The 139,795-nt window shown below is 32.9% G+C and overlaps 19 protein-coding genes across 21 annotated transcripts in view; 12 read left to right on the forward strand and 7 right to left on the reverse strand.

The window, feature by feature from the left end:
- Positions 1-1,688, forward strand: part of LOC11422510 (protein canopy-1) — a 3,185-nt gene extending 1,497 nt beyond the window's left edge. The window contains exons 6-9 of the mRNA XM_003603799.4: positions 369-420; positions 573-597; positions 699-790; positions 1,385-1,688. Of these exons, the coding sequence (XP_003603847.1) occupies positions 369-420; positions 573-597; positions 699-790; positions 1,385-1,427 (212 nt within the window). The 3' untranslated portion in view covers positions 1,428-1,688. The remainder of the gene's footprint in view (positions 1-368; positions 421-572; positions 598-698; positions 791-1,384) is intronic.
- Positions 1,689-11,971: 10,283 nt separating this feature from the next.
- On the forward strand, positions 11,972-16,937 carry LOC11418212 (glutamate receptor 3.3). The gene is made up of 7 exons (XM_013606857.3): positions 11,972-12,195; positions 12,455-12,718; positions 12,838-14,177; positions 14,282-14,559; positions 14,910-14,941; positions 15,034-15,440; positions 16,236-16,937. Exons 1-7 carry the CDS (start codon positions 12,063-12,065, stop codon positions 16,659-16,661), a joined length of 2,880 nt encoding a protein of 959 aa, XP_013462311.2. The 5' UTR covers positions 11,972-12,062; the 3' UTR covers positions 16,662-16,937.
- A 422-nt stretch (positions 16,938-17,359) lies between these two features.
- LOC11428156 (glyceraldehyde-3-phosphate dehydrogenase B, chloroplastic) lies at positions 17,360-21,311 on the reverse strand. The gene is made up of 9 exons (XM_003603803.4): positions 21,032-21,311; positions 20,824-20,937; positions 20,135-20,296; positions 19,840-20,007; positions 19,515-19,675; positions 19,310-19,371; positions 19,155-19,204; positions 18,301-18,707; positions 17,360-17,732 (listed from the first exon to the last, which is right to left on the reverse strand). Exons 1-9 carry the CDS (start codon positions 21,128-21,130, stop codon positions 17,600-17,602), a joined length of 1,356 nt encoding a protein of 451 aa, XP_003603851.1. The 5' UTR covers positions 21,131-21,311; the 3' UTR covers positions 17,360-17,599.
- A 3,296-nt stretch (positions 21,312-24,607) lies between these two features.
- LOC11418213 (uncharacterized) lies at positions 24,608-32,173 on the reverse strand. The gene is made up of 5 exons (XM_003603805.4): positions 32,013-32,173; positions 31,688-31,817; positions 31,273-31,369; positions 30,865-30,951; positions 24,608-25,051 (listed from the first exon to the last, which is right to left on the reverse strand). Exons 1-5 carry the CDS (start codon positions 32,071-32,073, stop codon positions 24,917-24,919), a joined length of 510 nt encoding a protein of 169 aa, XP_003603853.1. The 5' UTR covers positions 32,074-32,173; the 3' UTR covers positions 24,608-24,916.
- Positions 32,174-35,712: 3,539 nt separating this feature from the next.
- Positions 35,713-39,916, forward strand: LOC11418214 (MLO protein homolog 1). The gene is made up of 14 exons (XM_003603806.4): positions 35,713-35,907; positions 36,452-36,509; positions 36,602-36,837; positions 36,928-37,044; positions 37,163-37,223; positions 37,367-37,452; positions 37,578-37,652; positions 37,739-37,827; positions 37,931-37,980; positions 38,086-38,126; positions 38,265-38,438; positions 38,580-38,615; positions 38,871-38,999; positions 39,095-39,916. Exons 1-14 carry the CDS (start codon positions 35,782-35,784, stop codon positions 39,470-39,472), a joined length of 1,656 nt encoding a protein of 551 aa, XP_003603854.1. The 5' UTR covers positions 35,713-35,781; the 3' UTR covers positions 39,473-39,916.
- A 4,643-nt stretch (positions 39,917-44,559) lies between these two features.
- On the forward strand, positions 44,560-50,183 carry LOC11413095 (protein S-acyltransferase 21). The gene is made up of 10 exons (XM_003603807.4): positions 44,560-44,822; positions 45,236-45,349; positions 45,449-45,569; positions 46,067-46,254; positions 46,710-46,778; positions 47,444-47,515; positions 47,656-47,784; positions 48,243-48,323; positions 48,402-48,608; positions 48,966-50,183. Exons 1-10 carry the CDS (start codon positions 44,778-44,780, stop codon positions 49,869-49,871), a joined length of 1,932 nt encoding a protein of 643 aa, XP_003603855.1. The 5' UTR covers positions 44,560-44,777; the 3' UTR covers positions 49,872-50,183.
- Positions 50,184-51,488: 1,305 nt separating this feature from the next.
- Positions 51,489-55,498, forward strand: LOC11412628 (MLO-like protein 9). Its single transcript, XM_024777997.2, has 15 exons — positions 51,489-51,620; positions 51,766-51,823; positions 52,000-52,292; positions 52,666-52,782; positions 52,867-52,924; positions 53,022-53,110; positions 53,341-53,415; positions 53,506-53,594; positions 53,717-53,766; positions 53,860-53,900; positions 53,996-54,169; positions 54,260-54,295; positions 54,384-54,451; positions 54,977-55,037; positions 55,181-55,498. The coding sequence occupies exons 1-15, from the start codon at positions 51,489-51,491 to the stop codon at positions 55,451-55,453; spliced, it is 1,614 nt and encodes a 537-aa protein (XP_024633765.2). The 3' UTR covers positions 55,454-55,498.
- A 1,306-nt stretch (positions 55,499-56,804) lies between these two features.
- Positions 56,805-58,917, forward strand: LOC11413096 (peptidyl-prolyl cis-trans isomerase FKBP18, chloroplastic). Its single transcript, XM_003603809.4, has 6 exons — positions 56,805-57,131; positions 57,258-57,328; positions 57,422-57,508; positions 57,884-58,033; positions 58,150-58,209; positions 58,541-58,917. The coding sequence occupies exons 1-6, from the start codon at positions 56,867-56,869 to the stop codon at positions 58,592-58,594; spliced, it is 687 nt and encodes a 228-aa protein (XP_003603857.1). The 5' UTR covers positions 56,805-56,866; the 3' UTR covers positions 58,595-58,917.
- A 1,061-nt stretch (positions 58,918-59,978) lies between these two features.
- Positions 59,979-66,321, forward strand: LOC11422511 (dolichyl-diphosphooligosaccharide--protein glycosyltransferase subunit 1A). Its single transcript, XM_003603810.4, has 10 exons — positions 59,979-60,197; positions 60,381-60,425; positions 61,002-61,639; positions 61,716-61,863; positions 61,949-62,125; positions 62,446-62,514; positions 62,610-62,699; positions 65,336-65,494; positions 65,578-65,802; positions 65,910-66,321. Exons 1-10 carry the CDS (start codon positions 60,087-60,089, stop codon positions 66,099-66,101), a joined length of 1,854 nt encoding a protein of 617 aa, XP_003603858.2. The 5' UTR covers positions 59,979-60,086; the 3' UTR covers positions 66,102-66,321.
- A 1,196-nt stretch (positions 66,322-67,517) lies between these two features.
- On the forward strand, positions 67,518-70,192 carry LOC11418444 (outer envelope pore protein 21, chloroplastic). Its single transcript, XM_003603812.4, has 5 exons — positions 67,518-67,678; positions 67,757-67,831; positions 67,930-68,115; positions 68,194-68,292; positions 69,803-70,192. Exons 1-5 carry the CDS (start codon positions 67,586-67,588, stop codon positions 69,884-69,886), a joined length of 537 nt encoding a protein of 178 aa, XP_003603860.1. The 5' UTR covers positions 67,518-67,585; the 3' UTR covers positions 69,887-70,192.
- Positions 70,193-72,405: 2,213 nt separating this feature from the next.
- Positions 72,406-73,665, forward strand: LOC11411600 (RING-H2 finger protein ATL80). Of its 2 annotated transcripts, none has more exons than XM_024778069.2 (2): positions 72,406-73,038; positions 73,553-73,665. In XM_024778069.2, exons 1-2 carry the CDS (start codon positions 72,481-72,483, stop codon positions 73,568-73,570), a joined length of 576 nt encoding a protein of 191 aa, XP_024633837.1. In that variant the 5' UTR covers positions 72,406-72,480; the 3' UTR covers positions 73,571-73,665. The 2 variants fall into 2 exon arrangements, with proteins under 2 accessions (XP_024633837.1, XP_003603861.1); XM_003603813.4 differs by lacking the exon at positions 73,553-73,665 and adding an exon at positions 73,411-73,552.
- An 11,051-nt stretch (positions 73,666-84,716) lies between these two features.
- Positions 84,717-87,538, forward strand: LOC11422513 (protein MULTIPLE CHLOROPLAST DIVISION SITE 1). Its single transcript, XM_003603818.4, has 5 exons — positions 84,717-84,876; positions 84,959-85,135; positions 85,224-85,390; positions 86,130-86,517; positions 87,143-87,538. Exons 1-5 carry the CDS (start codon positions 84,832-84,834, stop codon positions 87,350-87,352), a joined length of 987 nt encoding a protein of 328 aa, XP_003603866.1. The 5' UTR covers positions 84,717-84,831; the 3' UTR covers positions 87,353-87,538.
- Positions 87,539-89,885: 2,347 nt separating this feature from the next.
- On the reverse strand, positions 89,886-96,677 carry LOC11415328 (monosaccharide-sensing protein 2). Of its 2 annotated transcripts, none has more exons than XM_024778455.2 (6): positions 96,519-96,677; positions 96,088-96,184; positions 94,595-95,155; positions 92,146-93,065; positions 91,373-91,560; positions 89,886-90,502 (listed from the first exon to the last, which is right to left on the reverse strand). In XM_024778455.2, the coding sequence occupies exons 2-6, from the start codon at positions 96,164-96,166 to the stop codon at positions 90,058-90,060; spliced, it is 2,193 nt and encodes a 730-aa protein (XP_024634223.1). In that variant the 5' UTR covers positions 96,167-96,184; positions 96,519-96,677; the 3' UTR covers positions 89,886-90,057. The 2 variants fall into 2 exon arrangements, with proteins under 2 accessions (XP_024634223.1, XP_003603868.1); XM_003603820.4 differs by lacking the exon at positions 96,519-96,677 and adding an exon at positions 96,290-96,355 and having other exon boundaries at positions 89,917-90,502.
- Positions 96,678-104,931: 8,254 nt separating this feature from the next.
- Positions 104,932-107,517, reverse strand: LOC11422778 (protein CUP-SHAPED COTYLEDON 3). Its single transcript, XM_039832197.1, has 3 exons — positions 107,194-107,517; positions 106,669-106,946; positions 104,932-105,814 (listed from the first exon to the last, which is right to left on the reverse strand). Exons 1-3 carry the CDS (start codon positions 107,402-107,404, stop codon positions 105,209-105,211), a joined length of 1,095 nt encoding a protein of 364 aa, XP_039688131.1. The 5' UTR covers positions 107,405-107,517; the 3' UTR covers positions 104,932-105,208.
- Positions 107,518-113,723: 6,206 nt separating this feature from the next.
- On the forward strand, positions 113,724-115,308 carry LOC11428157 (cysteine protease XCP2). The gene is made up of 4 exons (XM_003603823.4): positions 113,724-114,258; positions 114,348-114,583; positions 114,663-114,803; positions 114,926-115,308. The coding sequence occupies exons 1-4, from the start codon at positions 113,799-113,801 to the stop codon at positions 115,139-115,141; spliced, it is 1,053 nt and encodes a 350-aa protein (XP_003603871.1). The 5' UTR covers positions 113,724-113,798; the 3' UTR covers positions 115,142-115,308.
- A 2,078-nt stretch (positions 115,309-117,386) lies between these two features.
- Positions 117,387-121,203, reverse strand: LOC11418215 (AT-hook motif nuclear-localized protein 8). Its single transcript, XM_024779107.1, has 4 exons — positions 120,864-121,203; positions 119,984-120,033; positions 117,769-117,927; positions 117,387-117,641 (listed from the first exon to the last, which is right to left on the reverse strand). Exons 1-4 carry the CDS (start codon positions 121,201-121,203, stop codon positions 117,387-117,389), a joined length of 804 nt encoding a protein of 267 aa, XP_024634875.1.
- Positions 121,204-125,446: 4,243 nt separating this feature from the next.
- On the forward strand, positions 125,447-127,705 carry LOC11418216 (psbP domain-containing protein 3, chloroplastic). The gene is made up of 10 exons (XM_003603826.4): positions 125,447-125,607; positions 125,701-125,755; positions 125,918-126,027; positions 126,141-126,206; positions 126,313-126,393; positions 126,476-126,558; positions 126,667-126,742; positions 126,959-127,077; positions 127,229-127,273; positions 127,441-127,705. Exons 1-10 carry the CDS (start codon positions 125,544-125,546, stop codon positions 127,465-127,467), a joined length of 726 nt encoding a protein of 241 aa, XP_003603874.1. The 5' UTR covers positions 125,447-125,543; the 3' UTR covers positions 127,468-127,705.
- A 919-nt stretch (positions 127,706-128,624) lies between these two features.
- On the reverse strand, positions 128,625-131,287 carry LOC11417237 (SWI/SNF complex subunit SWI3B). Its single transcript, XM_003603828.4, has 5 exons — positions 130,628-131,287; positions 129,867-130,286; positions 129,424-129,559; positions 129,101-129,231; positions 128,625-129,004 (listed from the first exon to the last, which is right to left on the reverse strand). Exons 1-5 carry the CDS (start codon positions 131,213-131,215, stop codon positions 128,828-128,830), a joined length of 1,452 nt encoding a protein of 483 aa, XP_003603876.1. The 5' UTR covers positions 131,216-131,287; the 3' UTR covers positions 128,625-128,827.
- A 2,045-nt stretch (positions 131,288-133,332) lies between these two features.
- Positions 133,333-138,584, reverse strand: LOC11412629 (RNA-binding protein 38). Its single transcript, XM_024779405.2, has 8 exons — positions 137,642-138,584; positions 137,190-137,316; positions 136,902-137,031; positions 136,423-136,459; positions 136,093-136,333; positions 135,158-135,259; positions 134,979-135,076; positions 133,333-133,873 (listed from the first exon to the last, which is right to left on the reverse strand). The coding sequence occupies exons 1-6, from the start codon at positions 137,861-137,863 to the stop codon at positions 135,171-135,173; spliced, it is 846 nt and encodes a 281-aa protein (XP_024635173.1). The 5' UTR covers positions 137,864-138,584; the 3' UTR covers positions 133,333-133,873; positions 134,979-135,076; positions 135,158-135,170.
- Between the last annotated feature and the right edge of the window lie 1,211 nt (positions 138,585-139,795).

Consider the following 139,795-nt stretch of genomic DNA (forward strand, 5'->3'; position numbering starts at 1 on the left):
GCATTCCCATGAAATCCTACATAGATTTTTTTTTTTTTTTTTAAATTTGTAACTTCTAATTTTCCCAGGAATGTCAACTTATTCGCCAAACACTTTTATTAAAAAATACCTAGGAATCAAATTTTCATATTTTTATTCCCGGATAAGTTATTCCTGGGTATAACTTGTGTCTCACCGAAACATGTAAGATTTTAATTCCTTAACGAATATGAATTATTTCAGTTTGTTGCATTGTCATGCTTATTCCAGTGTTTACCGTTTAAGTTGTTTACTTTTGTTTTCTGTTTTTAATACTTTGACGAGTAAATATTTCAAAAGGTTTCTTTAATTCTCATCCGAGTTATTTGAACAAATATTGTTCTCGGCAGATAAACAAGAAGCTCGGGCACATTCAAAAGACATCTCTTCTTATTGTGGAAGGTAAGATGCAACTAGATTTATGTTTTAACTTTAATATTTTTCAGCAGGGGATATTTATGGCATCAAAGCTTTTCCATTATCTTTTGCAAGAAGTGACTTTAAAGCTTGAGTACTGCCGTTGTGGACTAACCATCTGTGTGTACTGTGACCAGATTACTTGAAGAAACAGAAGATGAGGTGAACTTTCATTTTTCTTGACTCTTCTGCTGCTATTGTACATATGCTTATCTGCATTATCTGTACTGTGAATTATTTTGTAATGATGCCATGTCTTGTAGCTGGCCGAGTTGATAAAGAAAGGGTCTGTTAAAGTGGGAGATGTGAGCAAAGTTCTTTGTCAAGATTTGAGCAAACATTGCGATCAGACGAGGTAACTTCAAAGATAATAGTTAGAATTTATTTTACCTAAGTGATTCACTAGATTTTCTGGGACGCATTTGTTGTAGTCATGAGCTTTTGGGGTACCCAAAAGTTTGTAGGGTTCAAGTTCATATCATTATTTATTGATGGAGAACATCTTAAGTTTCATTCAGTACTAGTTTGAGGAGCCTTCCCTTTCTGGCCTGTTGTTCCTGATGGGGCATATAGTAATGAGCTTGAATGTGTCAGTCATAGTTGACCTTCGACATATGTGGGGATTAGGATAGTTTCACACTTGCTTTTCAAAACTGTTGCAGCTCTCTTCAGAATTCTCTAACATCCATTTGGCCAATTGCCAAATACTCTTCACGGTTTGTTCAATCTTACCTAAGGCAATAAAAGTTACACAAACTCCGAAATGATAACCACAAAGAACCTACCTTAAGGGGGAAGATTAAAATAAAATCATAATAAGATTCTTGCAAGTTGGCCAGTCAGAACATACTTGCACTATGTCAAAATCTTGTATTTATTATTAACAATTGATGCATTCTTAAAAATTAAAAAGATATATGTAGATATAACTGTCAATGTATTTATGCAGTGTATCAGATGAGGCGGAGGTCGTCGAAGACAGAGAGCTTTAAATCCCTGGATATTGGGGTGGCTGGAAATCTGCCTTTTGGAAATTAAAAATTAACAGAATACATCACAAAATTGATGGTGTTGTCCGTTTTGTAGTTGGAGTTAGAATGACTTCCATTTTTCTCAATTAAGAGACATTTTAATGATACGATTTATCAGACTCTAATCAAGCTATGAATGTGACTTCATATGTCATCACTGTACTGTAAAATCTTTTATTTTGAATGTCTGGTAATTCAGAGAGGTAATGCCTCTGCAGATAACTACAACTAGTTACATAAAAAGGAACCTTCACAATTCTTAAAAGACATAGATATAGAAATAGTTTTAACCCTGAGAAATTTACATTCAATTCAACATTTTACATTCAGAACATTCGCAGACTTATGGATACAGTGAACAAACATAGTAGATGTACTGACTGAGGAAACTTTGGTATTTTTTGGTTCCTTTGCTTTTGTTTATTCAGATGTTGATTCCTCTCTTGCACTTCTCCTGATCGAGGATGGTCATGTTTGTAGGATGATTTGCTTATTTTTGTGAGTCTTTTTATTTAAAAGGTTATACTAATTGTTTTGCAACTTCAATGGAGACCAGAAGATCACGTTCGGATTGTTTTACGAAGATTCCAGAGTTAGTTATTGTGTTTTCTTCAGACCACTTTTTAAAAAATTCACCCAAAAAAAATTGGTTCATAAAAGTTTACCCATTAATTTCATTGAAAACCTGACCTTAAAAAGTTTTCTGTCTCCCAGATATAAACGTCTTCTGTCTAAGCAAAAGGAAATTATCATTTTATATTGTTCGTAAATGTATCATAGCATCTTGGCTGAAGTAGTCAACATTCTTACCATGCTTTTTGTCCCTTCCAATCCGCAAAAATCGGCAATCTATCAAGTATGTTTCGTTTGTTCCTTGTGAAGAAAGGAATCGTAAAAGTTGTATGCTAGTACTATTCAATTTATCTTAAAAAAGATACCAATAGAATGTTAGAAAGGTGAACAAATAAATTTAGATTGAAATTAATTGAAGTGGCACAAGAAGGCAGAGATACCCTCCAGCAGGCCGCAACCTTCACATCAACAATTTTATACGTACAAATATCCATCCTTCCTTTCTAAACATAAACAATCATAATGAGCTAACACTAACACTCTAATACACCCTTAAGTAAAGTGAGGCTTTCTGCTGATATACTCCTCCTGACTCGAGAAGGAGGTATCTCTATCCTGGAAGGAGGATCTGGGGAGAAACATACCACGATAACCGTTAAATTATCACATGAGTTACGCTTAAGAGCCTCTCTGACCAACTCTCTCGAACACCTTTGAGGATCATTATGTATCATCAACTCTTTTCTTGCCATTGTCACAGCACCTTGGTTACTCATGACATCCCACAGGCCATCACAGCCCATAATCAAGAATTCGTCATCCTCAGTCAAAAAGATTTCCTGCAACTCTGGCTCGGCACTCAAAGGACAGGCAGAACCCTTGGGACCCTTCATGTGCCAGTCTCCTAAGGCACGTGAAACAGATAATTGGCCATTCAAGTATCCATCATATACCACCCCACCAAGTTTTTCAATCCTTAGTCTTTCTGAAATACAATTTGGTTTCTGGTCTTTTGACATCTCAATTGCTCTCCCTCGCCTTCCCAGTACAGCTCGACAATCCCCCGCATTTGCAATTATCATGTTCCTGTCAATGATGAAATTTCACTAATTTAGGGAGAGAGCTCATAAGAAATCATGCAACAACAGAGAACACAATCCATATAAGTTTTCTTTCCACAACTTCTCTCTTCCATCTCCAATGAGATGAGACAAAAACACTATCCCAGATTCTTATGTTTTTCCCGGATAAATTACGGTTGAAGAAGCAAATGCCATTATATTGTTTCCAAACATTGACAGAGCGGCCGTGTTCTAACACCCACTTAAAAATAATAGGGATCTAACAAACAACCAATAAAATCTGAAGGCAACTGAAACTTGCTAAAATTAATGAAAAGAATCATGGAATCATAATGCAAGGTCATTACCTCCCAAATACAAGTGCAGTTAAAGCGGTGGTGCCAGAGGAGATATCAAGCGAGCTGGAATCTGCAAAAGCATAATCAGCTTTCATAAACGCACTTGTAATTGCCTTCCCCACGCAAGTTGGAAATTGAGAGTCCTCAACAATGAGTCTAAGGATGTTATTTCTTACAAACAAAGCAGCATCGGTTCCTCCATGACCATCAAACACCTGAACAATGAGTATGGGTTACTGAACTGTTGGATTTTTTAACATGCAAACAAAAATAAAGGTGGAAACTCATTGTATGAGCAACAAATTTCAATCCATTGTTATCTAACAGGTTCAACATGTGAATGTAAATATGAAGCTTTATATCATAGCAAATGTATATAAACTGTAATCTCGAGTAAGAATAACATACGAACCCCATAGAAAGCTCCAGGAAAAGGAACATTTGAAGCAGAACCTATGTGTTGAGTAAGATCATCCATACGTACGTGTTCATCTTCCATATATTGTTTAGGCCCTCTTTCAGCACAACTTCCTGATCGAAATATCGGAACAAAATCTGGCTTGTTTTCAGAAGATGACTTACTTCCAGTAACCTCTGCATCCACACTCTTAAAAAAGAGAGAGAAACATACAAATCAGATAACCTAAGCTTTACAACGAATATGACAAGATAGGAAGTCAAGTATAAAGTATTAGTAAAAATTGGTAAGAATTGAAATGAAGTTCACAGCATTTATGTCTGTATTGATAGCGCAGAAAATCAGAAGCGGAAGCTTTGTTCAGAAGCAGTTGTTCAGAAGCACTGTTCAGAAGCACTGTTCAGAAGCAGTTCAGAAGCACTGTTCAGAAGCAGTTCAGAAGCACTGTTCAGAAGCAGTTCAGAAGCAGTTTCTGATTCTAAGGATTTATGCGAATTAGAGAGAGAATTGAGAGAGAAGAAAATTGTGATGAAAATTGTAAATGATCTTTATTGATTCTATATCATGAATGTACAAGATAATGGTCTTATATACAAGTCTAAACGTTGCTTGAAGCACAAGCAATGTAACAAACTCTAACAACCTTATTTGCTAACCTCTAACAAACTTGTAACAAACTTCATAACAAACTAAAACAAACTTGTGATTAACCACTGATTGTGATTATCACTGAAACTAAACTTGAATTAAAACAAACTAACATCCTCCCTTAATTCAAGTTTCCACTTCCTTCATTCCAATCAAACTTCTGAGCTTGATGAATCTGTCAACCTTCAATGCCTTAGTGAATATGTCTGCAAGCTGCAGCTCAGTAGAACAATGAACAATCTGTAGTGCTCCCTTGTTCACTTGCTCCCTCAGAAAATGAAACTTTGCTTCTATGTGCTTGCTTCTTCCATGCAGAACTGGATTTCTTGCTAAGCTTATAGCAGATTTGTTGTCTATGAGCAATTCTATAGGTCTGCTAACCTCTATCTCCATCTCCTTAAGTATATTTTCAAGCCATATTGCCTGACATGCTGCCATACACCCTGCAATATACTCAGATTCACAGGTTGACAATGCTACAACTGGTTGCTTCTTAGCACACCATGAAATTGGAGCATTCATAAACTTGAATAGGTACCCTGAAGTGCTCTTTCTATCTTGTCTGTCTCCACACCAATCAGCATCAGAATATGCTGTCAGCTCAATAGTGTTTTCATTTAAGCACTTAGGAAATAAAATGCCATACTGCAGTGTTCCTTTGATGTATCTCATCACTCTTTTGGCTGCTAGCAGGTGAGATACTCTTGGTTCACTCATGAATCTACTGATTATGCCAACTGCATATGCAATATCAGGCCTACTATTGCATAGATACCTCAGTGAACCAACAATTTGCTTGAACAATGTAGGATTCACAGGTTCTTCATCTTCATTCATCACCAGTTTTACATTTGTCTCAGCTGGTGATGATGATGGATTGCAGCTCATCATATTGAACCTCTTCAATATATCAGATGCATACTTCTTTTGATGCATCACCAATCCCTCTGCAACTTCAGTAAATTCCATGCCTAGAAAGTATGTCAATTTTCCTAAATCTGACATTTCAAACTCACTCATCATCTGTGATTTGAATGCTTCTATCTCATTCATATCACTACCAGTCACTATCAAATCATCAACATAAAGACAGATGAGTAGTTGATTACCTTCACTTCCTTTCTTCACATATACACCATACTCAGACTTGCATTTAACAAATTCTTGCTTCACAAGAAAGCTGTCAATTCTCTTGTTCCAAGCTCTTGGTGCCTGTTTCAATCCATAGAGAGCTTTGTGTAATCTGTACACCATATCCTCTTTCCCTTTGATTTTGAAACCTGGTGGCTGTGTCACATACACTTCTTCATCTAAAGGACCATTTAGAAAAGCAGATTTTACATCCAAATGATGCATTGGCCAGTTTCTTCCACAAGCTATAGCAACTATCAATCTCACAGTTTCCAATCTAGCAACTGGAGCATATACTTCAAAGTAATCCATACCAGCCTTCTGCATGAATCCCCTAGCCACTAATCTTGCTTTGTACTTGGCTACTTCACCATTTGGCTTCAGTTTCAATTTGAAAACCCACTTCACATCTATTGGTTTCTTACTAGCAGGCAGTTCAATCAACTTCCATGTGTTGTTTCTGTTGATTGAATTCAACTCCTCAATCATAGCATTCTTCCATACATCTTCATTCAATGCTGCTTCATAATTGATTGGTTCTGCATCTGCTAATAGTGCAAAATGAACAAATTCCCCTTCTTCATTAACTACATTATCTGGAATGACTTCATGTCCAGCTAATCTAGTTGAAGCAAATCTCTGTCTAACTGAAGTTCTTGTGACTTGATTCTCTTCAACATGCACTTCAGGTTGAACTTCAGTATCAAGTTGAACTTGTTCAACTTGATCATCATCTTCAATTATTGTGGGAATTGTGTGACTGGAACTCTTCTCTTTCTTAGTCCAATCCCATGCTTCATTTTCACAGATTTTTACATCTCTACTAATCACTATAGAATGATTCAGAGGATGATACAATCTGTATGCACCTGTCTCATGATAGCCAACCAGTATCATAGGTTCACTCTTATCCCCCAACTTCCTTCTCTTTGCATCAGGGATATGCATATAGCACAATGAACCAAACACTCTTAAGTGTTTTGCTGACTGCTTGCATCCTAACCAAATTTCTTCAGGAATTTGATTAAGTTTCTTAGTGGGACATCTGTTTAAGATGTATGCTGCAGTTCTTACTGCTTCTCCCCAAAATGTATTAGGCATCTTCTTCATCTTTAGCATACTTCTGGTCATGTCAAGCAGGCTTCTATTCCTTCTTTCAGCCAAACCATTGTGTTGTGGAGTATAAAGAGCAGTGACTTCATGTACAATGCCATTGTCTTCACAAAACTTCTCAAACACCTTTGAGGTATACTCTCCACCACCATCAGTTCTTAAAATCTTAATGGATTTACCACTCTGTTTTTCAACTAAGATTTTAAACTTCTGGAACATATCAAATGCTTCACTTTTGGCCTTGATCAAATATAACCAGAGTTTTCTGCTAAACTCATCAACAAAACTGATGAAATATTTGTTTCCTCCTAATGAAGGAACCTCTAAAGGACCACACACATCTGAATATACAACATTAAGCAGCTCCTTTGATCTACTTGCTGAACTTGAACTGAATGCACTTCTTGGTTGCTTTCCCAACAAGCAAGTACCACAGACTGTGTTAGGTATCTCAATTTTAGGAACTCCCAGAATCATTTCTTTATCAACCAATTGATTAAGACCTCTAAAATTGAGATGACCAAATCTATAGTGCCATAACCAACTATCTTCATCTTTTACCATAGCAGATAAACAGTTCAGTTCTACAGCTTTCATATTGGTCTGAAAAGTTCTATTCTTTGCAAGAGGAGTTTTCAAAACTAACCTTTGATGATTATCAAACAACTTAAAGGTGTTGTCCTTCATAGTAACTGAGTATCCTTTCTGAATGAACTGACCTACACTCAGCAAATTGCACTGCATTCCAGGAACATAGAGAACTTCTTCAATTATTGCCACTTTCCCATTCTTTCCTTCAATAGCAATATTCCCCATTCCTTCTGCAACCAAGACTCTATGATCTGCAAGCTTCACCTTTGTATTTCTTCCAGGATCCACTTTTCTTAACCATGTCTTGTTTCCTGTCATGTGATTAGAACAACCAGTATCTAAGAACCAACTTTCTGAATTGCAGCTCTCATTACTAGTTGTTGTAACCATCATGAATAATGATTCAGAATCTGAATCATCTTGTGCAATTTTGGCTTCCTCTTCATCATTTTTTGATTGCTTTCCTTTACCAGACCAGCATTCAGAGGCATAGTGTCCAAATTTCTCACATTTGAAACACTGAATCTTCTTCTTATCAACTTTCTTCTTTTGATTAGAATTTCCTTCCTTTGAAGATTCACCTTTATCAGATCCATTGTTCTTGCCTTTAGACCAGTTTCCTCCCTTAGAGTTTTTCTTCCCTTTCTTGAAGTTCTTCCTATCATAATCATCCTTCTTGATAGTTTGAACTTGCAGGGCTTGTTGAATTGATCTTTCATTGCTTCTTTCTGAAACCATCAATTCATGAGCTTCTAATGAACTCTGCAACTCCTCAATCTTCAATGTCTTAACATCTTTTGATTCCTGAATTGCCACCACAATGAAATCAAACCTTGAAGATAGGGTCCTCATAATCTTTTCAACTATCTGTTGATCAGTGATAGCTTCACTACAAGCCTTCATCTGATTCACAAGATTGATGAGTTTAGAGATGTACTCAGAAATCTTTTGATCATCTTCCATTTGCATCAGCTCAAATTTCCTTCTCAGAGATTGAAGCTTAATCAACTTCACTTTATCATCACCTTCATGATACTTTGAAAGAATGTCCCATGCTTCCTTTGAACTCAGTGATTTTGAGATTCTTTCAAAGTTTCCTTCATCAAGACTTTGTTGAATCAAGAACAGAGCCTTGCAATCTTTTTTCTTCAATTCCTTATGTGCGTTCCTTTGCACCTCAGTAGCATTCGCAGCTAATTCATGTACACCATCCTGCACAATTTCCAACAGGTCTTGTGCTCCAAACAGATTCTTCATCACCGCACTCCATCTTTCCCAATTGCGTGCTTCAAGAATTGGAAGATGTGTGTTGAAACTGCTGCTACCATTCATGGTGATTCCTTCAGCGTTTCTTTCTACAAATTGCGTGATTGAAGATCTTGATTACCCCTTAGAACGAAACCAAAGGCTCTAGATGCCAATTTGATAGCGCAGAAAATCAGAAGCGGAAGCTTTGTTCAGAAGCAGTTGTTCAGAAGCACTGTTCAGAAGCACTGTTCAGAAGCAGTTCAGAAGCACTGTTCAGAAGCAGTTCAGAAGCACTGTTCAGAAGCAGTTCAGAAGCAGTTTCTGATTCTAAGGATTTATGCGAATTAGAGAGAGAATTGAGAGAGAAGAAAATTGTGATGAAAATTGTAAATGATCTTTATTGATTCTATATCATGAATGTACAAGATAATGGTCTTATATACAAGTCTAAACGTTGCTTGAAGCACAAGCAATGTAACAAACTCTAACAACCTTATTTGCTAACCTCTAACAAACTTGTAACAAACTTCATAACAAACTAAAACAAACTTGTGATTAACCACTGATTGTGATTATCACTGAAACTAAACTTGAATTAAAACAAACTAACATGTATCAGTTTAGCAAGGTGAATTATGAAGACTAACAAGAGCATTAAAGCGTACTAAAAAAAACTAACAAAAGTATCTTGCTAACGTAATCTAAATTCTAAATATTGGTTAATGAATCGATAAAAGGAAATTGTATCTTAACAATACAAAGTTAATGTAATAAACACATCATTTTCCATACAAACTTGCCTTTTTTTATTCCTCAACCAATGTGGAACTTGTTACTTGGTAGCATTTTCTTTGTAATAAAAACATAAAACTAAAATTATCTGAAAATTATAGCAAGCAAAGCAACAAAAGAAATTAATACAAAGTAAGAACAACTAGGACACAAAACATGACATGAACCAAAATGTCAAAATATATAATTACTATAAAAAAAATATTACAAAAAAAAATCAAACTTTATGAAAAAGTTGAATAACATACCAAATCTGATGCAGCCAGTTTCAATCTATTGGAGCTAAGGCTATGTCTCAAACTGGAAGCATGCCTTGGAGGTTTACCAATTGTGGTTGGTTTAAGATTATTGAAATCTCCTAATTTGTCATCATCATTATCATTGTCTTTGTTGTAATCATCGCCTTCTAATCTTGTAATTGGAGGAGAATAATCCATATCCACATGCATAACAATCTTCTCCAAATCATACATATATTAATAATATAACTAAAAAAAGAAACAAATAAATTAATAAAAAAAAAAAAGTATGAATCTGAAGAATAATAAGTTGAAATCAAAGAGGTGAAGTTGTAAAGGAAATTATAGGAAAATAGAATAATTAGGATGAAAATTGAAGAAGAAGCAAAAATTGTTTGGAAATGGAAAGAAGGAAGATGAAGAAAGAAAAACTGCGTGTGGCGGTTCTGGGTGGGGGAATATGGACACGTGTGATGTAATAATTGGGTGTTGTGGATGGCCTTTACTGGATTGTGTCCTAACCGTTGGATCTATGGTGTAACAAGATAGATAGATAGATACTTTGATGTTGGGTTTGTTTTTGTGACGGACAACAAAAGTCAAGGGACAAGCCTCGGATTCTCACATTACACGTTTCGATTAATCATTGGATGCTACTCTTATTGTCTCAATCTTCAAGATTGCACTTGTGTTATGTTGATACTCCAATCTTACGCATAGTATACACCTTTGGTCAGTGTTACAAACAAAAATCCATTTTACATTCACTTTGATAAAATCAATATGGATATTAATAAGTGTTGGTTGTATTTATGTAAAAGTGAGTTGAACTATAAATTTATTTGTAAAAATTAATTATAGAATAAAAAACTACAGATCTTAAAATAATTCTTTATGCATTTGAAATAATATTAATAACAAACTGAAGACTAATGCTTACTCTAATTTCTCTTTCAATATAAGATGAAAAAAAATGAAGATAGAAAGTAATGAAGAAGTAAATTTCGGTGACGTTTAGGATACAAAGTGATACTTCTTGTGTATCATACAAAAAACAATTGTTACCTGCAGTAGACAGTTGCAACGGTAATATATAATTAACATTTCACCCAGAATCTTTTTAATATTATATCATGGGCTACCCCAAAACTTTTTGTTATTATGTTAAAGATTTTATCCCCTTTGAATGAATTAATGAAACCTGCACACATGAGAAAGGAGACTGAATCGGAAGCACAGAAAGTTTGAAGTCTTGAATTGAGTGAGTTCATCATTGTTCATTATACAACCTGCTAGTAATTTTTATTTAATTTTATCAAAAAAAGTAATTTTTATTTAATATTTAATGTTAAATATGCTCATCCCTTTTATCATCTTTCTCCTCCATCTCTTTTTCTCAGACCCCCCTAACCACAAGCCCAGAAAAGACCGGCTCACAATCACACAACATCATGCATCATCAATCCTCAAACCACCACCACCACCACCACCACAGAGACCACACTCTAAGACAAAGGTGCAGTCAGATCTGCCACACATAGTCGGTCTTACCAGATTTAATTTCCGCTGCAGTGATCTTTTCAGCGGTGAGCACGTTGCTCCGATCGCTATAGCTTACAATTACAAAGTCGCTAGCAGAGAAGATGGTTAACTTCTTAATCTGAATTTCTCATGATTAATCGAAAAAGTATAATAATAAAGCACAAAATAAAAAACATTTGACCATTATACAAGGATGATAACATTCTGTTCTAATTATGTTCTAATAATGTTAAAAAAAAAAACATTATGTTCTAATTCTGAAGAATAATGGTGACATCTTTACTTGTATATTCATATACTAATTCCTTTTTCATAATTAATACTTTTTCATACTTTCTTTTACATTAAAAAAATTAATACCTATAAATTGGTATTCAATAAAATTTTATAAACTTTTTTCCGGTAATTATTTTTATTTTTAGTATTCAATATCATTTTTTCTTATTAGTAAAAAAAAAATCATTTTCTCTTATGTAAGTTTTTTATTAAAAAATAAAAATAAATGCATCAGTGCAATTCTATTATTGTTGGACATCATATTTGCAAATACCAATACTTATACATCAAACCTATTAAACAAGTATCCATTCTTCAATCTTAGCCATTGAATTATTTAATAATATATCAATGATAAAAAACACCTTTTTGTATGGTACACAAAAAGTTTCACTTGTGATGCTTGTTGTTAACAAAACCCATTTAATTTACTATTGTGTATTGGACAAGATGATGAGAACGGAGTTGATAACTTTTTATAATTAAAGAAAAGAATAGTAGGAAAGTAAAGTTGAAAGAAGGTGACGTCACGTGGTTCCGATGTGTAAAAGTACAAAACTAGTTACCGTGTGTGTGAAGAAGTTGAGATTAGAGTTGGGTGGGTGATGAATGATATAATATTACAGACAGACAGTGTTGAACGTGAACCACACTCCCATTCCCAGGTGTTGTTTGTTCTCATTCTCAACACCAAATACCATTTTTCACTCTTCAGACCAACCGACATAATAACACTTGGTATTGGTTAAGCAACTTTGTTTTTTCCTCTTTACACACAACACAACACACCACAACCTTTTCTTTTTCCCCTCCCCCTGTTTAAGATAGATAGATACTCTTAATTATTAGATTTAGATAGATAGATAGATAGATAGATGTTGCTTGTCTTCTTCAAGTTTTCCATTTTCTCATTACTAAACTAATGCATGCTGCATACTTATCTATTTCATTATATATCATTGACCTTTGTTTAACTAATTTAGTTTACTATTTTTAGATATGAATTTTTATTATTACTGGCTGTGGCTGGTGTTTCTGTTTATGCTCCCCTATTTGGAACAAGTTTATTCAAATTCAAGACCCTCTTTTGTAAATATTGGTGCTATCTTCACCTTTGATTCTTCCATTGGTAAAGTTGCTAAACTTGCCATGGAACAAGCCGTTAAAGATGTCAACTCCAATTCCTCCATTCTTCATTCCACTCAACTTGTTCTTCATATGCAAACTTCCAATTGCAGCGGTTTCGATGGCATGATTCAAGGTATCCTATTCCTGCCTTTAATTCATATTACATTAAATATTTGTATTATACTAGTTATGAATAGAAAATCAATTGATTGAACAAAGATTTGTGAACCTATTGTATTGTATTCATTGCAGCTTTGCGGTTCATGGAGACGGATGTAATTGCTATATTAGGTCCACAATCTTCTGTAGTTTCCCACATAGTAGCCCATGTTGCAAACGAGCTTCGTGTTCCTATGTTGTCATTTGCAGCTACAGACCCTACACTCTCATCGTTGCAGTTTCCTTTCTTTGTCAGGACAACACTCAGTGATTTGTACCAAATGACTGCAGTTGCTGAAATCATTGATTTTTATGGATGGAAAGAAGTTATTACCATTTATGTGGATGATGATTATGGACGAAATGGTGTGTCTGCGTTAGATGACGCGTTGGCAGAGAGGCGTTGTAGAATATCTTACAAAGTAGGAATCAAATCAGGACCTGATGTTGATAGGGGTGAAATCACCAATTTGCTTGTGAATGTGGCAATGATGCAGTCTCGAATTATTGTTGTCCATGCACATTCTAATTCTGGATTTATGATCTTCAAAGTGGCCCATTATCTTGGAATGATGCAGGAGGGTTATGTGTGGATAGCCACTGACTGGCTTTCCACTGTTCTAGATTCAACTTCTCTTCCTTTGGAGACAATGGATACTCTACAGGGTGCACTTGTTTTGCGCCAGCATACGCCTGATACTGATAGGAAAAAAATGTTTACCTCAAAGTGGAATAACTTAACTGGTGGTTCCTTGGGATTAAATTCTTATGGCCTGCATGCTTATGATACTGTTTGGCTGGTTGCACAAGCAATTGATAACTTTTTCAGTCAGGGTGGTGTTGTGTCATGTACCAATTACACAAGTTTGCATAGTGATAAAGCTGGTGGTCTTAACCTTGATGCAATGAGCATATTTGACAATGGAACTCTTCTGTTGAACAATATATTGCGGAGTAATTTTGTTGGATTATCAGGTCCAATAAAACTTGATTCAGAAAGATCTCTTTTTCGTCCTGCCTATGACATCATTAATGTTGTTGGAAATGGTGTTCGTCGAGTTGGCTACTGGTCTAACTATTCTGGTCTGTCAATTGTATCTCCTGAGACGTTGTATGCTAACCCACCTAATAGGTCAAGTGCAAACCAGCACCTTCACACTGTGATATGGCCTGGAGAAACAACATCCAGGCCCCGTGGATGGGTTTTCCCAAACAATGGCAAACAACTGAGAATTGGTGTGCCTATAAGAGCCAGTTACCGTGAATTTGTGTCACCAGTGAAGGGAACTGATTTGTTTAAAGGGTTCTGTGTTGATGTATTTGTGGCAGCTGTAAACTTGTTACCATATGCTGTTCCTTACCGATTTGTGCCATTCGGAGATGGCCACAAAAATCCAAGCTACACAGAATTTGTCAACAAAATAACCACTGGTGTAAGTACTGCCTTATAAACCTGATCCTCTATGTATGCTAACAAATATGATTTAGCTTCATTATTTTATCCCAACTGGCTAATTCTTTCATTTATACCGAACAGTATTTTGATGGCGCTGTAGGTGACATTGCCATTGTCACAAATCGGACAAGGATTGTAGATTTTACACAGCCATATGCTGCATCTGGACTTGTTGTGGTTGCTCCTTTTAAGAAGATCAATTCCGGCGGATGGTCTTTCCTGCAGCCGTTCACTCCTTTTATGTGGATTGTGACTGCTTGTTTCTTCTTTTTTGTTGGGATAGTTGTATGGATTCTGGAACACAGGGTAAATGATGAGTTCAGGGGTTCACCTAAACAACAATTTGTAACCATATTATGGTCAGTTATTTATTTGAGAGAATCTTACTGTCATGCTTTGCTAAATAGTTGTATACTTTTGTATATGCTATGGTATAAACGAGACTACTACTACACTACTACTAATAAGTAGCTTCAGCTGCTGTCCATGCAATGGAAAGCATAGGCATAACCTATATGTTTCTTATATCACGTTTATTAGATTTTCATGCCATTATGCTTGTCAATAGGATGTAAAAAGCATTTAAGAATTTGCAGTTTCAATTTACCATTTTTTGGGGCAGTTGCAGCCTGCAGTATATGATTTGTCTTCATTTTGAATACGGTGGTTTCAGTTGTTTCTGATCCATCTATTTTTACCATGCATGCAGGTTTAGCCTGTCAACTCTATTTTTTTCCCACAGTAAGTGATACTCCAGTTAATTTTGTTAGTTGAAATTTAAACAGACATAACGGAGCACTTTATCGTTTTTTTTTTTTCCGTTACTTCTGCAGGAGAGAACACAATGAGTACTCTTGGCCGCGGTGTAGTACTCATATGGTTGTTTGTGGTTTTGATAATTAATTCCAGCTACACTGCTAGTTTAACATCCATACTCACGGTGCAGCAGTTATCTTCACGTATCAGTGGCATTGAAAGCTTAAAAGCTAGTGATGAACCAATAGGGTTTCAAGTGGGTTCATTTGCTGAACATTACTTGACTGAAGATATTGGAATATCCAGATCTAGACTTGTTCCTCTTGGATCTCCAGAAGAATATGCCAAGGCACTCCAGCTTGGTCCTAATAAAGGAGGTGTTGCTGCTATTGTTGATGAACGGCCTTATGTCGAAATATTCTTATCAACCCAATGCACATTCAGGATTGTAGGTCAGGAGTTCACCAGAAGTGGCTGGGGGTTTGTGAGTATCTATCTACCTTTTAAATAAATAATCAATGGGAAAAAGAAAATAGATATTTAAATGTGCTGCAAACAACTGTGAATATTGAGTCTTTCAAAATTTTTTTTTTTTTTTTTTATGGGAAAAGTGAATCACTATTTGGTTGGGCACGATTGAACACAAACATCCTCATTTACTTGCTTTTTTAAGTGATGTTCTAAGGAATGGAGGGATTTAATTTGATAATCTATTTGATTACGTGAAGAGAAGGAGAGGGAAAATAATTTTCTCCACGTTTGGTTCATCATGAGACGGGAGAGATTTTAAAACTAATGAATTTTTATACTCTTTTAACATTTCATGTTATATTTTATTATAGGTATAGTCTGTAAAAGGATTTTAGTTAATGTGTTTAAAATGCTATTAAGTTTAAAACCACCTGTCCACCCTTTCAAATCCCGCCAACATTGGAGGGAAGGCAAAATTGAGTTAGGTCTATTGCTTGTTGTTCTCTTTAATATGGTAATATATGCATGTACCTAACTCATCCTTTAATGTATTCAGTATCATTTTCCATAAGACTCGTTTTGTTTTTATTCTGTGATTAGACTATCTTTCAAATATCTTGAATGGGAAAACTGAATCATCTATGACATCAACTGCATATTTCCTTGCTTTTGTGTTCTTTGTCTCCACTTCACTTTGCTTACCATTGTGGGTTGTTAATATATGTGTCTGACTTATTCATCATCCAAAATTTGTGTTGTCAGTGTTATAATCACAACACTCATTGTTTAGATAATCATCTTATGACAGGCATTCCCTCGAGACTCCCCTTTGGCGGTGGATTTGTCAACTGCCATCCTACAACTTTCTGAAACTGGGGATCTGCAACGGATTCATGATAAGTGGATGACGCGAAGCACCTGTAGTTTAGATAATACTGAAATTGAATCAGATCGTCTTCAGCTCAAAAGTTTCTGGGGTCTCTTCATCATTTGCGGGGCGGCTTGCTTTATTGCTCTCGTCATATATTTTTTGCAGATTATGTTACTGGTACGACATTCCACTCCTCCCGAATCTCCTTCTAATGTTGGCCCACTTCAAAGATTTCTTTCACTCATCGACGAGAAGAAAGGTCCATCGAGGAGTGAAAGAAGAAAGAGGAATGGAGATGAAATATCACCTGAAGATCAACTGGGAAGGCAACCGAAGAGGATACAAAGAGTAATGGCAGCATAGTTCAATTCAAATCAAACAATTGACCCTTTGATGTTGTTGAATATTTATTGATTTTAGCCGTTGTGCTATTTTTGTACAAATCCCAAATTTTAGAGCATTGTAAATGATTCTAGTGATAACATTACTCTTACACGATATATATCTGGAAGTTTGTTAGGGAACGTTACTCATTTACAAGAAAAACAATTGGGAGTTATCTCCAAGTACATGTTAGTACTTGTATTACATTCAATACATACACCATTAAAAGTCAAGGGATCCTCTTAATGATTGTGATTTCTTCTAGCTGTATATTATATTATCAGCTCCTTCCATTGTAGTAGTAGTAGATTATATCTTTGAGAACTATATGGTAAATGGTAATTTCATTCATTTTGTTGTCTGAATTAGCATGTGTAGAGTTATTGATTTATAATTAATATCGTTTGTTTAAAATTAACAGTACATGCTAATTAATATTGTTCCATATGGTGGATTAGTTAGTTTTATTTATTGCTATGCCAGTTTATGGAGTTACATCATGATGTAATGTTAGTTACACAGTCCAAAAATGAATGGTGTTAACATGAAAATGATTGATGCTTGGTATCCGAGTCAAAACACTTGGTATGAACAACGGATTAGGAAAGAACTATTTTTCCTATTTCCCTCCTTTTGAATTACTAATTTTGTGTTATTGAGAATTGTGAAATCGTATATCAGATATCAGAACTGCATTGTTATTATCAATATATATAATGATACTTATGAATCGTTGTTACACCAAAACTCATTATTGACCATAGACAAATTTAACTTGGTATCAATCCCTCAGACATCACAAAACACATTGTATGTCTGAACATTTTGTTCTTTTTTCTCATATGAATGATATCATACGTAAATAAACAAATGGCTTGATTGTAGAGGTAATAATCAAGTTAGAAAATGATTTTCCTCTATTCAAAAACTTTGCATTCATCAGTAGACGGGTTTGTCTCACAGAAGTCCTCCAATGGATCTCCACTCCCTGCTTGAGGGGTGCCTGGCCATTTGTTTGCTACTAGATGTGCCAAATCCACCACTCTTTGACTGAAATCACCAACATTTTAACTATCAGTAACATGATCTATATCTCTATATTAGAAGTACACAAAAAGTCAACAACTCCAGCAGCAATTTTCATCATTTGAGGTCTGTTTGGATCGACTTATTCGAACTTTTCTATTAAAATAAACACTTAATATATTGTGTGTGAGAACTTGTAGAAACAGCTTATGACATGTCCATAAGTTGTTTTTAGCTTATTTATATAAGCTCTCCATAATAGCTTATGAAAACAGACTTTATATTTTAATTTATTATGAGCCCAAACGATGGATTCAATAAGTTCTTGCCAATAACCACGCCCGCTGAATAGAAACATTAAACTAAAAGCCCATACAAAATGGGCACCTAAGAAAAAAAGACCATATGCAGATAATGAGGAACCATAAGACTGAATTACCTGGGACATAAGCATTTTGTGATAAGCGATTAATTAAGTTGTTTATCCTAAAAAGATGCATGGATGTTCTATTTGTATATACTGGAATGGAAAATAAAATTAAAAAAATAGTGATATGACATGAAACTTCATTTATATGGATAGTAATCTAACCTGTAACCCCATTCATTGTCATACCAAGCAACCACCTTGACCATATCATCTCCCATGACCATAGTCAAGGAAGAGTCAATAGTTGAAGAAACATCGGTGCAGCGGAAGTCAACAGACACAAGTGGAACATCACAGACATCCAAAACACCTTTCAGTGGTCCCTCAGCTGCCTTTCTGAATGCTGCATTGACATCTTCGGCTGAAATACCCTTCTTCGCAACATTCACCACAAGGTCAACAACTGAAACATTAGGTGTTGGCACACGAAGGGCGATTCCGTTGAGCTTTCCCTTGAGCTGTGGCAGCACTAGAGAGACAGCCTTGGCTGCTCCTGTGCTGGTGGGGACAATGTTCAGTGCTGCAGCCCTGGCTCTTCTCAAGTCTCTGTGTGAAGCATCCAGAAGCCTCTGCACAAACACAACTTTTAGACTTTGTTTGACTTGATTTGTTTTGGCACTAAAAATCACTTTAAAATTAAAAATAAGAGCTTTAGAAATAAAGCTCAAGTTGTTTGATAATTTTATTTTATTTTTTTAGCTAAAAGATATTTTTTAAGAGAATAATAGAATTTGGGTTAAATAATAATAAAACAGATCAAATTATCAAAGTTCTCCCACTTGAAAAGTTACTCATATATAGTTTCTATATATAAAAGAATAAAAAGATAAGCTTTTTAACAACACTGTTTGACCTATCTTCTTTTAAGTAAGTCAGACCAAGCCGAGCCTTGTTGTAACTTCTTATCCATTTTCAGTTGGATGATCGACTAGGAAGCTATTGGAAATAAATATTGGACCACACATACGTAAAACAAGTTTTCAATTCCAACAAACATATGATGTTTGATAATATACCTGGTCTCCTGTGTAGGAATGTGTGGTTGTCATGGTTCCCTTAACAATTCCTGGAAATATAGACCAAAGATGATTAAGTGGCTTTGAGCTAGGAATCAAATGTTGCTGTTACAATACTAGCTATCAGTATGATGAGTATCAGAATATTTGCTTACCGAATTCTTCATCCAGGATCTTCACAAAGGGAGCAAGACAGTTTGTGGTGCAAGAAGCATTGCTGTACATTAAGAAACATAAGAACGAATATGAATAATCAATCAAAACACAACACTATCTTGTATTGACATTCTCAGCTGTGATACCCTTGTTCTCAACCTCAACATCCGCAACGAGGTCAACAACTTAAATATTAAGCCTTACCTTATGATGTCGGCTACTTCATGGCCGTAGTCTTGCTCATTTACTCCAACAACATAAGTTGGAATATCAGCACCCTTTGCAGGAGCTGTGATGATAACTTTCTTGGCACCTGCTTGGATGTGTTTTCCGGCTCCAGGACCATCCACAAACACTCCAGTTCCCTGAACAAAAATTCATTAACTTTAAAAAAATTCTCTCGAGTACATTCAGAAAATTTTTCTTTTTGTATTTTTCATAAAACAGTACTATGTTGATTTTTAAGAAATGAACCAATCATATGCTTGTATTTTCATTTTGTGGCCTACGATTGATGGTTTGAATTTACCTCAATAACAATGTCAATTCCAAGCTCAGCCCAAGGAAGCTTAAGAGGATCCCTGCTAGAGACAACCAGGATGGGCTTACCATCAACTGTAATAGTCTCATTATTTAGTATTTTCACATCTGCTTTAAATGTTCCAAGCATAGAATCATATTTCAACAAGTGTGAAGCCTGAATATGTGAAACAAGAGGATGTCACTATTACTATACCATTCAATTCAGTGAAACTAATTAGTTTGTAGTACCAAAGCAAACTAAGTCAAAACAATTATAGGAGCAATGGCATTTGAAAACCTACATTCTTGACACCACCACTGTCATTGACAACAATTACTTCAAGTGGTGAGTCCTTTCGACCGTGCCAACATCTCAGGAAATTTCTACCAATGCGTCCAAAACCATTGATTGCTACCTTTAACTTAGCAACAGTCTCTCCCCTCACAGCAGTTGATCCAATGGCCTGATTATAATTTGCAAACCATAAGCAAATTGAATTTATTTAGCTCCAGTCCAGTAACCAAAGATGTTATTTAATTGTAATATTACTTAATGATCTTTAAGGGATTTAAAAGAATGGATTTAAAAGGAGACATTTAACTACAATTTTGTTGTTGCTTCCATGCAAATATGTTATGGTACCAACGTTTTCTGGATGAAGGGTATCTAAGTATGATAATTTATGTAAATATATTTAGCTACAAAGAAGATATTTAGAGCTAATCTATGTAGCAAAAATATGCAATACCGACGATTCAGATTACAGGTGTGTCTAGGGTCCAAAACGTGCCAGTGTTTGACATTGACACACAAGTGATTACATTCAATTATTTCATTTTCCAAACTATTACCATTGTCGACAATTCAGTGTAGTATTTGGTGTTTGTGTCAGTGCTTCATAGGAGCTAATACATCTATGTGACATATAAAAGAAGGAAGGAATTGCTCATGATCCAATGAGATATATAAAACATGTAACTAGAAAATAACCTTGGTTGCGAGTTGAGCAGCTACAACATCAGAAAAAGAAGACTCTCTAGCATTACTGGCATAGGTAATGCATGAAGTTGATTTTAGTCCACTGAATTCAGCCACCTCAAGTCTCTGCACAAGCAAAGTAAAGTGAAGTATAAGACACTTTTAATTAAAATATGAAACAAAGCAATCATGAAGGACACAACTTTAGAGAGAGTGAAACCTTTGAGGCACATTGAGTTGGGAAAGAGTGGGAGGCCTTTGATGGAAACCTTGTGCTTGTAGGGATTCTTGTAGAAGCTAAAGCTGCATGAGTGGCCATAGCTATAGATGCAACCAAGCTGAAAAACAACTCTTTGCTGAGTGTTTATTATATTCACAATGAAAATTCTGGTTGATGAATGAGTGGTTAATATCTTGAGAAAAAGAAAATTATGGTTGCTGGGGGAGTAATGGAATGAGTGGTGAATAATTTGTAAGAATATCTACAAGATAAGATAATGTTTGGACATCCATGTATTCTGATCATTGGACTTTTTATTTTGAACCACATACATATAAATACATATAAGTATAAAACAGTGTGAAAGAAGGGAAAGATATGATGAGTGAGTTTAAATAAAAACTATTAAATTGTTTTTTATTTTAGGGTTAAATATGTTTTTAGTCCCTATAAATATACCAACTTTTCGTTTTAGTCCCTCTAAAATTTTCCTTCAACTTTTAGTCCTTATAAAATTTTCAATCACTACTTTTGATCCTATTTTTAAGTTAATTTTTGTATTTTTAAATGAAATTGTGCAGAAATGTTAAGAATATTGTAAAAAAAATTCCCAAAAAAAACTATAATTTTTTAGCAAAACACAAATTAAATATGAATTTTTGACCTTCAAAAATATAAAAATTCATATTAAATTCATGTTTTGTTAAAAAATTCTAAATTTTTTTGGGAGAGATTCTTATAATATTATGAATTTTTCTGGAAAATTTCATTAAAAAATATTAATTCTATATATGAGTTTACTTTAAAAGAGGGACCAAAAGTGAAGATGAACAAATTTTAAGGACTAAAAGTTGAAGGAAAATTTTAGATGGACTAAAACGAAAAGTTAGTATATTTATAGGGACTAAAAACATATTTAACCCTTTATTTTATTTTTAAAATCAACAATACAAGTGAAATTTTATTAATTTAATCTTAGATAATGAATTCTTATACACCTTGTATAACCAACACCAATGAATTCATTTCAGCATTGGTTGGGTTGTTTTTGGTCACTTGTAGTACCAAAATTATCCGTAGGATCATTACACTTAAAAAATAGTGTATTTTTAAAATGTTAAAAAAATATATAAATATAAAATAACCTGTAATTTTTTAATTGTTCCCAAGGACGTGTCCATTTGTATTTTGATTAAAAAAATCCAAATTACATGAAATTGTAAAATTATAAGATATTTATAATAGGATTTAATAATTAATACGCAATTTCATTTAAAAATACAAAAATACACTAAAATTATAAAATTATTACATTGTTTAATCATATTTTCCTATTACATTGTTTTGATATATTCGCTTTTAAAATATTTTTACAATTATTTATTTGATGAGATGTGATTGAATGAAAGGGTAATTATGTTTTAGGTCCTTATAAATAGGCGCGTTTCCAACATTAGTTCCTACTTAAATTTTATTAAATTTTTGGTCCACAACGTTTTTTTCGTTAGCAAAATAGGTCATCGCTGTTAATTGTTGGTGATTAAGCAAACGGTGAAGCACACATGGATGCCACACCTGACTTTTTTATTTTTTGTTAAATATATTTTTAATCCCTATAAAATTAAGGTATTTTAAGTTTTTATTCCTTACAAAAATATTATGCACTCAGTATTAGTCCCTGCTCAATTCAACTATTAAAATTAAACAAATTTGAATTGAGCAGAGACTAATACTGAGTGCATAGTATTTTTGTAATGACTAAAACAACTATTAAAATTAAGTAAGGACTAAACTTAAAATGTCTCAATTTTATAGGGACTAAAAACATATTTAACCCAACAAAAAAAAGTCAGATGTGGCATCCACGTGTGCTTCACCGTTTGCTCAATCAACAACGTCAACAATTAACAGCGAGGACTTATTTTGCTAACGGAAAAAAAATGTTGGGGATCAAAAATTTAATAAAATTTAAGTATGGATTAATGTTGAAAACACGCCTATTTATAAGAACATAAAACATAATTAACCAATGTGTAATAACACAGAGAAAAACAAAAATCATATGAAAACAGGCAAGGCTACTCTCCTTCTCGTCAACCCTAGGTGTGAAACCTACGTTGTAAAAGTACTTAAAAGCTACGTAGTAGAGAACAAAGAATATTGGTTGAACACGAAGACATTGAGATAAAAAAAATAAAACTGAGATGTTATCTAACTGGATAGTGATAGCGATAGTCTTGGTAAGTTGTGAAGGGTTGCATGTAGTCGGAAGACATATATGAGTGAGTAAGTGCAAGTGTTGTATCTTGTATGTACTCTTCTTTTTCCTCTATCTCTTTTGCATTTTGTATGTAACATCAAACATAGCTGTGTTATGTACGAATTCAGTGAATGTGCTGGAAAGAGACAAAATCTCATCGTGATTGGGGATCAAAGAAAGAACAATTCCTCAAAATGTGGCTGGAATCCATGGCAGTCGTGATGTCTAATGGTGGTGTACTTGCATGCACCAATGCTAAACATACTTTGGCACCATAATATCACCCAAGTGTTGTCCGACATATATAGCTTGACAGATGCGGTATTGGGTTTGGACCAATTGGAAAGTCCCACTCTAGAAGAAACTGTGAATTCAAGGTCGTGTCAACAAAAGTTGAGTTCATGAATTTTATGTAAGTTTTACAACAGTTTTTTTTAGTTGGTTTAAGCTTTTCCTCTGGCCACGGGGCGTTCCTACCAATAAAATTAAAAGTATATGAAAATTCTTTTCTCAAGAGAAAACCATCTGAGCACTACAAGAAGAAACGTTAAATATTTGTGAAAGTTTCAACTGCTCTCAAACAGATGATACATGAAAACTCCAATGATACATGAGTTGTCTCTGTCTCTTTAGAAAAATAAAACTTGCACTTTGAGATAGCAACTCATTTGCAAAACTTGATAATAAAATACACACACACACACAATTCAAACATGCATTTTATTATAGGCAGAGTGGAGGATATTATAAACCGTTATGAATTGCAAAGTGGAGAAATGCTAAGAACACTCTCTTTCTAACACTCTCTCTAACATTCACTCTCCTATTGGGTGAAACTCATGTGAATCTCACCATTTTATGTGGGATCCATTTCTAATGTGTGGTACCCACATGAACTTCACCCAATAAGAGAGTGAGTGTTAGAGAGAGTGTTAGAAAGAGAGTGTCCATAGCACTTCTCTTGCAAAGTGATGCTCTCTTTAATCCTTTTCAGAAGCTTGATCGTCATTTTCAATGATGACTCGAACCACCTCATTTCTCACAGGAAAATAACATTGACTTTGTGACCCAAAAGAGGACATGTTAGCTTGGAATCATAGTGGAGGCAGAATTTATAAAAGGGTTGAAATAGTCAATTAATGGAAGAGGAAAGACTATGAGAAGGGGATAAATATCAAAGGTGTTGTAGAGTTACGCGATTTTATTTTTAGTTAGCCGTTGATTCAAACGACAAGACAAACGATACGACTAACACCATAAGATGAGTCCATAGGTATCATCTATTTCATGTTTGCTGTTAAAGTGACAACATCCTATTATGGAGAATCCAAAGTGATATTGTTCACTGTCTAAGCAACTGAGTGCTGATTATTAAAAAGATGCAGACCATAAACAGTTAACTAATAGATATATCCATATTCTTTCACTAAAAAGGAAAAAAATGCTGACATAAATAGAGCACAAGAAACCTCCCATCGAAATGACAAATTTACCTAAGTGGAGGCTGTCATCAACTTTGTTTATTACTATATGATGAAATGCAAAGATATTACAAGAAATTCAAAATGGAATTTGTACCAACGATGTTTTCATCGAACAGTGTAATGGCGATCACAGCAACGGTCTCATGTGGCAGCTTCAACTTCATCAGAGTTCACAGCTACCCCATTTGGGGTATCCCCTGACCGAAGCTGAGAAGAAATTTCATCTATAGCCGAGTTCAACTGTTCAATCTTATTAGCCAGTACTTTCCGTGTTTTCTGCAAATCAGGCAAAGCAAATTTTGTGAGCAATTAAAGGTATGCCCGCATTTCAAACCAACAAGTTGCAGCAAGAGCGAGAGTAACATAAGGGCCTCCTAGGACCAATTCCTTGCTTAATATTAGACCCAATTCTATATAAAATTTTGCAACCGAATGGATGGTGACAACAGGATGCCTCCAGGAAATTGATTTGAGCATAGAAATCATTATACACATTTGGCAAACATGTTCATGATAATATTGGGTGAGAGTTAACTTAAAATCAGAAATCTGAAGAATCGTGCCACGATGGAGAAGCATCGCGCCACGATTGTTGAAGCAAGATCCTGAGGAAGCTACTGGATTTTTCGTGCCACGATGAAGCCGCATCGTGCCACGATGGTCGCGCTGAAGATAAAAATAAAACGTATTTTCAGTTAGATTTGTTTCAGTTTTTTAAGGGTTTACTTTCCACTATAAATATAAGCCTTGTATCAGGTGATAAAGTGTGTAGAAAAACAGGGTTTAGAAACCAACATACAAACTAAGGTTTATAGAGAATTTCTCTTGGCAACAACACTAGGTTTGGGATTGTTTTTGATTCACCTTGAACAAAGCACTATTAGAATTGAGTCTCTTGGTCACGGGAAGAGGCTGGGACTTGGGTAGAATTAGGTTTGAAGACTGATTCTTGTAACTCAATATCTCTTTGTAAAGAAACTCATATCATTATAGTGGATCGGAGAGCTGCTCTCTCCCCAGACTAGGTCATCATTAGACCGAACTGGGTAAACAAATATCTTGTGTTCTTTCTCTCTCTCTCTTCCTTTTATCTCTTGTTGTTTTTGTTTGGATTATTTGCTACCCGCTTGGTTTGATTACTTGGTATTAATTTGCTCCACGCATCAAATTTTATTGGTGTGGTTTTCTCAAACGAATTCACAACAATTGGCACCCACTGTGGGGCAAAGGTCAAATCAATAACCAGGTATCATGGGTTCGAAGTGAGATATTGAAAAGTTTACCGGTGGTAACGACTTCGGGTTGTGGAAGGTAAAGATGAGGGCAATTTTAATTCAACAAAAGTGTGTTGAAGCATTGAAGGGAGAAGCACAGATGGCTGCACATCTGACACCTGCTGAGAAGACGGAGTTGAATGATAAGGCGGTCAGCGCTATCATTATGTGTCTTGGGGATAAGGTGTTGAGAGAAGTATCAAGGGAAACTACTGCTGTGTCTATGTGGAATAAACTTGATTCATTATACATGACCAAGTCTTTGGCACATAGACAATGTCTGAAACAACAACTCTACTTTTACCGAATGGTGGAGTCAAAACCTATAATGGAGCAACTGACGGAGTTCAATAAGATTATTGATAATTTGGCGAACATAGATGTTAATCTGGAAGACGAGGATAAAGCCTTACACCTGTTGTGTGCTTTACCTAGGTCCTTTGAGAATTTCAAGGATACTATGCTTTATGGCAAAGAGGGCACTATCACTTTGGAGGAAGTTCAAGCAGCTTTGAGAACCAAAGAGTTGACCAAGTTCAAAGAGTTGAAGGTTGATGATAGTGGAGAAGGCTTGAATGTCTCAAGGGGGAGAAGTCAGAACAGAGGAAAAGGGAAAGGCAAGAATTCCAGGTCAAAGTCTAGGTCGAAGGGTGATGGCAATAAAACACAGTACAAATGTTTTATTTGTCATAATCTGGTCACTTCAAGAAGAATTATCCGAAGAGAAAGGACAATGGAGGTGGTAATCCATCCGTTCAGATTGCAAGTAAAGATGAGGGTTATGAGAGTGCTGGAGCACTAACTGTGACAGTTGGGAACCTGAAAAGGGCTGGGTCTTGGACACTGGGTGCTCTTATCACATCTGTCCGAGAAAGGAGTACTTTGAAACGTTAGAGCTGGGAGAAGGTGGAGTAGTTCGCCTTGGCAACAATAAAGCTTGTAAAATTCAAGGTATTGGTACTATCCGTCTCAAAATGTTTGATGATCGTGATTTCCTTTTGAAGGATGTGAGGTATATTCCTGAACTTAGGAGAAATTTAATATCCATAAGCATGTTTGATGGTCTAGGCTATTGCACTAGAATTGAACGTGGTGTGATGAGAATTTCTCATGGTGCATTGGTTATAGCTAAAGGGTCTAAAATACATGGCTTATATATTTTAGAAGGTTCCACCGTAATAGCTCATGCATCGGTTGCTAGTGTTGACACTCTGGACATAACTAAACTATGACATTTGAGGTTAGGTCATGTCAGTGAGAGGGGTTTGGTGGAGCTAGCTAAGCAAGGTTTGCTAGGGAATGAAAAATTGAACAAGCTAGATTTCTGTGATAACTGCACATTAGGCAAACAACACAAGGTGAAGTTTGGAGTGGGTGTACATAAATCTAGTAGGCCTTTTGAGTATGTTCATTCGGATCTTTGGGGTCTAGCATCAGTTAAGACTCATGGGGGAGGTTCATATTTCATGTCTATCGTTGATGATTATTCTAGAAGAGTATGGGTTTACATTCTGAAGAATAAAAGTGATGCTTTTGAAAAATTCAAAGAATGGGATACACTTGTAGAAAATCAGATTGGAACTAAACTGAAAGTGTTGAGAACTGACAATGGCCTGAAGTTTGTTTCAGAGCAGTTTAATGAGTTTTGCAGGAAGAAAGGTATAAAGAGGCATAGAACCGTGGCATACACACCTCAACGGAATGGTCTTGCTGAAAGAATGAACAGGACTTTGTTGGAGCGTGTGAGGTGTATGCTGCTGGGAGCTGGATTGTCCAAGAGTTTCTGGGGAGAGGCTGTTAGTATTGCAGCATATTTGATTAACAGATGTCCATCAACAGGGATAGATCTCAAGACACCTATGGAGGTTTGGAGTGGGAGACCGGTAGACTACTCTAACTTAAAAGTTTTCGGAGCTTTAGCGTTTGCTCATGTCAGACAAGACAAACTTGATGCTAGAGCTGTGAAGTGTATTTTCATGGGTTATCCTGAAGGTGTGAAAGGTTACAGACTGTGGAAGATGGAACCTGGAGGATCAAAATTTATTATAAGCAGGGATGTTACTTTTGATGAGACCCGCATGGGGATGAAGTGCAAAGACCTGGATACAAGCTCGGAAACGGGGATAGAGAAAATTCAGTTTGAGGTGGAGCCTATCACTGATGAAAGGGAAGAGGAGGATCAGACTCCAGTACCTGATGAGAGTGAAGGCCAAGAGATAGTTAATTCTGACTATCAGCTAGCAAGAGATAAAGCGAGGAGACATATCAATCCACCTGATAGATACGGTTATACTGACCTTATTTGTTATGCTTTGAATGCGGCTGAAGAATTGCAAGACTCGGAACCAAAGAACTTCAGGGAAGCATTAGAAAGCAATGAAAACAATGACTGGCTGAAGGCAATGAATGAGGAAATACTTTCATTGGAGAAGAACCAGACTTGGAAACTTGTTTCATTACCTAAGAATCAAAGGGTAGTGGGAAGCAAGTGGGTGTTCAAGAAAAAAGAAGGTATACCGGGGGTCGAAGCACCAAGGTATAAGGCAAGACTTGTAGCAAAGGGTTTTACTCAGGTGGAAGGGATTGATTACAATGAAATCTTTTCACCGGTGGTGAAACATTGTTCTATAAGGGTACTTATGGCGATTGTTAACATGTATGATCTTGAGTTAGAACAGATGGATGTGAAGACCGCATTTCTACATGGAGAGTTGGAAGAAACTATCTATATGCAACAACCAGAAGGTTTTGTAGAAGACAATACAAAAGTATGTTTGTTGAAGAAATCTTTGTATGGGTTGAAGCAAAGTCCAAGGCAGTGGTATCGTCGGTTTGATGAGTTCCTAGTAAAGGCTGGTTTTGTGAGAAGCAACTATGATAGTTGTGTTTACATGATGAGAAGGAATGAGAAAGTCATTCTCTATCTTCTCCTTTATGTAGATGATATTCTTATGGCAAGTTCTGACATGCAAGAGATTCAGAAGCTCAAGAAAAGATTGAATGATGAATTTGAGATGAAGGATCTTGGTAATGCAAAGAAGATACTTGGTATGGATATCATAAGGGACCGGAACAAAGGTGAGTTGTTCTTATCTCAGCAGGGGTACTTGAGGAAAGTGGTGGAGCGGTTCAGAATGAAAGATTCTAAAGTCGCTAGCACTCCTCTTGGTCACCACACAAAGCTATCAATAAAGCAGTGTCCTCAATCCGATGAAGAGAAAAGCAAGATGGAAGGTACTCCCTATGCAAGTGGGGTTGGAAGCATCATGTATGGTATGGTTTGTAGTAGACCGGACTTATCCTACGCAATCAGTGTGATAAGTCGGTTTATGGCAAATCCGGGTCAAGTGCACTGGCAAGCTTTGAAGTGGGTTCTAAGATATTTGAATGGATCTTAGAAAGGTGGTCTAAGGTATACAAGGTCACAACCAGGTAGGGATGCTTTGGAGGGATATGTGGATGCGGGCTATGCAGGTAACGTAGACACTAGAAAATCTTTGTCAGGTTTTGTGTTTACATTGTTCGGTACAGCGGTAACTTGGAAGGCAAATCAACAATCAGTTGTAGCCCTTTCAACAACTCAAGCAGAGTACATAGCCCTTGTTGAAGGGGTCAAGGAAGCCATATGGTTGAAAGGTATGATTGGAGAAATGGGAATTAGTCAAGGGTGTGTGAAGATACATTGTGATAGCCAAAGTGCCATTCATTTGGCAAATCATCAGGTATATCATGAAAGGACAAAACACATTGACATTCGTTTGCACTTCGTCAGAGACATGATTGAGACAAAGGAGATCATGATAGAGAAAGTGGCATCGGAAGACAATCCAGCAGACATGTTCACCAAATCATTACCAAGATCAAGGTTCAAGCATTGCTTGGACTTGATAAACTTCATTGAAGCATAGATGAAGGTTTGGAGAGAGCAACAAAGTGATTGATGGTTAAACTGACATCATCACTGATTTGAAGTCAAGGTGGAGAATTGTGAGAGTTAACTTAAAATCAGAAATCTGGAGAATCGTGCCACGATGGAGAAGCATCGCGCCACGATTGTTGAAGCAAGATCCTAAGGAAGCTACTGGATTTTTCGTGCCATGATGGTCGCGCTGAAGATAAAAATAAAACGTATTTTCAGTTAGATTTGTTTCAGTTTTTTAAGGGTTTACTTTCCACTATAAATATAAGCCTTGTATCAGATGATAAAGTGTGTAGAAAAACAGGGTTTAGAAACCAACATACAAACTAGGGTTTATAGAGAATTTCTCTTGGCAACAACACTAGGGTTGGGATTGTTTTTGATTCACCTTGAACAAAGCACTATTAGGATTGAGTCTCTTGGTCACGGGAAGAGGCTGGGACTTGGGTAGAATTAGGTTTGAAGACTGATTCTTGTAACTCAATATCTCTTTGTAAAGAAACCCATATCATTATAGTGGATCGGAGAGCTGCTCTCTCCCCCAGACTAGGTCATCATTAGACCGAACTGGGTAAACAAATATCTTGTGTTCTTTCTCTCTCTCTTCCTTTTATCTCTTGCTGTTTTTGTTTGGATTATTTGCTACCCGCTTGGTTTGATTACTTGGTATTAATTTGCTCCACGCATCAAGTTTTATTGGTGTGGTTTTCTCAAACGAATTCACAACATATTGTTTAGAATTTGAAAAATTAATCCCCATTCAAGTGAGTTCATTTCCAGATATATAGTGAATGGCAGTTCTTGTGCCTCCACATAAAAGAAGAAAGCAAGCATGGCAAGGACTCTTTATAAGATAAACCTTTAGGATGAAACAAATAGCAGCAAACACTGCTCACCTCTAAAGCCTTTTCTTCATCATATATGAACTTTGGCAGTTTTCTCATCAACTCCTTCCTTTCAGTTCCAGTTAAAGCATTGCTGATCTGTGAAAGAGTAAAAGAGAACATAATATATTCAAGTTCAAGCAATAAGTGAAATCCTGATTTGCAGTTGCAGAACATAAATATTTTTAAGAAAGTCATTATGTGCATCCTGCTATCTTAAAGATTTTAAAGATATTAGTGCCAAGCGCTTTTATTTATGCTGCATGCTTTGTTAACTGAATAAGTAAGAGGCATTAACAAATTAAATTTCCATATTTCCTTATATAGCCATATAACTGACGACATCCCCGGAACGACAGATATTTTTAAGGCCCTGATCCTGTTGAAAACCAAAATGTATGTCACAGTAAGAAATACTACCTGAGGTGCATACACACAGCCAAGAGCTCCAACGACCAATCCTCCCAAGATAAAGCCACCAACAAAGACGCTAGCACTGTTGGGCCTTCCACCATCACTGTAGGTCAAGAATATGTAGTGGTTCAAATTAAGATCTTTTCATATGTTGCTTCTTAAAAAAAAAAAAGATATTTTCATATGTCAAATTTACTTAATCAAAAAACATAAAATTTCAAGCATAGTTGGTGTTTATCATTTTTTGCTTGTATCAGTTGTGTGCTCCTGTTTATTATTTGTGATGGCAATATGAAGGCTCATTGCATATACACTTATGATGATAAGCGCTTATGTATAAGCTATTTCTATAACAAAGTATAAAGTTAAGTTATGTGATAAGTTGTGGCGAACAGTCTCACAAGTGGTTATGTGACTGTACCTATAAGCAGCTCTCACAATGAAAGGCCTAGTGGTTGAAGAAGAAGAAGAAAGAAGCATTCTCCTCCGATTGGGAAACAAGGTGGGTGGTTTGATCTTCAAATGAGAGTGATTCATGGATGAAGATGATGCTACCAATAGAATTAGATGAGTTAGATAGAATACAAGAAAAGACAACAATCTTTATTTAATAATAAATTGGTATTAAATGAAATCGTGGAAGAATGTTATTCATTGAAGTGAGATTTGGAGTGGCGGCATAGCGAATGAATAAATCAATCTTGCAAATTAATTAATGAATCGGAGAAAGAATATAATAGATTTACCGGATTTGGTGAGAAGGAAGGAAGTGGAAACAGCAGCAGCAGAAGCAGAAGCAGAAGCCATGATAGTATGTAAGAGATTTGTTTTGTTGTTGATGAAAGGAAAGGAAAGGAATGAAGGAACACTACAGAGAGGAAATACGGTTGAAATTAATTCCTTCGATGATATCTAAGATGGATGGACCTAAGATTAATTAATGGGTTAATGGTGCTTTACTACCGTAATATGGTCATTTTTTGTTTTTTACAGGAGAAAAACCAAAAATAACCGTGAAACATCATTAACCCTTAATTAATTAATACAACCCCAAAATAATCATTAAAACATTCAATATATTTCCTAATTATTTTTTCTTAATGCTTAGTTATCAGCTACCACCAACCAGCCTCTTGTTTCTCTGTCCGGACATACAATCTGGATATTCCAACAACCACACCGCTTTTCTATTTTCTATTTTTTTTTTAAATGTAAATCAAATAGAGAAATGATATTTGAACATCCATTTAGTGACAACTTTCTCTTTTATACTCACATTATTTTTTTACTTTATCTCTCTATTACTATAGTTTTCGTGTCAATATCACTTTTTTCTTTGTAAATTATGGTTGTCAAATAAGTTGTCACCAAATTGGTTGTTCAAATAACACTCCTCAATCAAATATTATGTCGTTTAAAATGAATGACAAAATTCTCTCCATCTATTTAACATCTTATATTATACTATTTGGCTCTAAAACTATTTTAAAAGAAAGTTAAAATAAAATCCTTTAAAGAAAAAGCTAAAGCTGTTTGTTTTCTTTATTATTTTTTAGTTCTGAAATTATTTTTAAGTTAAAAATTATTTGACAAAATATTGTACAAAATTTTGAATTTATTATTTTTTTAATGGTGTTCGCGGTTCGAACCCGGGACCTTGCATATATTTATGTATTTTCTATATCAACTGAGTTGAGCTCACGAGAACAAAACTGTGAATTTATTATGAATTAACATAATAAATAAAAATGTTTAAAATATTTTTTGAAGGGAAAAAAATGTTTAAAATATAAAAGATATTTTTTTACAGATACTATATTTACTCAATGACGTTTATTTTGTGTAACATTAATACAAATTTGTATCATCCTATAAAAGACTTGTTAAATATTTGAATAGGAGAAATAATTTAAGTCGGCTCAAATAATAACATAAACAATATCAAAGTGGTTTGGAAAATTAAAAACATAAATCATCTTGTTTAAAATATATCTATAATATGTATATGGTGTGTATATACAAAGAGAATAGTTTGTTTTTTCTTTTCCAATTATACTGTATAACAAATTTTGTTATAAGAATACCATATTTTTGTGTCATTTAAAAAGATAAGAATTTATATTATACGATGTTATATTTGTTACATTGTTGGTGTCGTTGAAAAAGATATGTTTAGTGTTTTTAATAAGAAAAAAATATGCATAATTTGTTACAATATAAATGTGTAAAATATATATAAGTATGATTTTTTTAGGCATCTATACTTGTACTTTTAATTTAAATAAAAATTTTATAAAAATAATTATACGTATTACGCAACATTAAAAAATTATACGCATTAGCGTAACAAAAAAACAGACACACGAACATAAAATATTACTCTAAACACTAATGTGTGTTCGTGTATATATTTGTGAGGTTGAAGAAAGGGTATAAAAATATTTGTGAGGTTGTGATAATTAAACGATATTAAAATTAAATATATAAGTAATAAAAAGATAATAAAATTCCTTCAAAAATAGATAATAAAATTAAATTGATCCTCCTTAAAAAAAAATTATATGGACCGGTTCAAAAATAAAATTAAATGGAAGAAAAAAACAAATTGAAATATAATATTAAAAAATAAAATAAAAGGTTGCCATTTTGCCAACATAAGTTGAAGAGAGGTGTTTGTTAAATAAATTACGGAGAAGTAGTTTTTTGAAGTAGCATTCAACAACTTTTGGTTAAAGCTAATTCCATTCAATTTTATGCATTATAAACAAAAGTATTTTTTTTCAAAGGTATTTTATTCATATTGTGTTTGGCCTAACTTCTCCTTAAAAATGTAGAGAAGCTGAAAAAAAATCCGGCCAAACGGTACCTTAAATTGATTTGAATCTAGAGTCTTTCATTAAATTGAAATAAATCTTTTACTATTTCATAAAGGTGTTCTTTAGTTGTTTTTCTAATTTCTAATATCATTAATGGGTTAATTGTGTTTTTAGTCCTTATAAATATTTAAACTTTTCGTTTCAGTTTCTATAAAAAAAATGTGTTATCCAAAAGTTTTTCATCACCACCTTGAGTCTTTACTTTTATGTCAAATCATGTGTATCTTTTAAAATTTTATCCAAAATGAATCATGATCGGTTGCATCAATAAGATGACACAATCCGACAACCATGATTGAGTGATTGTTCAATCTTGATCTAACGAATCTCATTAAAATTTGGTATTTTGAAAACTATAAAATAAAAACTAAAAACTAAATCTATTTTTTCTAGATCGTCCGATCAAGATCGGACAATAACTTATATCTTGAGTGTGTGAATGCAAGAAAATAGTAATTGAAGAGAATCTAATTTCGATTAAAATGCATGCATCAATAATTTTGGCCACTCGAAGTCTTGCCCTATGTCTAGAGTTTCCCTTCCTTTTGAAATCGTTGTGCATTATCGATCGTCAATTTTGATGTCATAGACTCTTTCTCAACTAGGGTGGTGTAGTATTTTCTTTTCTTATTACCAATATCAACAACAACAAAAAAATAATACGATAGTACTATAACTTTATTTTAAAGTGACATCTACTCTAACTAACTAACTTGGCACCACATATAATAACAGTTTAACATTCCATAACAAAACTCTCTCCAATTTACCAAATCAACGTATACCTCTAATTTGTCTATTTTGGATTTCCGGCTTTTATTTTATTCTCGAGTGAATACAGTACTACTGCTTACTGGTCCAGTATTGATACACATAGTAGTTGTTGAATTTGTCAAATTGAAATAATAAAAAAAACAATTAAGAGAAGAACACACTTTTGAAGTTTGCACTTTTTTGTAGTATTACTTTAATTAATTAATGGACACATGAAGAATCAGTCAATCTAAGATTAATATATGTTTCGGCCGCGGTGTCTCCTATGGTCTTTGTTTGCCCATCTTCAGATTATGTCATCCATCAATAATCACATTGAGGACCAAAGTTCATGAACAATTATACAGAATGATCAAGTTAAACTTTCTTGGTCGATGATGACGATAATTAATTTATAAAATTTTGCTATAGTATACATATAAGTTGTCATGGGACCAAGAATTATGTAACAAAAATTGTATGATATAATTAGTCAAAAAAACAATTGTATCATATAAATTGTGTTTCTTAAAAAACTAATAATAATGCACAAACCATGTACAAGTATAAAACGATAAAAACCATATACAAGCAAATCTTCCAAAGGGCCGGCTTAAATTTTCACTATTATATGCTCACTTATTTGTCTTGTTATCTTTTTTATTTTTGTTGACACAAATTATGTCTTGTTTTCTGAAGAGGAAGAATACGTTAAAATCATAAAGCATATGGAAAAAAAAACATCGTTTTCTCAAACCGCATATATACTATCAGTAGCAAGGTTAATTAGCTTAACCACAAAATTAATTAATATTAATATAAACTACACTATAGACTGACTAGAAAAACGTACACATTGTTGTTTGAAAGAAGAAAGCAAATTAAGATGGCCGGAGGAGCTCCTGGGGAAAGAACATTGAAGGAAACACCAACTTGGGCTGTTGCTGCTGTCTGCGCAGTGTTCGTCATCATCTCAGTATTAATTGAACATGGAATCCATAAACTTGAAAAGGTATACCTGTATAATATAAAGTTCAATAATATTGATCCATTCATCTTTTGGTCTTAATTAAGTTTCAAGTAAACTGAGAATAAGTATCTGCAGTAGTATTTAGAACACGTATGCTGCAATATTTCATTTTTGTAAAAATATCACTTAGAAAATTTTATATGTTCTGAAAATTGCGCCAAATGAGGACCTCTAAATGGACCGTACTCCTCTGCAGTCAATATTTCGCGCATTCATGTATTCAGGACATCGGTGGTTGTTTGATTAAGATTGTACGGTCCAAATTTAAGTTCAGTGTTTTAAATTATAAAATTCAAATCTAAGATAAAGATCAGACGGTCTTGATGCCCGTGATTGCATGAGATGTTGTTGATTGTAGGGAATCCTATTTTGTTATGAATACCAAAAACCAAAATAAACTATTTTCATTATAGTACTTAAAAAAACAAAAATAGCTTTTACTTTTTTCAAAAATCTCTAAATTATTTAACGTCAAAATAATTGTTTGTATGATCGGTAACAGACTTTCTAATTTTCCATATGACAGTGGTTTCACAAAAAACATAAGAAGGCCATGAGTGAAGCCTTGGAGAAAATCAAAGAAGGTAAATAAAAACTAGAGCAGTAAGTATAGCTCATTTAATTCGTGTCCCCTGAAATCAATACATTAATATGATGTAATTTTGTTGATTTGCAGAATTAATGCTGTTAGGATTCATATCCTTGTTACTTACATTTGGTACAAAATATATTGCAAAGATATGCATCCCTAATAAGTTAGGTGATAGCATGCTTCCATGTAAGAAGGGGGAAGTTGAAGAAGAGTCAAAAGATGATAGGAGAAGGTTACTTTCTTTTGATTTTGATGAGAATGTGGTATGGCGTCGAGGTTTGGCACCTGCAGCCGGTGGTGATGACTATTGCTCAAATAAAGTGAGCAAGATTGTATAAATATTTCATATTTATAATTTAAGTATATCCTTAATTATAATTCTTTGTTACTATAATGAAATATATATGCAGGGTCAAGTGCCTTTAATATCTCAATCTGGGGTGCACCAATTGCATATATTTATATTTGTGCTAGCCGTTTTTCACATTTTCTACAGTGTCATGACTATAGTTCTAGCTCGAGCAAAAGTGAGTTATTTTCATTTTTACTGTTCAGAAATAAACTTAAAAAACGTGTGATTTGTTGTGCTTTACTTATATATCTTGAGCAAAAGTAAGAATGAAAATGAGTTTGATGAATGAACAGATGCAGAAGTGGAAGGCTTGGGAAACAGAAACATCATCCGTGGAGTACCAATTTACACATGGTAATTCCTTTTCCAGTTAATAATTTTAAATTGTGGGAGAGTCTTATATGCATGTCAGTTGTCACATGAGAATACAGTAAGATGGACCTAAGTATTTATATTTTATAGTAACTACATTATTATTGTTAATCTCATTTATGCAGATCCTTCAAGGTTCAGGTTTGCGCATCAAACTACATTCGTTAAGCGTCACTCAGGCTGGTCTGAGAAGCCAGGAATAAGATGGATAGTGAGTTCCTTACATTTTTCCAAATTGGGAGTTTATTCAAAAACAATTTGTCACAAAAATAAAAAAACTAAGTGCATTTGTTTAACTAATTTATATAAAACAATCCTTTATTCGTTTATATTAAGGTGGCATTCTTCAGACAATTTTTTGCGTCGGTGAGTAAGGTGGATTACATGACTATGCGGCATGGGTTTATTAACGTAGGTCTCAAACCTTTAAACTTATAAATGTTACTCTTTTCAATTGAGGTCTTGATGTGAAAACCCAAAATCTGAAACAAATGCAGGCACATTTTGCTCCTGATAGCAAATTCGACTTTCATAAATACATCAAAAGATCAATGGAGGACGATTTTAAAGTGGTCGTTGGTATAAGGTAATTAATTAATTGGACCTAAATTCACTAATGCAATCTTCAATCACTTTTGTTTAAGCTGTTATTAAATTTGTTATCTCACTAGCTAGTTTCTGTTTTGCAGTGTTCCTTTATGGGCTTTTGCGATCATTTTTCTGCTTATGAACGTTTACAGTAAGTAAAGTCATTCTGATCTCTCTAACTCACACTGTCACACGCACGCTATTACACTTAATATTGAATTTTTAGTATTTAAATTAACTTCATTCATCTTTGCAGATTGGTACACGCTCACTTGGTTATCATTAGCGCCGCTGGTGGTAATTGATAAATATCATATATAATTTAAAGTTATTATTTATTAACTCTATTAATGGATTTTATAATTAGGCACATGAACATGATCAGCATAATACTGGTGTTTACAATTCAAAATCTGTGTTTATCAACTTTTACAGATACTTTTATTAGTGGGCACAAAGCTTGAACTGATAATCATGGAAATGGCTCAAGAAATCCAAGATCGTACTACAATTGTAAGAGGTGTGCCCGTGGTAGAGCCCAACAACAAGTATTTTTGGTTTAATCGCCCCCATTGGATCATCTTCTTGATTCATTTTACCTTATTCCAGGTAAATACACATTTTATAATAGATCATTTGTTGTGATGTTAGTATATATCACATAACATTGTGTAAGATGCTTTGATTTTAGTTCAATCTTGATCAATCAGAACTTACTCATAATATATTTTTTTCATTATTCTTTTGCAGAATGCTTTCCAAATAGCCTATTTCTTGTGGACTTGGGTAAGTAGCTAGCTTATAAATTAGGCGACATGTTTATTTTTGAGGAAGTTAGATCCTCGACAAACGGCTTTATGGTGCAGCCGGTTGCAGGCTGTCAAGAGAAAAATATCTCTCTTAATTTAACGGCTAACAACTGACTACACTTTAAAATCGACTATAGATACTATAAATGAGACGCAAATTTCAATTTTTAGTTGGCTAATTCAAAGGATTTGTATTTACACAATATTAATTGTAATTATTTTGAAAACTCAGTATGAGTTTACAATCACATCTTGCTTCCATGAGAACTTGCCACTAATAGTGACAAGGGTTGTCCTTGGGGTAGCCTTACAAGTCCTATGCAGTTACATAACATTTCCTCTCTATGCACTAGTGACACAGGTAGAATATTTCCTCAAATTAACCATACCATTGAATTAAATTTATTCAATTGGAAATTTAGGCCTAAATGTATACATGTTAATTAAAATTTGCAGATGGGATCTCACATGAAGAGAGGAATATTTGAGGAGCAAACAACAAAAGCACTTAAAAAATGGCAAAAGGCAGCAAGAGATAAGAGGAAGTTAAGGAATGCAGGATCAATAGAGATTCCTTCAGTGAGTGGAGACACAACACCAAGCCAAGGAACATCACCTTTGCACTTGCTTCACAAGTTCAAACCTAGTAACCAAACAGACACAGATAGTGTTCTATATTCTCCAAGATCATACCAATCTGAAACTGATTTTTCAGACACAGAAGGATCTACACACCAATTAAATTTGAATCAAATTATGTCACCACCTCAACACCATCCTGCAGGGAACAATCAACAAAATCATAATATTGACTTCTCATTTGATAAGCCTTAACAAGTAACAATGGCCTAATTTTTTGACCAACTTGTGTGGCTGTGTGTCAACTTTCAACACAAATAATTAATATCTGTTACAAGTATGAATAATGTTCACGCCGTAGACAACATCAAACACTTCTTAGTTTTTTCTTTTAAAATATGTGCATATTCTTTTAAGCTAAGATTAATCCACACATCCAATTTTAGCAAAGTACAAGGCATTAACCCACACATCCAAGGCATGCTCTAGGATTCAAGTACTATTGAACAATGTCGCAATCCATGCTATTTTATTTGTACTTCAGCCCGTTCCAAGGGAACCTTTTTACTTCTTCAATCATTTGATCCATACTAATATCTTTGTTTTTAAACAGCTTATCATTTCTTGATTTCCAAACGCTCCATATGGCAGCAATCCAAATTACACTTACTCTCAAATAAAGCGCACTTCCGCTACTAATGAAGCCTTCAAATTGTTATAGATGAGCCATCGCTTCATTCCGCAGTGTTGTAACAGTCCCTAGCCGATTAAACACATGATACCATAAATCATAAACCATAAATCTGCAAAATTGAGACACTAAAAAAGAAAATGAGTCAACAACCACCTGCACACAAGGACAACCCTTGACCAATGACACCTCTCCCCAGCGGATTATCTTTTGTTGCTACTCTATTATGAAATATCCTAAACATTATTGTCTTGGTTAGCATAACTTTAAATGCTTGTTGGCTTAAGCCTAACTATCTCAATTTGTGCAGCTCCATATTTTCCATCCCTGGTCTGGTTAGGATGGGGTTCTGAGGTGAAGATTAGTCATCACCATAATGCACCGGAAAACATTATAAGCACCAAATTTTAATTTTTATTGGCAATTGAGCTGTGTTCACGGAAACATATTCATTTTTATCATTTATTTCTTGAAAACTGTAACTTAATATGATGCAAAAAAGTACTGCTTGTGGGAGTTGAACATGTAACCCACCAATTGAAGAAAACTCTCTCAGCCACCGAAACAATATCCATTTTCATGTTCAATTTACTTTTACTATAATTATAATAACACATGTTTGGATAAAGATCACCGCCTATTTACCATCTCGTCGAAATATTTATGAGAGTTTCTGTTTATACATATGATAGGGCTGAAAAATACGTGTAAAAGACGAAAATGTCCCTGCGGCAATTAACTACCAAAGTTTGGAACCGGCTGCAGTTAACTCCCGAAGTTCCTTCGGCAGTTAACTGCCGATGAAAAAACGAAGAAAGAAAACCTCGGCACTTAAGTGCCGAAGAACTCATAATTTTTTCTGTCTACTAAGGTACCGTTTGGCCAGGCTTTTTTTTGGGTCTAAAAGCTACTTTAAAACAAAGTTAAAATAAAGCTCTTTAAGGAAAAAACTTTTTGGTTTCTTTATTTTTTTTTTAGTTCTAAAGTTATTTTTAAATTAAAAGTTGTTTGGCAAAATATTGTACAAAACATTAAATTTATTATTTTTTTGGTGGTGTCCGAGGTTTGAACCCGCGACCTTGCATATATTTATACATTGTCTATATCAACTGAGCTAAATTAGAGAATAGTTTTTTTTTCTTTCAATTATATTGTATAACAAATTTTGTTATAAGAATATCATATTTTTTGTGTCATTTAAAAAGATAAGAATTTAAATTATATGATATTATATTTGTTAGATTGTTGGTGTCATTGAAAAAGATATATTTAGTGTTTTTAATAAGAAAAAGATATGCATAGTTTGTTACAATATAAATGTGTAAAATATATATATATATATATATATATATATATATATATATATATATATATAATTTTTTAGGCATCTATACTTGTACTTTTAATTAAAATTAAAATTTTATAAAAATAATAATTGTACGCATTACGCAACACTAAAAAAACTATACGTTTTAGCGTAACAAAAAAAACAGACATACTGACATAAAATATTACTCTAACTACTAATGTGTGTGTATGTGTATTTGTGAGGTTGAAGAAAGGGAATAAAAATAGGGTTAATAGTGTTTTTGGCCCCTGTAATATAGTGCACTTTTGGTTTTAGCCCCTATAAATTTTTTTTTTAGATTCCACCCTTGAAAATGAAGATTCTTCAGCATTGGCCCCTCACTTCAATGTGTGAGCAGAATCTTTTACGTGGCAGTGACGTGTCAATTTTTTTTCTTCATACCACGCGTGTAAATGAACGCCACGTGACATTTGTGATTTTTTTTAAATAAAAATAAAAAATATTTAAAAAATAAATAAAAATACTGAAAAAATTTAAAAAAATGCAAAAATTAATAATGATTAAAAAAATTTGGTAAAATAAAAAATAATGAAAAAAATTATAAATATAATTTTAAAAAACGTGAAATTTAAAAACGTCACGTCATTTATAATTTTAAAAAACGTGAAATTTAAAAACGAAAAAAAACGTGAAATTTAAACAAAGAACTTTGAGTAGTATACTTTTTGTGGAACCCGTTTTTATATGTATAAAACGATTCATGTGAATAAATAATTACGTAATCGAGAAGTGATTTAAAATAATTGACTTTATGAGTGAGACGATTCATATGTAATGATACACCCGTGATACTAAAGAAAATGGATTGGATTTGGTGCAAGGGGTGTTCCATTACATATGACGAGACTTTAAAATCTAATGGTGTATGACACTTGTGTATGGTGTAAGACATAACTTTGTGTACATTATAGATAAACTTTTTTGATTGATAAATGAGACGAAAATATTGATTGTAAACTCGGACAATAATCTATGTTTACAACAATTATACGTCCAACTTAACAATTTAAACATTTTTGCTCATTAAATAATAATATATGGACACCATAGATTATCCTCGGACGTTTGCCACATTTTTTAATCGTCAATTTTCTTATTTAAGCCTCAAAATTGTAATAGATCCTTTTGATTAAAAGAGAAAGATTGTGCTCGATTGAAATTTTGTTGTTGTGAAATCTCCTTGTGAAATCTTTTAGCTCATGTCTTAACCATAGTCCACTAGTCCATATATCATGTGTTTGTTTGTATTCTTCTGTCGCTGCCATTTGAAAGGGACATGAGAAGAATATTTTTCTTTTTTATAAGAGAAACATAGGAAGGAATTGATGGAACGAAAAAATGGTTATTTGGAAGATTCCAAATTATTGTGTTTTAACTGAGGACGTCATTATCTATTGGAAAAAAAAAGGCGAGGACGGCACTTTAAATAATTGACTTATCCTTTTCAAAATAAATAATACTAATCAAATATTTTTTTTTTTTTAGAGAAGCATTTTTGTAACCAAAAAAACTTTTTTTTAAGGAAACAATAATTAACTTATCATTTTTTTTTTTTTAGAGAAACTTATCAATTATTCTTGTAGTCGTAGATGATGATTAAGGTAATCATGGAAAACTTGGCAGCAAAGCACTTCACACCGACGCAAAGGACGGATTTTCAATTCTTTATTTTTTTGAAGTTAACAAAAAAACTTTTCCCTCCTTCAAAAAAAAAAAACTTTTTTCTCCTTTCAAAAAAAAACTTTTTCTTTTATCCAATAAAAGGAAAATAAAAAAATTTATTTTTTAAATATGAGAATTATTTTTTTTTGACAATTTAAATATGAAAAATATAAAAACTAGTATTACAAATATCATATTTTAATTGATTTTATACTTGTCCAAAAAATTATTCTATACATTTAATTTTTTTTCCGGCACTGTCTGCAATATTCAATAAAATTTTCCATTTTTTCAATTTAATAAATTAAACTCTTAAATTTATATATACTAGTAAACTACTAATTTTTAATGTTTGGGAATATTTTGTCTGCAATCATTTATTATTTATATTTAAATAAATGGTTTGACCGCGGCTGATTGCTAATTGGATCGGAGCACTATTAAGTAGAGAGATTAATTTTTTTAACAATGGTAGAGAGTAGAGACTAGAGAGATTAGGTTTTTTCTTTTTTTTACCAAAAGGGTAGAGATATTAGGTTAGTTTCTATATAAAGATGTTTTAAATTTGTAAAATAAAAAGGACATGCTATTCTTTTCTTAGAGGAAACTAGACATGGCATTTTCTTAAATATGTTGAAAATAAACTGTTGACCACACACAAATATTTATTTTTCCTTAAAAAAATATTATTTTTATTCTTACAAAAAATATTCCAAATATTCATTTTCCATTTTATTTGATGATCTAAAATAGAAAAAAAAAAACTAAATACTTTGACCATATTGTTAAAATATGATACCGGGTATCTAAGATAATTGAATAAATTTACAGAGATAATTTTAATTTTTGCTTTACACAATGACAAAATACATTTCGCAATGTAATACATGAATTTGAAATCTATTCATTTACCTATAAAATTCTAAAAAAGTCTTGAAGTATATTCTTCAAGAGCATAATCTTGAGTCTACAACAAACACAACTTATTTCCTCAAAATAATTTATAAACAATGAAATGAAATGAGACTATATTTCAATGAATTCCCTCAGTACAATCATACATTTTTTTTTTTGACAAAACAACCATAAAGTTAACAACTAACTATCTATCATGTTCCTATAATAGTTAGCACCATAATCAATACTATTCATTATTCTACACTAATCCTCATGACACTGAACTGTGGATTAATATATATGATCAAACAAAATGTACAATTCATTATAAATAATTTTTTAATAAACAATAAAGATGGTCTTGTTCAAAAAAAAATATAAACAACAAAGATGGATCATGCAATTTATCTTAGTCATTTTAATTTATGTGAATACTATTAAGTATCTATCAAGATCATTTTGCTTTGAGATTTATTTATTCAATTATTAATATAACTCAATTAGTCTTAAATTCTTACTTACATTTTTTTCTTCTAATAACCACAAAAATTCACCTCAAAGATGAATAAGTGAAATTTGTCTTTTATTATTCGAATTTCTAACAAGAAAATCGGGTGTGTTAAAAAAAAAAGGTCATATTATTCTTTATATGTAGATAGATTTTTATAAGAAAAAGAATAATAAATAAGGAGAATTTATACAATATTTTAGTTGAGTAAGTGGCCTAACACTTTCTGAATGTATGTATGTATTTTTCACAGCACTGAAGAGGCTTCTCTCTCTCTCTCTCTCTCTCTCTGAGTTGAATTTGACTCTGCAGAAAAGTGGAAACCCTAACCTAAGAATTACTTCAAATCTTTCTTCACAGTTGAAGTTTGTGAAATTGTTGAAACGGAAATGCTTCTGATTTCTTAGTCTGTTACTATCGGAGATTGAGAATAATGGGTAGACGCCATGGATGGGAACTCCCTTTTCACACTTTTCAGGTACCTCCTGTACTACATTCTTCTTCTTCTTCTTTCAATTTCCGTTATTCTTTTTTACTTTTTCTTCATTTTCAGATTATGTCATTTTCTTTCTACTTTTCTCCATTTTTTTCCACCTTTTGACTTTCTCGTTTACTTTTCCTCTTTCCCATTTTACCCATTATTTTCATCATTTCACAGTCTTAATTTTGCTTTATGTTCTAATTAAAAGTTCTGTTATTTTTTTTTTTGTTCCTTACTTTCTGGATGAATGTGATTTTCAACTCAATTAACCATTTACTATAACATTACTTACCTTTTAACATTATTTTGCTTCCACATTCCAGTTTATCATGAATTTCTTTTTTGTCGAATTCGGATAGCATTGAAATACAACACTTAATTAGTATCATGCTGTTGTGATTTGTGAACAGGTCGTGGCTATTACGGTTTTTTTCTTGCTATGCATTGCATATTATGCCTTCTTTGCTCCTTTTCTTGGAAAGGACATCTTTGAATTCGTCGCTTTTGGTGTTTACTCTCTACTGGTAAGTAACTATCCGATTCATCTCTACGTTCCTTCTGTGTTTCATTAAACAAGAGTGCGGTACTCTTTCATTTACTTGTTCCTCAATTTTGAACTGCAGGCACTTTCTGTATTCTTTCTATATGTTCGATGCACTGCCATTGACCCCGCTGATCTAGGAGTAATGATTGATTGCGATAAAACATCCAAGAATAGATCAAAACTTGATGAAGAGTTGGCAGGTTGGAATTTTATATTATTGACATACTCTTCAGATCAGAATCACCTTAATGATTCATCTCACCTATCAATGGGTTTTGTCAGAAATTTAATAATTTGTATACTGCTCGTTAATCAGGGTAGTTAAATCACCGATGAAATCAAACGAAATGTAATTGAGTTAGTTATACAGTAATGTAATGACATTGTTGACTAGGCTGTTAGTAACTGGCTGCATAACAAGACCCGAAGCAATTACAATAGATTTAACTATGCCTTCATTGTTGTTTTGGTACCACTATAAGGTAGTTTATATTTTTCTTTGTTATATGGTTACCATGTTTGTTGCCTCTTATATAGCATATACGAATAATTGTCTTGACCAGTTTGACAATGATACTTTTTTGTATATTATTAGTATATAATGGCAACGATTGATAATCTCTGATGACCATAATAGCAATATTTTGTGCCGTTTGATAATTTATTGTGCTATTTGAATTTGAATCTCCTATTGCAGAACCCAGCAAGACAAGGCTAAAGGATGATGGAATATCTGATCAGCATGATTCAAATGGGTGCTCGAAACTTGGATGTTGCCTGTGTAGTTTCCTTGCTAGAGAAGATTGCCGTAGCGATGAAGATTTTATTCTTCAGCAACAATCTGGAGAGGAGGATGCTTTGTTCTGTACTTTATGCAATGCTGAGGTTGGCTCTTTTACTGTAAAAGTCTTATTTTGTTCTCCATATAAAAGTCAATACCAGAAAAATAAGAAATGATAGAAGTAAGAAAAAAAATAGAGGTAGTTAGTTTCGTAGAATGCAACAAAGTCTGCTTAAGTTTAGGTGATTAAAATGATCTGCTTCCCGAAACTTCCATTTATAAAAATCAGAAAAAGTTATGTTATAGGCATCCCTTTCTTGATGACTCATGATAGGTTAACTGTTCAAGCATAAATAACCAACCCTTTTGATAAACAATAAGTACGATATTTCTTTTAGATTGTTCTTTGTATGTTACACTGCCGCTTTTATATTGCTTTCTCTATATCTGAATATATCTAATCGAGGAGTCATCTTTCATTTACCTACCTCACCAGAACATGGAAATTCCATGATGTATTATTTAGTTAGCATTACATCTTGTTAGATGTATTTTGCAGGTTCGGAAGTTCAGTAAGCATTGTAGAAGTTGTGACAAATGTGTTGATGGATTTGATCACCATTGCCGGGTAAGTTTTGTTTGAACCCCACCTAAAGTCAGTTACCGGGTATTTGATTTACTCAATATTACGCTGCCTTAGTCACAGCCTCACAGGTCTAGTGGACTGTTGTCATACTAATAAGAAAAGGTCATGCCAACCTTCTAAAAGCTCACTGTACTTGCTATCATTTCTTGGGTTGAGGTTTTCCCCTATCTTCAAAGTTATTGTTTGTCTAATTGTCTGATAAGTAACCTTGGTTGATTAATTAAAGTAACCTTAGTTGATTAATTAAAATAACCTTGGTTGGTTAATTAAAGGTTTTTTTAACCAAAAGCTAATTAGAGGTTTAGTTAACAGAAATAATGCATGTTGCCTGTAAATAAGATTTGAGATATAGAGTGGCTATCTTTTCAATTGTATAGACTTAGGGCCATTTTGGTTTTAATCCAGGAATTTTCCCTATTTTTACAATAATACCGGTTGGTTTCTATCATTGTCTTCTACGTTCACCAATTGCAATGTAGACTGTGGGTTGTCAATGAAAATTACCCCGAAGTAGACTGTATTGGGTTAGATGTTTGGGACTTGAGATGCTTTGTGCATTTGTACACTTGTCTTACTTGTTTATTTGCCTTCCTTAGCTTTTATATTCTTCAAAAAGTCATTATCATATACTTTATTATTTTGTTCAGTGGTTGAACAATTGCGTCGGAAGGAAGAACTACATCTCATTTGTGTGCCTAATGGCTGTGAGCCTGGTTTGGGTAAGTTGCATGAAGATGCCTATCAGCTTGTCCTAAATCTAGCTCTCCCTTTCTCCTTTCTATTCTTCAGTTTTGTATTGAAAGAACCTTCGATACTGTGGTTTTGTAATTTTCTTAGTTTATGTTCATGCATGTCACAGCTTTTAGTTGAATGCGGAGTCGGGATTGCTGTGCTTGTCAGATGCTTTGTTGATAAGAAGGATACAGAAAATCTGATAGCTGTAAAGCTTGGAGCTGGATTCTCTCGAGCCCCATTTGCTACAATAGTGGTACATTTTCTCTCTTTCTTTCAGAGTTTTATTCTTCATCTCAAATAAGATAGACTGATACAAACTTTATCCAACTGAAGTTACTTTTTACATATGATGTGAATTATGTTAGCAGTAACTTCTCATTTATAACTTAATACTGTATTCTTTCCATTGATGGGAGGTCTTAATTGGCTTGAAATGTAAAATTATGCACTTCTATTACATATTATAATGTTTTTTTTATTAGTGGTCTTGTCTTTAATATTTATCAATTATGTTTGTCTAAAGTTATTCAAAATAATTTTCAATTACTCATTATGTGATCTTTGAACATCATTAAATAGCCGAGTTGTTAAATGTTACTGAATGCAAAACTTTTTCACAATTATTTCCCAATTTTCACTTCAACAAAATTTGAATTGTTATATTGAAGATATACGTTTCTATGTTTTATGCAATTTTCGATCCTTCAACAGGCCATATGCACAGCAGTTTCTTTCCTTGCGATTATACCTCTGGGAGAATTATTCTTTTTTCATATGATCCTGATCCGAAAGGTATAATCATGATCCTTTCCTCTTAATTACATATTTATATTACACGAACATACTGTAAGCTGGTCTTTTCTCTTACAGGGTATTACAACGTACGAATATGTCGTTGCTATGAGAACTTTGACTGAACCACCTGGTCCTTCAGTTGATGCGGGTGAGCAGCAGAGTCTACCTTCATCTCCTACTGGTTCATCTGTCACTGCAATAAGCGGAAGAAGCTCTGTTGGAATGAGTTTGCAAATCAAAGGTGCCTGGTGTACACCTCCAAGAATCTTTATGGATCAACAGGTACTGCCATCTTTGTACAATTGCCTGAACTATATGCTTAGGAACTCTTTTTTAAGATGAATAAAGGAGAATCACAGTGAGAGATTAGAAAGGAGAATTGAATTGAACAAAACAATGCACAAAACACAACATCACAAAACTTTCAAACAGTATGTGCTTCATTATTGCTTATGTATAAGGCTAAAAAGATTATTTATGATTTTCAATGGTTAATGGAAATAAAATACAAGTATAGTTAAAAATGCATGATCGTTTAGAGTAGACATGAAATTAGTGCATTGATTAAATGTTCGCCCAATAAGAACTGTCACACAGTTTTGTTGGATGCTGATCAAGTGTCTGGTCTTGAATAAGCAGGATGAAATTATACATCATTTGGAGCCTGGCCGCTTACCATCTACTGTGGATCCAGATGCAATACAACCACCTGACAAGGGGAAAAAATTGAACCAGCGCCCTGTGCGAATAAGCGCATGGAAACTTGCAAAATTAGATTCCAATGAAGCAGCTAAGGCATTAGCTAAAGCTCGAGCATCGTCGTCTGTGCTTCGTCCAATTAGTTCTCGATCTCATGCATATGATGTCGATCATTTATCAAGTAGCAATTTGAGTGGAAGAAGCAGCCCTATTAGTAACCGAGGATTTCATAACAAATATGATCAAGCAGGGACATCAAGGTTATCTCCTTCCAAGAGTTCATACCCTCCCAGTCAAGCAAGCAGGGAAGATTTAGATGCGTGCCACCACAGTATGAGTAACTTGAGCAGTCCACAAGTGTCCAACATATCTCCTTCGCCAATGCAGAGGCCAGGTTTGAACAGAGACCATTTCAACCCCATGTATCAGCAACCATCTATAAATCAGTCTCCTTCATCAGTTAGAGGAAGTGAAGGGAGTGTAAATCCAGTTCATGAAAATGGTGCACGTGTGGCAATGAGGAATAACAGCTTAGCTGTTTTAGAGGATAGAAGGTCGTCAGTGTTTTGGGATCAAGCAGCTGGTCGCTTTGTCCCGAACCCATCTAGAGCTCAAGGCAGTTCTCAGATTCCTGGAACAGAGTTAACATACAGCGGCCGTTCTATATTTTTTGGCAGTCCTGCTGTGAGTGAACAGTCAAATGCAGGAACAAGAAATAGTAGCTCAGTAGCTGGTGTTTCGGACAGAGATAATACTATAAGGGATTTTCAGCAAGGTAGATCACATAGAGGTGCCCAGCTTCCTGTGTTCGTTCCCAGTTATTCCCAGCAAAACAAGTTCTCTTAGGGTATGTTTCAATTGATGGTATCTTGGAATGGAATGTGATAACATCTAAATAGTAGAATGTTAGCCCATTCCATTCTACTCCTTTTCACCATTAATTGCAATTTTTTCTTCTCTAGGAACATGTTATCTAGCGCTTTTTAATGTATGTCTTCTTGCCATCGCGTGGTTTAGTATGTTCATCATTCCATCTGTACAGTCTAATGGATCACAACCTTTCTCTGTACTAATTCATTGACCACTATCATTGGATTCGAGTAATTGAAGTTTGAATTTGATCAAAGGATGTTTTGATTCTCGTTTGGAATCCCGAAACTACATAATTGTGAAATTGGATTCTCTCCAGCTGTAAGTGTATTAAGAAATTAGGATGGGGGGGGGGGGGGGGGGGGGGGGTAAAATGATACACTAAAACTCAATGGTTTACTAAAGAAAATTCAGTTATATTTCTTAAAAAAAATAAAATCGTAGTTATTTGTTTTGTTGTCAAATAAAACTTATGGTTTATTGTTCGTTTATAGGTGTAACTGTTTGGTTTCGTTTATTATATTTATATTTATTATTTACTGTAACAATGTGTCAAGTACGGATTTATGTTGATTTTTTTAGTGTATGTTTGGTTGTGCAGTAGTAGAAGTTGATTTTGAAATAAATTTATTTTGTAAAATTTGTTTTGGTTAAAAATGAGTTAACATAAGGTGATTTATGTTTAGAGGTACTGAAGTAAAAGTGATATATATTTTTTTGTTGACAAAGATAAGAGTGAAGACCCATTTTTTAGTCTGCGACAAAAACATTGAAACTCATTTTAGAACCTGACAATAAATAAAATACAACTTTTAGTCTTTTAAATAAATCGGGACACTTTAGTCCTTAACTGAACTTTGAATGAAAAAAATTGTTTTTTTTTTTTCTTCTGACATGTGATATTTTTATCCATTAAATCAATCCACTGTGTCCTGATATTGCCTGCATGTTATGTGATTGAATTATGAGACAATTTGATATCCGACAATAATTAAAAGAGACAAGTTAATTCCTACATGTATGATCTAAATCCCTTAATTATATATTTTCTTCCTCAAACACATGAACCTCTCCATTGGTTAAAATGACTTAAAAAAAACAAAACAAATGAATATAAACATGTAAGCTAACTTTCATTTGTTTTGGGGAAGAAGGGTACCATTCAAGTCATTTGCATGAGTTATTTGTGTCCTAAGGGCATCTTTGTCATTTGTCATTATCTATCATTAATTAACAAACTAGAGGCCGAAATTAGTTATTCAAATGTGTGTAATAATAAGCGTCACTTGTTCCTCTCCATTCATTTGCAGTGGTTAATTAGAGTTAGAATAGAATGCAACAAAGGAAAAACACAATTTGATTCACGTTTGCATGTGTTGCATTACATGCATGGAGCAACAACAACATAGAAAAACAATTTGGTTTAGTAAACTTGAATGATCACGAAGGAATTAATGCACGAGGATGCCATCAAACAATTTGTATCCTCCATGTTTTTTTATCCCACTCTAAACAAACTATCATCATAAACATAATTACAATTATCCTAATCATCATCATCATTACCTAATTATCAATTGACAATAATCAAATATGGGAGGAGGAGGAGGAGGCGGTGACTCCAGACAGCTAGATGTGACTCCTACATGGGCTGTCGCCGCGGTTTGTGCGATCATCGTTATCATTTCCATACTCTTAGAGAAACTCATACATAAATTCGCATCGGTACCTACATTTATAAATATCATGTTAATCACGCTATTTTACATTCTTCTTTTTTGATTATATATTATTGATTTTTGTTGTGGATCATGTTAGTTATGTTATTTAACATTCTTCTTTTTTGTATATGTATTCTTGATTTTTTTAGGTGTTTGAAGAGAGAAAGAAGCATGCTCTCCTAGAAGCTCTTGAAAAGATTAAAGCTGGTAAGCAAATTAACCACAAGAAACACAAAACAACATTCTATTTTTTTGTGGTTGTTAACCTCACATTGTATTTGTGTTAGAGTACCCTCTTATATCTTATCTTAATATATAATTTCGCTGCTTGAAAAAATTAATAATGAAATGTTTGTAAGTTAATTAATTTTATTGGTTTGCAGAGCTTATGGTTTTGGGATTTATTTCATTGCTATTAACATTTGGACAAAACTACATATCAAAAGTGTGTATTCCAGTAAAATATTCAAATACTATGCTACCATGTCAACCCCTGGCTGAAAGGACAGCTGATCATCCAGGCGAACCGGCACTTGAGCCTCAAGGGACTGAACACGAGCCTACACCGAACATACCGGCTGGAGAGGGTGAGTCTAAAGGTGAACATCATCGCAGGCTCTTATCATACGAACGTAGGTTTCTCGGCGGTGGTGGTGGAGGGCCGGGATGTAAACCGGTAATCAACTTAATCTCTATCCAATCACTTATAAAAGGAATTTTTGGTAAAAAACAAATATGATGATAGTGAGAAAAAGGTTGATTTTTATTTACTTACTAATTAATTAATTAGACAAATTTTCAATTATCTTGAGTGTTATGTTACCATTAACAAGTTCAATTGTTAAAAATCATTCCTTTTGTAAACTTATTCAAGCATGGAGCTGCACATACACACATTCACCAAAGCTTAATTGCTCCTCCTTTTCTAAAAATCTAATATATTGCATACTATCAGTATACAAGATTAAAGCAATTGTTGAAATTAAGTTAGATCCTAGTAGTTTGCATCAAAAAAGAAACTCATGGAATTGAATGTTGGTATTGTGTAGGGGTTCACGCCTCTTATATCAGTGGACGGGTTACATCAGTTACATATTTTCATTTTCTTCTTGGCTGTCTTCCATGTGATATTCAGTGCCATTACAATGACACTTGGTAGAGCAAAGGTTTGTGTTGATTTAGGGGCATAAACATCTTGGTTGTTTATTTTGTCATTCTATAAGATAAGAGCCTTTTATTTGTTATGGCAGATTAAAGGTTGGAAAGAATGGGAGCAAGACCATTTGGTCGATGAAGATGCCTTGAATGGTACGGCAATGACATATAAATAATGTGTTTCCATCATCAAGTTACAACTTTTTTTATAACATATTCAATTCTGAAATGGGTGTGTAATAATTTTCAGATCCTAGAAGATTCAGGCTTACTCATGAGACATCCTTTGTGAGGGATCACAACAGTTTCTGGACAAAAACACCTGTTACTTTCTATTTTGTAAGCAATCATCACAACCAACTCAAACTTATGTCTATTTTGAAGACATTTTGAAGCTCTATTAATATCTTTAAATGTAAAGTTTATAATAATATATAATATAAGAAGCTACTTTTTGGTAAATTGAAAGAAGGTATTGAGACAATGAGATTGATAATATGAACATCACATCTTACTAGTCTTTTCATGTTTTTGCTTCAATCAGTAATATGTTTTTGAACAATTTTCAGGTATGCTTCTTTCGACAGTTCTTAAGATCGGTTCGAAGGGCAGACTACTTAACAATGCGACATGGATTTGTTTCTGTTAGTGGCTTATCAAATGAAATGTCCATTTCATGCTTGTAGTATTTGTGTTCTTAATAGATAAACTTGTGTCTCCATTCAAATTTGTAGGTCCATTTAGCACCTGGAAGTAAGTTTGATTTTCAAAAATATATCAAGAGGTCATTAGAAGATGACTTTAAGGTAGTTGTAGGAATCAGGTAATCTTGACAAATTTGCCAACACTTGGCTGCAATCATGTCTTTGATTTGAAGAATATTTTACTCCTCAATTTCTTAATCACTTTGGTTTCTTTTAATGTGTGTTTTTGTGATTTTGGCAGTCCAATACTTTGGGCATCAGTGGTGTTATTTTTGCTTGTAAATGTCCACGGTTTGTATTTTAACCTAACTAACTCTCAATTGGTTTTATTTTGTAGCACTCAAATTCTTATTGATTGTGAATATCTCTATAACTTGTTTTCAGGTTGGCATGCTTCATTTTGGGTGTCTTTTCTTCCACTAGCAGTAAGCATCTATCTAGTTACAGTGCACGCATGCGTGTGTATGCACATGTTTGTTTAAAAAAAAAAAAAAAGGACTAATAATTGATTTACTTGAAGGTGATTCTAGCTGTTGGAACAAAGCTTCAAGCAATTATAACTAGAATGGCACTCGACATACAAGAAAGACATGCAGTAGTGCAGGGGATACCTCTTGTACAAGTCTCTGACAAGTATTTTTGGTTTGAATGGCCTCAATTAGTTCTTTATCTCCTCCATTATGTCCTCTTTCAGGTATTTGATTCTTCTTCTATTTAAAACAGTCTTTTTCAATGAATATTAGAATGATTTCTTATAATTTGATCATTTGCTTTACATGTTCAGAATGCATTTGAGCTGACCTTTTTCTGGTGGACATGGGTAATATGTTATATTCAGTTGATATTGTTTTCTTCTTATGATTTTGCATTTGCTTCTTGAACCTTAAAAACACTTCATTTTGGTGCAGTATGAATTTGGGTGGGCATCTTGCTTTTATGAAGATGACAGTCTTATGATTGTTAGAGTTGCTCTTGGGTAAGCAGATTGTTTATGTGATTAAATTCAACATGAATCACTAAAATCTACAATTTATTCTACATCAGTAAAAAAATGACAATGAAAAGATCTATTACTAAAATTGAGAATAGTATTTACTAGCGTTTTAAAAACCAGACTGTAAATCGATCGGTAAGACATCTGGGTTATGGTTCAATTGGTTTTAAAAAAGTGAAAAAAATGCAAACAATCGAAACTGGTTGAAATAAACGTGGTTCAACCTTTTTCAACCAGACCACAATAGAATCGGGATCAAACATACCGAAGAACTGGCCAATTCTCGGGTCAACTGTTCCGGTCTGGTTTTTAAAATATTGGTATTTATCGAATATCCTCGTTCATTCGAGAATCAAAAGATAAGAAAGAAGAAGAAAAAGGGTTACATAGGAGATGAGATCTACCTATTAGCCAAAATAAATAAAAAAAACTAAAAACAAGAAACAAATTGAATTAAATTAATTCAGTTATAACAACTATAATCTAAGTTGAAGTTGAATTATGCAGGGTGGGTGCTCAATTTGTTTGCAGCTATATCACACTTCCTCTCTATGCACTCGTCACACAGGTACATTTCATTTTTAAGGTCATGTTAACAAGTACCCTTATGATACTTGTTAAGCAAGCAAAGTATAGAAACTTTGTATTGAAAAATGAAATGAATTGATGAAGGAGAATATTAATCTTGTTGTTATGATTTAAAAATATCAGATGGGATCAACGATGAAGCGGTCAATATTTGACGAGCAAACATCAAAGGCATTGCAAAACTGGCGTAAAAATGCAATGCATAAGAAACCATCAAAAGGACGCTCGAAGGAAACTCGAACATTAGGAGGAGGAGAAGCGGGGTCACCTGTGCATTCGCCGTTACATGATGATGGCTCTGAAACCGAATTGCAGGAGCATAACACAGCTACTATAGTGACCAGTGTGGATCGTAATGATCACTATGATAACCATGACCTCCTAAGTGGACCGTAATTCACACTTTATAAATAGTACTTGCGTTTGAGTGATTATTTTTCACGGATGTGCCTTTTGTTGCTTGCAAAGACAACTCTCTATTTATCTGAAGCCACTCTAGTGGTCGTAGAATGAATCAAAGTAGCAGTAATGCAGGCCATGTCAATTGTTTGCATTTCATTAAATTGAAAATTGAACGAATGTGTGTAACTGTAAATAATTACCCGTTGATACAGCTTGGGTTCAACGGAGTTTGTCTACTAGAAATTAGCATACTAGCCTAAGTTAATGCATTCATAATTTTGTAGCACCACATTTCAGATTAGTTATATTTATGCTTGTAATTGATCAAGACAAATATTTTTTTTTTTTGGTACAAAAACAAATATTTATTTATGCTTTGTAATGTAGTTTTGTTAGCTAATTCATGAATTAATGGTTAAATATATAGCATCAAAGTCATGTTCACTTACTTAAATATATAAAGCCACCGCAATCAAGGTTTTTGGCTCTTACAAAGTATTTCAAGTTTTACTGTACTAATCTCAACTCAAGCACTTAGGTTATAGTTATACACTCTTCGCTCCTCCTCGACATCAAGTAGGGTGTTCACGGCTTCGGGTGATCCGTTCAATCCGGTCACCCAACTCAAACCAACCTGCATCTTATCCAATCCGTTCAAGTTTAGGTCCAACCCGAATCAACCTATTCAAATTTGTAGTATTTTGGCTCAGGTAACAAGTTTATGATTTTAAAACCGTGAACCCGCAAATCTAACCCGTTAATTTTCTTATACACTCTTTAGTTTTTATAATATAGTTTAAGAATTTTATACGTAAATCTTGAGGTGTTTAAAATACTAAAATTTAATTTAAATGTTCTAATTTTCATGAAATAAAATGTCATTCTATTTTTTTAGAATTTATAAAATAAAAATATGTTTAATTACCTGCTGACCCAACCCGAAACAACTCATCTATTATTGGATTGGTTCAGTTCGGGGTTGACATAATAAAAAAGGATCTTCCAATCCAAACCAACTAGATTTAAACGGGTCGGATAACGATTTTGGCCTAAAAAATTAACCCAATTCAACATGTGAACACGACTATCCTCAAAAGTGTTTTATGTAAAGAATGAATATATACTAATATTTCCTACGAGTTTAGTTGTTCTTAATCAACAATTTATAAAGTGGATACCGTATATCTGTTTGAAGAGTTATACGATGAAATACTAGATAATTATAAAATTTATAAGATTTTATAGAGTTGTTTTACTAAAAAAAAAAACGTTTAATTTAATATTGATGAAATATAAAATAAAAGGGCATATGGGTAATCCTACGGATGAGAAATAGAAGAAATGAAATGGATAGAATATATGGTAAAATAAAGTAGAGGTGTGAGGTCGCGCGTGTATTGGCTGGCAATGACTTCTTCCCTTTACACTTGCAGTTGCAGTTCCAGTTCGTTAACTTGGTTGTTAAAGAAACGGAACGTTGATCATTACGGAGGTTTCAGCTTGAGACGACGGGCATTACCGGTGGTGGCACTTTCTCAATCCAGAAGGTCCACGGCGATTCTTATCTCATCCTTGCCTTTCACCTTCGTTTTTCTCTCTCCGCCACCACCAGCGGAGGCTAGAGAAAGACGCAAGAAAAAGAACATTCCCATTGATGATTATATCACTTCCCGTATTTCCTTCTTTACTCAACATTCACATTTTCTGTTAAACTATCTTCAATATCAAATTATTTTCTATTTTCACTTTTCTTCTGCTCTGTATAAACTAATTCAGAAACTTGTGATGTTTGATTCAGCTGATGGATTAAAATACTATGATTTTCTTGAGGGAAAAGGTCCAATAGCTGAAAAAGGATCAACTGTTCAGGTTTGTCATCTTTTGGAAATTAAAGGAAAATATGTTATTCATTTCTTCTGGATTTGTTATTATTTACTCTTCATTTCATGTTCTTGTTGACAGGTGCACTTTGATTGTTTATATCGCGGAATTACAGCTGTTTCAAGTCGAGAATCTAAACTCCTAGCTGGAAATCGTGTTATAGCCCAGGTTCCAATAATTTGCCTATTTGGTTTTTCTGTGCATGTGTGTGTGTGTGTGCTTGAGGGAGATGAGATCAATCGGCTAATAATGTGCCAAATAGTCTCATTTTGAGTTTCTTATGTAGGAAAATGTTATTATATTAGTTTTTTAGTTAGTATTTTCTCCTTCATTAGGGTTTGAACATCGGTCCTTCAACTGCTTCAACTCTTAGCTCAAACCAGTTGAGCCACCCGACCCCAATCTCATTTTAAGTTATATCTCCAAAGTCATATTTCTTATATACTTTAATTATCTCTTGTCTAGAAGAAAGCATATTGGTTGTTTTAAGCTTTACGTGATTGTGTTGAATGCTGATGAATGCCTGCTTTATACTCTTGAAAGCCATATGAATTCAAGGTGGGAGCTCCGCCCGGAAAGGAAAGGAAGCGTGAATTTGTCGACAACCCAAATGGTCTATTCTCTGCACAAGCAGCACCAAAACCTCCACAAGCCATGTACACAATAGTTGAAGGAATGCGAGTGGGTGGAAAGGTGATCGAAACACCCCTTTTGATTTTGTTCTAGTGCGTCATCTAATGTTTTTATTAGCTAAAAATGCATTTCATTTATTTTCTTATTCTTATTTTTCTCTTGAATGATGGTTGCAGCGAACTGTGATTGTTCCTCCTGAAAAAGGGTATGGAAAAAAGGGAATGAATGAGATTCCGGTAAAGATCTGTTCTTGTCATCTCATGTCTTTCAACATAGATTCTAATTTAACTTCCTTAAATTCTGCTTTTCATTGTTGATCCTGATGTCCCCATCTAGCAAATCTATTGAAACATACACTTAGGACAAGTGCCTTAAGCGTTGTCATGAAAGTTGTTTTGCCACTCTGTTATGCTCACCTCCACTATTTTATTTGTACATTTCACTTTTTACTCATTGTTGATTAGATATAGGTTATGGACAATAATATGTAGGAAAAATATTGTTCTCTTCAACGAAAATGACAAACCTACACCATGCGGTTCTTGAACTTTGTTTATGTTGTTACAGCCTGGAGCTACATTTGAACTAAATATTGAACTTTTGCAATTGGCATCTACATGAAGAGATGAGTTTGAGTTGATTCTTATGAAGAGCTGGATAATTTAACTTAAGAATTTGTACCCTATGAGGCTTGGGCTATGGCTATTCTTTTCCCATTGATGTTTTCCTCTTTTTGTAGTCTTTTGACTAGGGAGATTTTTTTCCTTTCACAAAATGATCGTGTTGTTGTATATTATACATGTCTTCCTTCTTGTAACAAAAAAAAAAAAAAAAAAATACTTCTCTTCCTTCTCTCGTGGCTGCAATTTGATAGTGATCTCAGTATATATGTACGTGGATCACTTTTTGTATATTATGGATTATAGAAGCTTTAATTTTAACTATTTGTTTTTTTTATGTATTTACCTAGTGCCCCAAAAAATCTAGTGCTTGAAAAGATGCTGGCATAGGCTATCTTGATGTGTAACTGGCCTCATCATGTACGTTTGCCTCATCATTCCACTGTATGGAGGCTTCATCATCATATAGGGATTGTCGGCATAACTTGGCCTGGGTTGGATTCAATCAAATTCTTATATAACTGCTTAGTGTATAGGGTCATCGGTTAGGTCTAGTTTCTATAAATTCTTCTATAATTTTTGTCTTTGAAAACAAGCTCACTTTCTTGCCAACACAGTGCATTTGTTGGGATCAGTTGACACTGTTGATTACGAAATTAATCAATTCAATCATCAAATCATGTTCTATTATTTTGATAACAATGTATGCGAAGTGTCATTTAACTTATTTTGATAAAATAAAAATAAAAATGTTAGATATTTATGATGATGATGCGAAGTATCCATACATCTAACCATTCTCGAATTGCTTGACGTTACTAGATTTTATCTGCTGAATGAGAACCTTTTATATCAAAAGTTGTGTTTTCTTTTTTCCATTAAAAATAGCTATATAAAAATGTAAGAATGTTATATCAAAATCCATATCTGACTAAATTAGATCTCTCCTTCACTATTTTCTACGGTTCTCCTAATTCTCTACCTCTCTTGATAATTTTATTATTATTTTTAATGAAGAGAAAGAGAGTTAGAAAAGAGATGTAAAGAAATAATGAACAGGATGTTTCAAATCCAAAGTCTAAATCATTTTAGTAAAAGGGAAATTGATAAAAAGAAGCTTGAATTTTTTTTAAAAATAATTAAAAAAATTGGATACAAATTTTAAAGAACATGCCAACATTTCAAGGAAAAACTATTTAATTCTGTTTTCCAATAACGTGTACTAATTAAAATTACAAGTATAGGTTGAAAAAGAAAAAGTAATAGGTGATTTTTTTTTTTCTAAGGAAGTAAAGGTTGGATTTTAATCATTTATTATTAAAAAATGATGAATTTATTGAAAGGGTGCAAAATGGTAAAAGAGCCTGGTAAGATTCGAACAAGAAAGAAAAGAACAGTAGCAGTAACTAGAGTGCAAATCTGCAATTACCGGGCTCTCTGGTTCAGTGAGAGCGTTTTGGTTTGGTGTTGAGTGAATGAGTTGAAGTATCTTCATGATGACGATGATGATGAGGTTGAATCTGCTGCTTTCATTTCTTTTGACATTTACCATTCTATCCTCCCATGTCCTCTCCGATCTCATCCTTACCAAAGTTGACCGTCGTGTAAGTCTTCATTTCATCTTTTAGGGTTTCGATCTCATTTCATTTTCTCCGATCTACGATTTTTCAATTCTAATCAATAATGTCTATATCATTTTCAAATCTAAAGCGTGAAAATCAGCATTTATCGATTCTGGTGTGTATGTAGTATCCTTTTTCTGACCATTGTTTCCCTATTCTTTGCAGATTGATCTGTCATCACAAATTGTCCGTACCACTACTACTCTTAAGGTGCTCAAATTTTCATTTCTCTTATCATCCAAATTATTTACATTATTTCTTCATTTACTATTGATTTTTTTTTTTTTTGTGTGTGTGGGTGATTTGATGCTAATTGTCTCCAAAACTTTGTAATTTAACTTTACTTATGTCTCGTCCGTAAGCCTTTGTTCAAATGGCAATGCCGATATTGCTAGGCTGGACACATTCATCCGGGTTCGAACCTGGAACTTCGCAGTTGTTTCTGTGACTTTTAGGTGGTGTTTGCCATGTTGTCTACAGAACTTTACTAATGTGTCTCATTTCTACCACATGATAAAATACAATGACAGGGTTAAGTAGTTGCGAACATAGGCTTAGAGGAAAAATACATCATGAACTTTAGTTTAAAAACTTGGCTGAATGATTTAATAATTTTCAATGCAAGTGTTTTCACACTTGTGCAAATGAGAGGTATTTTATATTTGAAAGTATAACTGTTTATGAAAGCCACTTGCTAAATGTAATTGCTCTTCATGTGCCTTATCTTATTTCGTTTGATGCTGCGATTTACTTTTGTTTCATCTTATTATCTTCCTTGTGTCGCAGGTAGAGAATGCAGGATCTGATATAGTTTCAGAAATCTTGTTGACCTTTCCTGATAACCATGTAAAGCACTTGGCATACTTGTCAGCAACACTTAACGAAGGAAAGGGAAAGGCGAAATCATTTTCTGGGGTTGGTTTACCATATGAAGTTGTCCGCCCTAAAGATATTCCCTCTTCCTTGGCAACTTATTCCGTAACTTTACCTAAAGGCCTTGGGAAGGCAGAAAGTTTGACGATGGACATCTTGACAGTTTTTACCCATATATTGCAACCATTTCCAGAGAAAATTACGCAAGCTGACATTCAACTTCTGCTGTTTCAAGAGAGTGCACAATATCTTTCTCCTTATCCCGTGAAGGTCCAATCGCTCAATGTTAAATTACCTGAGGCAAGAATAGAGTCCTACACAAAGTTGGAAAATACAAAACTTCAGGGATCTGAATTGAAATACGGTCCATATGAGAATCTTCCTCCATTCTCATACTTGCCAATTGTTATCCATTTTGAGAATAATCAGCCCTTCGCCGTTGCTAAAGAGTTGGTGAGGGAGATTGAGATATCCCATTGGGGCAATGTACAGATCACAGAGCATTATAATCTTGTTCATGGCGGTGCTCAGAGCAAAGGAGAATTTTCCAGGTTACCTTGTTTCTGTGATTCTGAATTATCTGTGATGTTAGCTTGACACGAAATATTAATTCATTTTCTGCTGCAGACTTGACTATCAGGCCAGGCCATATGTAAGAGGTGCATCTGCCTTTAGGCGTCTTACTGCCAAGCTGCCACCAAGAGCTCATTCTGTTTACTACAGGGATGAAATCGGCAATATTTCCACTTCTAGTTTGTGGGGCGACTCAAAAAAGGTGGACATTATCACATTTGATGAATGTATAATCTTAAATACTGTTGCTAGCATTTGTTAACATAATAATTCTTTGAAAATTACAGACAGAACTTGAGATCGAACCTAGGTACCCACTTTTTGGTGGCTGGAAAACTGCTTTTACCATTGGATATGGGTTGCCACTTCAGGACTTCTTGTTTGGAGTCGATGGAAAGCGCTTCCTTAATATCTCTTTTGGTTCCCCCATTAATGAGTTGGTGATTGACACTCTTGTTGTGAAGGTGAATGAGATCATTTTATCTTGCCAACATATAATTTTACTTTCTTTTTTCTTTTCATTTTTTTGTTGCAAACTTGGAATGCAATCTTTGGAGAATTTATCTGTTTGAGTTATGAAACATCACATTTTACCTTTATATTTTTAAGAGGAACTAGAAGTATAGTACGGGAAAATGAATTTAGCTTTCTAAATATTAACTTTTCAATTGTCAATGATTAAGTTTTTGCAGTTTTTCCTACTCTTTGTCTTTGGTTGTTGTCATTGTAGTATATTGTGTAGGTATGACTTACTAATACATCTGCCAGTGCTTGCAACTTTCAGGTTGTCTTGCCAGAGGGTTCAAAAGATATTTCACCATCTGTTCCATTTCCTGTGAAAGAAAGACATGAGGTATTGCTATTTTGATATCTTCTTCCAACCAAATGATAGATATCTATGTCATTCCATTGTTTGGGTTTTATAATCCATCCATATAATTGTTGCAGACAAAGTTTTCACACTTGGATATTGCTGGTAGACCTGTTGTTGTGCTAGAGAAGAACAACGCTGTGCCTGAGCATAATGAGCATTTTCAGGTATTACTGTTGCATCTTTTTTGGAGGCTAAAAGTTCTGAATTTGAACTAGCCAGCCACCAACAATATAAAATGAATTTTTTTCTTAATATGATCCACAAACATCTTATTTTTAAGAATGATACTCCCTCCGTCTCATATTAGGTGTCCCTTTTGAGTTTTACACGGGTATTAAGAAAATGATTTGTACTGCCTTATTAATTATACTTTCTTTTGAGTTTTATCTTGCCAACACATAATTTTACTTTCTTTTTTCTTTTAATTTTACTCCCTCTGTCTCATAAACTTGGAATGTTAATTTGGATGATAAAATGTGTTTCATTTACTAAAACAGCCTTATTAATTATAGTTAGTGGAGTGGTTAGATGATTGAAATGCAATAAATAAGGGTATGTTAATGGAAAAGAATAATAAATGTTGTATTGGTATTGTAAAAGGGACAAGTAATTCGAGACAAATAAAAATAGTACAAACAACACCTATTTTTGAGACGGAGGGAGTGTTAGTATCCTGAATTTGTAAGGAGGGAAATCTTATATCCTGAATTTCATGTACTGGTTCTATTATTGAATTGGGTACTCACTGCAGATATATTTTATTTGCAGTTTTCTTTTTTATTGGAAAAAATCTAAGTTTCATAATAAAAAGAGATAAAGCTTGAAAATAGTTTATAATGGCATCCCTCAATGTACTAGCTGGATTTGTAAGGATGATATAGGTCCAATGTAAAAATTCTCACCCACCAAAAGGTCCATGCACCCAAACCCAGTAGTACTAGCCTAGGCTTATTTTCAACTTTCAAGTACTGCATTGAGAAAGACCTACTAGTTGTGATCATGGTAGTCAAATCAGGATACATATCGTGTACCGTAGATACATGAACAAAAAAATATGACTTAAAATATCATATATAAACTACGAAATACTTCAAATATCATATATAAACTTCAAGATACTTCAAAACTCAAGTCATAAACAAAAGTAAATAACATAAAGCATCCTTAATTCAATCAAAATCAAACATATAGACCGTAGAGTGTAGAGAAACAGATCGTGTATGTGTTGGAAGCCGTAAAGGAATAGAAGGTGAGTGGCTTTTGGAAATAGCTCCAAATTAACTGGTAGGTTACAAAACAAAACAGCTCCAAATTAAATGGTAGGTTACAAAACAAAACTTTGAACAAAATGGTTCGCCTGCAATAGCTGATGGGTTACATAAACCTGACCCAAGAAAACCGTGGGTATTTGGGGTTTTCTGGAGGGTCATGCAAAACCCGACCCGGTTCCAGGACTGTTCCATAAAAAATGGAAAATAATTTGAAATTTTTGCTGGTTCGCACATCCCGACCTGGTTTCTGCAACTGAAACGCGAATGTCACAGTATTGTAGGATACTAGATTGAATCGGGATACATGGGATACGTCTGGGATACAATGTCATTTGGGATACAGACCCTGATACGTATCGCCCATGGCTGTTCGTATCGTATTGGGATCGTGGGATACTAACTATACTGGGTGTGATACTGATGGGTGCATTGAGAAAACTCAAGCATGGTAGTCAAATCGGGATACGTATCGTGTATCGTTCAACCGCTTTTTTTGAATCGTATATCATAATATACATGAAGAAAAAAAAATATGACTTAAAATATCATATATAAACTCCAAAATACTTCAAATATCATATATAAATTTCAAGATACTTCAAAACTGAAGTTATAAACAAAAGTAAATAACATAAAGCATCCTTAATTCAATCAAAATCAAACATAACTCCAAATTCTAAGGGTTCTGCCCCATTGGTGAATGAGCAGAGAGATAAACAGCAGAGAAACAGAGCATGGAGAAAGAGAGATAAAGAGCATATATATAGACCGTAGAGAGAGAAAGAGGAAGTGTGGGAAGTTGTAAAGTACAAGAACGTGGTGCAGCTTTTGGGAATAGTTCCAATTTAATTGGAATGTTACAAAACAAAACCCTAGAACAGAAAGCGGTTGACCCTATAATATTTGACGGGTCACACAATCCCGGCCCGTTTCTAGTACTGACCCATGTAAAAAAAAGGGTTTTTTCTGCCGGGCCACGCAACCTGACCCAGTTTCTGCAAGTGAAACACGAACGTCACAGTATCGTAAGATACTAGATTGAATTGGTGATACATGGGATACGCCTGCTATACATGGTCATTTGGGATACAGACCCTGATACGTATCGCCCATGGCTGTTTTCATATCGTATTGGGATACGTATCGTGGGATACATGGGGTACTTACTACACTGAACTCAAGTACTACATTGAAAAGAGATAAGACCTCAAAATAGTATATAAAGATGCACCCCTCACCTTACGCGTCGATTTTGTAAGGATGAGTAAGACCCGATATAAAATAACCTAATTGTTTGTGCAAAAAAAAAAAAAAAACTAATTGTTCACATTTTAAAAGCATATTATCATTTTTTCAACCCCATCAGCCATCTAAGTATGAAGGTTAGATTTTGTTAGACACGAGAACTAGAGAAAAGGGAAATTGTGATTTGATTACTTTTTGTACAGGGTGGTTTCTTTTTAACTTATGATATAGTATTTGACTTTGTTAGGTCTACTGATTACTGATTACTCTTGCCTGTATTGCAGGTCTATTATAAGTTCAACCGTCTTTCTATGCTCAGGGAGCCGTTAATGTTGATTTCCGGCTTTTTCTTTCTATTTCTTGCCTCCATTGTCTACATGCATGCAGACTTATCAATCTCCAAGACTTCTGCATCTTATTTGGCAAAGATCCAATGGGAAGAGGTAATCAACTTGTATCATTTACAAAATCTTTACTTGCAAATGATTATGGTATTAATACAGTACACTTTTGTTTCATCATTCAGGTTCAAGCAACTATTCATCAGGTCCATAGTATCGTTAGTCGTTGCTTAACAACACACGACAAGCTAGAAGCATCGTTGCGTGATCTTTCTAGGACAGGTGATATTCAAGGGTGTAAAGCAACCAGAAAATCAGTTGATAGCTCGTTGAAAGAGCTCACAAAGGAGTTGAAATCACCTGTGACATTTTTGCAGTCTTCTCCTCAAGCCGCTCAAATATTACCCAAGGTCATTTTGGAATGGCTTTAAAATAAATAAAGCTAGAAATGCATTCTTCCACATAAAATTTCCCTCTTGATTTATAGTTCCATAATTATTTTATTTTTGTTTTTCAGGTGGAGGAAGTAATTGCTAAGGAGAGAGATTTGCAGGAGAAGCTTATGGCAAAACACTCTACTGTTGTTGATTGTTATGAGAAGAAGTTAGGAGGAAGGGAAATTGAAAATCGGATTGCTTCACATCAGCAGAAAATTACAGCTCTGAAACAAGAGATTGACGATCTTATGGACTTGATCGATGAGATATGAAAGATGACTATGCTGCTTAATATGATAATGTGCTCCCATTTTGACCTTGTTTTACTTGATTTAGGTCAGAAATTTTTAGCGGTTAGATTGTTTCTGAGAGATTAGCGATACTTGTTTTGAGCAGGTGAGAATGATGTTACTGTCTATTGTGTATTATGTGATGATAATTTGATCATATATATACACTAGAATAAGGATTATAATTTATTTTTTGTCGCTAGTTTTTTTGTTACTGCGCTACTTTTCATCCCCTCACTTCTTAAAAACTTCGCTGTTTTCAGAAACATCATACTTCTAGACAGTATAAGTTATTTAATAGTGTATTTTCGATCAGCAAATTTGTAAAATGTGTATATTCCAACTCATTTTCAGGTAGGATTTTTCTTTTACTAATTGGCCTAACGACCCACTGACAAAGCAACTCAGTAACAAATCTACGGACAAAAACACGCACCACTTTTGTAGGTTAATACAAATCCCTATTACATTAATGAAAAAGGGAAATCACTCGCCACATCTTATACTATTTTGATTATGGAAAATGCAAAATATGAAGAGTTATCACAAACTCAGCAGCACTAAATGCGATCGGTTACTGGCACCATTAGAGGGGTGATTTCTGCTTAATCTGGAACCAAGCGACAGTTTCCTTTATCAATTAATAAAGCAGGTTTCAAGGACACATCGTGTTAGAAACACTCTTTTTTTAATGCTCTTTTATTGAGTAAAAACAACGTGGGTCCGAAAGCATTAAAAAGAGTAGTCCGAAAAATAGGTCTTTGATTTTTTTTTTTTCTTCTTATTTTTTGGGGAAGTTTCAGAGCAATCTGATCAAGTAGCAAGAAAACCGAATTTTTGACTAATAACAACTAACAATGACCTAGAACATAATGATGCGAGTAAGGAAGATTAATATGGTCCTTAAACTGGATATTCATGTTACAAACAGACTCAGAATTTGTGTTGATACAGTTTGAATTATATAATCCGAACTGTTTTGCCTCTGAAAAAGGGTGTTTAAGGGTTTTCATATTCTATAATCCGAAAAAAAAGCAAGGAACATGCCCTATTCTTTGAGGTTTTCCGATTATAAAATCCAAATTGGTGAAAAACTAATTTTTTTTGTGTCCGGGGTTCGAACCCCAAACCTTGCATATATTATGCATTGTCCTTACCAACTGAGCTAAACTCATTTTTTTTCACCCCATAACAAAGGAAAAACTCAGTTCGGATTTTAAAATCCGAAAATCTCAAGGGCATTTTCGAAGGAAAAAAATAGGGCGTATGAGAAATGAGTAGGGTGGGAAAAGTATTAGTCTCATTATTGGGCTCATGAAATGGAGCTGCATTGGGCCCAAACTGAGTACTACTGTGACGTTCCCCTAGGGTTTTGTGTAGTAAAATAAATAAATAAATAAATAATAATTAAAATAGGAGGAAAGATAATTGAGTGAGAAACACTTGTACCAGTATCCGGATAAAAAATGGAGACATCTCTGCGATATGGAGGAGATTCCAAAGCCTTAAAAATCCATGCGAAGCAGAAAATTCGAATCGACACCAATACCTTCTTCCAGGTAATCACATTTTTCCAATCTTTTCTATGTATAATTCATTCAAGATACTCAACAATCTGTGTTTGTTATCCCAACAAGGTTCGCGGAGAGCTTGACACAAAAAATGGACAACCTAATTCTTTGCGTGCCCTCGTTCGACATTTCTATCCAGATGTATGTATCTAGTAATAGTAATAGTAATGTCTTCATTTTCATTTAATTTACAATACTATTGATTAATAGTTGTTTATGTTGGGACACTGTTGTTGTAGTTATCAGCCACCCTTGGTGTAGGAGTGCAATATGATAAGCTTAACAATGTTGGAGAGAAGCGATATGCTAGAAATGACAAGTTACGCTATACTGTACTTGCTAAGAAAACTTTTCTTGTCACCGAAGATGGTCTTGTTAACTTTAAAATTAAGGGTGCCTGTGATGTTGACCAAGATTTTAAGGAGGTACTGTACAATCTACTCATTTTGTGAAATTTAATGTTGAAATTAGTACAATGCTGAATTTTTTATTTTTTTTTGTAGAGGAAATCCAGAGGAGGAGCTGAGTTTTCATGGAACATATTCAATTTTCAGAAGGACCAAGATGTCAGACTCAGAATTGGCTACGAGGCTTTTGAACAGGTTTCACTTCTTTCCTCTCTCAATTGCAATTTCCTATTATTATTGCTACTGTTTTGCATATGCCCCCATGAATGAATGCCCCAAGATTGAGAAACATTTTTTTACTTAAGCTACCTCCTGTGGCCGGACCGCGGGACATGACTTTTTGTTATACAACTGTAGTCATAGATTATATCAGTGTTGTGAAATAGAGGTACTGCCATAGCGGGATTTGTTCATCGCTATTATTCTGGGAATTCGATACGCTATTTAGTACAAAGTATTGTTAAGTAGCGGCTATAGTGGCACTATTTTCCGCGATTCACTATTGACAGGATTGGATTATATAGATATCAAGGGCATCTCCTATCCTACAATGCCATTGTATTTTTAAGAACTTAAGTCTTAAACAACTATCACTCTAACACTACAAAACTTTAAGACCTACAAATGGATCTGACAAGTTCTACATATTTATATTTCTGTAAAATGGGTTCCACGTGTTACACGAGGTACTCACATTATCCTCTTCTAATAGTGAAACTTGTAAGAACCAATCCTATACCTTTAAAAACCGACACTGGAAATGTGTCAGTTTGTTTTTTGCTCAAGCGGGTTCCTTGTGAAACTATGACGGTGTCAGGACTCACAATAGCTTAGGTTATTAGCACTCATCGTTGTTAATAGTACACAGATAAATTGAAAGGATCAAATATATGGGAAAAGAAACCACCGGAAAATGAGAATAATGTTATCTTTTGGCCTCTTGTTGTCCAACAAAGCCTGGCAGATCACTAAATGTTGCAGGGGTCACCATGTTGTTCCGTTGATAACTATGACTTCCAATCATTTCCAATGTAGGGAAATCTTTACTTGCCCATGTTTTCTTTTTATTACATTCTCTATCTCCATGTAGTTATTGTTAGTCTACACGAAACATAAGTAGTTAGCTCTAGGGTGAACTGTCCTAGGGTACAAGTAACTATCAACTACGGATTTTGGCCAAGTTGAAAAAAATGTTAAATTCATTCTCTGATAAATAGAAATGTTGGACCAAATGTGTGCTAATGCTATACTCATGTCCAATATCTATATTTGAAGACATAAGTATTGAATTTAATGGAGGCAAGTAACTGGAAATTGTTCGTGGTGACCTAGATTGAATTGTGAGTTGTGACAGATTGATCGGTGCAGTTAAGTAGAAAACTAAATAATGCCAAGCCTTCCATTTAACTTCTGTTAACTTCTTTTTGGTCTAGCAGTGGTAGTTAAACTACGATGTGAGTTTTTTATTTTTCATTTGTTGTCAATATTTTGGAATTGAGAAGTTAGCAGAATCTGTGAAGTTACAACCAATCATTTTATCGAATATTTTGATGACTTAGTTCAACGTTCCTTTCCCTAATTTTGCTGAGTTATTCTTTTCATGTTGTCTTTCGTTGGTAATGCATTCTATCTTTTGTTTAGATCAAAATTTCGTTGTCTTAAAACTACTCTTGTTTTATCCAAAATAAAACTACTCTTGTTCCAGGTTCCTTATGTGCAGATTAGGGAGAATAATTGGACATTTAATGCAGACTACAAAGGTAGATGGAATGTGAGATACGACTTATGAGAATAGCAGAGCACTTTTTCTGTAGACATGTTCTGCTTGTCATTTTTTGGTACACATGTTCTGTTTCCTACCCCCAACCCTAAGCCTCATCTAAGAAGAGGGACCATGAATACATTTTAAATTTGGTCATTAAATTGAAGTGCAATACGGTTGAAAATAAATTTGTATGATTTAATGTTTATTTTATAATTTGTATTAGAATTCTTAACAGCAAATTGGCCTGAAAACACATTAATTTGTGTACGAATTAAACTATATAAACTAGATTTGATGCAGCAATTAAGACTTTAATACGATATGACATTACATCCCCAGCGTAACTCAAGTGGTTGAGTTGAGACAGCGGAAATGGCAATACGTAACTGTGTATTATAGCGGGATTTGTGGGTGTCACAAGAGTCTCGTGTGTGCTTAAAATCAAATTCATGTATGCATCTTTGGTGTGAGTCCGCGTTTAAAGAAATGAAAATGGGCTGACTATTGTTTATGTTTTATCTAGAGAATCTGTATTATCTAATATTAGTTGCAACAAGAAATGCTAGTACGTATGATCTATAACTAAAATTAAAAGGCAATGATGTCCATGTTTTGAACCAGCTGTTACTATTATTATTGTTTGCTAATATATCTATTTTGAGTAGTGATATTTGTACATCCAATTGATGACAACTTTGGTGACAACCTTGTTTTTCTCTCTTCTTATTGGTCAAAAACAATGGAGAGAGAAAAAGTAAGAGAAAGTTGTACAAAAGTTGTAAAAAAATGGTTGTACAAATATCATTTCTCATCTATTTTCTAATGAAGCATCGCATCAGTGAAAAGTTAAGCTAGTTTATACGTAGTTGCAATGGTTAGCAGGTAGGCGAGTTAGTTATGAAAATGTGACAACTTTGGGGACAATGTATGAAAATAAATGTAAGTGTTAATTTGATTAAAAGATAGATTGACAACCGTATAAAAATACGGTGTTAGACAACTTTTAGTTGCGAAAAAACTTTTCTCTATTAAAAATTTGTTTTATTTTTCCTCATTTTCAAACGTTTGATCAAGTATGTAACCAAAAAAAAAACGTTTGATCAAGTAAAATTATAAGTTCATGAGTTTTTATATAATTATATTTTTTATCCAAAATATGTTCATTCTTTATTTGACTAAAAAACCTCATTTTTTCATCTATCAGAAACAATATCCAGCCCTATACAATTTTCTAATAAAGATGGAAATTCTACACTCCAAATTAAAGCGTATTTTGCCGAGCATTTATCTTGTAAGTTCAATCTGGCACAACATGTGAGAAATAAATTCTATGAAATGGAGGCTCAAGTTATGGCATTTGATTCATCTTTAATAGTAACATTGATAAGAAGAAATGCTCCTACATTGCATACCTCATGCCTAATTTCACGTCCATTGCTTTCCTAACTCATACACGTGATTCATGGTAATAATGCTGTACCCAGGTTGCTGCTATCATACCAAAGCCTTTTCCATCCATCTCTGAACAACACCACCAGAACCCCATACTCTATTATTACCTCATCAAACAGGAGTTGAGCCAAAGGAAGTTTGAAAGAGATAAACACAAATATAAGATTGATGGAATCCATTTTTAAAAAGTATTGCTACTTATAACTAGTGCTTTAACAACAATGTTTAAGGATTTTAAATAAATAAATTATGTGCTAAAAGTGTAAGATATTTTAATTTTCAATGCGTTAAATAATAATTTTTTAATTAGTCACAAGTACAAATATAGATCACTTAGACACACATTAAAAATATACATCATTTTAATAGACACACATAAAAGATATACATCATTTTATTATTTTCATAAAAAGAAAAATTGATTATTTTCTTTCTATCTTTTTGTATTTGTAGAAACGTGTCTAAATAAATTAGATTTTAGTTTTTTTTGTGGCGGCCGGAGTTTGAACCCCGAATCTTTTATATATTATGCATTTGTTTATACCAACTGAGTTTGTAACCACACAAGACTTGCTTGGTATTAAATCCACAATTAGAAAAACTTACTCCCTATCGTCTCAATTATAAGAAGAAAAAAAATCAATTTTAAATTTAAGAAAGTTACATCATTTTTGTAATTTTTGAGAGAATCGAAATTTAAATCTAAAATAAAACAGATTTTTTTATTGTACTTAAATTATCTCTCATCCAAATTTAGTTGTAGATTACCATATCCCTTTATAGATTACCAAAATATTGTAATAATTTAATTGAATGTGTATAAAAAATTACTATATATACACACATATACTACTAATAAAGTTGGCTGCCGCCGAGAAGAGAGAAAAAAAGAAGTAAGATTTGTATGAATGCAAAAAGCAAGATTTGTTTGAATTGAAAGATAACATTTGAAAAGTGAAGAGATTATTATAAAAGTAATTTTGAATCAAAATAAAGGAGACAAGAAGTGTTTTTCAAAAAATAAAAATAAAATAAAATACACAGTGCAGTTGTGATTACTACTTATATATATAGTAGTGGTACTCCAACGCAAGCTAAAAAAGTTAAGCACAAAGCACATCAAATAACAATAACAATACACTAACTTTTCATTTCATTCACTTCACATGACTCGTCCTTTCAGATTTCTCGGCGAGCTCAACTCGTCTTCCTCCGATTCACCTGAGTCATCCACCGTCGTTGATTCCGATTTCGTCGTCATCCTCGCTGCTCTTCTCTGTGCTCTCATCTGCGTTCTAGGTCTTGTTGCCGTCACCCGCTGCGGTTGTCTCCGCCGCCTACGTCTCTCCTCAACCACAAACAACACTTCTCCAGCTGCACCTCCAGCTGCCGCCAACAAAGGCGTCAAGAAGAAGGTTCTCCGTTCTCTTCCAAAGCTCACAGCAACAGAGGAATCCGCCGTGAAATTCTCTGATTGTGCTATCTGTTTAAGCGAATTCACCGCAGGAGATGAAATCCGAGTGTTGCCTCAGTGCGGCCATGGCTTTCATGTGTCTTGTATTGATTTATGGCTCAGATCTCATTCATCATGTCCTTCCTGCCGTCAGATTCTGGTAGTTTCTAGATGCGATAAGTGCGGCGGGATTCCTCCTCCCGCCACAACTACGACGGCCGGCTCCAGCTCTACGGCGGCACCGGCGCCAGATTGTGAAGGTAGATTAAAGGTAAGGGAGGATGATGAAAACAGATTCTTGCCATAGATTTCGAATTATATAAATAGTTCAAAATTAGAAAGTCCTTTTCATTTCTTTGTATGGTTCAAATCTGTATATATTAATTACAATTAATTAATGTTTATCAATTTATCATAAATTATTTAATTTAATGCGTAGGGTTAGGGTTATAATTAGAAGCTAGCTAGTATATCGTTGCATTCTAACTAAGCTCGGGATTGAATTCGGTTGTTAAATTGATAATATGATGATAGTAAAATAAGATCAATATCACAGCTTTCTTTCTTTTATATGATTGAATTTTTGTTTGGTCTGTCTTCATCGAATGTGACTGAACTGAATGATGCCGTTGTATATTTTCAGCAAGCACTGCAGGGTCGTTGTTGAGAAAAGGGAAATTTAATTATATTGTTATTATATAAAGTTTGTAAACTGTAATTGTATTGAAAAAGAAGAGGGAATAAGATTAGTGGATCGGTAACATGAATATTTAATTGGTGTACAGTGTAAAAAGGTTATATAAAGTATGGGAATTGGATATCTATCCACCACCACAGTCAAGCAAAGCTATTTTGATTCTCTGATCGGAAAATATGAATTGCTCGCAAATTACAGCCATCCTATTACGGTGTTGTAGATTTGACCAATTTGATTTTGGTAAGATACTTCATGTTTTTGGTCTATTTCATTTCTAATTTAAATCAAAATACAGACCATTTAAAGGGTATCAAAATAAGATGATCAAGATCTTTTGACTAAACCCCTAAAGAAATCTTTAGATTAGGGATGTCAAAAAGATTCTTACCTATAGATAAAATCTATCAAAGATACCGGGCAAATACTTTAATATACAGATGTTATTTAGTAAAGGATGTCCTAAATTTAGAGAGTGACTTGGTAATTTAGGAAGATATTATTTTCTCATAGTACCCTCGTCCTTTAAATCGGTGAAATATTAAACAAAACACTGATCATTTGTTAACCAAATCAATAGTAGATAGTAATTTTGCATTAAAAACAGTGATTTTTCAATTTTTAAAAAAGTTGAATTCGCTGATTTTCAACATAATATTTGTATATTTAAGCGAGGAGTATGGAGGTTGTTTCAAAATAGAATGGTAACAAAAGACAACTTATGTAAGCATAGAGTTAGTGTGGTTTTATTTATGTGTATTTGGAAACGAAAATGTTACATGAACACCCTTTATTCCTACATCCCATTGTACACCCTATGTATTAGGGATATTTTGGTAAGTTCATCTCACAACCACACTTTATCTTCTATTTGTGTGGGGTCCAGATTGCCACGTGTCAGAATATTGTATGGGTGTAAAGGGTGTATTGCCACATGGGGTGGTACATGTATCATCACTCATTTGGAAATCTTGGAATAAGAAAATTTTAAAAAATAGAGTTGTCCGTGGAGGCTTTATTGGAGAAGGTAAAATTGGTGTCCTGGTGTTGGAACTAAATCAATCAACCAATCAAGTTGTTTGGGCTCTAAGAAGCTTCTTTCAAGGACGTATCCGGGAAATATCGGGGTCGATTTTCAGGGAGAACAACACTTGGTCAGTGCGCATGTCTCTACGCATGAGCCGGATAAGTCGTCCACCATTAGTGGGTCGGAAACCGGTGCGAAAGCCAAAAAGAAAAAAAAAAATCAATCAACCCTTTTTTTTAATTCAAAAATTATATTTGTACAACCGTTATCGTATAAATTTTGAACAATTTTTTTTTCTCATACTCACGTTGTGTTTTTTTTTTCTTCTTTCTATCTCTATTGTTTTTTATCAACAAAGAGAGAACAAAAAAATTGACCTAAATTATCATAAAATAGATGTACAAATATTTCTTCTCTTTTTAATATGTCGCATCGGTCGTTGAATTTGCGGCCTTGTCTCCGTTTGACGGACAATGTTTAGGATTTGCAGACAGTAGGTATTATCCGGGCTTTTGGCAGGTGGTATGTATCTTGTTTGGCTTTGAAATTTTATGGTTTGCTATCAGTAAAGTTGCATATAGTTGGTTATGAAGCTGCTGGTTTTTGCTTCAATGGATCATCCGTTTATGGTTAAATAACATAGGTATTCGGCAGCAACACTGAAAGTATAGTAAGTGTGATTTTTCTCTTTTATTTGAGTTTGAACCGAAACTCCAACTCCAATTATCCGTTAATTACTCAAACAAGCTAAGTTCCCCAACTCGTGTGTGTTGTCTACAAAAAATTGTTGGATCCCTTCTCTTAAAAAAATTTAATGAATGGTTAATTATTAGATTTTTTTTTTCTTCTTTGCCACAACTTGAACTCTCTTAATTCAAACCAATTAAACTATCCGTCCCTTCTCTGATTGGAGTATTAAACAAGTGAAATTGGGCAATGAAGTAGTTTGATCATAGTTAAGTAGTTAGTAGGAGGTAGTAGCTTGTTATTCGTTGAATGATTGGGATACTTTGTAGTGAGAGAATCGAGAATCTTCGGAATGTGCGAGGTGGTGGAAGTGTCCTATTAGAAGAATTAGAATAAGATCATAGATTAGTGATAGTATTACGGTGGAAATTGGGTGGAGGAGGGTGGACCGTTGCTGCTGGAAAAGGTGGGATAACCTGGACCTATCAAATTTATGTTACTGTTATCGTGCCGTCTAAAGTAAAGCATATATATTGGTATTGATTTGATGACAGTCATAAAATATATTAATGGATTATTATTTAATATTTTAAAACCAACAAAATAAACACGTACTTATTAAGTAATTTTTTTTTTTTTGACAAAAATAAACGATATTCATTCAAATTGATAAAGTACATTGATACAATACAAATTCAAATTCGCTAAAAATAAAAAGGATGAATCTGTGAACAAACTCACAACAACCATGTTAACAGCATGAAACGGCAAAGTACCATATGTCTACAAATATGACTAATATGACTATATTCATGTCTCCGGAATACTCGTGTCTTTGAATCTGCAACGTTGACAACGCCAAAGTCATTGTCATTGATCGGATATGCACTTGCTCAAATCTAATCTTTCAACCTGAATCAAATACACCGCACTAAGACGGGAAATCAAAAACACACCGCACAAACACGGGAAATCAAAACAAACAAAGTCGTTCATCGACGACGAAATCACAAAAACAAACGAAAGAAAACAGAAAATATGTGAAATCACTTATTCAATTAGGATAGAAGGAAAAACAATTCGGATGTGTGATTTTTTGATCAAATTTAACCTTAAATCACCCCTGCGAAAAGAAGAATAAGAAGAAAAGAGTGACGTCTAGAGTTTGAGAAGTAGAGAAGAGAGAAGAGAGAAAGGTACTTTTATCACTTTTGTTTCTATGGAAGCCAAATTAATTATTAGTGCTACAGTCTGTTCGAATAAAGTTTTTAAGAACTATCGTAGAAAAACAACATTTAAAAAATATGTGATTTTTTGTTACAGTATTTTAATATTGGGTTAAATATGTTTTTGGTTCCTATAAATATGTCAACTTTTCATTTTAGTCCCTCTAAAATTTTCCTTCAACTTTTAGTCCCTATAAAATTTTCAATCACTACTTTTGGTCCCTATTTTTAATTTAATTTTTGTATTTTGTAATGAAATTGTGCATAAATGTGTCAAATATTCTAAAAAAAAAATTCCTAAAAAAAATTAGATTTTTTTAACAAAACACAAATTAAATATGAATTTTTAACCATAAACAATATAAAAATTCATATTAAATTCATGTTTTGTTAAAAAATTCTTAATTTTTTTTGGAGTCATTCTTATAATATTTTGAATTTTTCTGAAAAATTTTATTAAATAATATGAATTCTACATATGAGTTTACTTTAAAAGAGGGACCAAAAGTGAAGATTGAAAACTTTATAGGGACTAAAAGTTGAAGGAAAATTTTAGAAGGACTAAAACGAAAAGTTGACATATTTATAGGAACCAAAAACATATTTAACCCTTCAATATTTTAAGTTTGTAAATAAGTAAATATACTTGCATAAATTAGCAGTGGTGTCTTACTGATTTTTTTATTTATTTATGTACTTAAAAACGGTTTGATTTTATTTTATGGGAAAAAAATCCAATTCCTAGATAATAAGATGTCCATCACCTGACTTATGCTACTCTCTTTTCTCTTTCTCTCTTGTGAACCGTCATTAAAACCATAGTTTCTTCTCATTCATCCACTAAAGAGAGGTGATTTCTCTTTCCTTTTCATTGAAATAATTAAGTGATTTTCACATCTATTTCGTTTTTTATTTTGTGATTTCGTCGTCTTCGTGCGACGTTGGTTTGTTCGACGTCTTTGTGCGATGTTGTTTGTTTTTCTTGTTTCTATCAGGTATTTGATCGGTTCAGATTGTGAGATCAGCTTCGATTCAGTGCAAATCCAATCAATGACTTTGGCGACATCCATGTTGCAGATCCGGAGACATGATTATTACGAAGATTTAAATATAGTCATATGTGTAGGCATTTGTATTTTGTCGTTTTATACTATTAACATAGATGTTGTGAGCCTGTTTACAGATTCATCCTATTTGTTTTTAGCGAATTTGCACTCTATCAATTTGAATGAATGAATATCATTTATTTTGTAAAAAAAAATAAAAAATGTCCATTCTCTTAGAAACTGCTTTTGTAATGATGAATGAGCTAGATATAAAAACCTAATAAAGTCATGTAAATGTAGCTCAGTTGGCAGCTACCAAGGACAATATGTGCAGGGGTCGGGGTTCGAACCTCGGATTTTCCACTTCTCCACGCATAATGTGTGTGAATCTAACCACTAGACTACTTAATCAAAAAAAACCTAATAAATTTTCTTTAAATAAATTTAAGTTGAATTAATTCTATCAGTATAAAATTTCATGTTTAAACGTGTAAATAATTTTACTTTATACTCCCTCCGTCCCAAATTGTATGACGTTTTGGGCATTTCACACATATTAAGAAATGTAATTAATATTATGTGGGAAAGAGATATTATGAGTTGTTTTACAAAATTGTTCTCAATAAATGATATGAGAAAGATAAATGAAGTAATTGAAAGAATAGAGGGTGATAAATAATTAAGGATATAATAGGAAAAGTAACATTTATTTTTCATCGGTATTGTAAAACGACATACAATTTCGGACAAATATTTTTTCTAAAGTGACATACAATCTGGGACGGAGGGAGTAGTTTTTTTTTTTATTGCACTTTATAGTTAGAAAGTCTATAAATGAAAACAAACAAACAATGTCACAACTGCGTCCCTATTTCATTCATGCTTTAACATTGTGTCCCTAAATTTGATAACGTGTCTATTTATATTTTTGGTAAATGTTAACTTGTGCTCTTAAGGCACAAGATTAAAAATCAAATATAAAAATAATATATTGAAATGCGTGCATTAAATTTTTGAATTTCTTAACATGTGCCTTAAGGGATAAGTTAACACTACTCTATATTTTTATATCGTACACAACATTATAGCTCTTTGAATTGTATGCATAGACTTTTCATACATTTTTATTGTATATCGTATCACATCTTGAAACATTATTCTTCATTTCATTCATTGCTAATGCATACTATTAATGAAACTCAAATAAACATTAGTTTTTTCGTTGGCATGTATGCATGAGCCATAGAATCTTCAACCTTCTTATTGTGTGGATGGGATTCTCAAATATCATCATGGTCATGTGCATGGTGGTGGATTTTGAATATGGACACGGCACTTTGACATATATGAGTCAAACAAAGATTTTAATTTGAAGGTTAATAGGACAATGTACTGAATATAGAAGACAACATGAGCGGCTAATGATAGAAGCAAAAGTCAATCTCTAAAACCGAATATTCTGAGATGAAGTGGTTGTATTGTAGTATTTGAGTGCTACTACTACCTTCACCACCAAATCAAATGACCAAACACACTAACTATCATTGTCGGTTTGACTTTTTAATGAAATCAAAATAAAATTTAGACACGCAATAATACAAGTAGTGCCTTTGTTTGTTTATGATTTCTATTTAGGAGGTTTGGTTAATTTGTTTATGATACTTTCCAAAGCTACTTACAAGGCAGGAGGACACTTGTAAGAAATGTTTAGTTCCACATCTTAATTACTAAATGCGAAAACAAGCATGCTTGTCACGTGTGATTGCATTACAATAACCTAGTTTTCACACTCATAGTAGTTTCATTCAGGTCAGATAATTTTGGCTGTACTTTTTAGGAAATGTTCAACTAATTGGTGGTACTAAAGAATTCTCCATTAAGAAAATGTGGTATACCATATATGGCAAGCGGTGGGTGTAAATTAATACTCGAAGCAATCAAATTGAAGTTGTCCATATCAAAATCTAGTGATAGTAACGAGAAGTTGATAACATACTTAAACTGAATAATTAGAGAATTAGGGCGAATATATATAGTGATGTTACTAGTATTCTAAACAAGATCATTGAAATTAATAAGTTGCTTGACTTTGGCGTAAAGTGATTCCGTCTAAAGATTTATTTCTTGTCTTTACCTAACAGGAGAGTGGACACGATTTCGAATTCTATTAATGATAACCACTCAGTCACATTTTGTTACTTTTTTTGTGTTTAGTTTATTATCATTATTTTATTTTAATCATAATCACCCATGTGTTCCTTAATTCCTTTTTATCTTAGTGTCTATAAGATATATAAAAGTATACGGCCTCTAATAGAAAACTATACACTTTTAAAAGAAAAAGGAGAAAACAATTCAACCCACTACCACAATGAGCATCGTGTACCATATTCATATGGTAATGGTAAGTGCTTCATGTTACAATGAAGGCTGTCTCTTTTGGGAGGCAAAAGGGTATGTCTGTCTCAATAAAAAAAAAAAGGGAGATTTTAATGTCTAGGTAAAATAAAACGTAAAATAAATATTAGTAGTATAAAATTTAGATTATAAAAAAATTTCTTATATGGCAGTTATATATAAAAACAAAAAATTAATTAACATTTTTGGTACAGTATTTGTTATATATTATTATATTTTAATTTATTTGTTTTATTTTTATGCCTATTACATTGATTTGTAATTTATATATACAATCTAATATTTATTAAAATTATTTTAAATATTTTTTGAGAGGAATTTTAAATATTTTTCTAGAGTTTAGTTTTATAAATATTTTATTATGTTAGATGGATCATCAAGATAAAAAAATTGTTATCGATATAAATGATTTTGCTGAGACGTATTTGGAAGTCTAAAGGATATATTGAATATGATATGTCTTTCCAATACCTAGTATCTATGAAATTCCTTGGAATCATTTGCAAGCACACTTTCAAAAACCAATGAGTTCCAATATGGATTGAACTAGTAATGAATAGCAAAGCATACATGGTTGTTTGTTTTTAATTCGTGTCAAAAATTTTGGTGAAAAAATGGGTCTTCTCTTTTACAAGATGCAAACTTCATTCATGTGAGCTTAACTCAGTTGGTAAGCACGATGCATAATATATTTAAGATCCGGGGTTCAAACCTCGGCCACCACAAAAAAAAAGATGCAAACTTCATCCAATAATGAAAACCAAGGTCAATACAACGTCCACATTTTAAGTCTAGCATAAATAAAATGACTACAAACCTTAAGTCAGTCGAACAACATCAACAAAATCATAAATTAGAACAACAAGAACATGTTGTAGTTGGAATCAATCGAATCTAGAATAAATCTTAACAGAACTCGAGCAAGTTACATGGTTTCAAAAATGGGTCTTGTTGGGGGAATGCAACAATGTCAAATATCTTCAGCAAAAACTTTGCCACCTATTGAGGACTTATCCTGCTTGAGGTAATTAATTTATGTAGTTACGTGCAGAGGATATCCGAGTCAAAATCAAACAATATGACGCATTTTAATCTCACGCTCTTCCTCTCCCATTGTCTTCCTCCTCCCTTTTTATCTTTTCCATTTCATGGTTTTTTGAAGCAACATTATCCCCTTTTCCTAGTCTCTCTCTCTCTCTCTCTCTCTCTCTCTCTCTCTCTCTCAATGCCAGTAAGTGTGCGCGCGCGTGCGCATGTATACTTCGAGCAGGGCACTCAAAATCTCAGAGAAGTACATGTCTAACGACATTGACTAGCATTCTAATAATTATCAAGGAAGATACATTATCTATGCTAAAGTCAACATCTATGACATGTATGTACCATTAATGCGAGCAAAATTAGTGTTCTCTTGTACTGCAAACACCATTATCGTTGGACATAAGAACTCTCATGAAGGACTAGAAATGCCACAAACAGCCACATTACATGACTAACGACATTGACTAGCATTCAAATAATTATCAAGGAAGATACATTATATATGCTAAAGTCGACATCTATGACATGTATATAACCATTAGTGCGAGCAAAATTAGTGTTCTCTTGTATGGTAATGGCCCTGCAATTACCATTGTCGCTAGACATATTATTAACTCTCGCGAAGGACTCAGAATGCCGCAAACAACCACATTTGAAAACTTGATCATCAACTAAGTAGAGAAGAGAAACTTATAATATTAATTATATTAGTTGAGAAGAGAGAGTTAGAGAAATAAAAAATTATTTTATTTACCTAAATTAATCTGACATGTTTATTATATTGTATTTCATTATTACATTGGAAGAGTTCTCATGTTAATTATATCAGTTTAGAAGAGTGAATCAAAAGAAAAGTCAATAGAGTTTCTCTGTTTAAATAATTGCATTTAAAAATTCAATGAAAATTTTGGGTGACTATTATTTGCATAGTGAATGATATATATATATATATATATATATATATATATATATATTAGAAGGTGTGTTTTAGCAACATTCACCTTAAGGTGTATTTAACAACTTTTTAGTTATATTTTTGTTAAAACACACCTTAATAAAAACTAGTAGGTGTATCCTAGCCAGGGCCGTCTTAACAAATTCATAGGTCCGGTTTTAATTTTATAAGGGATGCAAAAAAAAAATAAAATCTGGGCTCAAAAAAATAAATAAGTTATTTAAAAAATAAATAAAAATCACACTTTGGTGGGTCACACATGACCTCACACTCAACAAAAAATGACCACGCCACTAAAGCAAGCTATACAGATTGAATAAATTCGCTTTTAATAGATATATAATCATTATTTTCGTGTCTTACATATAAAAAAAAATAAAAAAATTGGGCCCCAAAACATTGGAGACCCGGTGTCGTCGCCTAACCTCGATGGGCTTTGGGACGGCCCTGATCCTAGCAAACCCATATATATATATATGTATGTAATCTTTAACGAGTTAATTAACCTTACGTGAATTAGTTCTTTGATATATTGATAAAAATATGCATTCCACCATCCTTGATAAACATTTTCATTGCCAAGTCAATTGCATTTGACCTGGTCCTGAATGTGAGCAAGAAGTAGCACACAGTATATATGGGTGATCCATCAACATTCTTTAATTGTGCATAAATTAAGGCCATCAATTCAATCACGGCTATGAGATATTAAAAATCATCGATTTCATATTTGGTGTGTCAACTACCTTGATCTACAACTCTATGATCGTAGTGAGGAATCACAATCCAAAAAGAGAGAATGTTACGTTGTGGTAGAAATGGCATATACAAGAACATTTCCGCTAATAGAATAGTTTTTCAAAATTGCTCCATCATGTCAAATATGTTGAGCTCTTTCCCTTATGTGTTAACGGTGAAGACTTACTTGGCAAGGCAATGGAAGGCATTTTCAAGGTCATTCTTCATTAATGATAATTTTGGTAATTTTATTCAACAATAGGGGTGTGTGATTCCGAACTCGAGAATACCAAGCACTGAAAACTCTTACATTGCTGAGTTTGTTAACACTAGAGCTAGTGTTAATGCTACAACAATGGTCAAATGAAAAAAAAAAAAAAAAAGTCTTATCATCAAGGATGAGGATCTTGGATTCACTATTGAGTCGTGGATACTGGGACTTCGCTACCTTCCAGTCAAATTTCTTACTATCCTGGTTTTGAGGGTTTAAAATAATTCATATTTATGCATATGTTACTTTTATGTTTTCAATTTCAAATATTTTCATTTATATTTTCATTATTACCATACTATATATAGTTTTTTAGAAGAGTGATGATACATGTACCACCCCATGTGGCAATACATTCTTTACACCCACATAAAATTCTGACATGTGGCAACCTGGACCCCACACAAATAGAAGATAAAGTGTGGTTGTGAGATGAACTTACAAAAATATCTCTAATACATAGGGTGTACAATGGGGTGTAGGAATAAAGGGTGTTCATGTAACATTTTCCTTTTTAGAATGTGTTATGTTAGATTTTTTTTATTATTATTAATAGTGTAAAAAATTATTTTGCACCCAAGAGTTTTTTATGTCCAATAACCTAGCAGTTAAAAATTCATCTCATAGAAATTTTTTTAAGAAATATGAGGTTCCAACCTGATTTCTGTGTATCATCATTGTCTTTAGAGGTGTAAGTGGTTCTGACAAAACCGATGATATCAAAAATCCGAACCGAACCAAACCAAATCGAAAAAGTATTCGACCTTGTTTGATTCAGTTCAAAACCGAACCGAACCGAACCAACCCAAACCGATAATGTTTGGTTCGGTTCTCAATTTTTAATTTTGAGATCCAAAGAACCGACGAACCAAACCGATGCTAACTTCACTCCCCATTTTATTAATATCATCGCTCCTCACAAAACATCTATGCTTAAGCTCAAAATTAAAGTCCAACATAAAATACTCCTTATTAATACATTCACTTTCTCTCGTCATCATCTCATCTCATCAGTCACACTATATTTCGTTTCTACTGAAAAAGAACATTATCTGCAAGTCACATCTAACCCATTGTTCCTCACCGCCGTTGGGATCATCCATCTCTTGTTGGTTTTTTTTCATGTTAGTTACACAAAGTAGTTTGAAAAATAAAGAACACTGAAAACAAAGTTCAATGAAATATTTGAGTATGTATTTTGTGAAAATTTGTGAAAAACAGATAATACGGAAAACAAAGTTCAATATAACCCAAATTTGTGAAAATATTAATTTTTTAATTGTATTTTCAAACAAATCGATCGAACCAATCTAAACCGATCTAAATCGACTAGTTTGATTTGGTTTCTTTTTTGAAAATCAGTAAAAACCAAACCAATCCAAACTAATGAAGATTTCATTGGTTTGAACATTTTTTTTTACCAAAAATCGATCCAAACTGAATCGCCACACCCCTAAAATTGTCCTTAACAGTTATGTTCAATTACTTAAATTAAACTCATAAAAGTTTACAGACTTAAATAAAATAAAATAAAGGCTAAATTGCATTTTTATCCCTTAACTATTTAAATAGTATCGCTTTGGTCCATTGATTAAAATTTGATTTATTTTGGTCCCTTAACTTCTTTCCATTACACATTTTTGTTAGTTTTAATTCAAAAACGTTAGGTTTTCTTCATCTTCTTCTCCTCTTTTTCATCTTCATATCATCTTCATCAACCTTCAACAACAAGAATCCCTGAAAAATTTCAGAAGAAAATGAAAAAAAAAAAAAAAAAATTTTTAAATTAAAACTAACAAAAAGACCAAGATGTCTAAGGGAAAGAAGTTAAAACAACAAGATAGATCGAATTTTAGCTAAGGGATGTACTATCAAATAAAAAGTGTTCGGAAGAGGGAGCAATGGAAGGGAAACGAATGGATTGAGTTGTGATCAAATCGCAATATCAAACAAAGCAAATCATGGCGTCAATTTGGACACTTCACTTTCACTCGCTTTCTGTTCGCGTAAGTATCTATCTTCAATTAGGTTTCAATTTTACACAATCATTCTTAATTTTGAACTCTCAAACTTCTTTCAAAAATGTAGCCTTCTTGCCCCTTTTTCATCGATAGCAATAGTAGCACCAGAAGAAGAAGAAGACATCGCTTCCTTATCACAAATGGAATTTCAACCCAACAATTCAAACAACAATGCATCACTTCCATTTCCAAATTTCATCATCAACTTCTTACTTCTATTTCCATCCCAATGCCGCAATTTTTGGTAGGGTTTCATTTCACACTTTAATTTTCTTAATTTCTTATTTTAATTCAGATTAGGGTTTTTATGGTATTTGATATGTATTTTCTAGACGAATCGAAACATTGGGATCAATTTACCGATTTGGGTCTGCGTTGCGGTTGTGATTTTGGTTGCTTCTTTGAGGGCTCTTTCCAAATTTTCCAGGAAAAAAGAACGTCCTGGTTCCGTAGCTGATCTTGTTAGACGCGGTCAATTGAGATCGGATAGAAGAGGCATGTATGTATGATTTTATTTGTTATCTATTATCTTATCTATCTTCCCAATGCCTAGATAATTGCATGTTTAGATTGGCGATTAGTGCTATGTGTGGATTTAGCAAAAGCCACACTTTAGAGCTCGAACAAAATTATGAATGCCACCGTGATTTTGCCAAACTAACCTATAATCCAAATATTTAGTTAGTGCTGTTTGAGTCGTCACTCGTCAGGCTAACGTGACCCACTTTTACCCAATTCACCTGGTGCATGTTGGGATTCACTCTTTAAAAGGCAAAACTGAGATTTTTTAAAAGGAAAAACTGATTTTTGGTGCTTAAAATTTTAGATGCTTATAATTCGTCTTGATGAATTTTCAAATAGAATTCCTTTTGCCTTAGATTTGGATTATAAAATTGTAGTTGAGATTTTGAACTTTTGTCTTCAAACGTGTTTTTTTGAAGAAGTTTTGTCTTCAAACGTGATTTTTAGCGTCAGATTTATTGTTCAACTCACTCTTACGTAAGTATATTTAAATATAAATTACTTCACATTCAACTCATTTTTAACAAAAATCAATCTATTCAAATTATTTTTCCCACTACAGAATCAAACACAACATTAAACTTTCTTTTACCAAAGAAATATACATGAATTTAGAATGATAATAATATATATTAGGTAGCGAGTTTGCCTTTTGAGTTTTAGCTTCCTGTTATTACATCGTTGTCTTTCTACATCATTGTGTGCAAGTTTTTCAGATCAAGGAATCTCAAATATGAAGATCCGTTCGATAATCCCTTGGTCAAGGTTAGCAAAAGCAAGTCAAGTGTAGAGATGTGTGGAAAGGTTTACCGGTTAGCGCCTGTCACACTTACTCAAGAGGAACAAGCGGTTCACCAGAGAAGGAGATCGCGTGCGTATCAGTGGAAGCGTCCCACAGTTTTCCTTAAGGAAGGAGAATCAGTTCCTCCAGATGTTGATCCCGATACAATCAGGTGGATTCCTGCGAATCATCCCTTTGCAACCACCTCTACAGATATCGGTGAGGACTTTGCACACAAAAATGTTAGTCAAAAGCATGGAGTTCCTTTCCGTATTCAAGCTGAGCATGAGGCCCTGCAGAGAAAGCTTGAAGCCCTACAAAATGTAAGTCTTAGCAGAATAAGGAATTTCAACAGTCCTATGTTTGATACGGTTTTAGAAGTTGTTGTGCAAATGCCATGTCTTTATCCTAGTTGCTAAGGATTTGGGGGTTTGGCTTTTGGCTTTCAAGCTGACACTCACTGAGTTATTGTTTTCAAAATTCAACACTGATTCAACTTGTACGAAACAAAATACAAAACATTAGACACAACATAGACACACACATCAAAACAAGTGATGTCTAAAAGATATAGGACATTGAGACACTTGTGGAGACTTATCTTGACATTTTTGGAAGTTATTTAAAACAAAATGCTTTTTTTCTTTCTAAAAGTCTTGTATTCTTCAAGTGTCAAGTCATATTTGAGTAATAGCAGTGTCCAAGTAATGTCTGAATAAAAAAAAATTAATGGACCCCTAATGAAGAGTGTATGATACATTTTGCTATCAGAAACATGTCCAACACTCTTACACCTGTGCTTCATAGATTTTTACCCTCTTTTTTTTTTATTGGCAGAAGGTTTTTACCCTCTTACTATATCATAAATCCAATTTAAATTTAATCAAGAATATCAAGAAATTGGCTGACAACTTTTACCACTCACCTTTTGTATTATTTATTCTGCAGGAAGAGGAACTCAATAAAGTAGTGATAAATCCTATCAATGCTAAAGAATTTGAGAGACCATTCAACTCCCATGGCAGATTAAATGATCATGCAGAGAAGACCTCTTTAAACAATCAGGTGAAAGATCCCCTCTCCTCAAAATTAGACAGCAGTCCGAATAACTTTGGAAGTGCATCATCATCTGGAGAAGATCAGAATCTTAAACTTTAATTTTTCTTAGGCAGGCTATAAATCTCGGTATAAATATATATTTCAATTTGCTAAAAATTTTGTACTATTATCGGTGAGCATTGGAACTGTCTATTTGTATAGCTGAGGACTGTAAATATAATTGTATTGCTGCTGCTTTGCTAGTAACGCTGTTACCTAGATTTCATTAGGAGTTTCCCACTTCGAGCTCTGAGGCCAATTTATTCCAAATGCAATCTCCATGAAACACCTTCCCCCACCCCCACCCACTCGCAAAGTGAAAAACACCAATTTCACCGTTAACGGGCAAACACCCAAAAAAAAAATAAAAAAAAATCGCAGATGTACAAGAGGTATCCATATGTAAGTAAGATCCGTTCGCTAGGAAATTAAGTTCATTTTTAAAGAATCACCTAATATATTAAATTACTGTGATTAACTTTTAAACAACGGCCAATTGGACATCAAAATAGACACTGTAGTGTTTATCTCTTTATTTTTTATTTATATCTTAATTTTCTACAAATATTTTAAAAATACAAATAAAAAACAGGCGACTACTACTACTGTTTTTGATATCACAATTTTGATGTATATAAATCATTTTCTAATAATGTGATCAAAGGTGTACCCTCAATGTTTTATGCAAAAACGATGTTAGCTTGATTGCTTGACTTTGACATGACCCTTTACTTTATAAATAAATAAAAAAAAAAAAAAAAAAAACCAATAAGATATCTACCACTTTCCGGAAAAGAGTCACTAGGAATTCAATTTGAAATGATAAAATACATGCCTTCCCATTTTTGGCTTTTAGAAGCTTCGGTGGTTGCAGTCGGTAAATGTAACAATATTTTGTAACAACTTTTATTGGAGAAAGAGTAAAAACACAATGAGAGACCATTGCTAAGCTATTATTATGGAAAGGTGTTTTATGTGGTCTACTGATTGCTTAAAATTCATTCAAAATTTCAATGATGATTGACGCCGTTACTTTAAATAGAAACTTATAATCATGTAAGTTTTTATAATTGATACGGTAACTTGATGATATTTATTCAACCAAAACAAAAGAAAATGAATATAAATCAATTGTGAACATTGATATTAGTTTTTCTTATTTTTTTTTAATCGAATTGACATCAATTTGGTCATTATATTTTTTTTTTTTATCGAATTGACATCTAATTGGTCAATGTATCAATCATGAGTACAAGTAATATTACAAACTTAGAATCATCTAAGTTCTTATAATTGATAGTAATTTTTCTTATTGAACTGCCAATTACAATACAAGTACTACTCCAAACTTTTGCTTGTCGCTATCACATGAGAAGTTTCCTAGAAGCCGGCCATTCAAAATTACTACAAATTAGGTATGTGAATACCTAAAACTTGGGAGGCTTGGATAAATAATTATTATAAGTGGAAGTAAAGTTGCACTTTCTTGACACGGAATTATTATTATCCTGTAAGGGTTAGGGTAAGCAAGCAGACAAGAATTAGTGTAAAGAAGTGGTTATCATCCCTTTGATACGCAAAGACGTTTATAAGAAAATCAAAAAGTTGACCAAAAAGAAAAGGAAATCAAAAGTAATGGAAAAACTAAACATAGAATTAGAGGAAGTAGCCGCCAGCCACCATTTTCTTTTGAAAAGGTATGCCGCCTCTGGGCAGTGTGACTGGCTAGTTCCCAGTGGCCACTAAACAATACTAATGCGTATTATTTATTTATATCAGAGGCCACATAACACTTGAACCCAACAATACTTTGTGTTTGATTCTGATAACGAAAGAAAGTCAAATATAACTCAGATTTTACCAGTAATGTCAACAATTTAATCCTTTGAATTCAAAAAGAAGGACTTTATCCACCCTCACATTTCTAAATAACCACACGTATTATTGCTCTGAAAGTATACTACATTTGCCCGAAAGTACATGTCTATACAGCAAAAAAAACTACAATTATCTGGAATATTCGGTGACTTGGTTTGTTATAGATTTAAAAAAAAAAATGATTTTTCCATTGTATTTTTAAAAATGTTTTTGTTTTTGGAAATTTACCTAAAAATAGTAGAAGTTATTAAAAGATAATTTGACATTCACTAACTTAATATTCATTGTAAGAGATTTTAAATAATAAAAATCACATTTTTTTCAAATAGATATCTCTCATAAATGATTTTTGAGAAACTATTGGAAATAGCTTCTTATTTTAGAGATTTTGAAATTTCATTATCCAAAGAGAGTAAACAAAATGATGAAGTACTTGGAATGACATTTTAAGAAAAGCTAATCAAACAAATTTTTCATCTGAATTTTTTTTTAAATTGTAGCAAATTTTTTTTTTTTTTTAAGGAAGCAAAAATCATTTTTTAGAAAAAGGCTTTAGACATATAACAAACTATCGGCCCAAAATTCTCCTTGCCACATCAATGAAAAAGAAATGAGGAAAACTCATTTCTGGGATTTTGAAGTCTTGTACTATACGTCACTCCTACTCAACGTCAAACTAGGAAAACTCATGCATCAAAGGCTTTAGACATGCACATTCAGTCGAAAATCCAGAAGGATGTTTCCAATTTTGATATTCAAAATTTTATATGAAAGAATAATATTTCAGCTAGAAGATATCCTCCTTAAGATAACCTTATGACAAGCAAAATCTATAAATGGTTGCTTTGGCAACTAAAGTCACACAGGTATATAACAATTTCTGTCTGTCACTCGTTCTTGGCAGCTGCAGACTGCTTTGAACCAACAGAGAAGAATTCAGTGATGACTTCAAGGGGCATGCCTTTTGTTTCTGGAACCTTCAGATACACAAATACCCAGGAAATGCAGCACACAATAGCATAAACTCCGAAGACACCGGCCAGTCCTAAAGAGCTGAGCATCACAGGAAGCGAGTAGGTGACAATGATGTCTCCAATCCAGAACACTAATGCACAGATAGCAATGCAGAGCCCACGCACTCTAGTAGGAAATATCTCCGAGCAAAGGATGTTTGGAATTGGTCCATAACCCATGACAAAGAAGCAAAAATAAACCACAACGCATACAGTTGAGATTGCTGCATGGACAACGCTGCCAAAATCTATTACGCTTCCAAGGACCAATATAACGAGTGACACTATCAGCACCGGAATTGTGACAAGTAGTAACTGCCTGCAAATGACACAGATTGAGTTAGCGTTTTACAAATGTGTTTCTAAATTACATTATTTTTGTAAAATTGATTTGGTTAAAATTAAGCTTGATGTACTGACAAGTGTATCAATAGATGGCTTTGCCCAGCATACAAGAATTCTACCATTCAGTTATGAAAAAGATTATGATAACATATTAGCATAACACCCAATAGGATGTGTTGCATACCTCTAGGATATCAATGAAGATTCTATTTCATATTAATGAGGTATCAATCGTGGGAATATTTATAATAATAAACCATCAATTTAATTCATCAACTATGATAGTCCCTAAACTATATATATATATATATATATATATATATATATATATATATATATATATATATATATATATATATATATATATATAGGGTTTTGCTAGAAGCCACCCATGAAGGTGTCTTTTAGCAACCCACACCTCAAGGTGTGATTTCCACTTTTTAGTTATAACTTTGTTAAAAGACACCTTCATAAAAATTAGTTGGTGTCTTTTAGGAAATGCTCATAGAATAACTTGCTAAAATACACCTTCATAAAATGCGTCTTCTAGCAAAACCCATATATATATAATATTTTAAAAAATTATATTAGTCCCTAAAATATATGAAAATCATATCAATTTAGTCCCTAACATCTTAATAGAAGGGACGAAATTGACGGATTTCAAATGTGTTAGAGACTACTTATTATATTTATACACTTTAGGGACTAAATTGGAGAGAGAGTGATAGTTTATACACTTGAATTGATGGTTTATTCTAAAGAAAGTTTTTTCCACTAAATGTTAGCAAAAGAAGATTTCGTCAAATATTTGATCTAAAAAACAAATAAATAGAGAACACACCTTCTGCCAGTGACATCCATAAGCCTCATGGCTAAGCCTATAGACGGAAGCATCAACAAGGTTGTGACAGCACTTATAAGAAAAGATGAAGACGTTGAGCTAAGGCCCAAATCTGCAAGAAGAACTGCAACACCCGCCTCTTCAAGGATTTGAGGAGTGTAATACAGAACTCCATTTATCCCCGAAAACTGCACAAACAGGGAGAATTAAGTGTTGGTCATCAATTAGAAGAAACATAACACTAAATTTACGCGGCAAACTGGAAAAGACACTGTGAATTAAGCTTGGAATATTATGGTTATACAAACTTCGCTAACATTGCGTACTGAAAGAAAAGAGCAAAGAAGAATTATGTATCACTTATCTTATTCTCCAGTCAAATTAAGTATGCTGTTTAAATTATTTCAGCTAATATTTTACTATATCTGAAAATTTTAACACGAGCATCATTATTAAATCTCTACATTTTCCTTGTAAATTACTTGGCAGCAGCAAGCACTACTACAAGATCAGTAATTGCCAATTCAAGTGCTATGATAAACACTAATAACAACACAATACTCTTCAAAGCAGAAGGTTATATGTAATTTAGAAAACCCATCCTCCTCCAACACCAAAAACAGAAAAAGGAAAGAAAAACACCAGAAAGTGAAGGTAAGCATGGTCAAAATAACAAAACGATGAATGCGAAGAATACCAGATCCCCCTCTTTCCACCATTATAATAAACAAGGCCAACGGAAAAGATAGTTACGAATAGTAATGACAAGTTACCTGCTGAAGAAGTTGTATTCCAATCCCAACAATTAAGGCATGCTTGACCCCTGGTTCAAGAAGAGCCTCCCAAATGGGACCTTTTGAAGCAGTCTTAGATGGGTGGATCATTGCAGGCCCAACTGGTTGTTCACCAATTAGCTCCTTGGAGTAAAGAGCTGGTTGGCTAACCAAGGCAGCTGCCTGGACAAAGTCACCTTCACCAGGAATTGATACCATGGATCCACGTCGAGATCCAGAAACCCCCACTCCTTCCTCATGCAGATAAATCCTTTTAAACTCCCCTTGCTTTTTCCCGTCCTCGCCTTTACCAGACCATTTCCATGCAAGCTGCCAACCACCTCCAATACCGGTACTACCAACTGGCTCACCTGACTCTTGCATGAGACTACTGTGGCGCCTCATGCTATTAAGCAAACTGCCATGGGAAGGAGGAGGTGGCAAGTCTTTCTCAAGGCTTGTTGTTTGACGTGAGATTAAAGGACTGTGCAAATCGTCATCGGTGTCCCCAGCAGCACCATCTGACACATAGTCCTCGCCTTCTCTTTGTAGGCTCTCTTCATCCCAATGTTCAGTTTTAATATGAGGCTCAGCTGTGCTGAACATGCTTCCAAAATTTGGAAACAAAGCGCTTCTCATGCTTCCTGTCTCAGGGAGCTTCTCATGAATGCTGCCAAATAAGGTCACAAGAGGATCCATGACAAGGCTTCCATGGCGTGACACAAGGCCAAGAGAACTTTGTCCAGTTACAGGTTTTGCTAACCAAGAGAGGCCTGCTTGAGATCCATATAATCGGATTTTGTCTTTGTCTGTTGTTTGTTCGTGACCATCACCCACCTCGTCAGCTGGGCCTATTATGTATTCTTCTATAGATGCATCCCCTCCAATTCCGAGACCTTCAACCAGCAATGCCATTTCGCCTGTATGAATTCATAAAATAATTTATCATAACAAATTATCAGTAAAAAGAAGAAAAGAGAACGTGTGAGGAAATGAACTACAGTTTAGAGCAAAAAAAATAAAATTAAAAAGGAACAATCCTAAAAGTAGGCAATCAATCTAAACCTTTATTAATATTCAGAGTTTCAGGGCATCTTTTGTTCTTGGAATAAAAGTTCACCTTTATTTTATTGTTAAAAAAATAAAAAATATTCAGAGTTTCAGGGGAAAAATCATCAACTTTACAATATAGAGTCATATCATGATAAGCTGGTATGATATAGTGTCAATAGCACAATACATATAACACCGGAAACATGTAAAACAAGTTCACTGTCTATTTTCAAATGAAATTACATTTTACAATCATGTGTTCTCTGTATGTAAAAAGTTAAAATTAGTGAATCATCAGTGATCACAAAAGACAAGATAAAACAATGAATGCAATTATTATGAAAATAATAGGGTGGCTCTCATGGTAGTACAGTAGTTGAATATAGAGAAATGCCAACAATGCAAGACCAACTATAGGTCAAACAATTAACAGAGGTTTAGAGGTAAACTGATTATATGGTGTTTTCTATTTCACATTTAGACTAAAACGGTGTTATTGTTTCCTTTGCTACAGTGTTATTAATAGCGGATCGTGGAAAATATCGGATCGCCAAAAATCTGCTATGAGAAATAGCGGATATCGTAGCTGGCAAATAGCGGAAGTCGTAAAGCAGTTGAAACAAAGAATTATACATAAAATAAAGCATGATGGCACAAATAAAAGCTGCATAAACAGAAATTAAAAACTTTCAGTAGTTCAAACAACTAATAAAGCAAGATGAAGTATGAAGTGAAGAGAGAAAGTGGATAGGCAAAAGAGTTTTAGTGACAAGAGGTTTTCACTTTACCTAGGTCTTGGTGTGTAGGGGTTATATACGACCCCATCTCATCACCGATTCAGCATTGTTTAATTGTTAATGTTATTAAAAAATATGCCATGCATAGCTCACATGATAGTTTTAATGTTCATTAGAGAGAAAGTGTTAAAAACAATAACTTCCGCTATGTAAGCAATAACCGCTATCACCGATATGCAGAAAGCCACCGCTATTGCAGTGGTAGCAAGATCACAATAGCGTATCAGATTTCGTCGTGACTGCTCCAAATCCTGATATGTAATAGCGGTATAGCAGCGATATACCGATTATTTAACAACACTGCTTTTCTATACAGCATCATGAGAGAAACACTATCCGTATGTTTATATTTGTAGGGCGAAAATAGGAAAAGCCATGATTACAGTGACCTGCAAACTAAGGATGGTTGGATGCAGATAAGTAACTATGCAAGGGTCATTTAGGTCCCCAAAAAGTCTGAAGGTGCTATAGTTTGATCAAAGTTCAATTAAGTGCATAATTTCAAATTAATAATTAAACATTTGTCTGAAATTAAATAAACACGAACCCAACATTACATAAGTAGACACTTTCTTATGGTTTAGATATGACAACAGTACCTGACACGTCATCTTGGCCGCGTAATCGTTGGAGAACCTTTTTAGCCTCCAGCATCTTTCCTTTACTCACAAGCCACCGAGGAGACTCGGGCAAGAAAAATACTGTCAATAGAAAATAGAAGAGCGAAGGAATTGAAAGAACCCCAAGCATTATTCTCCAGCTAGGTGATGGACTCAACGACATCACAAAAACCATACAATACGATAAAAACATGCCTCCGGAACCACTGAATTGGGGAAGTGTGTTTAAGGATCCCCTTATATCAGATGGGGCAGTCTCCGATATATAGACTGGAACAAGAGTTACAGCAAGACCAATACCAAATCCATCAAGCAGTCTTGCTAAGCACAACACATAGACATTCGGAGACCACAACATTACCAAACTGCCCAAGAAATATAGCACGGATGAGATTATCATCATTGGTCTTCGACCAAGCCAATCTGATATGGGACCAGAGCAAGTTGTGATGACAGTAGCTCCAATGAGGGACATGGCCACCACAAGTCCTTCCATAGTTGTTTGCAAAGCAAGGTCTTTCTTAATGTAAAGAATGGATCCTGCAAAAAAACATGAAGAATGAGTGTCCAATAACCAATTGATCTGATACGATGCCTGCCCAAAACAGTATGGTAGTTAACTTGAACAATACTAGGGACTTGTTTGGACAAGCAGCTTAATTAATCATTTATAGCATATACATTTATCATATATTTGATTTTGTATAAGATATATCTTTGATAAAAGATAAAATGAAGTCAAAATGTTTTCATATTATCTGCAAGTTGTTTTCTTAAACTGTCTAGAGAGGTTATGGAAATAAACTTCAATCAACTTATGAACACGTGGGGTGGGGGGTTGGATAGGTCAACTGATTTGAGCCAAGAGATTAAAGGAGTCGAGGAGTTGAAGGTTCAAGGTTCAAGTGTTGGTAAGGAGAAAACTAACATATTTACGTTCAGGGTTCAAGTCCTGTTAAGGAGAAAACTAACATAACAATTAACATACTAACATTTGCCATTTAAAAAAAAAAAAACTTATGAACACGTCACAATTTTATTTTTTTTGAAAAGGCAATTGTTAGTAATTAACCATTATGTTAGTATTTTTTCTCTTTCACCAGAGTTTGAACCGAGTCCTTCAATTTCTTTAACCCTTTTAGCTGAAACCAAACCAGTTGATAAACATGTCATAAGTTATTTTGATAAGCTTAGTCAAACAATCTCACAAGTGTTTATATGAGTAAATAAACTAAAATAAGTTGATCCAAACAGGTGATAGATCTGATTGAGTGGATACAATAGCCGCAAATTAAATCAATTAATCTTATGGACTTAAGATCAAGCATGAGTATCAAAATTCAAAATCATTTTACGAAAAGTTTTGCATCCATCCATCAGTAATCTAATATAATCAAGAAGAATAAACATTAAATTATGATAAATCAAGAAGAAGAAGAAGAAGAAGAAAAAAAGAGTATAATATAATATACCAGCAATGGTAGCATTATCCCATCCTTGAAGAAAATTGCCGATGGAAGCAGCAATAGCAACGAGAACCGCACCTTTCATGTTTTGTGTTTGTTACAGCTGCACGCAATAACACACAACAAATCTAATCTATTAGTATTAGTATTAGTATCACAATTCACAAAAGAAACGGTTTTATATACTCCAAGTAGTAGTCCAACTAACAGTGTATTGTGTGAGAAGGAAGAGAATAGTGAGTGGTGGTTGGGTGAGAGTGAGTGAGACTCGTGATGGAATATATGTATCTATCTATCTATCTATCTATGTACTTTAATTCATATTAATCATCATCATAGTAATAATAATAATAATAATAATAGAGAGAGAGAGGTCAAAATGAAATGAAAGATAGTTACTCATATTATTCATAAACAATGAAAATATAATTAATTACCTGAAAATATAGATAGATCGACTGAGTAGAGTGAAAGAAAAGGTTTGGTTTGGAGGAGGAGGAGACTGATGAGACCAACTCGAGACTTCTCTTCCTCGCTCACTCACTCGACTCAGCCGTAATTGTTTTCTGATATTCTAATCTTTTACGTTCTTTGTTCTATACTAAGCAACAAATACTCAGTCACCTTCACTTTTATTATTTTAAACCTTTTTTTATAAAATATCTTACTATTTATTAATAATTAATATTAATAATCATGATTGACTTCACTTCACAGTTTTTTTTTTAATTTGTTCAAAGAAGACAATCACTAATTTTAAGAGAAATTATATTTTACAATCATAATTTTTTCAACAACTCTCTAAAATATTTTTTTTGTCTATATTGATTCAAGTTTCATGTCAATTTCTACGTTTCTTTGTGTATTTTTTTTGTCTAGTTGGTTGATTTAAAAATTGTTGTTATAATGCTATTCTTTTAATGTTAAGAAAATGTTTTTTTTTAGGGATTGTTAAGAAAATGTTAATAAGTGTCTTTAAGATATTGTTTAAACAACTAAAAGTGATAATTTTTGCGTGAAAAGTAATGTAATTATTACTTTTACACTCGTTTGACTTATATTTTCAAGATAAAATTTTTTATAATAGGTTTCTTAAACAATGTCTTTAGAACACTTTTTAACATATCTTTTATATTAATGAGGAGTGTTATTTGAACAACTATTTTGTAGAACAATTTGTGGGACAACCAAAATATAAAAAGAAATGTGAGTTTTGGCACAAAAATCAAAGCAATAGAGAGAGAAAATGAGAATAAAATATGAGTATGAGAAAGAAAGTTGTTATAAAATAGATGTTGAAATATCATTTTTTATATTAATAATTGAAAAAAGAAAAGGCGGTGAATCTTCTATGTAATGTAATGATAGATGGATGAACTGGAGTGGAGAGTGGGAGATGGAAGATTGAGAATCTTGTTGTTTGTGTTATTAACGGACAAAAATAGTTGCAGCCAGGGCCAGATCACATGATCGATCTCTACAATTTGGAATATTCTCTTATTCTAATACTCAATCAACATTCAAAAGTTAAACTAATTAATCATAGATATTTGAATGAGATGGTAAATGATCTCTTTCAATTGACAAAAAGTTATAATCTGAATCTAACATGAAAATGTATAGTGGTAAATAAAAGTTTCATCAATTTTTTTTTTAGTACAAAAAGTTTCATCATTTATTATAAGGTTCAATGATTAATTTTTACAATTACGTAATGGTGTATCTAATTCACATTAAATAAAGTTATTAAATTAATTAAAGTTTGATATTCACAGCACAATACCGACGTGATCCACGATAGTTGAAACGTGAGCCACCTTTCCCTTTAATCATTATGTACGGTAAGTGAGATTTACGAAAGACTTAATAACTTTAAAGAAGAAAAAAAGACTTAATAATAAAGGAGAATGTTAACAAATGTTATAAGAATATTGTTTAATCATCTAAAAGTAGTAATTTTTGCATTAAAAATTATGTATTTATGAGTTTAACAGGTATTTGACTTTTATTTTCAAAATATAATTTCTTTTTGTGAACACAATTACCTTAAGGCACTTGTTAGCATTACATATTAACAAATACCGATAATGACATCATTTTTCAGCTACCTAGGTTATGAGATGAAAAATAATATATATTTTCTTTTTATAATAAGTGTCTTAAATGCTTTGTTTAAGAAACAAAAGAAAAGTTTGTTTTTAAAATACAGCTTAAATAAACCAAGTTGTTTGGGCTCCAGTGGCAAGGAGCTCCTTCCAAGGACGTACCTGGGGAATACCGGGTTCGATTCCTAGGAGGAACAACGCTTGGCCAGTGCGCATGCCTCTACGCATGAGCCGGATTAGTCGTTCACCTTTAGTGGGTCGGAAACCGGTGCGAAAGTCAAAAAAAAAAAAAAAAAATACAGCTTAAATATATACTCCCTCCGTTTCAAAATGAGTGTCGTTTTAGCCAAAAAAAATTGTTTCAAAATGAACGTCGCTTTACATTTTCAATGCAACTTTAATTTTTTTCTTCCAACTTTACCCTCAATAAATACTCTAACTTTTCTCTCTCACACAATTTTCAATACAACTTTAAGTTTGTATTTTTCTTATAAAGTAAGGTTATTTTAGTAAAATTGTTATGACATTTGACTACTTTATTCAATTTCTTAATCTGTGTGTAATTGGCTAAAGCGACACTCATTTTGAAACGGAGGGAGTATAAAAATCATAACTACACAATTTACAATGTAGAATCTACTCTTTCAAAAAAAAATGAAGATATTGAATAAAGGATGTCTTAAAATCATTTGTTAGCATTTTCCAATTTAAATAAGGGTCATGTTAACATGTGCTCTTGAGGCACAAGTTAATGAGCTTAAAAAGAAAATTAAAAATAAATTTTATATTAAAAGTCTAACTTTTGCAACTTTTAAGATATTGAATGCACAAGTTTCAAGAAAAACTTTCTATATTTGTCTTCTTAACTTATGTCCCGAGGAGACAAGTTAACATTTCCTTTAAATGATGTAGAGCTAAATTTTGATTATGAGTTTAATGTCTTTTTGTTTTTGAGTTAATTTAAGGTCTTTCTATCTGATGTCTTTGGGGTACTAGTTATTAAAGAACTAAAAAAAAACTTTGCATTTAAAAGAACATTTTTTTTCATTTTCAAATAGTAGAATACACAATTTTCAAAATATTGTACTTAAAAGTGAGTATTCATAAAATGATTTATGTTCTATAAATACATTTGCAAAAAAGAAATATTAACGTGTGTCTTTAACAAATCAAAAACATAAATATTTTTTTTTTTTTTTAAGGAACATAAATAAGATCTTAAAAATTGTGTAACCTTTATCTTAAAAGTTTAAACTTTTATCTTTTCATATGTGTTAACGCGTGTCATTAAGAAATCAAAAGCATAAATAAAATCTTAAAAATTGTGTAATCTTTATTTTAAACTTTTATCTTTTCATTAAAAAAATAAATATTTAGTTTTTTTTTTTAGTCTCAAAGTTTTTTTTTAAAAAAACGGTCTCAAAGTTAACATGACTCTTTGCATAATAAAAAGCACCCTTAAAAAAAAGTTAAACGATAAATTTTTGGGAACTTCTACGGTACATCAGTAAATTATGGTGTACCGATACTCTTGCTTCTTAAATCTATAAATTAACAATCAATTTTATGAAATAAATAGTTATTTGTTGGCATTTAGATTTTAGAAAATATCATGTTATAATAAAAACACATCATTCATTGTTTATAAGAATCATAGTAATTTTTTTACATGTTATCGCATAAAATAATAAAAGTTCTCTATTATGAACGATAAAAATTCAATTTTATTTCGTTGATGTTTTTTGTGAATAAGATTTAATCATTATAATTATAAATGATAAAAAAATAATATTTTTCTTCAAAAAATAACTCATTTAACTATAAATTTAAGGGTTTGGTACACTCAAATATGTTGGGTGTACCGTAGAATTTGCCTAAATTTTAATGTAGTCATTGTAAATAAATAAAAATACACGAATTCAAATTAGAATCAAACATTTGAGGCAACGTAAATTCTATTCATAAACAACAAAACTAATTTTGACTGTGTCAAAGTTCCTAAACTCAATCAAAGTCCGTCAATGTTGGTCAAAATACAAATAAAGCAATGATTTGACTATTTTACTGTAGTAGCGAGTGTGGGTTGATTTTGGAAGACATTAGTATTTTATTCCTTTCTTTACCTTTTCTAGTGGTCAAACCTTCGTCCATCCACAGCATTTCCCACCTCTTTTTTTATGTAGAAAAATAGATTTTGGAGTAGTATTTTCTTTTGACTTGAAAAATACTAGACTTTATAAGTTTCTGAAATTGTAATATCGGTCAAATAGATAAATAATTTAGATTAAAGAAGAAACTAGCGTTAGAAAAAATAAAACATTAAGTGCAAGAATTATTAAGAAAACAAAGGGCACATTTTACAATATATATATATTGATCAAATGTGTTACAATGATACTTGGATTACAACATGAATATTGAAATGAATGTATTAATAAATAATCAACTCTTTTTTTATTAGGAAAAATAGATTTTTAAATATTAAAAATATTTTCTTTTGACTGGAAAAATACTAGACTTTTATATGTTTATGAGATTTTAATAATATTAGTCAAATATATATATATATATATATATATATATATATATATATATATATAAATTGGCGTTATAAAAATAATAACATTCAATGCAAGAATTGGAGAAACCAAATGGTAAAAACTTCAACAACAAAAAAAAAGAAAGTAAAACCAAAGAAAGGGAAAAGATTAAGTTTAATGAAATGTGCCAATGATACTTGGAATACAACACACTGTTTTTTTGTTTTAAAAACAAGGTTGTTTAAAATTTGTATACACATATTAAAAAAATACAATAGTCGTCTCTGTAAGCGTATATATCTTTGTTGATAAGACATTGCATTATATATACAGTGGTCGGTGTTTGAACTTCGAAATTTTCATTTATTCACCTTAAGGGGTGAATTTATATCCAGCAGACAACTTGACAAAAAAAAATGCAATAGTCTTGTTAAAAAAATGCAATAGTCACAAGCTATAGTTCAACTCCCAAATACATTGAATTTATTAAGCCGGACGTCGTGACCGGAGTTCAAACTCAAATTTCTCCACTTGGTATGTGAGTTTATAATAATTATTGTTATCTCGTCCATAAGCAAGGGAATAATTATTTTACTAATCTATCATAATTAATTAATTAATTAATTCAAAATATTTATTGTTGGTTCACGGTGAATAAGTTAATTTTAACGAAGCTGACAAATATCAAGATGGCAAGAATGGAGTTCACTAACACAGTTGGAAAACAATAAGGGTGAAGATTTATTTCAGTCTTGGAAAAAAATTATAGGACTTAATAAGTCATTGAGAAAATTTGTTATTGGTCTAGGGGTCAACACCTACTCAAATAAACATACACATAGAGAGAGAATGTGGTGATGAGTTTGAATTCAAGATTCTTCATAAAATGTAGAAATAAGAAAGAAAGAAAAAAAGCTCATATTTACTTGTCATCTTCAAAACAAAAACAAAAACAAAAACTTCATCTATTCATAAATCAATTAATAATGTTGCATTTAATTTTGAAAATAACAAATAAAAAAGGAGCAGGGGGAGTATTGATATGTATTACACTATTCATTGACACGGTTTATAAAAAAATAAATAGTTCCATACTCCCATGCATATAAAATTTCAAGAAATTAATAAATTTTAGGCATTTAATTCAATAAAAAATATGTATGTTATATTCGTCGTAATAGAAAAATATGTATGTTATATTCGAAATAGAAAATATGTATGTTATAATAGAAAACACTCTTTTTCTTGGCTAAAGACTAATAGGTTAACTTCCGCTTTCAATTATAATGACGGGTGGCGGCACCCTTATTTTGTATGGGTGTTATGGAGTAGTTTTCATCTCCTCTGTTTAGCTGTGTTTTTTGTTTGGCTCCAGATACTCGATTTGTATTCTTTTGAAGAGTGTTTCTCTCTGCACATCTTGTACGTGATGAATCGCTCTTGGTGATATAATATTTCATTTTGGTTGCTTAAAAAAAAAATGAAAACAAATTAATGTAATAATTAGAAACCAAAAAAAAAAAAATCTAATGTGACATCTTATCAAATATTCGTCTATTAAATATGCATTCTATAAAGAGTTATCGATCGTCTTAATGTTTTTCAATTGCATCCTAACAAGAATCATTGTCTCGGATAGATTTTAGAATCCTCGTGAGGAAGAGACACATGCATGTATTGTCTAGACGAAGTAAAGTTCCCAAACTCCTTTGGAGACACTAATAATGTTTTTTTTTTTTTTTTTTGAGGGACTAATAATGTACTTATTCCTAAACGTAATAATCAAAGACTTTGTCAAATATAATGGACTTCAATCTGGTTAGATGAGATTTTATATTTTTTTTTTTTTGCAACTTTTTGTGCGTGAGGAAGAGATTGTTTATAAATTTTAACAAATAAAAATATATTTTTGACAATATAGAAAACGTAAACGGAAAATGGTGTTAGATGATTTTTTTTTTTTTTTTGAATTAAGTGTTAGATGATTTCATATATACAATGTATGATTTTACATTTTAATATACGTCGTTGAGTATGTTGTCCATGCCAAAAAAAATGTATCTCCAAATGTAGCTATTGCCATTAAGAAGTTTAATTGGTCCGGTAAAAAAAATGGAGCTATTAGATTGATTAATTGGTGATGGGGAAGAATTGTCGGTGGAGGTTGGAATGAAAGCAATATTATGCAGTACTATTAAGCAAAATTCAATGGAAGCAATAATATAGTTTTTTCTTTTGTTTTTGTACACGCTAGATGCTTCAGAATAAAAGAGTCGTTTGCCCATTTTGTTTGTGTTTTTTTTTTTGTTGCAAATATGACGTATAGCAATGTTACATTTATTCTTCTATTGTTCTTTGGCACATGCCAGCTTGTTAGAAACACCACAAACTTGTTGAAATTATAAGAAGCTTAATTGGTGGTCTAGAATTCAAACAAGTTTTCTTTACAACATTGAATTACTTCCCAGGAACAAATATTTTCTGCATGGTCGTATTGCGATAGAATCATCCTAAGAGGAAAATAGCCTCATGTTGGATGAGTAAATTTGAACAAAACGATTTTTTTTTTTGTCTGAATGGATAAATCAAGATATGAGCAATTTTAAAAATCATATTGCAAGAAAAGAAGCTCCTAAAAGCAAAGTGTAAACCCAAACTACACAATTTTTATTTTTTTATTTTTTATGGATAGATATGGGTTGAGATCACTAATTTATGGTTTAGCATAAATTTTCTTTCCTTTTTCCTCAAAAAATCAGAAAAAAAAATAAAAAAATTCCTTTCTTTTCACGCAAGGATTAGAAAAATATAACGCAAATGTCAAATGTTACTATGAGTTAACCCGAATCCACAAATAAAGCAATTTTAATTAAAAAAGGAATTTAAATGCACAAAATCTATTTGTTTAAAATCAAATTTACTATTTTTATGATAATAATTTATGCTAAACCATACATTTAGTTTCAGACGCAAGATGGTATAGTTGGTTCGTTCAAGGATTTGGTCTTCATCCTGTGTTGATTGAAATTGGTCCCTTGTTTGTACACTCTCAACAGGAAAAATAAATAAATTGTCCTAAGTTAGCCATTGGCTTGTAATGCTTCTAGTGGTTTGGAGAATTCTTCATTCGTTTTGTTAAATCTTGATGATAATGGGACTGCCCTCATGGATTGGCTAGGTTATCCGCATGCAAGCCCAGATTTCATAATTTTGATGGTTACTCTTTTGGTTTAAAAAAAAAAACGCAAAAGCTACTATATGGTCTCACAACTTTGGTTTAAAAAAAATAGAGGGCTAAAAGAGCCATCACTACAACTTTGTGTATGTAATTTGGTCTCATCCCAATTTTAGGTTTGACCTGATTTTTTTTTTTTTATCAATAACAATATTTTCTTTTTTCTGAAAAAAAAAACCCCTACTATATAGCTAGTAAATAGTAAATTGTTTCTAATAAAAGCTAGTAAAATGTCAAATAAAAAAATTAAAAAAAGCCTACATGTTAATTTAACCCCAATCTTCTTCCATATAAGTAGATTAACAAGGTAGCTCTATATTCCAGCCATGGGATGAAGAATTTATAAAATAAAAAAATTAAAAAAAAATAAAAAACTCGATATCCAATTCAAAAACCGACTAATCCGTGGAGACCAATTTCACCGTCACTTGTGAGGGCCTCATCTAAAACTAGAGCAAGGTTTTGTATGAATTTAAGATGAGTAAGCTCCAAGATCTCAAACCAATCATTAGACCAACCCCATGGGCTGAAGAATTTATAATTATTCTTCTATTCCGACTAATTATTATCTTTTGTAGTTGTAACTCTGGGGTGTGATGATGACTCACAAATCACTTAAGGCACCTTGGACTTATTTTTCATGCTAGGCCTTTTCCCTAGTGTGGCCTTGGTTATTTTCTGAAAGGAGTATTATTTCATTATCTCATATATAAGTGTGCAATGCTAAAGTTCTATTTGGCATCTTACATTTCATTTCTCTTGGTTGATTCTGTTGTTTAGTTTATGCAATTTGGATTGGCATTGTTCAGTTTACAATCAAACGTACTTTATATATAATGGAAGCATAATCTCATTCTTCATCTTAAAGAGTAAATTTGTAAATATCAGTAATTGTCAACAAATTTATTGCTATTAACTTTGTTGATTCTCGTCGTTAACTAAAGTTTATATTCAAGAAAGGAGACAAATCTTATCAAATACGTTCAAACACAAGATGAAAACAACCATATTCAATCATCCACACATCTTACTTTGTAGCCACAAAAAGTTATTACAAATTAACTATCCACTATTAGATCATTCATAAAGCTTAGCTAGCTTGACATAGGCATAGGCATAGGCATAGTACAAAATTATTTATGGTACTGTAGTTAGTACGTAGTAGTAGTTACCGCAGGTCAGTATACGGAAGTACAGTACATATACATGAATGAAGCTACTGCTACTAGTGCTAGGTAGTTTAGACTTTAGACAAGTTGAGCATGTGGCCAAGAATCTATTCCCATAGGACCAACTACTCCTCCTCCTCCTCTACTGTTAATAATTGATATGTCCCTAAATTCAGCATTTGTAGCAGCTCCTGAGAATGCAATCAGATCATGAGCAGCACCATCCATCTCCATCTCCATCTCCATCTCCACAGGGAATAAAGAGTTTTCATAATTATTATTATTGTCAATAATCCATCTTATGTTAAGAGCATCATCTATTGATTTCTGCTGATCATAGAAAGTAGCTTCTGTTTTTGGAATGGTCTGCTTCATGGTGTAATTTTGTTGTGACTTGAAGAGTAGTTCTGAAGATGGACTATTATTGTTGTTTCTGGTGGTGTGATTGATCATTGAGAAGGAAGGTTGGAATGTAGGTAATGGGAAAATATTATGAGAATGTGAGAGTAATTGGTCATTTTGGTCTAGTTGTGTAAATGAAGTTGCAAGTAAAAGTGGTGTAGGAGGTAAACAGCTTTTTTGGGGGCTTAAATTAGGATTACCACCTAAATGTCCTTGAATTTGGAGTAGTGAATTTCTCTTTTCCCCTGATTTATGAAATATTCTGCATATCACCCACTCTTCCTGTCAAAATTAATTTTCTAAAGTTAGAGACCTTATTCATTGCAACAAAATTGAATAAAGTATTAATTAAAGGTTTAAATATGTTTTTGGTCCCTATAAAATTGAAAATTTATAAGTTTAGTTTTTACTTAATTTTAATAGCTTTTTTAATCCCTACAAAAAATATTTACATGTAATTTTAGTCCCTGCTAAAACAAAGTTTGTTTAATTATCCTTAAACTTTTAAATTTTTGAACGATTTTATGTTTAGAACATTTCAAAAGATCATTTCCTAAAATTTAGAATTTTTTAACATGAAATAAATTAAATATAAATTTTTTTAAACGACAAAAAATCAAGATAAAAGCAACAAAAAATTGGACTTAGAAATCAAATTTTGAGATAATTTTTTACAGAGGAACTTTTAGTAATGTTCTTAACACGCATGCAAAAAATTGTTCAAAAACTTAAGAGTTTAAGCATAATTAACCAAATTTGAATTTAGTAGGGATTAAAACTGAGTGCATAATTTTTGTTTAAGGACTAAAAATACTATTAAAATTAAGTAAGAACTAACTTAAAAAAACTCAATTTTATAGGGATCAAAAACATATTTAACCGAAAATGGTCATTCATATTTCATAGTTAGTCTAAATCTAATCTAATCAATCATATAAAAAAAAAACTACCCAAATGGATATGAATTTATGAAGAAAAGTGAAAAGAGTTAAGTTTATGAGTAAAAAAAGAAATGAGTTGGGGTATCTGTATGGACGCATGAGTGAACCCAAAAATAGACAAAATTGAAGAGGATAGAGATAACTTGTTGAGCACGGTGCATGCACGTGTATGTGACAGACAGAGTCTAGTGTTACCTTACAGGTATTCGAAGGAGAAAAGTGATGAGAGTGTAAACGGTACTCATGCATGACCCATTTGGTCTTTTCACCACGAGGGGCCCTTCCTTTGTAGAAAACAAGGGTCTTCTTCATCCCCAAAAGGGATCTACTACTACAGCTGTAAACTTCCTTGTCCTTCCCAGTTGCTTTCCAGTAACCAGCACTTGTTGCTCTGTTTGTTCTAAGCCCAGTTGGATATTTTCTGTCTCTCAAGCTGAACAGATACCACTCTCTTTCTCCCATCTTTGCCATTTCTGCACACAATTCAAGAGAAGTGGTTCAACCCCCTCCCTACTTAACATATATAAGTGGACATATATATAACTAAATCTAGGACGTGTATCTAGATACGCACAATATGTTTTAGGTTCAAGGGTGGAGAGGAATTTGAAACTATACTACATACTATATATTCTAGCTATACTTAAGATAGAATTTGAACTAGACATGCAAAGTAGCTAGCTATAGTATCTTGTTCATGTTGGTGGGAGTAGAAAATACCTGGAAGTTCCCATGGCTCACATCTGTTGAGGTCAACTTCAGCAAACTTGACATTATTGAAATAAGTATTTTTGAAAACCTTAGAAGCCAAATAAAAGGTAATGAGTTCTTCATCAGTTGGGTGAAACCTGAAACCAGGTGGTAGACCTTGCTCGTTTTTCTTTTCATGATCACTAAGTTCACATAGTACTTCTTCCATTGCTAACATCATACTGGAATATTATGGGGTGAGATATATGTATAGAGAGTGAAAGACGAAGTATATTTCTGAAACTGAAAACGAGGAGGAGCTATGATGAACGTGATAACAGGTGAGGTGAACGGGGGTATAAGTAGACACCTGAGCACGGATGGGCCTACAACTCAAAAAGTAGAAACTATTTAAACATAAACTGTGAAAACCCACTTAAATATTAATTCACACTCAAACAATACTTAAAAAGAAAAATAAAAGTACTATTTAAACACGTCTAAAATTATGGTTAATGGTATTCAAAATTATAATTAATTTAGAAGAACTGTGTTGAAGCTTGTGTAGTCAACTTTTTAAAGTTATTGTTGTTTTTGGATTTAAAATTACGACAGAGCTTTGAAACTATTACCGGGGTGAGTCACGACCAGGTCGCTTTCTTTAAGACATTTCGCGGCACTACCTAAGTTGTGCAAGGTAGACTAGCAACCGCGCCGTCTCCAGGATAAAACAGTTCAGATTCAAACTGTACGATTAAAGGCTGCACTGCCAGAAATCGCTCGAGAATAACACCTCAATATGGTTTTGAAAAACCACTCTAATATGGTTTGCAGACCACTCGAGAAACCAAAGAAGGAGGGAAGAAAAGAACGGTTCGTCAACACAAACCGAGGGAGATGAGAAGGGGAGAAAACCAGAGAAGAGGATTCGATTCTCGGTTTTGGAGTGAAGAATCCCATTCCCGAGCTCTCTATTTATAGAGGGGATTTGACCTCGTTTTCTCCGCCGACCCGGTTCGCGACGCGCCAAACTTAGCCCACGACCCAGTAACGGTAACCCACGACGCGGAAACGTGGAGCTGAAGCTTGCGCGTGTGGAAAACGTGTGAGACTTGGTCCTCCGCGTGCGGGAATCTCGGAGCAAAAATAAAAAATTATTTTTTCATTTTTCTGAGCCCGGTCCGGTCGGTCGGTCGGACGACGTCGGCGCGCGTGTGTCTTTTATATAATTTTTGGCAAGCGCTCACTCCGTTCACAAAAGTGGGTACCCCAAGGGCACACCCTTGGAAGTGACATATATAAACACTACTAGAGTGTGTGATCTACCCAATGTGGGACATAAAATTTTCAATTCACACTTTAGACTAGTTTCTCCATCCTTGTGTTTACATTCCAAAGGCTCCACATAACAACTAGTATACTTCAAGTTTTTGCCAATATAAACTAGTGTTCCAACAGTTATAATTGATTTTTTATTTTATTTCTCAACAAATATCTCATGATACTAATTAACATGATCTTCATACTCGAAAAAGTCTTTATATGATCTTCAATTAAATATTTAATCATTATTAGTTTAAATTGTTGCTGTCAAAATTTTAACATGTTAAATTTATGTCAAAACATCACAACTTAAACTTAGTAATCTTTTCTCATAAAAACACAACTCCGTAATCTACATGATAATATTCAATTTCTCTAAATTGTCGGTGATCGTGTTAAGTGTGACTACATTATTATCTCACCCATTTTTTGTCTTATTTGTTTACGGTTTTTTTTCCTCTACTAAACTGGCAAGTTTGTTACTCAAGTTTGTCAGTACATAGCCTCTAATTTAGCCCGTTAGATTTTGTGGTTGTCACCCTAATTTTGTGTGCAAATTTGGAATGTACTAGCACAAAAGTAAAATTGAGTTGTATATAAATGTTTTTTTTAAAAGATTTTATATAAACGGTATTGTTAACTAGTTTCGTACAAACACTTTTTAAGAATTTTAAAATGAAAAAGTATTTTATAAAAAAAGTCAAATGTTTTAATTTTCGATGGGCTGATTAAACTTTCTTGAAAAATTACCATTTAATGATTTAAGAAGTATTTTGAAGATATTCATTAACATTTCACTTAACATTTCATTTTTTTTTAATCTAATTTCGCGCTCGTACGCAAGTTTGCTGGGTTGCGTCTTTGATCATTGAACTTTTGTTAAGATAGATTATAGTAGATCTATTAAGTCTGTTTTGTCATATTGTATTCCCTTTTGGATTTTCCTGGGTCAGGTCCTACGTCCCTCCAGTCTTTGTACCTTTTTATTTATTATAAAACTTTTGTTTTGGCTTAAAAAAATATATATATAAAAATGAAGAATGTCATTTAGTGGGGTACAAAAGTATATATAAGAGACGTACTACCAAGTGGCTTCCACCATTATATATATATATATTGTCTTTATCTCTTCAAATGAAAGAAATAAATATAATTTTAAATGGAGAGGATCACTCCTATTGTATATTTTGAAAGAGAGTATAATAAAAAATACAATTTGATAGATGTGATATGTTATAGATGCCATAAGACGAGAGAAAATTATGTATTAAATGGGGATCATGATCCTCATGTGCTGAGAAAAAAAGAAGGGAATAATCTGAAAATCTAGGCCTTAAAATACAGAAAGATGGTAAGGGTTGAGAATGAAAAATTGAGAGAACATGAGAAGAAAAAATAGAGAGGATCTAGTCTATTAAATGGATACGTAAAAATTAAAGAGGTATAACTATCATTTTTTGAATAGTAAATACATGAACAATTAATTTGTGAGTGAAAGAAAAACCATAAAGTGGATGATTATTTGCTTGTGGTGGAATAAAAAGATAGTATGAGGAGGTATGAGTGAAAAAATGGTCAAGTTCAACGGTTTAATTCGTTATTTTAGATGGTTTGTGTTGAGTTTTTAATTTGTTCTTTTAAATCGATCCGACAAGTTTAACCTATTGAAAAAATAGGACAGACTCGACCGGATTTTTTCCCCTTCATTTTATACGAATAATTCATATAATAAAAAGAAATCCGTCATTTTTAGTAAAGATAGTATTAACCTTTGTCTATATATACATATATAGGTTTAAGTGTATTATCCCTTAAAAAAAAGGTTTAGGTGTATTTTTTGCACTTTAACTTTTAAAAAGTTACGATCTTAGTCCATTTATAAAAAGAAAATCAATTTAGCCTTCTAATTTTACAAAGCGTTGCAAAACATTAAAAAAAAAAAAAACAATTTAAACCCCTTTCTTTAAAACAAAAGTAGCAATTTTCGTCCATTATTTCAAGATACATGAGGTCTTCTAATCAAGTAGTTTTGCAACATTTTATAAAGTTATGAGGCTAAATTGCTACCGCCTCCGGTCACTATTATAAGCAAAAGTTAAAGTTTTAAGTTCATTGAATAAATGATGTATTTGGTATATAATATTAACTAAATACGTCATTTATTTGATGAACCTAAAATGTTGATTTTTACTTATAATAGTGATCGGAGAGATTATATTTTTATGAAAAATGCTGACAAATATCTCAGTCCCATAACACTAGTCAAGGAGGTTAATATATAAAGATTTTGCATTACAAAATAGTGAATGGTGAAATGTTCAATCTAAGAAAATCAAAAGTTGTAGTTTTTAATGGAAAATTCATGTAGCATGAACTTTTTCTTTATTAAGGGGCTAAAATTACACTTAACATGGAAATGGTTTGGCCCAATTGGTACTACTGTAGCATTGAACAGGTGAAATAATTGCAAACACACGGTGTTAAGTATGCACCCAAGCCAAGTATAGTAAATGATTGTAGTTGGATGAAATGGGAAATAGCTAGGCTCCTATAGGAGTAGGATAGAAAATGTAGAACTGTACGTGGGTTGGGTGGGACGGTGGGAGCCTGGGAGGTAAGAATGGCAGTAGGAGCGTGGGTGTAGCTGACCAGTGCTGTGCTGGTACTGTTATTTGTTTACTACATTAATATTGTGACAGTACACGTGCATTGTTTATCCAATAATAATATACTATTCCAAAAATATCTTAAGAGTATTATTATTTGAACATACTTTAATTGACAATTTATAGAGATAACCATAAATATAAAGAAAGAATAGGTATTTACACAAAAATTAAAACAATAGAGAAATAAAATAAAAAATAATATAAATATAAGAGAAAAAATTATCACAAAATAAATGTTCAAATATCATTTCTCAAATCCTAATTAAGATGACATGCATTTTTGAATGAATGAATATCTGAAACTAAATCCGAAGGGTGCAGTGTGCAGCAGACACCTTAGATCTTTAGTTACTCGCTCAAGTAAAGATCAATCAAAGTTCAAAGCAGAGCAGTGCTAAAGTCCAATAATCCATCCATAGCCCTACAGCATACTAGCTTACATAAGCCTACTCTACTCCCTTAGCCCTTGTCTGTACCCGATGCAAGCCTTTTTCCTCTTTTATTTTCATTTTAACCTGCACAAATCCCCCAACCAATATCATACTCCTTCCGATATATGTACAAAAAAAAATGTTTTTTAGTTTCATTGAAATAATTAATGTATTTGATTTTCATCGTAAATCAAATATATTAATTATCCAATAAATTTTAAAAATAAATCTTTTTTACACATGAAATCGAAAAAATACATGAAATCTAATTTTTTATTAATTTTGTTAAGTCTGTAATTATTTAACCTAACAAATTTCATCTAAAAAAATGCATCGTCCCAATTTTATTCTTATCATTTTGCTTTATTAGGTTTGCAATTATTTAACCTAACAAACAACTTTTTTTTCTTTTCAAATTTGTATGGCTAAGCAATGGGTTAGATTATGCTATATAAATTTTTTAAAATATTAAAAAGGTGAGATTTCGGAATTTTTTAAAATTTTGTAAAACTTAGAATATCTTTATGTTCTACATGTTTAATTAAAAATCAGTTGAGTTTTAATTAAAATATTAAAAATGTGTTTTTGGAATTTCGTATATTCTATGGGGGTATCGAGACTAATATAACAATTAGAGAAGTGTTTTATTGTTGGGACTAGAAAAACAACAGACTATTATTTGGCCCATGTCAAATGAACTCCCGCACCTAGTAAAGACACCCCTCATATTTTCATCTTAATCCTTTTCCATTATTCTAATTTTCAATTTTAAGGTGAAAACTCACCCACATATTTATAATCTTCCTCCATGCGACCTTCATTTTCCCTTTCATGGCAAAGTATGTTGTGCTCTACCTCTATTTGCGACGACTCTGTCCTTCTCAGCTTGCCCCCTCTTCAATCTATCCCTAGCTCTTTCTCTATATATTTTGTCTCGTGTTTGGATCAAATGCATCAACTGGAATGTTGTACAACACATTGCAAAGTCATTGGATTCAAGATGAAATTTTTTAAAACTATGTTGCCACATGTGGTGGCCACATTAGAGTACCAAATCTCTCGGCTTGGGTTCGATCCCAATTTATTTTATTTATTTTCTTACTTTTGGGATACTAAACTTTTCGTGATGCTATCTTAAGCTTATGAGTTATGTGACAACATGTGATTTTCCAATTTTGGATAGGACAATGTTAAAAATTCTCTAAAATATGTTTATACTAGTAAATATCATGCTTTTAGGGAGTAGTTGTTTTAGGGAGAATTATTTGTATAGATAAAAAAAAACAAACATTTTGATAAATACTTTTTTTTTTTGACAGGGAGTTTTGCTAAAATACTTAGTATCCAATAAGATTGATTTGGTATAATAAAACTTTGTTTATTAATTAAAAATAGTAAAAGAGATTAGAAAATAGTCAATTGAAAATTAAAATATTTAACCTTTTTAATAAAGAATTTCTTTATTTACAATTCCTAAATAATGTTTTTAGGACACTCGTTAACAAGATTGAAAATTTATTTATGTTTCAACTATTTTCATATGTTTGTATAAAAAAGAAGTATTTTCATATGTGGAAAATTCATGGTTTTTCACATTTTGAGATATACAAAATATGTTCTTTTTTTTTTTTTTTTTTTTTTTTTTTCTTTCTATATTTTTAATACTCACTTTCTAACCCGAAAATGTTACCGTGATACGAATAAAAATGTCCAGAAATATTGAGATATTTTCTTTTGTGAAAAGTGTGGAGGCAAAATGTATGGGGCATGGGGACTTATTTGGGGACGTAGAGTAAAATTTTCCTTTATTATTTCTTCTGGAACATTTGCTATTTGCAAGGAGATGCACATAGAGGTGGAAAATGTGTCTTGTGTTTAGAATGTCTATGTAATGTGAAGCTTAGAATGGGATCTTGCACACAAATACTCAATCACCGTTGCTGTAATTTTGGTTTTCAGATTGTTTGCTTGCTTGTTCTCCAATTGGATATCAAAAACATACTTAAAGTTAAAGACTACTCAACTCACTATACCATATTATATATATAAATATACCATTGTATATAAAATAAATATTCCAACAAACGTTCCTTTAAAGCAATATCTAAAACACAACCTATATATACTACTCCCTTTGCACATTCTTTCTCATCCCTTCTCTTATATTCTTCTCTTCTATTTACCAATTCAATAACACATATTGTTTCCAATCATGGCTTTTTTCTCCCCCAAAACACTTGTCCTTACCTGCTCCTTATGCTTATTTCTATCTTTAGCATTTGGACGTGATTTCTCCATCGTGGGCTATTCATCAGAGGACTTAAAGTCCATGGATAAGCTCATTGAACTCTTCGAATCATGGATGTCGAGACACGGCAAGATTTATGAGACCATTGAAGAAAAGCTACTCAGGTTCGAGGTCTTTAAGGATAATCTAAAGCACATTGATGATAGGAACAAGGTTGTCAGCAACTACTGGCTTGGTTTGAATGAGTTTGCTGATTTGAGCCATCAAGAGTTCAAGAACAAGTATCTTGGGCTAAAAGTTGACTTGTCTCAAAGGAGAGAGTCCTCAGAAGAAGAATTCACTTATAGAGATGTTGATTTGCCTAAGTCAGTTGATTGGAGAAAGAAAGGTGCTGTAACCCCGGTCAAGAATCAAGGTCAATGTGGTAAGTATACGAAAATCTATTCGTATAGTTTTGTCCTGAAATAGCTTGCAAGTATATTAACATGGTGATATGAACACGAGTACTTGCAGGTAGTTGCTGGGCATTTTCGACTGTTGCTGCGGTTGAAGGAATAAACCAAATTGTGACAGGGAATTTGACATCTTTGTCCGAGCAAGAATTAATCGACTGTGACACAACTTACAACAATGGTTGCAATGGGGGTCTAATGGACTATGCATTCTCCTTCATTGTAAAAAACGGTGGACTACATAAAGAGGAAGATTATCCTTACATTATGGAGGAAAGCACTTGTGAGATGAAAAAGGTACATAGATTCAATCTAAAACATATTGTTTCATACTAAAGTTATAAGTAACATAACTTTCATTGGTTTGTTTCACCAGGAAGTAAGTGAGGTTGTGACTATTAATGGATATCATGACGTGCCACAAAATAATGAACAAAGCTTATTGAAGGCACTTGCCAATCAACCACTCAGTGTGGCCATAGAGGCTTCAGGCAGAGATTTCCAGTTCTATAGTGGAGTATGTTTAATTAATTAATTATAAAACTATAATTTGCTATGGCAAATTTTTTATTTATTTTTAATGGGTGAATCTAATCTTAATGGAATTGTATGAACTGATTATTTAACTACCATTTGTAGGGTGTGTTTGATGGACATTGTGGAAGTGAGCTAGATCATGGTGTGTCAGCCGTTGGATATGGTACATCAAAGGGTTTGGATTACATTATAGTGAAGAATTCATGGGGAGCAAAGTGGGGTGAGAAAGGGTTTATTAGGATGAAGAGAAACATTGGAAAGTCTGAAGGGATTTGTGGACTCTACAAGATGGCTTCTTATCCCACTAAAAAGAAATAAGATTTAACTTCATACATCGTTGATCAATTGAATCTCATAATTTTCTTTGTCTTAATTTCTTCTTTGAATTCTCTTTAAATTTCTAATCTCCATATTTTCCTTTGAAGCAATGTTATTGTAATGTCTTCAATTCAATAATATTAACTATTTTGCTATACGCAAAAGAAGTACACGTTGTTAATTTGATTTTCTATTTTCAACAAGTTTCTCTAAAATGGATCTCAGATGAATTAGTTATTGTGGTAGTGTACAAAAATATGTTGTAAATTCAATCAAACATGCTAAGAAAATGTGTCGGACAAACAATTAATGACGACTAAATTTAACGATCTAAGCAACAATAAATTCAATACACACATCTAGCGACCTATGTGTATAATGAAACCACACCATCAATCCATAGCATTAGCATAAAATAAAAAGAGTAGAGGTACAAACACACCAAACTTGTTTACCCATTGAGTCCAAATTGATCAACGTTTAGAGGGAGAACAACTTTCCAATTCATTATCAACGAGTCTTTACAAGATACACAAAAGAGTTTCAAGAACAAACATTAATTTCTCTCATTTTTTTCTCTTTCAACCCCCATAATAATTTTTACTCTCCCAAAATGTTTACATTGTTTCCAACCATAGATCCTCACCACAAGCACCTCAACACAAGAGTCGTGATCTTCTCTTTATGTTCATTCTTCTTGTCTCTACTCTCTTAGTTCTTGAACCCTAACCACTCTCTCAAGAGGCCTAACTCTTAGGCCTTAAGTTTCATGCTACTATGAAACACTGAGGTAAAAACAATGTATTTAAGATTTGGAATCTGCATAATTTGAATAACTATAACTTAGACCATTAACATGATTAGAGTTCTATCGGACAGCAGTCAGACCAGCGTTGTTGTATGGTACGGAGTGTTGGGCAGTTAAGAGTCAACATAAGAATCAGGTAAGTGTAGCAGAGATGAGGATGTTGCGTTGGATAAGTGGTAAGACTAGACAAGATAGAATTAGGAATGACACCATTAGAGAGAGAGTAGGGGTAGCACCTATAGTAGAAAAGTTGGTAGAAAATAGGCTTAGACGGTTTGGGCACGTAGAGAGAAGACCCGTAGATGCCGTGGTAAAAAGAGTAGATCAAATGGAGGAGAGTCAAGTTAAAAGAGGTAGAAGAAGACCTAGGAAAACTATTAGAGAAACCATTAGAAAGGATTTAGAGGTCAATGAGTTGGATCCAAATTTGGTGTATGATAGAACACTATGGCGTCATTTGATCAATGTAGCCGATCCCACTTAATAAGATAAGACTTGGTTTTGTTGTTGTTGTTGTAACATGATTAGAATTACCCCTTTCAGTGTGATGTTGTTTTTTCATCAAGTAATTTGAATTGCCTATTGACATAATTCAAAATACATGATTCGAACCCCCCACTAACACAATTTGATTACAAGTATAAGAAAAAAAAATCTATATTTGAGGCACTTTCTCCACATGATACCTTGATCTACCCAAAAATAAGGGTTAAATATGTTTTTGGTCCCTATAAATATATCAACTTTTTGTTTTAATCCCTCTAAAATTTTCCTTCAATTTTGAGTCCCTATAAAATTTTCGATCACTATTTTTGGTCCCTATTTTTAAGTTAATTTTTTTAATGAAATTATGCAGAAATGTGTAGAATATTGTAAAAAAAATAAAATAAAAATTAGAATTTTTTAACAAAACACAACTTAAATGTGAATTTTTAACCATATAAAATATAAAAATTCATATTAAATTCATGTTTTGTTAAAAAATTCTAAATTTTTTTGGGAGAGATTCTCATAATATTATGAATTTTTCTGCAAATTTATTTAAAAATATGAATTCTACATATGAGTTTACCGTAAAGAATGGACCAAAAGTGAAGATGAAAAAAAAATTAGGGACTAAAAGTTGAAGAAATTTTTTAGAGAGACTGAAATGAAAAGTTGACATATTTATAGGGAGTAAAAACATATTTAACCCTAAATAAAAATTCTCATTTCTTACATGAACATGCTCTATTTTTTGAATTTTGGTGAGTATCACAAGCTTAGAAATGAGAACTCCTTAGTTAGAAGATTATACTAATTTGATTTGACAAGGCAACACAAAATTTGAATTGTTTAACAATTTTATTTAACACATAATCAACGCAAAAATCACATGTTCATAGTTCATAAAAATAAAAGGGATAGAACAACAAGAGTAACCGAAAATACCTAGTTTTAAACTAGGATATTAACCCCATCGGAAGATGAATTGCTAAGAGTACCCTCTGATGATGGATTTGGGTCTTCTTTAGAAGGATCTTTTAGGTGAGACTCGGTTTTCTCTTGACTCTCAGTTGATGGTGGACTTGGGTCAGACTCAACTTTCTCTTGACTCTCAGCTGATGGTGGACTTGGGTCTTCTTTAGGAGGCTCTTTTGGATCATAGTCGACTTCCTCTTGACTTCCTACAGGGTAACTCCCCAATACTATCTGCAAAATCAGCATCAAATTTTGAGAGAAAATAGGTTCATCAGTATAAAAAAAAAAATCTAAAAAATCAAATGTATTTCTAAATTTTGGATCAAATGCAATTGAAATTTTTTATTTAAAAATATACCTGAACAGGGGAAGCAGCAATCAAAATTTTAACAAGTCTACCACCAAATACATTACCATCTAATGACAAACTCACATTTAAGCCCTCAAATACTTTGCAATGGCTTTCTTTTTTATCAGGAAGCAAAGACCCACCAAGTGATATGATCTCAAATCTTCCCTGGTAAAATAAAATTAAAAAATAGAATCATATTTCACTTGTGATCATATCCACACAAACATGTTGATGTATTTTTCATAGGCTTAAATATGATAATCGTCCCTGTAATTTGGTCCAGTTTTGATTTTCGTCCCTGTATAAAAAAAACTTTGAAATACATTCATGTAAAAAAAAAAATTGTTTGAAAAAGGTCTATTGCCCCACTATTCAGCTCATTTGGCATGGTTTTGGTCACGTGGCAGTTGCTGGCCACGTGGCGTGCCACATAATATTAAATTTTTAAAAAAGAATTAAAATTCTAAAAATTGTTTTTAAAATTAAAAATAATAAAATAAATTTTAAAAAATTTAAAAAATCTGAAAATAAATTTTAAAATATTAAAATAATTTTCTAATTTATTTTTTTGCAAAATAATATATATTCAGAAATTTCTGAATTTTTTTTTTTTAAAATTAAAATTTTCGTAAAAGAACAAGAAATTAGAATTTTTTTTTTAAATTATAATTTATTTTCAAAAATTTTAAATTTATAACTTTTGAAAATATAATTGTCATTATTTTCGAAAAAATTTTAATATATAATTTTCAAATAAAAATATTCTATTTTTCGAATTTTTTTTTTAATTTTAATAGTTTTTATGTCAAAAAATTAAGTTTTCGAAAATTTTAATTTTCAAAGTTTTTTATTCCGAAAAGTATTTTCAGAATTTTTTTGAAAATATTTTATGCTTTTTAAATTTATTTTCAATTAAAAAAAATAATTTTCAAATTTTATTTAATTACGTGGACTGCCACATGGCAAAAGTTGCACAGTCAGCAACTGCCACGTGGCTAATAACATGCCAAGTCAGACATGAAGTGGGGTCAGGGACCTTTTTCAAACAATTTTTTTTTTTTTTTACAGGGATGTATTTCAAAGTTTTTTTTTTTACAGGGACGAAAATCAAATTTGGCCCAAATAACAGGAACGATTATCATATTTAAGCCTTTTTCATAAGTATAATAATATACTTATAAACAACATAACAGTACATGAGAATGAAATATTTACACTAACCATTTTTTTTTTTTGTCAAAATTTATTCTAACAAAATTATTAAAAATCTACTTGCTAATAAACGAGATTTTTAGCTTAAAGAGAATTCATTTTGTATTCTCATTGTTTAAGAAAAATGTAAGTAGTTATCCACTCTTAAGAGTATCCTAATTCTTTGTTAGCAAGTAAATTAACACATATTTTTAAAGTGAAAATAAACATGTCTTTACGAAAGTAAACAAACCATAAAATTGTAGGACGACTAACTTCGTAAGTCTTTGTTTTACCATCTACACAAATAGTTGCTTTGGATGTGGTCCCCACTGCCGATAAGATGCATATATTTTCAGAGAGATTCTGGGAGAATGTATTAATCTTTTCTAACACGTTCTGAATGCCAAAGCATATATGTACAAGAAAAATCAATAGTTGGTCCTTAGCAAATTTTTTTTTTCTTTCTTTCTAAATGACAAATGACATAATGTTTGGAGATTAGGGTGACTTAAAACCTCAAATCATTTTTCTCCCAAATAGAAGACAATAATGATAGCTTACATTATATTTACAAGTTATAGCTTAACTGTCAAAAATATCGATATTATTAGACTGAACGTTGTGATTGGGGTTCGAACACTCATCTCTCCTCTTATGCATGTGAGTTATAATGGTTTTATCTATCCTATATATATATATATATAATAAATTAAGATATTAAATTTAGGGCTTCGGCTTGTATTTTGTATAACGAAACTCATTAAATTCTTGGATTTTGTTTTTCTCAAATTATAAACAACAAACATATCAAATCTATGAAGTTCACAAAGGTCACTCCCATGAACAACTTATTCACCAAATTACCACGTGAAGTATAGATGTCATAATATAAGAGGCACATATAAAAAGTTTTTAACCAAGGAATATTAATTACTGAAAAACATATAATTATCTAAAAAAAATATAATACACCACATATGGTCCATGCATTTCATATACTTAATTTGTAAGAAAAATTGCACAATACCTCTTGCACATTCACCATCATAATGTGGGCATTAGCAAGTCTCACAGATCCTACAAAAAGATTCCACAAGAGCGCATCACATATATTCAAAAAATATGACATTAAAAATGAGAAAATAGCTAAAGTCTACATTCCCATTGAAAACTTTTTGCCCATCCAGGACCATTTTGTTTGTCAAAAAAAAGCTAAAGTCTACAAAATTGCAATGGAATACTGAAAAAAAATAAGAAATAAATTGCATTTTTGGAGAAAAGAAAAATAAATAAATTAATATTGTACATTGGAAGTGTAACACTTTACACATGCGTTCAATTTAATTCATATAAAATAGCTATTTATAGAGATATCTTATAAACTAACCTAAAAAATGACATTATAGTGTTATTTGATTGAATATATGTCGAATTTGTACACAAATTAACAAGAAAAATACATAGAAAAATAGTATAACAAGAGATGGGAGGAAAAAAGTAATTTAACAACGTGGTAATCAATAAATAAGTAAATTTTATTCTGAATGAATAAGTAAAAAATTTGACAAAAATAAATAAATAAATATAAACAACCATGGATCCATATCCATCAATCCCGGTCATGTTTTGCAATTTAAAATGTTCAACGATCAACACAAAAGTCATTGCAGTTCTATTATAAGATAAAAAAAAGTAAAAAACAGCTTAGTTTTAAGATTTAATTACACTTTTCGTTCTTTATTTTTTAGATTTCACTTTCAGATGAAAACACTTAAGAGATCATAGTAAAATACAATGATAATTTAAGGGGAAAAAAGCATAATGTAATGAAGAAAAAAAAACTCTAAAAGGGATTGTTTGGAGCATACTCTATAAAAATAATAGGGAAAAAAGAAAAAGTGAGTTACCAGAAGCCCTTTTTTTAGACTGGATTTCATTGCGAGAACCAAGAGGTCTGCCTCTACGCTTTTTGGAGGCACCAGTTGAGATAGAAGATAAGGGAAGGGCTGAAGAAGATGGCACAATGGTCAACATCGTTGCTACATGTGATTCACCACTATTGATGGTGGTAACATTGATGGTTGGTTGTTGTGGCAGTGGCTGTTGTTGGTCCTCGAAGGAAGGGGCTGGAGAAAATGGCATATCGACCACCGGTGGTTCGTCCTTATCGATACTCGCAGGGGTTATGGTTGGATGTTCTGGTAGCGGTTGTTGCTGGTCATCATTCCTTAATTCAGATCTTGACATGGTTTCAGTTATTTTTTCGATTTCTTTGAAGGACAAAAAGTGTGAGGGGAAGTTGACTCGAAAATGTGTCGAAAAGATTGAGAGGAAGTGACTCGAAAATGTGTTGCAAATTGCTAAGTTTTGGTGTGCCTATATTGTAAGGTTGGGCACTCCTTTTATAGGCAATATGGATCCAATATTTGTTAAAAATGGTCAAAATAAAAAAAAAGTCATTTGAAGAAAATTTAAGTTTTTAACAAAAAAAAAAAAAAAAAAAAGTAAGTTCATGAACCAAGCAGGTCAACTTTTTTAAATAGGGAATTTTTTTTTTATATAGTGTGAAAGTTTAAAAAATTAATTAATGCCACCAATTACTTATTTTAAGAAAATACATTAATTTTTTTAAATATAACTTAAAAATATATATTATTAAAAGCTTAATTAAAACTATTTTTAATAAATATTATCAAATTTCCCAAAAACATATATGTAATAAATATTATTAAAATTAATTTATTATTAAAAAATTTAAAATAAAAAACTTTTATTCAATTTTATTAATTTATTATTTAATTATTTAAATTGATAATATGATTTATGACCAAAAATAATATTTTATATGAGTTGTATGTTGGAATAAAATAAATTTAAACAATGTCTCTTAAGTTTTGATGATAAAAAGGTGTTAAAAGATCAATTGGATATGCTAATATTTGTCCAAGTGTGCAGGACCATAGACAAAAATTTACAATGTCTTAAATTATGTATTGGTTTTGAAAGAACAAATGTAAAGCAAAGAATTTTCAAGAGAAGTTGAGTATCAAGTTAGAGTCTGATGACAACCCAGAAGCCGAACCTATCAGATTCTGAAGGTAACCAGGAAGCTGGATTACTGAGAAGCCGAATTTCTCAGACTCTCGAAGCCGGACTCTGGATAGCTGAATACCAAAGGTGCATAAGTAATGGATGTCAAGCAATGGTAATTCTCAAGTGTTAGAGAGTCAATGAATGTCATTTTTGAAGAAGGACAATTGTACAACCACTACCTCCAACATTCTCATGTGCATTGTACGAAGCTACAACTATGTCTTCTTTGGAAAAGAACGGATAATTATTTATCAAGGAAATGTTTCAAAATCATTCATTCATAGGACTTTAATCAAATCAAGCAACAAATCAATGTTGATTGATCAAGCTTCTCTAACAACTCTAATGATGCGCTGACACTCTTCAAAGTCTCTATTCAACTTCTATATAAAGGATTGAAGACTTGAAGAAATAACATGACTCTGTAGTATTTTTCAAGTGCTATTACTCTATCAAAATCTATACATATCAAACACTTATAATTTCTTATTAACTTTCATATCATAGAAATTCTTAAGTCTAGAGTCTAAAATGTGTTGTATTTTGTGATCACCTTTGATTGTTTATATAATTGCTTAAATTGATAATATGATTTATGACCAAAAATAATATTTTTGTTGATTTTCTAGATATACTTATTATTATTATTTCAATTCTTGATAATATGATTTATGACCGAAAATAATATTTTTGAAATTGATAGTATAATTTAGGAGAACTTTGAGATTGATTTTTAGATGAAATTGATAGTATAATTTAGGATTAATTTTTTGTCAAACCGAACTCTGGAATACTAGACCCCTTTGTCTTGAGAATTGAAGGGTTAACACAATAAACACACTATATATATATATATATATATATATTACCGTTTTACCCTTCAGTTTTAATTTCCTCAAAAAACAAAAACGTGGGCATTTGTGTCCAAATGAAAAGGTGTAGGTTGCTAAAATAGACCTTCATAAAAATGAGTGGGTCTATTGTAGCAAACCCCTATATATATCCAACCAAATGATAGCATCGACACACATCTAATCTTTAAAAAAAAAAATCGACACACATTTGTGCAGGTTCTCCACAATCCAACTCATTCTTGCATCACTCTTTTATCAAATTTCCCACTTAATTTATGTACTTACATGTTATTTGAAGTATTTCTTATGACTAATTTATTTTCTTTAACAATTCTATTTATATACACAATGTGCATCAAAATTTTACACATACAACTAATGAGGCAATGACGGGTCGCCACATCAACGAGGTCAGTTGGAGATTTTCATGGAGACCTATAGAAGCCACTATCCCCTCGAGTTTAAAAAAAAAAATCATATTATACATATTATTTCACATAATTTATGGTTGGCGGAGTGGATAGACAATCTTCCAATCTCCTAGTGGGTGTAGGTTTGACCCACCCCACCCTATATATATATATATATTTCTATTGCATTAATAATATTTTATAATTGTATTAATAAAAATGTTCATGTCGGAACTTGAAATGTCATTCCCCATGTAGTATTCGAGCAAATGAATCGCTACACATGATGATTTTGCTAATTTCTTAAAAAAGTTTAATATACATTCCACAAATATTTAGCACGCGCAACAAAAAAACTTAAGATCTTTCACTCAACGAGGTATGACAATAATATCATGAGATAGAGATATCTCTTATCGTTGTTAATGTACAACCTGTGCAGCCAATGTAGGTGGAAGACAACTTAGCTCAGGCTGAAAAACAAGCAGAGGATCATCAAAGCAACAATTTTCCTGACATGCATATCAGTGGCCCTTGGAGTGATGCAGTGACATGTTTGAATTATATCTGAAAGGATGACTTAAATCCCAATGTTGCTCATGACTTGGAGATTCTACAGACGTATTGCAAGGCAAAAGATGTTGGTGCTAGTGTGCCTCAAGTTTATATGTATTCATATTGTTGCGGTTGGTTCTCCTTCTAAACCTTTTTTTTTTAAAAAAAAAAGTGATTAACTAATGATACAATTAAAATTTCATTTTAATGTAATTACTCTTAAAAAATTTCTTACAAGTGTAAACAAAGATATATTTAGATGAGTGTAGAAAATGTAAAAAAAAAAAAAAAAAAAAAAAGGTATATCTTTCCCTTGTTAATTGTTTAAACATTTAAAATAAATATGGCTTATAAAATTATATAACTTTTGTTCACAACCCTAGTTCAACACCTTCTCACCTAATCACTACCCGTAAATATATATCTAAAACCCTCCTTAGATATAAGATCCCTTCTCACTTTCTTCTCCCAATCACAACCCATATGATTGACTCAATCACAATTTCAGTCAAATAAGGAGAACAATGAACAAAACCTACTCTTGCAAGATGCACTAGAGCGGTCTACAAAGACAAATCACAACTCAACTAAACAAACCTACTCCCTGGCTTTTTATACTGAATGGTGGCACAAGAGAGGTGTACAAAATAAAGTACAAGACTTAACAACGAAAACCTAAAGACTCAATTCAATAATTTTGATTTCGTGACTTAAACTAGGGTCTCATCTTCCTTATATAGTCATTCAGCAGCTTGGGTTTTTCCTTCAACAGGTCAAAATATATTTGCATCAAATATTCCTTCATACAGTACAAAAATGTATTTATTATCCATAAATATATTTTCAACAGCAATCTTTTGGAAGCACGAAATATATTTGAAACAAATCTTTTATATTTTTAGCAACAATCTTCTAGGAGCAAATATATTATTTTCTTAAATGTCTAAGACATTTAACTTAGAAAATACGACAAAGCACAAATCGACATATGCAGCTTCTAAAAAACATGTCTCTTGGAGCACAAGTTACGTAAATCAAATCTTCTTTGATCTCACGCTAAAACACAATCTTCCAAGAGTGTGAAACAAAACACTTCACCTTAAGCTAAGATGTCGTACTTACATGTCTAAGACATCTAATATAGCATCTTGTTTTAACAAAATGCATTCAACACAATACAAAACTCATCAGTAAATGTAACTCAATTGATAATCATAAGTGAGATTATGTGTAAAGATTGGGGTTTGGGTCCATATCCCCCACTTCTTCACACATAAAGTGTGTAATCTATCCATTGTGTTACTCAACTAAAAAATAAATTACTTACCGATACATAAATCCATTTTTTAAAATATGTTTTTGATTTTTTTTTTAAGTAGTCTCGTGGCTGAAGCTCACACAATTAAATATGGAGAAGTGAAGTGTTCAGTGTTTTGAACCAAAGCCCCTACATATATTATGTAATATTCTACCGGCTGAGCTAAGCTTACATGGAGATGTTTTTTTATCTTTTTAATTGTATGAATTTTTATTTTTAGTTTTTCTAAATATTTCTTCCAAATTTTGGTCCCTCTAATGTGTTCTCTCTATGGAGGATACAAGTGTAATTAAACAGATAATAAAGGAAATGAAGGGTGAGAAGAGAGAGAGAAGCTGATCTTAATTTCTTAAAGGAATGGCATCCATTTCATGGTTCAGCTGTCTACACATCCGACCAACAGCCACTGCCGGCGACAAAGGTCCTTCACCACTCACCGCACCTTCCTCATTTGTACACTAAATTTGCATACTGTTGAATATTTCTAATGGATTTGCCTAAGTTTCTTGTTCAGGTTTATCATCTCCCATAACCGTGGAACATCATAAAACAAGACCACAAAATTTACTGTAAGAAAAGAATAACGTTTACTTCTCAATTTCCATTATTTCTTGTGCCTCATCATGCTTAAACATTGAACTTGAACATTATGCTTTGTATATTTTTACTATTATTAATAGAATAAAGAATAATATGCTTAATAATACTATGAATATCCGTGTTTTTATCAGCTCATCCTCGGAAGAAGGACTTGCGATTAATAGAAGACAACTAATTCTTTACACATCCACTGCAGCAATTGCAGCTTCATCTACTGACTCAAATGCATTGGCACTCAATGGTGATTAATTTCTACTGTTTTTATTTTTTATTTTTTTAAACTTTGTATTGTTACTACTACATCGGAAATGGTAAGTATCATAGCTTGTTTTTTAATTTAAACGTGTGTCGCAGATGTATCTGAGGATTTTAGTATCTACACTGATGATGAGAACAAGTTCAAGATAGATATTCCACAAGGTGAATTTAATTGAAAGTTTGGAAGCAAAACTATATATACATTCAAATTCAATTCAATAGCTTAACTTGAATTATGTATTTTTTTTGTTTTAATGATTTGGATCAGAGTGGCAAATTGGAACAGGAGAGTCTGCAGGGTTCAAATCATTAACTGCTTTCTACCCAAAAGAGCAATCTAATTCCAATGGTATAATCAAACTCAAACAATTTGTTTCTTCATCAGTTGCAAATTGCAATATAAACTAATTGTTATTGATATGTTGCTGCAGTGAGCGTTGTGATCACAGGAGTGGGTCCAGATTTCACTAAGATGGAATCATTCGGCAAAGTTGAAGAATTTGCTGACACTCTGGTGTTATTTCTTGATCAGAATCATAACTGTTATTTGCTGGTTTTTCTTGCTACCAGTTTCAGCTAATGCTTAATATTCACCCTATTTTGCCTAATATGAATATGACAGGTTAGTGGGTTGGATAGAAGCTGGAAAAAACCACCTGGTGTGGCTGCTAAACTCATAGATTGTAAATCATCTAAAGGTGCATACTTTTACTGTTAAATGTCATTGAAAGCTGCTGCATTACATTACAGTACATGTTATAAGGTTGCAACTGTAAGGGAAAGAAAATATGTTATAGGTTACATATAGTTCTAATGTATATTATTAATGAGACAGTGAAAGACTTCTCAAAACTGAAATTATGGGTTGAATTTTGAAGTTCTAACTGCTAGTTTGCCTCGAAAAAACGGCTCAGGATTTTATTTCATTGAGTATACGCTGCAAAGTCCTGGTGAGGGTCGCAAACATCTATATTCAGCTATTGGGATGTTAACAAATGGCTGGTATAACAGACTGTATACAGTGACAGGACAGGTACTATTCAATATACTGCAGTGTCTGTGTGTGTGATGTTTCAATCTAGAGCTAAATGTTCGTTAGTCTAATGACTATTGTCATTTCATCTATCTACCAAAAATAATGTTGCTTAGTAATGATTCTTATCTTGCTTCCTGCCTACATGCAGTATGGGGAAGAGGAAACAGACAAGTATGCTTCCAAAATTCAGAAGGTTAACTTCTTTTCATGGTTGACATATTCAAATATTTGACAGAACAAAGGTTCTGATACTGAAAGATATTCATTTTGGCATTTAGTTTATGCAATAAAGCATAGTTCATTGAAGTAGGTTCTATTTTATGTACTGAAACTCATTCAGCTTCCACTTGAAATTTGCAGGCAGTTCGATCGTTTAAGTTCATATAAAGAAATGTTTGCGACGAGAGAAATTTTTTCTTTGCTTTCTTTCATGGGATCCCTCATGATGTTTTCATTACATTATTTCCATGCTAGAAATGTTTGTCAAAATCCTAAAAGTATGATATTTACTATGACATTTCCTTCAAAACTGATAAACCAAAACAGTATAAATGCATAGCACTAATTGATGTAATGGATAAGATATTTTGAAGTGAATACAACAAGTACCTTCGGTTAAACATTACCCTTGTGGTTTGTTGCTTACGGAAAATGGATAGAAAAGAATGATGAAAAAGGAAAGAAAAAAAGAAGAGAAAGTAGGATCGTTTTATATATAGTTTTGAATTTTGAAGGAAAAAAAAGGGGGAAAAGGGTTAACTCTCTCCGGTCTCGAATATAAGAAAATATTCAGCACTCTTCAGGTTCATTAAATAAAGGGAAATGTTAACGAGTGCCCCGAGGTACTCTTTAAGAGCCTAAAATAATATCTTTTTATGAAAACTTGTGTATTTAATACATTGGAAATTGAACTGTTTGACTTTTTTAAAGAATAACTTCCTAATTTATCATGCTTAAAGAGTGCCCCGGGGATACTCGTTAACAAGACCCTTAAATAAAAGATATATTTGATTTATATTATAGACCAGATACATTTGAAATAATCTTTTCTTGAGACCAAAAGTATTTATTTTCTCCTTGTTTGTCGGATGAAAAGATGAAAAGAAAGCAAATGTATTATTCTTCAAGTTGATCTGAATGTCAATTTAATCTAATGACAGCTCAGTAAATGAACAAGTTAGTCAAGCCATTTCCCTGGAAATAACCCAAGCATATGTGGAAAAGCAAGTGATAGTGTGGCATCGGACATTGACATGCTGCAGTTTTACATCGATTGCTCTAAAACTACTTTCTAATGACTTAAAATTTGTTTTTAAATGTGTATTTTGAGATTAGTGATGCAACTTCATTTCAATTTTGATATAAATAATCCGAGATTAAAAAAACACCCTCCTCAAACAAAAGTAATAATGTATACATAAGTTTTCAAAGTTCCTTGACAGATATAGTAGGACGAGTTTCAACTAGAAGTTTTTCCTTATTTCATTACCCCTACTTATACCCTTGGGGGTGGGAGGGTAGATAAATGTGGCCTAAGCAAAATATATTTGAAACTTTCATACCGTTTCTAGGCAGAAATGTGCTAGCAAGTTGACGATATATAATGAAACGCCTACAGTTGATATGAGATATTGCTATTATAATATTGAACAACACTTCAGTGATTTCGCAAGAAAAGCAAACGGAGTGCAGACTAATTAAAAAGGAAAATTGAATGCACTCAGCTAAACCTAAGACTTGTCAGTCATCAATTCCTTTTTACATGATTGCCTTCTCCGGTCGTTGGTGCAGATGTTTTACGAAATAAAAGATTGAGCTGATCAAGGAAAAACAAACTCTTCGTTTGCTCCAACTGCTGGCGTTCTTTTTCCATTAGCACGTCTAAATCCTCAAAATTGATAAGCTTGTCCTGGATATTTTTCATCTATAGAGCACAACATCCAATATTCAGCAAAGATTATTAAACTAATAAGTACAAACACCATCAAACAAAACACTAAATCGCTAACACACGACAGACCTGAACTTCTGTAACCTCAGAAATTGCTTTTTCCACGTCTGATTCTTCCTTCTCAAGCTGTAAATTTGCACGCAATAAAGATCCTTGGATAGAATCTGAAGCATTACCACCATTGGATGCAACAGCAGCATCTGCATGAAACGCCATTTCTAATGAGAAAATCTGAGTTTAAAGATTTCCGGAACCATTCAAACTAATGAAGTGTACGCGATGAACATTGGTTCATCCATTTTGAGATAAACCCTATTAAGATATATGACAGATTGACAGCTTAAATTCATTCAAATCCTATAATCTTAGCCCAGGTTATATGTCATTCTCACCTTGCTGCAATGTATTCCTTGGAAATGACCGGTAATTAATTCTAGTTGATTTGTAAACATTGGACAAACTTGTCAGAGCAGCTTGAGCTGCAGCTTGCGCAACCTCCGTCCCTGCCAAAGCAGAAAGGAAAGCAGCCTGCAATAATTTAAACAAATAAATTGTTAAGACACAAGAACTTGAAAGAAATCTTTCGTCATTCAACAAGGGACTGGCTATAATCAATTTCAAAAGACCGTGTCAGAGCACAGCCATTAACAACCAACTACTAAGAATTAAGACAGCGATTCCAGAACAATTGGAATTTGATGGTATCATGTTCCTTTAATGCTAACGTAATCAAATGAAGTTTCATTTTTTCCCCCAAACATTATAACACACAAATGTAATCAATAACAATAAACAATTCAAAGAAAACAAGGATAATTTTAAGCCAAGAAAGAACCTGAGCCATGATAGGATTGCTAGCATCCGCAAGAGGTGTGAGACACATTCTCTTACTAGATTTATCCGACGGAACAGTTTCGGATTCACATTCAGCAGCAACGGGAGGCTTCAACTGATCAGAACCATCATCAATGCAAGGAGCAGACTCGGAGTGTGGATAATGCAGAAACTGATCACCAAAAGGAAGCTCTAAAAAACGAGCAACGCATTCCTTGTCGGTCCTACCAACAACTTGATGAGCAACCCTCTTCCAATCATCACCGAAATTCGTAATAGCTTCAAGAAGATTCAGTGTTTCCTTCTCAGTCCATTCATTTTTCGTCTCCTCGCTTATCTCCACTCTCTTGAATTCTGTATTACTCATACCAATTCGATAATTTCCACGAATAAAACACCTCGCACACAACGTCATATTATTCTGCACCGAAATTCACATTTCAAATTATGGAATTAGTTTAATTTCAATACACCCACAGCATAAAAGTTTTACACAGTCAAAAAAATCACAACCGATCATAATGTATATTTAACAGTGATAAATTGAGTTTTACTCTGTCATCCGCTAAGAAACCATCAACCTGCCATGTCATGCAACTAATTTTAAAATATTTTTCTGATTTGGCGGAACACAAAAGTTTATTGGATGTCAGTGTAAAATTATTTAACTATTTTACGTCGTCAACGCATCTTCTGTTTTCTCTTAAAAAATACGAGAATTACAATTGATTGACAGTGTAAAAAATCTTTAACTAAACTGACCTTTTCACAGGCAAAGCAAGCCATGACACAGAGATTTTTGCAGCCACTACAGATTCTCTTAGCTTCTTTGACAGGTGCCGGAGAAGGAGATTCTGCGGAATTCGATGCTGCGTCGGGTTTGGTGTCTTTATCTTCCCATTTGAGAGGTTTACTGAGCGAAGAAGAAGGATGATAATTGATTAAACCCCAAGCTTCAAGAAAATCAAACACTCTTCGAATGGAACCAACGTCACCGACTAGGGTTTTGCGAACATCGGTGAAGGTGATTTTCCTGTTAGGATTGAATCTGAAAAACTTGACAATAGAGTTTCTGTAGTATTTGTAAACCCTAGGGTTCTTGGAAGATTCGGGAATGTTGCGGATTTCGCATTCGTGAATGGAATCCCACGAGAACCATCTTGAGTGGCTAGGGACAAGGATTAAGTTGGCGTCGCTAGAGGTTTTGGCTTCTGGTAATGGGACTTCCGGTTTCGCCACCGGAGGCGGTTGTGGTGGGTTCGAGGGAGGCGGAGTAGTAGTCGGAGGTAGAGGTGTTCCGGTGGCGGAAGACGGAGGCTCGACGGTTCTGTTTGGGGTTGAGGTCGCCATTCGTTTACCACTTGTCCGGTTCAACCCGTGTTTCAGTCGATACTCTAATTTTTAGAGACAGTAGATCCTCAATATTTTTTATTTATTTGAAATAAAATTCAAATTAATTTGAAGTTTCAACCCTTTAATTTCAAAATATGGTAAAATATTTTATTTTTCTTGTAATTATTTTAAGACTTAAATATGATAATCGTCTGTAACATTGAAATACATCCCTGGGCAATTTTTTTGTTTAAAAAATGTCTCTGGCCCCACTATTCAGCTAATTTGGTATGGTTTTGGCCACATGGCAGTTGCTGATTGTGCAACTTTTGCCACGTGGGGCTGACTTGGCCTGCCACATAATATTAAATTTTTAAAAAAAATTAAAATTATGAAAATTGTTTTTAAAATTAAAAAACATGAAAATAATTTTAAAATATTAAAATAATTTTCTGATTTATTTTTTTGTATAATTTTCAAAATAAACTTAATTTTTTTAATATTATATATTCTGAAATTTCTGAAAAATAAATAAATTTTTTTGTAAAAGAACAAGAAATTAGATTTTTTTTTTAAATTATAATTTATTTTCGAAAATTTTAAATTTATAACTTTTGAAAATATAATTGTCATTATTTTCAAAAAAAATTAATATATAATAATCAAATTAAAAAAATCTATTTTTTGAAAATTTAATTTTCACATATTTTTTTAAAATTTTTAATTTTAAGAGTTTTTATGTTAAAAAATGAAGTTTTCGAAAATTTTAATTTTCAAATTTTTTTTCAGATTTTATTTTTCGGAAAAGTATTTTCAGATTTTTTTTAAAAATATTTTATGATTTTTAAATTTATTTTCAGATTTTATAAATTTTCAAAAATAATTTTTAAATTTTTTTAATTACGTGGACTGCCACATTAGCACCACGTGACAAAAGATGCATAGTCAACAATGCCACGTGGCGAATAACATGTCAAGTCAAACATGAAGTGGGGCGATGGACGTTTTTCAAACAATTTTTTTTTTACAGGAATGTATTTCAAAGTTTTTTTTTTTACAGGGACGAAAATCAAAACTGACCCAAATTACATGGACGATTATCATATTTAAGTCTTATTTTAATTTATTGTTTTAGTCTCTTTAAAATATTTCTTCAACGTCCTATGAACGTAGCTCAGTTGGTAGGATAATGCATTAATATATGTAGGGGCCGGGGTTCGAACCTCGGACACTCCACTTATTCACTTTATTCTAGCCACTGGATTACCTAACATAAAAAAATAAAAATAAAAATTCTTCAACTTTTAACCTCAAAAGATTTTGGTTCATACTTTTGGTTGTTGTTTTTAACTCAGATCGCGTGTACAATTCAAATTTTTTAATGAGTTTTTACAAAAATGTTAAGAATCTCTCAAAAAAATTATAATTAATTTTTTTAACAAAGTATTTTTATGTGTTGAAAATATAAAAATTCATATATTATATTTATGTTTTGTTAAAAAATTCTAATATTTATCAAGAGATTCTTATCATATTCTAAACATAATTGCGAAAAAATTCAAAATTTTAAATGATACATATGAGTTGACTTAAAAGCAGAGACCAAAAGTTAAGGTGAAAAAGGATTGGAGGAATAAAAGTCGAAGAATGTTTTGAGATATCAAAATGAAAAGTTGAGATATCTATAAGGATAAAAAAAACATATTCAATCCTTCTGCTATTTCATAAAATTAAATTCACCAAAATATCTTTAACCCATACCAAAATTTCAAAACACACCAATTATTAAGGTTTTTTAGAGGAAAATTATTAAGGGTGTTAGCGGGTGGAGTTGGGTTGAAATTGATTAAAAATGAAATAAAAGCATATAGTACATATTATCTAAAATGAAAGTCCAAAATCATAATTCAATATCATGATACATGTACTAATTGATGATTAGGGAATCAATCCTACAGTTGCGGACAATCCATCATTGCTTTGTGATACAACCAAACCAACCAGCGGTACAAACTAATCCAATTTGTGATTACAGGACCACAGTGCGTGATTACCGTGACCAACTCCATCAATGATTAAAAAGCAATTGAATTGTTGTTGAGAAAAATCAGACAGATAGAATTTAACGACATACATTGACGACAAAGTTGAAAATGAATTGATTGAAGAATATGTTGACATGTGACTAGTGTTTAATGATGGTAATATAAACATTACTACTACACTTCAATCTTTTCTAATGGTCTACCCTGCATTAACGGCAGGTTCTTCATAAAATCATAAAATTACAACTGTCTTGTGGTAAAACCTATGATAACTACTATGCACAAAAATCACATTCAATGTGATGGACCATCCATCGTCACACAATTTACTAACATTGATGACACCTATCTACAAACCCAATGCTGGACAAGACTACAAAGAATCATATTTTGATTCAAGACTTGATTTTCTTTTTACACAAGTTTATTCCTAAATGGCTGCCAGAAACCGATTCTGATAGCCATTGATCCAATACTAATGCCACTCTTCCTGAGTACGAGTAGTATTGGGTATAAATACAGTAGTAGTGTAAACATCCAAATGGAATAAGCAGCCTGCACGTTCCATTTTCCTTCGCCATCTGGAGCAGACTCAGACACAACTTGGTGAGCATATGACTATATATATGACCTGCAGTACACGTCAAATTTTTTGTTAAACACTAAATTCTGTTTCCAATACCTTACAACATTTTCAACTTCATACAAACAGAGAACAATCCTTTTAGGAATAGACTTCCAATACTTGCTGAGAAAAAACATAACCTTTTTAACATACATCTGCAAACAGAAAGCAATAGAAGGATCAAGGATTCAAAAATCAAATATAGCATATCTGATTTCACATTTGTAACAAAGGCTATATTATTCTATTGCAACATCCTATGTAACTTTTAAGACACAAAAATTGTTAAATTGCATGTCAAAAAACTTGCACGGTTAATTACTCTCATCATCTTAACAGAACCTAAAATTCACCTTTGAATATCTTCTAACTACTATTTTATTGACATCATGTACAGCAGGAAATAAGCAAGTGTGAGTAGATGTTTGCTTGTGCATTTTTAACTTGGTTCATGGCTCGCTCCTATTAGATTTGAGTTCATCTTTCAAGCTTATTATTTTGGGCCTGCTTTAAGAGCTCAATTGAATTTAACTAAGGGTCAATGCTAACAATTACGGAATCCATAAAAGGAAATTGTGACTTTGAAATATAAGTCAAACATTTGTATAGTCATAAATACACAATGTTCTATTCAAAAGTTTCTTCTTTTAACTCCTTAAACAATGTCCTAAGGGCACTTGTTAGCATTTTTCTTCAACTAAATAGAGCTACACAAGTTATAATTTACAATTGGCCAAATAGATTTTAAGAAAGTTCAAAATTCCATCATAATTTTATGCACAAAAAGTGTATTTCCTAAAATAATGTGACTAAATAAATATATATATTATATCTATATATGATAATTAACATGAAGTAAATATTAAATAGCAACACCATTTCATGATACTATCTGTATTATTATTAATAAATATATGACAAATTTAAACATAATAAACCAGCTCGCCAACAAGTTGAGCACTCACTACAGTGTGTGCATGAGCGTGCTCACTTCAATTGCTCACTGGCTCGGCTTATTGAGCCAAATACGAGTCGCAACTTATGAGCTGCTCATGTGCAACTTAACTCATTTCCACTCCCATCATCAAGACTGTGTATATAGCAACAATACCTCTAGAATGCAAAATAAATACTTGCAAGGCTAGATTAGAAGCCCGCCACTCAAGTAGCAGTTCCACTGCTCTTAGTCCTGCTGCAAACTAAGGATATCTGCAACAGGGATAGATTAAAAATGTAAGTACATGATGTACATAGAGACATGCACTGTAAGATGCTTGGTGAATAGCCCACCTTAATCGTCCCCTCAACCATCTGTTTGGTCAGGACCGCTACCTTGCATAAACTGAGGAGAAACAATAAATTGTGGTTGGCCTGGAACTGGTGCAGCAATTCCTGAAAAATCAAATACTTACGAATGACACATGTTTGCACAGAATTTAAAGTTTTGCATTAAATAATAATCAATAGATTTTAATGACTTGCTCTATATGCAATCTTACAACACTGTACATATAAAACGAATCACCATTCTTTACAGAGTAGCTACTTTCCTGTCCATCAGAACTTCAATTACTTATATTTTTTAATTAAATAAACCCAACCTTCTATCATATATTACAATACCCTTAATTTTGTACATAATTTAGGGTTTGATAACTGAAATTGCCTAAATATGTTGTATTATTCATTAATCTCATTTATATACCAACAGCTGATAAGTGTATGTGATCTGGCCAATCAATGCTTGTTAAGAATTGAAGGTTATTTGCCTAATATGTTTCCAAATGAATGTTAATTCAAATATATATGGGCTTTTGTTTCTCAAAGAATACCCACCAAAGATGGCTGTTCATGGAGCATATGTTTTAGAAAGAAAAAAAGACATTCCCGGGAATAGAGGATGGGAAAAAGGAATTCCTGCGTTTGGTAGAAAGGAACAAAAATAATATGCCTAGGAATAAATAATACCAAGGAATTCCACGTTCAGAGCAAAACTCATTTATACCCTCTTATTTTACCAGTGTGTTCCCCACGTTCTGATAAATTATTTAACGTAACGTTTTCCTTTTTTTGAGTAACGAGGCTTAAGGTCTATCAATGTAATGGTTCATTTCTTTGAAACAATCCTAGGAATAAAATTCTCATTATTGTTTTCCTGGGAAAGTTGTTCCAAAGGAATGGCCCGAGTCACTAATGGAAATTCTTTCTTGGACAGAGGACTGTACCGCTAGGATATGGGACTTGAATGGCAGGCACGGGTGAAGTTGTTATTGCATTAACATTGGACCCACCATAGGGCACAATCTGATGACCTGGTACTGTATAACCCTGCATTGCTGTATAACCATGACCGCCAGGAATAGCTTGACCCAATTGTCCATAAGGATAAATAGTTGTATTCATCGCACCAGGCACACCATAAATCTGAAGGTACTGTTGTTGACCTGCATAAGGGTTGTACATACCCTATTGGACACGGTAGAAGTTGAAAAAGTCAGCATCTTATAAATAATATTAACATTTATCCTAAGCCAGATAAAAAAAACTGATATGACCTGTGGGTATACGTATTCAGGTCCATACGTCGTATACCTGCAAAGAAAAAACAACCAAATATAATGTTGAAAAGATCACCTCTAAAGCATGATTCTGGTGTGATACATTTGGATGCACAATGCAGATGTAGTTAGGAACACCTTACACACATGAAGACTAATACTATACGGTCATTAGTTTATTACATCCAATTGACATAGGTTTTCCATATACAGTGAACCAGTGATTACCAAATCTCGGGATTTTTATCTCCTAACTAACCACTAATCAAGTACTTGCAAGGACATGTTCTATGGGTCTAGTTGACCTCATCACCGACATATACCAGGTAAAAAAAAAAGATAACTGGGTTCAAAAAGAGATAAGTAACTGCTAAAATAAGAATGGACACAAAGAGAGCATTATTATTAGCAGACTGACGGTGAAAATAATCTTCAAATCCAGTTTTTGCAATAGTGTGCAACAACATCCCACTCACCCATAAGGAGGATAAACCATTCCTTGTTGATAGCCATAGGAAAGAGGTTGTTGGTAGCCATAACCTCCAACGTAAGCACCACGGGCAGGTTGCAAACTTCCAACATAAGGGGATGCAGGTCTTACCCGTCCTATAAAAGATAAGAAGAAATCAGAAAATAGAAGCATTGTATATTCCATGTAGGAAGAGTATTCTGGAAACTTCAAGTTGCAGCAGACTGCTATGCATATCAAAGAACAATATAATATCAGTTGAGATAAACTCATTTGTTAAGAAATAATAGCATACCATAGGAGATAGGGGGTCCACGTGGACGACCATGTGAAGCTAAGTTACAATTAGCCCTTCTACCATCAATAACAGGACTTGGATCAGCACAGGCTCTCCTAGCAGCCTCTGGATCACGGAAAGTCACCTATACCCTCCAATTCCATGCATATAAGATAGAAACCAAGTCATTCTATAGTAAATAAAAAAAAAAATGGAACCATGGTAGTATATATGATATGATCAAACACCATAGCACGGACACTTCTGATCTTATCAGAGGTGTGACAAGTGTTCAATAGGGCCCGATACATAGATATGTGATTACATGTCATTTTCTCAAATTACCATCGGTGTCAGTGTCATGATCGGTATATGATATGATAGGATATAAAAATCATACAAATGAAATAGGCTAGTAATAGTAATGTGAAGAATTAATAAATTAATTGATAAAAAGCAAAGATGCTCACAAAACCGTAGCCTTTGGATCGTCCGGTGTTCTTATCAGTGATGACAACGGCTTCAAGAATATCTCCAAATTGTTCAAAGTAACGGCGCATAGTTTCACTCTGAGTTTCCCATGCCAATCCACCAACGAAGACTTTGGTATAAGTAGTATCTCCAAAAGGAGAATTCAACAATTGAAACCCAGAACTCGAACTTGATCCTGAACTTGGACCCTGGTATGCCATTAATTAATCACACTATTCTTCTTCACTTCCTTCCACACGCACCCACACCCACAGTTAAAACAAAAAAAAGAATAATGAAAAATATAAACACACGAAATTATTAAGCGATAAGGAAGAAAAAAAAAAACAAGAGAGAGTGGTTGCGTGTGGAAGAGTGAGAATCGGAGGAAATAGAAGAAGGTGAGAGTGATGAGGGTAACCTAATAATAATAATAATAATAATAATAATAATAGTAACAACGAATTAAAATAGTTTTAATTATAAATTGAAGGGGAAAAAAGGGAAGAAATTGTAAACCCTAGAAAAGAGAAAGGTCGGTGGTGGAAAAGAGTGAGTTATTTATTGGAGTGAGAAGTGTGTGGGGTTGAAAAAAAATAAAAAAAAAGCTGGTGATGATAATTGGAATAGAATGGTCTACACAAGACAGAATAGAAGAATACTTAGTAGTATACACAAAACAGTGGAAGAGAATCGAGAAAGAAGAAAGAAAAAAGAGAAAACGAAAAGGGAAATCAATTATGGTTGTTGTTGATGATGATGATTGACAGGGTGGAGAAAGAGAAGAAGAGAAGGAGAAGAAGAAGGAAGTTATTCATTCTGATCTTAATTCTATTTTTTGCATTTTTGATTTTGGATGCGTGTGTACGTTACTGTTATTATATGTAAATATGTAATCAACCAAAAAAGATACTAGTATTGGATACGAACAGGAGCAAGTAACGGCGATAAAGGGAACGAACGGAACAGGAAAACAAAATTATAAATAAAATAAAAAAATTATAAATGAAAAAGTAAAGGCAGGCCAGGCCAAGACAGGGTTGTTGTGTTTGATTTGAGAGTTCTCATTTCTTAACCCAACCGGACAGCCTGCCACTCTGGTCACTGTGGGCCCACCCACGGCCCTCTCCAGCCCTTCTCTTTTTATTTATTTTTATCGAGTAAATAGGCAAAAACTCTGAAATTATAATCTTCATTAAAAAAAATTCAAGACGTTTAAGAAATTTCAAAAAGTTCTTTAAAATTGTCAAATGTTAGTCAATTACCTCCTCTATTTGACGTGGTTTTTAAACTCTATAACGTGACAGTTAACTGCACATGTTTCACCTCCACATGGATCAGACGTTATGCCATATCACAGAACTAATTAATTTTTTATTTTTTTGTCTAAAATTCATGCATTATAAAAATAGGCAAATATTCTCTCAAATTTAAAATTTATATGCATATAATCCTTAAATTTAAAACTTATGTAGCAAATAACGCTCAAATTTAAAACTTATGTGCAAATATCCCTTTAAATTTAACAGGAGTATTACACTTACTGGAGCTGGAAAACAAATTGTTGAACATTGGTAAATTAATGGAATAAGGGCTTTCAGTTCTATTTCAATATGCAAAGTGCAAGGTGTTTTGTCCCGATAGAGGTTTCATAATGCAAACTAAGATGTCTTGAAACAGAATGTTAGTTAACATTGCATGAAACATTTCAGCAAATTGCATATCTGTTTAAGCACGATTAAAGAAGAAATTGTGAAGCTTTGGCATTGCAGTTATGAGCATTTGTGTTTCAAAGGCTTAAAGCTCTGTGTCATAAGCAAAAATATTAATGGCTTATCACATATCAAGTCTCCCTTGTAGCTGTGTAAAAATTGTTTGGTTATATGGATCCATTTCAAAGAAGAGCACTTGGAGAACTGCACAATTTTTTCGGTTACTGGTTCTGTTTTTATGGGGCCATTAAGTTGGTGTCTAACAACAAAAAGCAGTACTTGATCCTTTTCACCCATGACTTTAATTGAAAAAAATTGGGTCTTCTTTTTGGTAGAAAAGTCATAAGCATTTGCCCTTTGGATCATTGAAAAGAGAGGAATAGGCCACAACTAATTTGCTACTGCAACTAACTCATTCCCAAATTCCTTTTTGGTGTTAAC

The sequence above is a fragment of the Medicago truncatula genome, chromosome 3 (genome assembly GCF_003473485.1).
Source record: "Medicago truncatula cultivar Jemalong A17 chromosome 3, MtrunA17r5.0-ANR, whole genome shotgun sequence".
In the NCBI taxonomy this organism is placed as follows: domain Eukaryota; kingdom Viridiplantae; phylum Streptophyta; class Magnoliopsida; order Fabales; family Fabaceae; genus Medicago; species Medicago truncatula.

Excerpts from the sequence above, each read along its gene's own strand:
- LOC11418212 (XM_013606857.3), top strand. The coding sequence starts at position 12,063 with ATGAATGATATAATATTACAGACAGACAGTGTTGAACGTGAACCACAC. Across the intron at positions 14,178-14,281 it reads TCAACAAAATAACCACTGGT|TATTTTGATGGCGCTGTAGG; the intron begins GTAAGTACTGCC and ends TATACCGAACAG. Across the intron at positions 15,441-16,235 it reads CCAGAAGTGGCTGGGGGTTT|GCATTCCCTCGAGACTCCCC; the intron begins GTGAGTATCTAT and ends ATCTTATGACAG.
- LOC11428156 (XM_003603803.4), bottom strand. The coding sequence starts at position 21,130 with ATGGCCACTCATGCAGCTTTAGCTTCTACAAGAATCCCTACAAGCACA. Across the intron at positions 20,938-21,031 it reads CAACTCAATGTGCCTCAAAG|AGACTTGAGGTGGCTGAATT; the intron begins GTTTCACTCTCT and ends TTGCTTGTGCAG. Across the intron at positions 20,008-20,134 it reads ACAGTGGTGGTGTCAAGAAT|GCTTCACACTTGTTGAAATA; the intron begins GTAGGTTTTCAA and ends TCACATATTCAG.
- LOC11418213 (XM_003603805.4), bottom strand. The coding sequence starts at position 32,073 with ATGGCTTCTGCTTCTGCTTCTGCTGCTGCTGTTTCCACTTCCTTCCTT. Across the intron at positions 30,952-31,272 it reads GCTGTGTGTATGCACCTCAG|ATCAGCAATGCTTTAACTGG; the intron begins GTAGTATTTCTT and ends ACTCTTTCACAG. Across the intron at positions 25,052-30,864 it reads ATGAAGAAAAGGCTTTAGAG|AAAACACGGAAAGTACTGGC; the intron begins GTGAGCAGTGTT and ends CCTGATTTGCAG.
- LOC11418214 (XM_003603806.4), top strand. The coding sequence starts at position 35,782 with ATGGCCGGAGGAGCTCCTGGGGAAAGAACATTGAAGGAAACACCAACT. Across the intron at positions 36,510-36,601 it reads CTTGGAGAAAATCAAAGAAG|AATTAATGCTGTTAGGATTC; the intron begins GTAAATAAAAAC and ends GTTGATTTGCAG. Across the intron at positions 38,439-38,579 it reads TTCATTTTACCTTATTCCAG|AATGCTTTCCAAATAGCCTA; the intron begins GTAAATACACAT and ends ATTCTTTTGCAG.
- LOC11413095 (XM_003603807.4), top strand. The coding sequence starts at position 44,778 with ATGGGTAGACGCCATGGATGGGAACTCCCTTTTCACACTTTTCAG. Across the intron at positions 45,350-45,448 it reads TTGGTGTTTACTCTCTACTG|GCACTTTCTGTATTCTTTCT; the intron begins GTAAGTAACTAT and ends TTTGAACTGCAG. Across the intron at positions 46,779-47,443 it reads GATTTGATCACCATTGCCGG|TGGTTGAACAATTGCGTCGG; the intron begins GTAAGTTTTGTT and ends TATTTTGTTCAG.
- LOC11412628 (XM_024777997.2), top strand. The coding sequence starts at position 51,489 with ATGGGAGGAGGAGGAGGAGGCGGTGACTCCAGACAGCTAGATGTGACT. Across the intron at positions 52,783-52,866 it reads TGACACTTGGTAGAGCAAAG|ATTAAAGGTTGGAAAGAATG; the intron begins GTTTGTGTTGAT and ends TTGTTATGGCAG. Across the intron at positions 53,767-53,859 it reads TTTGCTTGTAAATGTCCACG|GTTGGCATGCTTCATTTTGG; the intron begins GTTTGTATTTTA and ends ACTTGTTTTCAG.
- LOC11413096 (XM_003603809.4), top strand. The coding sequence starts at position 56,867 with ATGACTTCTTCCCTTTACACTTGCAGTTGCAGTTCCAGTTCGTTAACT. Across the intron at positions 57,509-57,883 it reads GAAATCGTGTTATAGCCCAG|CCATATGAATTCAAGGTGGG; the intron begins GTTCCAATAATT and ends TACTCTTGAAAG. Across the intron at positions 58,034-58,149 it reads GAATGCGAGTGGGTGGAAAG|CGAACTGTGATTGTTCCTCC; the intron begins GTGATCGAAACA and ends TGATGGTTGCAG.
- LOC11422511 (XM_003603810.4), top strand. The coding sequence starts at position 60,087 with ATGATGACGATGATGATGAGGTTGAATCTGCTGCTTTCATTTCTTTTG. Across the intron at positions 61,864-61,948 it reads TGTGGGGCGACTCAAAAAAG|ACAGAACTTGAGATCGAACC; the intron begins GTGGACATTATC and ends TGAAAATTACAG. Across the intron at positions 62,700-65,335 it reads AGCATAATGAGCATTTTCAG|GTCTATTATAAGTTCAACCG; the intron begins GTATTACTGTTG and ends CCTGTATTGCAG.
- LOC11418444 (XM_003603812.4), top strand. The coding sequence starts at position 67,586 with ATGGAGACATCTCTGCGATATGGAGGAGATTCCAAAGCCTTAAAAATC. Across the intron at positions 67,679-67,756 it reads ACACCAATACCTTCTTCCAG|GTTCGCGGAGAGCTTGACAC; the intron begins GTAATCACATTT and ends TATCCCAACAAG. Across the intron at positions 68,116-68,193 it reads TTGACCAAGATTTTAAGGAG|AGGAAATCCAGAGGAGGAGC; the intron begins GTACTGTACAAT and ends TTTTTTTTGTAG.
- LOC11411600 (XM_003603813.4), top strand. The coding sequence starts at position 72,481 with ATGACTCGTCCTTTCAGATTTCTCGGCGAGCTCAACTCGTCTTCCTCC. Across the intron at positions 73,039-73,410 it reads ATTGTGAAGGTAGATTAAAG|CAAGCACTGCAGGGTCGTTG; the intron begins GTAAGGGAGGAT and ends GTATATTTTCAG.
- LOC11422513 (XM_003603818.4), top strand. The coding sequence starts at position 84,832 with ATGGCGTCAATTTGGACACTTCACTTTCACTCGCTTTCTGTTCGC. Across the intron at positions 85,391-86,129 it reads AGATCGGATAGAAGAGGCAT|ATCAAGGAATCTCAAATATG; the intron begins GTATGTATGATT and ends CAAGTTTTTCAG. Across the intron at positions 86,518-87,142 it reads AGCTTGAAGCCCTACAAAAT|GAAGAGGAACTCAATAAAGT; the intron begins GTAAGTCTTAGC and ends TTTATTCTGCAG.
- LOC11415328 (XM_024778455.2), bottom strand. The coding sequence starts at position 96,166 with ATGAAAGGTGCGGTTCTCGTTGCTATTGCTGCTTCCATCGGCAATTTT. Across the intron at positions 95,156-96,087 it reads GGATAATGCTACCATTGCTG|GATCCATTCTTTACATTAAG; the intron begins GTATATTATATT and ends GTTTTTTTGCAG. Across the intron at positions 91,561-92,145 it reads GAATACAACTTCTTCAGCAG|TTTTCGGGGATAAATGGAGT; the intron begins GTAACTTGTCAT and ends CTGTTTGTGCAG.
- LOC11422778 (XM_039832197.1), bottom strand. The coding sequence starts at position 107,404 with ATGATGTTAGCAATGGAAGAAGTACTATGTGAACTTAGTGATCATGAA. Across the intron at positions 106,947-107,193 it reads TGAGCCATGGGAACTTCCAG|AAATGGCAAAGATGGGAGAA; the intron begins GTATTTTCTACT and ends AATTGTGTGCAG. Across the intron at positions 105,815-106,668 it reads CTCCTTCGAATACCTGTAAG|GAAGAGTGGGTGATATGCAG; the intron begins GTAACACTAGAC and ends TAATTTTGACAG.
- LOC11428157 (XM_003603823.4), top strand. The coding sequence starts at position 113,799 with ATGGCTTTTTTCTCCCCCAAAACACTTGTCCTTACCTGCTCCTTATGC. Across the intron at positions 114,259-114,347 it reads CAAGAATCAAGGTCAATGTG|GTAGTTGCTGGGCATTTTCG; the intron begins GTAAGTATACGA and ends GAGTACTTGCAG. Across the intron at positions 114,584-114,662 it reads GCACTTGTGAGATGAAAAAG|GAAGTAAGTGAGGTTGTGAC; the intron begins GTACATAGATTC and ends TTGTTTCACCAG.
- LOC11418215 (XM_024779107.1), bottom strand. The coding sequence starts at position 121,203 with ATGTCAAGATCTGAATTAAGGAATGATGACCAGCAACAACCGCTACCA. Across the intron at positions 117,928-119,983 it reads TGATGGTGAATGTGCAAGAG|GGAAGATTTGAGATCATATC; the intron begins GTATTGTGCAAT and ends TTATTTTACCAG. Across the intron at positions 117,642-117,768 it reads TTGCTGCTTCCCCTGTTCAG|ATAGTATTGGGGAGTTACCC; the intron begins GTATATTTTTAA and ends CTGATTTTGCAG.
- LOC11418216 (XM_003603826.4), top strand. The coding sequence starts at position 125,544 with ATGGCATCCATTTCATGGTTCAGCTGTCTACACATCCGACCAACAGCC. Across the intron at positions 125,608-125,700 it reads AGCCACTGCCGGCGACAAAG|GTTTATCATCTCCCATAACC; the intron begins GTCCTTCACCAC and ends TTTCTTGTTCAG. Across the intron at positions 126,207-126,312 it reads CAAGATAGATATTCCACAAG|AGTGGCAAATTGGAACAGGA; the intron begins GTGAATTTAATT and ends GATTTGGATCAG.
- LOC11417237 (XM_003603828.4), bottom strand. The coding sequence starts at position 131,215 with ATGGCGACCTCAACCCCAAACAGAACCGTCGAGCCTCCGTCTTCCGCC. Across the intron at positions 129,232-129,423 it reads AAGGAATACATTGCAGCAAG|ATGCTGCTGTTGCATCCAAT; the intron begins GTGAGAATGACA and ends CGTTTCATGCAG. Across the intron at positions 129,005-129,100 it reads CTGAGGTTACAGAAGTTCAG|ATGAAAAATATCCAGGACAA; the intron begins GTCTGTCGTGTG and ends TGTGCTCTATAG.
- LOC11412629 (XM_024779405.2), bottom strand. The coding sequence starts at position 137,863 with ATGGCATACCAGGGTCCAAGTTCAGGATCAAGTTCGAGTTCTGGGTTT. Across the intron at positions 136,334-136,422 it reads CTGAATACGTATACCCACAG|GGTATGTACAACCCTTATGC; the intron begins GTCATATCAGTT and ends CGTGTCCAATAG. Across the intron at positions 135,260-136,092 it reads TCAAGTCCCATATCCTAGCG|GAATTGCTGCACCAGTTCCA; the intron begins GTACAGTCCTCT and ends TTGATTTTTCAG.